General features: G+C 42.4%; 2 protein-coding genes across 2 annotated transcripts; one reads left to right on the top strand and one right to left on the bottom strand.

Moving 5' to 3' along the window:
- Positions 1-52,267: 52,267 nt before the first annotated feature.
- RANBP9 (RAN binding protein 9) lies at positions 52,268-138,468 on the top strand. The gene is made up of 14 exons (XM_049765245.1): positions 52,268-52,841; positions 68,926-69,037; positions 100,589-100,641; positions 101,628-101,795; positions 109,431-109,453; positions 118,114-118,298; positions 120,877-120,989; positions 123,231-123,339; positions 124,766-124,956; positions 126,208-126,352; positions 129,853-129,974; positions 131,698-131,849; positions 134,529-134,640; positions 137,472-138,468. Exons 1-14 carry the CDS (start codon positions 52,268-52,270, stop codon positions 137,600-137,602), a joined length of 2,190 nt encoding a protein of 729 aa, XP_049621202.1. The 3' UTR covers positions 137,603-138,468.
- Positions 138,469-139,148: 680 nt separating this feature from the next.
- On the bottom strand, positions 139,149-142,607 carry NOL7 (nucleolar protein 7). The gene is made up of 8 exons (XM_049765282.1): positions 142,314-142,607; positions 142,158-142,218; positions 141,397-141,455; positions 140,711-140,742; positions 140,232-140,313; positions 139,616-139,737; positions 139,442-139,519; positions 139,149-139,300 (listed from the first exon to the last, which is right to left on the bottom strand). Exons 1-8 carry the CDS (start codon positions 142,583-142,585, stop codon positions 139,224-139,226), a joined length of 783 nt encoding a protein of 260 aa, XP_049621239.1. The 5' UTR covers positions 142,586-142,607; the 3' UTR covers positions 139,149-139,223.
- Between the last annotated feature and the right edge of the window lie 1,572 nt (positions 142,608-144,179).

The following is a 144,179-nucleotide window of genomic DNA, read 5'->3' as shown; positions in this document are numbered from 1 at the left end:
TTACCACATAAAAGAAAAATAAAATTGTCACAACTTAGATCAACAGGGATCAATTTGAAACGATTGTCCTATCTTTCCACGGTGTTGCTAAAGTCAGTGTCTAAGGATTTACTGGACTGTAGTTGGTACTAGCTGAGCCTTTTGTCTCACTGTGTAGGCTCATTGAGTTTGGTGGATTACTCTCTAACTGTCCCATCAGATCTCCTGTGATACAAGTAGACTGACACCACTATCAAATATTAAGGTGTTGTTCAGCCACTTGTGTCTGCAAGGTCCAGAATTTATAAGATCTAAATCAAAGTGAGGCTTGGAAGTATGATGATAAGGTTTAGTTATGGAGCTGGGCCATTTCTTTAGAGGGTGCAGGGTGTTGCACTGGGCTGCTGTAATTCATGCAAAAAGAGAATCTCCCTGCCACCCTCTCCGAGGAGGCCACAGAGATATCAACCCAGATACTACCTGGAAAGTATTTGTGTGGAGGTATTGGCTACTATCTTCTTTTAGAACTTGGTGCAGGAGCCAGTGCCATTTTTCTGACAGGAAAATAGTGACAGTAAGCAGGGTCCTCCATTTTTTTTTAATTCATTGATTCACTCATTCATTATCCACTCTCTTTCAGTCATTGTTATTGTGTACACTGCTATTGTAATGATCTTTCCCAGCTGTGATGCTCAACAGGACTTACATTAAAAACAGGACTCACATTAAAATAATGTGAACAGATTTGACATCACTGACCAATTAAAAATGCTTAAAATGGGGGTGGAAGTGAGAGCACAGCAGTAGGGTGTTTGCCTTGCACACAACCTACCCAGGACAGACCCCGGTTCAATTCCCTGCATCCTATACAATCCCCCAAGCCTGCCAGGAGCGATTTCTGAGCAGAGAGGCAGGAATAAAACCCTGAGCAATGCCATTGTGATCCCACAATAAAAAGCTTATAATAGCATACTGCTTAGGCTAGAAACATAAAATCCAAATTTGAACAAACTTACTAATGTACCTGTCAAGGTGACATTTCTGGGAGCAGGGGCACAGGGTATGTGAGAGAACTAGAAACTCTGGTGGCAGGAAGTTGGCACAGGTAGTGGGCTCAATGCTGGAACATTGTATGTCTAAAACTCAACTATGAATAGCTTCATAAATCACTGTTCATTCATTAAAAACAAATGAATGAGTAAATGAACAAAAAATGCTTACAATGGTCAATTTTGTGTTAGGTATAGTATGTCTCTAAAAATAAACTTCAGAGGGCCTGAGAGATAGCACAGTAGTAGGGTGTTTGCCTTGCAAGTGCCTGACTCAGAACCAACAGCGGTTAAAATCTGGGCATCCCATATGGTCCCCTGTACCTTTCAGGAAGGATTTCTTTTTTTCTTAAATAATATTTTTTATTTAAACACCTTGGTTACAAACATGATTGTGGTTGTGTTTCAGTCATATAAGAGAACACCCCCCATCAGCAGTGCAACATTCCTACCACCAATGTCCCAAATATCCCTCCTCCTTTCCCCATCCCCACCTGTACTCTAGACAGGCTTGCTATTTCCCTCATACATTCTCATTGTCAGGAACAATTTCTGAGCGCAGAGGACAGGAGTAACCCCTGAGTACTGCTGGGTATGGCCAAACAAATAATATTAATAATAATAAATAAAATTAAGGGCTGGAGAGATAGCACATCTGTAGGGCATTTGCATTGCATGCCACCGACCTAGGATGGACCTGGGTTCGATTTCCGGCATCCCAGATAGTCTCTTGAGCCTGCCAGGAGCGATTTCTGAGCACAGAGCCAGGAGTAACTCCTGAGCGCCGCCGAGTATGGCTCAAAAACCAAAATAATAAGAATAAGAATAAGAATAAACACAAACCTCAAATAAATAATAAAATAGCAAAAAAATTGCTTACTCATTTGAAAGATTTGTGATAAGTCTGTGAAGACACAGCAAGGTGTTAGATCTAGCAATTGGCTTGTCAAAGAAGATTGTATTTCATTATGTTTATTTGAGGGGGTTTAGGATGCTCAGGGGTTGTTCTCTGCTAGGTGTTCAGAAACTCTATAGATCCCCTTCCCCCTCCTGGGGTGGAATATTTTCAAAGACAATCACCAAAGAGTCCTGCAAGGAGGCAGTTCCACTGCTGTGTGGCTCTGTGGCTCTTCCTGTCACTTTCATCTCCAAACCTGAGCTGCCTCCCCAAGGCCATGTGGGGGTGGGCTGGTTTGTTCCCCACCTTCAGCCCTTTGCTAACATTCTACTTTTATGTCCATTCAAGCTTTACTTCCTTCTAGCGTGGAGCTTGGCAAAGGGAAGATCATCCTGAGCTTGGGTCAGAGAGACCTGAGCTGTGCTTTGGAGAAGAAAATAATAACCACTTGCCTAATAAAAGGATTTAATAAAAGCCAGGCCAGATTTTGTAAATTGGCTTTTACTAAGCACTTGTATTTTATATGCAGTTCCCTGTGCCAGCCCCATTCTCTGGCCTCCCTGCGTTTCTGTTATTTTCTTCCTGGTAACTCCAGATTCTGTGTATCGATGTTCTACAGAGCCGGTGCAACCCAAGGTCTCTGTGACCTGCTTCCTAATTACCAATTTCAAAACACTCTTCAATCTTCATCTTACCTAAATTATTGAAAAAAGTTTAGCATTATTATTCCCTCTGAGCTATTAAAAAAAAATTGTGCCTCTCCATTTCTGAGCTGCCATTCTACCTGAATTCTTGTTTGTCCTTTTTCTCCTTGTTCCTCTCAGGATTGGGCAAATAATTTTGTAAAAGAACACAGAGTAAATCTTTTAGACCTCTGGACCATCTGGTGCCCCTTGCATAGTCCTCCATGTTTTTTTTTCCTGTGATTCGTGTTGATTGGGACCCTTTGAATGTGGACCCCACTCTGAGATGAGTGTTCCTCTTCTACATTGTCACCCCTTTCCTCTGTGGGTCCTCCTAGCCAGTCCATCCCTACCAGTGGCCATCAACTGGCTAAACCCAATGGTTTCAACAGCCCTGCCACTGGTAGGTTCTGTCTTTCCATGAAAGGAGTATTAAGGATGCCATGTTTTCTGAATTTCAAGAAAAATTGTAGTCAGGCAAAAGGTGAGTCACAAAAGTATAAACATTAATAACATTTCAGTATATCAATATTCTCAAATTCATATATATGAAAAAAAGAAAAAAGACTACAAGTAGATATACTTTATAATATGCAAAATAACAACAGTGAGTTTGATGATACAAGATAGGTTGATAATGGGGAAGAGATGAACAGAAACTTTCTTCAAAGAGACATTCAGATAGATCCTTAACAGGCATATGAATAAATGTTCTGCATCACTGATCATCAGAGAAATACAAATAAGAACAACAATGAGCTATCATCTCACATTGATGAGACTAGCACACATTACAAAAATACTAAAAACAACCTAGTGCTGGCATGGATAGTGAGAAAAATGGGAACTCTCGATCACTGTAGAAATGAATATTGACTGCTTCAACCTTTCTGGAAAGCAATATGGATGTTTCTAAAACAACAACAACAACAACAACAATACCAAGGAATTGAGCTTCCATATGACCTAGAATTCCACTTCTTTGGTTTTTGGGCCACACCCGGCTGCTCTCAGGGGTTATTTCTGGCTCTGCACTCAGAAATCTCTGCTAGCAGGTTCAGGAGACCATCAGGGATGTTGGGAATCCAGCCTGGGTCCATCTGAGGTCAGCTGTGTGCAAGACAAATCCACTACTGCTATACCACTATACCACTATATATATATACCACTATACCGCTATACCACTTCTTGACTTTTGACCCAAGAACCCAGAAACTCTACTCAGTAATTTGTGCTCTGAAGTTTTATTGCACGATTCCCAATAACCTAGATCTGGGAACAATCTAAATGTCCAAGATTAGATAACTGGATTAAAGAAATGATGCACATATCCAATGAAATACTACTCAGTTATAAGAAAAGATAACAATCATGCAATTTGTTGCTTCATGGATGGATAGTATTGTGCTGAGTGAAGTTAGTAAGCAGAAGAGAAACATATCAAAATTATCTCACTCATGTGGATATAAAGAAACAGTAAGTAGATAACAAATGTCCAAAGGTAACAGAAACTGAGAATTTATTTTCAATCCGAGGCTAATTCTGGCATGGATAGGAGTTTAGGATGAGCAGGGAGGGGCTGGGAGAGGCAGTGGACCCCAATGGTGTAGGAAAGTAAACACACTTATAAAGACGGGGTGCTAGAATACTCTGCAAGAACGCTATCTGTAGAAAACCTAGTATTGCAACCACAGTGTCTAAAATAATTTCAAAATGCCATTATTCTCCTTTGGTAGATACTTTGGTACTCCCTACTAAATATAAAATATATATCCACCTGATCTAAGTATACAATATAGAACCCTTACAAATAGTTATGTAAGAAAGGGCTGGGTAGGGGGCCAGAGCGATAGCATAGTGGACCTTGCACGCTGCTGACCTGGGACAGATCCAGGTTCAATCTCCGGCATCCCATATGGTCCCCTGAGCCTGCCAGGAGTGACTTCTGTGTGACCCCTTAGCACCACCAGGTGTGGCCCAAAAGCCCCCCTCAAAAAAAGGGGGGGGTGCTGGATGAGGAGGTTAGGAAAGTGTTTGAAAAGACTGGAGCCAATGCTTTGTATAGAGAAGCCCTGAATTCAATCCACTGTGCCATATGTGCTCTAAACACCACCGGGAATAGTATTCAAACACCAGCCAGGGTGACTGTTAGGTTACGTCTTATTTTACCCAAAACAAAGATTATCCCTGGTTCCTTTGTATATGTTTGTTTACAACTTAATTTTGTCCCAAAACAGAGATTGTCTTACTTGTAAATCTGTGCAAGGACTGGCTCAGGATAGCCTAAGCTATCTGTCCTTACTCTTGGGGTGGTCTCTGTACTCAATAAAAATGACAGTTCTGGCAGGCACCTAACCTACCTCTATACAAGGTAGGCGATTGCCAGACTACTTGTGTTTCACCCTCAGCCTAGTCTGGATTATTTCATGCAGCAACTCTCTGTTTTAGAACTCATTCACCTGGGGTGATTTTACAGGTGACAAAAATCAAAAGGCATAATGGTGAACACATGTGTATCATGTTATGCTTGCATACAATAGGCATACGGCAAAAATACTATCTTGGTAGCCTGAGGTCAGCCATGATGGTGCAAGAGTTGAGGTCAGTGGGTAGGAGACCCCTGCATTGCCACTGTATATATTTCAATATTAAAATTTTTTATAATGCATATAATATTTTGACCAATAAGTTAAAATAACTTGAATGAATGGACCCATGATAGATGGCAGAGGTAGATAGGTAGAAAGAAAAACACAGAGATGGTAGGAGAATCTTATAAAGAAAGAAAAAATTGATATTAAAGGTAAAGGAGACCCATCCAACAACATTATTTGAAAACTGAGCTTGGACTGATTGAATGATTTTTCTGAGATCCCAATGGAATGTGTGTAGGGAGGCCTCCTAATTCTCAGTCCTAGCACTTCTCTTAAATCAACCCCCTTTGTTTCAGGAAATTCATCTAGACAATTTAAATTTAAACAAGAAATAGGCCTTTATAAACTGAACACTGCAATTTGTATTCCTTTTTTAAAAAATTGCATTTGGGAGGTCAGAATGATAGCACAGCGGTATGGAGTTTGCCTTGCACACAGCCGACCCAGAATGGACCCAGATTGGATTCCCAGTATCCCATATGGTCCCCCAAGCCTGCCAGGGGCGATTTCTGAGCTCAGAGCCAGGAGTAACCTCTGTGCACTGCCAGGTGTGGGCCCCCCAAAAACAAAATAATTGCATTTGGAGTCAGGGAGAAAGCTCAAAGGGCTGGTCATATTCACACTAGGCCCCGCATTTGGTCTATGTAGCATCCCTAATTATAGCTGTTTTGTTTTGTTTTGTTTGGGAGAAGCATACATGGCAGTGTTCAGGGGTCACTCCTAGCTCTACACTCAGGAATCACTACTGGCAGGCATGGGGAACCATATGGGAAGCGAAAGATAGAACTTGGGTTGGTCACATGCAAGGTAAACCTCTTCCCTACTGGGAATATCTCATTCTTTTTGTTTTATTTGATTTGATTTTTGGGCCACACTCAGCAGCAACTGAGAGGTTACTCCTGCCTCTGCACTCAGAAATTGCTCCTGGCTGGCTCTGGGGACCATATGGTATGTCAGGGATTGAACCTGAGTCAGTCCTGGGTTGACAGCATGCAAAGCAAATGCTTTACCACTGTGCTATTACTCAGCCCCATCTCATTCTTTTTAAACGGAAGCTATGCTTGGCTATGCTCAGAAACCACCATGTTCATACCTGACTGTGCTGACAGAGAAAGATAAGTGGTCTACAGTGACATGGATAAACTCATTTGACTTATTGTGCCAGCCCACACTTTTGTATTTTAAAATTTCAAAGTATTAGAGGCACTGGAGAGATATATCGTTCAGCAAGTATGATATTTGTTTTGTACATGGCCAACCCAGATTCCATCCTCAGCATCCTGTAAGATGCCCTGAACACCAGCAAGAATAATGCTTCAGGGGCCAGAGAGATAGCATGGAGGTAAGGCATTTATTTGCCTTGTATGCAAAAGGACAGTGGTTCAAATCCCCGCATCCCATATGGTTCCCGGAGCCTGCCAGGAGCGATTTCTGAGTGTAGAGCCAGGAGTGTCCCCCGTGCGCTGCCAGGTGTGACCCAAAAACCTAAATAAATAAATAAATAAATAAATAAATAAATAAATAAATAAACAAATAAAAAGAATAATTCTTCAGTGCAGAGTCAGGAGTAACCCCTAACACCATTGGGTATGACCTAAAAACAACATAATTTTTCAAATGTTTTAAATGACCAAGTATTAGACATTTGGTATCTAGGATATTGGTAAACAATTTAAATAATGCAGAGATATATTGCAAAGTTATCCCTCCAACATTAACCTCTCCCTAGTCTGTGGCAGCCAGAGTGATTTGCAAGGGGCTGCTCTGCATTGCAGGGAACACACTGAATGATCTATTATTTATTTGGGAAAGGGGGAAGATTGGACCTCCACAAGCAGAGCTCAGAGATTACAGAAAATCTGGTGTCACTCAGGGACCATACATATATGGTGCCAAGGATTGAAGCAGTGTCAGCTCTACGTGTTAGAGCATGTAGAGCTCCTTAGCCTCTGAACTCTCTCCAACTCCACACTAAATGATTTCAACAAACCATCCCCCCCCCCAACTTCCTGTTTCCCTAACCTCTTCTTTTTGGTATGTAAAAGCCCACCTGCATTACAGGGCCTTTCCCCCACCAGGGTGGGTGGGGTTCTGGATAATAAAGAACAAGTACTGGCTTTGAACTGGGGGAAGAAAAAGCACATGGCATACGCAGCACAGGGCAGTAAGAGCACACGGCAGATAGAAGAAAGACATGGCAGAGAAAGGCCATGAAGAAAAAAGTGAGCTGACTCCAATGAATATCTTTTTTTGTTTGATTGGTTTTGGGTCATGCCCAGCAGCACTCAGGGGTTACTCCTGGCTCTGTGCTCAGAAATTGCTCCTGGCAGGCTCAGGGGACCATAAGAGATGCTGGGAATTGAACTGGAGTCTGTCCTGGATTGGCTGCATGCAAATCAAACGCCCCTGAATATCTTTTTTGACTACCTGGTGTATGATTTTTCCACTGTTTCCCTGATTCATCAGACCCATCCACCTGAGGGATTAGAAACACCGTGCCTGGAACTGTCTTACCCAACTCATGGACTTAAATTTATATATTTTTTATTTTTATTCTACATTCCTCCAAAACACACACACACACACACACACAAACACACACACACACACGATTGAGTGCACAGGCCCAAGCCAATCATTGCCTGCCTTTCTGCTGGTTACAGGTGCCCATTCAGGACTGGACCAATTAGATTTAAAACTGAAGTCATTTGCAGAGGCTCTGGACAGCAACTATGTGTAGTTCTGCAGCCCATGAGGTACAAAAGCGTGGCCTATGATTATATGGCTACCAAGACAAACTCTTGCCTAAGAGTCAAGTGACCCAACAGAAGACAGAGAAGGAAGATGTAAAGAAAAGAACCCCTGGAAGGCATTAGGTTACTAAATCCCTACAGTCCAGCCATTGTTAAGTTGCCATTTCAAACCAGTCCTTTGACCTACCCATGGAGTGAGCTCAAGTCTCCTTTTGGACTGCAGTGAACTCTGAGGTAGACTGTGGTCATAGGTGAAAAGGCCTTAAAAAAAAAAAAGAAAGAAAAGAAAGAAGGGATGGTTTCCCCACTTTCGCACTTAAAGGAGAACCACTGTAAACAACTTGGGGGTGTATCTTTTTCCACATACACGTTTGTTCTTCGCTGTTTTATCTGGGCCACATCTTGTGATGCTGAGACCTTGGTTGAACCCAACGTTTCCACATGCAGAGCATGTGCTCTGGCCCTCTGGTCATATCTCTATCCTCATTGGGATCTTCCAACCCTCAACTATCCTTTCTTTCCCTTTTTTCCCATTCAATATTCCGGGATTGAGGACTGGGGAGAAGATTTAAAGAACTGGTGAGAACATTGAGAATCATAGGCAGCTTGGGTGGGTTTTATCTCCAGCACTGTTAGGAGCAATACCTAGGTACCACCGTGGGGAAGGGGGTAGCCTCTAAGCACCATGACTAGTTGTGGCTCCCTCCCAAGCAAAATAGAAGCACATCTATTTTATTTTAACTTTTGGGCCACATCTGGCAGCGCTCAGGGGTTACTCCTGGCTCTGCACTCAGAAATCACTCCTGGCAGACTCGGGGAAACTATACGAGATGCTGGGGATCGAACCAAGTTGGTTCTAGGTCAGCCTCAAGTAAAACAAACACCCTACCCTCTTTGCTATTGCTCCGGCCCAGAAGCATATTTATTTTTAGATAGTGGCATTGCTTGTTTCTCTATCAGCTCATATTTTCTATGTGTGAAGTCAGGGATTTAACCACTTCCTGATATCACAAAACAATGGCAGTAAGTTGGCTATCAAACCACAATTAAAATTTGAGGATTTTATACTTAATCAGATACTAGATATAAGTAAATAATATAAATAAGTCATTTACTTACTTTACGTTTACTTTACTTTACTTTATTTTAACAACGTTGAGTAGGATAGGATGAAGGACAGTCTCATCCTTGTGGGTGACTATATTAAGGAGAGGAATCACATGTCTAGACACTGGAATCAGGCTTCCTGTTTACTCTCTTTACTCTCTTTATCTAATTCTCTTGCTCTATCTCCCTCTCTCTTGATTGAATCAATCTTTTTTTTTTATTTGTTTTTTGTTTGTTTGGTTTTTTTGCCACACTCAGTAACACTCAGGGGTTATTCTTGGCTATTCACTCAGAAATCTCCCTTGGGTTGGGGAACCATATGGGATGGAATCGAACTGGAGTCTGTCCTGGGTTGGCTGCATGCAAGTCAAATGCCCTACCACTGTCAGTCCACCGTTCAGACCTGAATCATCAATCTATTTTTTTTTTTTTTGGTGTTTGGGCCACACCTGGTGACACTAGGGGTTACTCCTGGCTATGCGCTCAGAAATCACTCCTGGCATGGGGGACCATATGAGATACCGAGGGATCGAACCGCGGTCCGTCCTAGGCTAGCGCTGGCAAGGCAGACACCTTACCTCTAGCGCCATCGCCCCGGCCCCAAATCAATCAATCTTAATTGACTTACAAAATGGTAGAACTTGGAGTTGATAGGATTGTCCAACCAAAGTTGCCATTCCACCTCCAAAAAGACCCTTCCTACCCCTCCCTCCCAGACACTTTGGGTGAATCTTGGTTTCTCCCAATGAATTTTCCAAAATCTTGGCTTCTTCCTCCAGAAAAGGGAGATGATGAGGCCACAGTCCACTGATCCTCATAAAGCACCTAGCAAGAGATCTGGCAGGCAGCAAGTGTGGGTTAAAGTTAACTGCTGTTATTATTGGAATCAGTCCCTAGCATTGGACTTTTTGGGTACAAGCATGTTTACCTTTTAAATTGGCAGACGCTGCCAATTGCCCTCCAGAAATAAACTAAGTTACACTTCCCCTCAAGTGCCCTCTGCCCGCCCCCTTGACCAATACTGGACCTGTCCATTTTTGCCAATTCGGGAAGCATAAAGCAAAAAAAAAAAAAAAAGAAAAAAAAACCTGACTTCTGTTTTCATCTGTGCTTCTTGGCTCAGCAGCAAGCTCTGTGACTGTTCCTTAGCTGTGTGCATGCGTAATACACTACTTGTGGTTCATCTCCTTCCTTTGACTTTGTTCCCTTTGAGTTGCAGTTTTTATCTATGGTTCTCTGGGTGCATTGAGAAGATTGCATCTTAGTCTGATGCAGCGATTTTCAACCTATTTATTAAACCTGTTGAAAACCACCCATCTCATGCATAGAATTTAAATATTTTACTCCAACCCGTTAGCTGTCTTTTATTGGTAATATCTTATATGGGAGATAATATATATTTTGATATGTACCTGATCTGCCCATTTTCCCCCTCTGGTTCAGGTTTGTGTCTTTTGTAGGATGGTTCTGCTGATTCAGGACTGGGTGCACCTTTGATCTTCCCAGTAGAATTGGGATGGATTGCCCAATTTGACTCTTGGACTAGGCAAGTTCTGGGTTGTTCTCTGGAAGAGTCTGGGCCTCTGGGACATCTGTTTTGTTTTGTTTTTTGGTCACACCCGGCAGTGCTCAGGAGTTACTCCTGACTCTATGCTCAGAAATCGCTCCTGGCAGGTTTGGGGGACTGTATGGGATGCCGGGATTCAAACCACTGTCCTTCTGCATGCAAGGCAAATGCCCTACCTCCATGCTATCTCTCTGGCCCCCCCTTTTTTCCCTCTGGGACATTATTATAGGATATTTGTTCCTTGGTCTGAAAACACTTTACTTCTAAGTGTTCCCACCTCGATACTGTTGACAGTGGCCTCTCCTAAGCACTACTGGCCGGCTAGCCTTTAACAGTCCTCCAGAGCAGAGGGAGGAAGATCTCTGACATGCCATTCCTTTAGATAATCTGGGCCCATCCTTAGTAGTGGATATAGGAATGAAAAGGACAGAGGATTGGGGCAGGGTCCTGCTCTGGAGGTGCCTCTGGGAGACTGGGATATCTAGGAGACTGGGAGATATGGTGTCTTTGTGCACCATTGGGGGTACCACTGTGAGATAAATAAAAGATAAGGCTGGAGCAATAGCACAGTCAATAGGGCTTTGCCCTGCACGCAGATGATCCAGGTTCGATTTTCGGCAGCCCAATGGTCCTCTGAGCCTGCCAGGAGTAACTTCTGAGCTCAGAGCCAGGAGTAACCCCTGTGAGCTGCCAAGTGTGGCCCATAAAAACCCCAAAAATTAAATAAATGAATATATAAATGAAATAACACGAAAATAGCATTCTAGAGCTCTGCTTTTTAACTATAGATCCAAGAACTCATGATCTAAAATTCCAAAACCACCATTTAGAAGGGTTGCCTTCTTATCATGACAGTGGTAGTGAGTGAGAGAAATAGAATGCCCGTCTCGAATACAGACAGGCAAGGAGTTGAGAAGGAAGGAGTAGGGGGGCATTGGTGGTGGGAATGTTGTACTGGTGAAAGGGAAGTATTCTTTTTTATAACCACAACCCAACTACAAACATGTTTGTAATCATGGTGCTTAAATAAAGATATTGAAAGAAGGAAGGAAGGAAGGAAGAAAGAGAGAAAGGAAGGAAGGAAGGAAGGAAGGAAGGAAGGAAGGAAGGAAGGAAGGAAGGAAGGAAGGAAGGAAGGAAGAAAGAAAGAAAGAAAGAAAGAATGAAAGAAAGAAAGAACGAAAGAAAGAAAGAAAGAAAGAAAGAAAGAAAGAAAGAAAGACAGAGGAAAGAAAGAAGAAAGAAAGAAAGAAAGAAAGAAAGAAAGAAAGAAAGAAAGAAAGAAAGAAAGAAAGAAAGAAAGAAAGAAAGAAAGAAAGAAAGAAAGAAAGAAAGAAAGAAAGAGAAAGAAAGAGAGAAGAAAAGAAGAGAAAAGAAAGAAAGAAAGAATAAGAAGAAGAAAGAAAAGAAGAAAGAAAGAAAGAAAGAAAGAAAGAAAGAAATAAATAAATAAAGAAAGAAAGAAAGAAAGAAAGAAAGAAAGAAAGAAAGAAAGAAAGAAAGAAAGAAAGAAAGAGGAAGGAAGGAAGGAAGGGAAAAAGGAAGGAAGGAAGAAAGGAAGGAAAAAAGGAAGGAAGGAAAAAAGGAAGGAAAAAAAGGAAGGAAAGAAGAAAAAGAAAGAAGGGTTGCCTTCTAAATGATGCTTAAATATATATATATTTGTGTGTATATATATTCATATATATATATGTATTCACAAATATATATACCAGCTTCACAGAGCCTCCTTCAGCTCCTAAGGATCAGCACAGGGGTATCAGTTTGCCTCCAAGCAGTTGCTTTAAGTCCCACAGCTTAACAGCAAGAGCTGCAGGATCTAAGTCAGATCCCTGCACTTCAGTACCCAGAAGCAAGTGGAAACACAGATGACTGATACAAGGATGAACCCTGTGCCAGACCTGTCTGTGCTCAAGGCTCAGTCACAGACCCTGGGACACAGATGCCCGGGAAGACTCAGATCCATCAGTGCTCAGGGCTGACTCCTGGCTCTGCTCTCGGGGCTCATTCCTGGGTGGGCTCAGGGGAACCAAATGTAGTTTTGGGTATCAGCTATTTGCAATTAACTCTCTGTACTATCTCTCTAGCCCCTTTATGATGTCCCTTTTTACCTTTCCCTTCCCTCTCTTCCCCTCCCCACGTCCTACCCTTCTCTTCCCTACCTGCAGCAGTTGCACCTGAAAGAGGACTCCTAGACATTCCATAAAACTCTTTAAAAAAAAAAAAAAAAACTTCTTTTTTTGGGTCACATCCGGCAGAGCTTAGGGGTCACTCCTGGCTCTACACTCAGAAATTGCCCCTGGCAGGCTTGGGGGACCCTATGGGATGCCGGGATTCAAACCACTGTCCTTCTGCATGAAAGGCAAATGCCCTACCTCCATGCTATCTCTCTGGTCCCTTGTTAAAAAAAAAAAAAAACAACTCTATTCATTGATTGCTTGATTGGTTTGGGAGCTACACCTGACGTTGCTCAGGGGTTGGTTACTCCTGGCTCTGTACTCAGAAATCACCCCTGGCAGGCTGGGGACCACATGGGATGTCGGGAATTGAATGTCCCAATATATGTATTATCATTATATCAATATATATATCATTTATTGTAGAATCAAATAATTAAAGATTGTGGTGGATGGCGATGGATGGTGAATCTTTCTCTGCCATCCCAGGCCACGTGGCTTCGCAACCCCCATCCAGCCGGCGGGTCCCAGGCCCAGGTGAATGTCGGAATCAAGACTCACTCACAGGCAGGCATTAGGAAGCATCATCTTTATTCATGCCCTAACCACCACAGGTGTGTGGCCTATCTCATAACCTTTCAAGCATTCGGCCATTCTTAGCCCTGCATCTTATAATTCAGCCATCTTCCTTTGGCCTCCATCCTGGTCAAAGACCAAAAGAGGCAAAGAACCTAAAGCCCGAGAGCGCAGCAGGGCAGACACCCTTAATTTCCTGGCTTCAGGGTTTATCTACCTATTCCAAGACCCCTCCCAGGAATGGGCGGGGTTTTGCAGGTAAGGTTACACCTAATATCTGCTTCCCAAGACCCCTCCCAGAAATGGGTGGGTCTTAGGTAGCTACACCCAAATCCAGGGTCTCAGATAGGTACACCAACAATTTATTTGTTTCCAAGGGTGCTGACATTTCAATGAGCTGTAGTTCCATCACCCTGGTGTACAGGGGACATCTTGTTTGTTGATTTACTTGCTGTTCAAGACATGCTCTTACTCACATGCAGTCAGTCTGCCTCTGAAGCTCTGCTTCAGGAGTGGCTTCTGCTTCTCTCTCACTCATCCTGTTATGGGTTAATTGTGTTCCTCAAATTTAATGTAGTACAGCAGGTCGGGTGTTTGCCTTGCTCGAAGCTGACCAGGATTCAATCCGAGCTTTCCCAAGCACCACCAGAAATAATTGCTGAGTGTAGAGCCAGGAGTAACCCCTGAGCATCAGGAGGGTGTGGCCTCCTAAAACAAGAAATAAAAACAAACTCAAATGTTACAGTCTTAACACCCTCAAACCCCAAATTTTCAGACCTTATTTGGAAGCAGGTTGGCGGAGGTCTCATTAACTCAATTAGGGTGATGTCAGCAGAGCAGGGTGGGTCCCTAAGAGACTAGGACTAAATGTTCTCCTGGATTGACAGGAAGGTGAGGAACCGAGTCTTCCTTCAAGGGAACCAGCCCTATAGCACCTGGATTCCAGACTTCTGGTCTCCAAATCACAGACCCGGCATTTCTGTTACTTCAGCTATTCAGATGGTGGCAGCAGGCTACAACCTTGATTGGGAAGAAGTGTTCCCACTTCGGGGATTCTTCTTATGCTACCGCAGAAGCCCCTATGGCACCCCAACCCACAGCTTCTTGTCTCCTGGGGCCTACATGGCAGCGTCCAAGACTTTTCTAAGATCTCAATTGAACCTCACAATGGGTTTATGGGGTTTATGGGGCCCCACCTGGAAACTCATTAAGACTTTTTTGTTTTGTTGGGGGCCACATCCTTCGGTGTTCAGGAGTTACTCTTGGATCTGAGCTCAGAAATTATGCTTTTTGATGCTCTGGAGACCATATGAGAGGCTGGGGATCGAAGCTGAGTTTGCTGCATGCAAGGCAAATGTCCTACTACCTGTGCTATTGCTTTAGCACCACCCATTAAGACTTTTCTAATGTTCCAGCACCCTAAACCCAAGATAATTTTGTGAAGTGATTATTTTTAAAAAATGCTGTCTTACAACTACTTTGTAAGTCAACTCAATTTTTTTTTTTTTAGAGTCTGTCTTTATATTAGTACCAAGTTATTTTGATCACTATGGCCTTGTAGTATAGCTTAAAGCTAGGTAATTATTTTCTTTTTCTTTTTTTTTTCTTTTTTTTTTCTTTTGTACCCATCACCAGTGCAACATTCCCATCACCAATGTCCCAAGTCTCCCTCCTCCCCATCCGACCCCCGCCTGTACTCTAAACAGGTTCTCAATTTCCCTCATACATTCTCATTATTAGGACAGTTCAAAATGTAGTTATTTATCCAACTAAACTCATCACTCTTTGTGATGAGCTTCCTGAGGTGAGCTGGAACTTCCAGCTCTTTTCTCTTTTGTGTCTGAAAGTTATTATTGCAAGAATGTCTTTCATTTTTCTTAAAACCCATAAATGTGTGAGAGCATTCTGCGTTTTTCTCTCTCTCTCTGACTTATTTCACTCAGCATAATAGATTCCGTGTACATCCATGTATAGGAAAATTTCATGACTTCATCTCTCCTGACAGCTGCATAATATTCCATTGTGTATATATACCACAGTTTCTTTAGCCATTCGTCTGTTGAAGGGCATCTTGGTTGTTTCCAGAGTCTTGCTATGGTAAATAGAGCTGCAATGAATATAGGTGTAAGGAAGGGGTTTTTGTATTGTATTTTTGTGTTCCTAGGGTATATTCCTAGGAGTGGTATAGCTGGATCGTATGGGAGCTCAATTTCCAGTTTTTGGAGGAATCTCCATATCGCTTTCCATAAAGGTTGAACTAGACGGCATTCCCACCAGCAGTGGATAAGAGTTCCTTTCTCCCCACATCCCCGCCAACACTGTTTATTCTCATTCTTTGTGATGTGTGCCATTCTCTGGGGTGTGAGGTGGTATCTCATCGTTGTTTTGATTTGCATCTCCCTGATGATTAGTGATGTGGAGCACTTTTTCATGTGTCTTTTGGCCATCTGTATTTCTTCTTTGTCAAAGTGTCTGTTCATTTCTTCTCCCCATTTTTTGATGGGATTAGATGTTTTTTTCTTGTAAAGTTCTGTCAGTGCCTTGTATATTTTGGAGATTAGCCCCTTATCTGATGGGTATTGGGTGAATAGTTTCTCCCACTCAGTGGGTGGCTCTTGTATCTTGGGCACTATTTCCTTTGAGGTGCAGAAGCTTCTCAGCTTAAAATATTCCCATCTGTTAATTTCTGCTTTCACTTGCTTGGAGAGTGCAGTTTCTTCCTTGAAGATGCCTTTAGCCTCAATGTCCTGGAGTGTTTTACCTACGTATTGTTCTATATATCTTATGGTTTTGGGGCTGATATCGAGGTCTTTAATCCATTTGGATTTTACCTTTGTACATGATGTTAGCTGGGGGTCTAAGTTCAATTTTTTGCAAGTGGCTACCCAGTTGTGCCAACACCACTTGTTGAAGAGGCTTTCTTTGTTCCATTTAGGATTTTTTGTTCCTTTATCAAAAATTAGGTGATTGTATGTCTGGGGAACATTCTCTGAGTATTCAAGCTTATTCCACTGATCTGAGGGCCTGTCCTTATTCCAATACCATGCTGTTTTGATAACTATTGCTTTGTAGTAAAGTTTAAAGTTGGGGAAAGTAATTCCTCCCATATTCTTTTTCCCAATGATTGCTTTAGCTATTCGAGGGTGTTTATTGTTCCAAATAAATTTCAAAAGTGCCTGGTCCACTTCTTTGAAGAATGTCATGGGTATCTTTAGGGGGATCGCATTAAATCTGTACAGTGCTTTGGGGAGTATTGCCATTTTAATGATGTTAATCCTGCCAATCCATGAGCAGGGTATGTGCTTCCATTTCCGCGTGTCCTCTCTTATTTCTTGGAGCAGAGTTTTATAGTTTTCCTTGTATAGGTCCTTCACATTTTTAGTCAAGTTGATTCCAAGATATTTGAGTTTGTGTGACACTATAGTGAATGGAGTTGTTTTCTTAATGTCCATTTCTTCCTTATTAGTATTGGTGTATAAAAAGGCCATTGATTTTTGTGTGTTAATTTTGTAGCCTGCCACCTTGCTATATGAGTCTATTGTTTCTAGAAGCTTTTTTCTTTGGGGTTTTCTAAGTAGAGTATCATGTCATCTGCAAACAGTGAGAGCTTGACTTCTTCCTTTCCTAGCTGGATTCCCTTGATATCCTTTTCTTGCCTAATCGCTATAGCGAGTACTTCCAGTGCTATGTTGAATAGGAGTGGTGAGAGAGGACAGCCTTGTCTTGTGCCAGAATTTAGAGGAAAGGCTTTCAGTTTTTCTCCATTGAGGACAATATTTGCCTCTGGCTTGTGGTAGATGGCCTTAACTATATTGAGAAAGGTTCCTTCCATTCCCATCTTGCTGAGAGTTTTGATCAAGAATGGGTGTTGGACCTTGTCAAATGCTTTCTCTGCGTCGATTGATATGATGATGTTGTGTATATATAATTTCAGGGCTTTGTGGTCAGCAAAGGAAGCCTGCAAAATTTCTATCCTCTTGATATTATGGAGGTATGTTTTGTGTGCTAACATGTAGTCTATCCTAGAGAATGTCCCATGTACATTAGAGAAAAATGTGTATCCAGGCTTCTGGGGGTGAAGTGTCCTGTATATATCTACTAGGCCTCTTTCTTCCATTTCTCTCCTCAGGTCTAGTATATTCTTGTTGGGTTTCAGTCTAGTTGACCTGTCTAGTGTTGACAATGCCGTGTTGAGGTCTCCCACAATTATTGTGTTGTTATTGATATTATTTTTCAGATTTGTCAACAGTTGTATTAAATATTTTGCTGGCCCCTCATTCGGTGCATATATGTTTAGGAGGGTGATTTCTTCCTGCTGTACATATCCCTTGATTAATACAAAATGTCCATCTTTGTCCCTTACAACTTTCCTATGTATAAAGTTTGCATCATCTGATATGAGTATAGCCACTCCAGCTTTTTTTTGGGTGTTGTTTGCTTGGATGATTTTCCTCCAGCCTTTTATTTTGAGTCTATGTTTGTTCTGACTATTCAGGTGCGTTTCTTGTAGGCAGCAGAAGGTTGGATTGAGTTTTTTGATCCATTTAGCCACTCTGTGTCTCTTAACTGGTGCATTTAGTCCATTGACATTGAGAGAAAGAATTGTCCTGGGAGTTAGTGCCATCTTTATATTAAAGTTTGGTGTGTCTGTTGGTAAGCCTTGTCTTAAAGTATGCCGTTCAGTTTTTCTTTTAAGAATGGTTTTGAGTCTGTGAAGTTTTTGAGCTGTTGTTTGTCTGTGAAACTATGTATTGTTCCTTCAAACCTGAAAGTGAGTTTTGCTGGGTGCAGTATTCTAGGCGAAGCATTTATTTCATTGAGTTTTGTCACTATGTCCCACCACTGCCTTCTGGCCTTGAGTGTTTCTGGTGACAGGTCTGCAGTAAATCTCAAGGATGTTCCCTTGAATGTAATTTCTCTTTTCGATCTTGCTGCTTTCAGAATTCTGTCTCTATCTATGGGATTCGTCATTGTGACTAGGATGTGTCTTGGGGTGTTTTTTCTGGGGTCTCTTTTAGTTGGCACTCTTCGGGCATGCAGGATTTGATCACATGTATTCATTATCTCTGGTAGTTTCTCTTTAATGATGTTCTTGACTGTTGATTCTTCCTGGAGATTTTCTTCCTGAGTCTCTGGGACTCCAATGATTCTTAAGTTGTTTCTGTTGAGTTTATCATAGACTTCTATTTTCATCTGTTCCCATTATTTGAGTAATTTTTCCATTGTTTGATCATTTGCTTTGAGGCTTTTTTCCAATTTCTTCTGCTGTATGTAATTGTTATGTATCTCATCTTCCAGTGTACTGATTCTATCCTCAGCTGCTGTTAACCTGTGGGAAATCTCAAACATGTTTTTCTTCAATTCATCTATTGAGTTTCTCAGACCTGTTATTTGATCTGAAATTTCTGTTTGGAGTTTTCTCATTTCTATCTTCATATTCTCCTGATTCTTTTTAGTTTTCTCTTCTATACTTTGTTTGAGTTCTTTGAACATGTTCCATATTGCAACTCTAAACTCCTTATCTGAGAGACTGACTAGGTGGTTGGTCATGTTCAAGTCATCAGAGTTGCCATCTTCATTCTCTATGTCTGGCACTGGCCCGTGTTGTTTCCCCATTGTCACACTAGTACTGCGTGTTTTTCTACGTGTTGTGATTGTATTCATCGGCTAAATGCTGTGCACCGTCGCGAAGGGGAGCGGAGCAACCGTGCTCCTCTGGCTTCTCCCTTCCTGGGCGTGTCGACTCACCTCCATGGAAGGCTCACAGGAAGGCAGGCTGGCAGATGGGCCGCACCCAGGATGAAATCAGGCCAAAAATGCAGGACAGCAGAGTAGAGAGGCAGAAGTGTGCTGGCATCTGAGATCCAGCGAAGTTCAGTGGCTCCTCCCTTTCTGGGCGTGTCACAGGAAGGCAGGCTGGCTGATGAGCCGCACCAAGGGTGAAATCAGGCCGGAAATGCAGGACAGCAGAGTAGAGAGGCAGAAGGGTGCTGGCATCTGAGATCCAGCGAAGTTCCTCAATTTTTGTTGTTGTTGTTGTTTGTTTTTGGGCCACACCAGGTGACGCTCAGGGGTTACTCCTGGTTATTCGCTCAGAAATCACTCCTGGCTCAGGGGGCCATATGGGATGCCTGGGGATCGAACCTTGGTCCCTCCTAGGTCAGCCGCATGCAAGGCAAATGCCCTCTCACTGCACCACCGCTCCAGCCCCTCAAGTCAATTATTTTAACTGACTACAGCTTATGTCAGTAATCATTGTCTACATAACCGGGGATTCAAGAACATTTAAAAAAAAAGAAAGAAAGAAAGAAACTGGTGCTTACAAATTGTTTTCAAAATGTAGTAACTTTGTAAAACTAATGAATTTGATAGGGTTGACATAAGGTTACAGTTTGCAAGAGTCAATGAAGTCTGTATTAGCCACGGTCATTTTATTTTCATATTTTGAACATGATACAATTTTCCTTTCAGAACTTAAACCTTTGTATAGTTTAGGAGGAAAGTTCACAGGGCTTCAGCTGCTGCCCAGTGGTGCCGAAAGAATCCCCATTAGCATTCTGAGCTCATTTCTGTTGCAGACTCTCACACTCTTTGTATAAAATCCTTTCAGCCCTGTAACTCCGTGAAGGCCAAGCTCTTCCTAAATTCTCTGGATATCCCACCCAGAGCAATATCTAATACATATCTGGTGTCTAATGGGCTCATGTACTTTTTAAAACTCAAACAATGTTTAAAACATTCTACTTTTAAGAAGTATTAAGTGGGACAATAATTCAGATTTCTACTTTAAGAAAAGTTTATCACAGGTCTCACATTTGAGGACATTTACCTGATAGGATGCTCTAAGGACAAAAACCCATTTGACACCACAAGGACAAGCCCAGGATTGTTTCCCTGTAAAGGGCAGGAGCAGAAGCTCACTGTGGTCAGTAACTCTAAGTGGGCTTTATTATCCATGGGTCATGGAAGTAAGTTTTAGAGTGTTTTTTTTTTTAGTAAGTTTTATAATAAGTTTTTTAGCTCAAGAGTTTAGAACTAATGCTAAAAGAGAAAAGGCAGGGGCTGGAGAGGTGGCACAAGCAGTAAGGCATCTGCCTTGCGTGATCTAGCCTAGGACAAACCGAGGTTCGATCCCCCAGTTTTCCATATGGTCCCCCAAGCCAGGAGCGATTTCTGAATGCATAGCCTGGAGTAACCCCTGAGTGTCACCAGGAGTGGCTCAAAAACCAAAAAAGAAAAAAAAAAGAGAAAAGGTACAGGAAAAAAATACCTCATTGTAGAAGAAATGAGGGACCCGTGGAAAGAAGTGCCACTCCTCACTGCATAATCATTGCAGACTTTATGACAAAAAAAATTTTTTTGTGGGACCTGAGAGATAGCACAGTGGTAAGGCATTTGTCTTGCAAGCAGCTGATCCAGGACTGATGGTGGTTCGAATCTCGGCATCTCATATGGTCTCCCTTGTCTGCCAGGAGTGATTTCTGAGCACAGAGCCAGGAGTAACCCCTAAGTAATGCCGGGTGTGACCCAAAAAAAATTTTGTTTTCTGAGGGGCCGGAGTGATAGCACGGCAGTAGGGTGTTTGCCTTGCATGCTGCCAACACAAGATGGACCCGGGTTCGATCCCTGGCATCCCATATGGTCCCCTGAGCATTCCAGGAGTGATTTCTGAGCACAGAGCTAGGAGTAACACCTGAGCGCTGCCAAGTGTGGCCCAAAAATAATACAAAAAAAATTGGGTGTGTGTGAATAAGTGGGTGTGGCCATTATATGGAGCTTTTATTTTAATGTGCTGGTTTTACTTTTTTGAGGGGTGTGTGTATATATGTTTGGGCCCCACCCAGCAGCGCTCAGGGGTTACTCCTGGCTCTGCACTCAGAAATCTCTCCTGGCAGACTCGAGGGGACCATATGGGAAGCCGGGGATCAAACCATGGTCGATCCTGGGTCTGCCCCATGAAAGTCAAATTCCTTACCACTGTGCTATCATTTCAGCCTCATGTGCTGGTTTTACTTTAAAACAGCATTAACTCCCAGGGCACAAAAACATTAATTCAAAAGGACATATAGACACTAATACTCATTGTAGCACTCAGCACACTAGCTAGGAAATGAGATCAACTTAGGTATTCAATAGCAGATGGTTGGATAGTGAAAAATGTGGTATATGTACACAGCAGCTGCAAGGAATAATAAAATCATGCGATTTGCTGTAACTTAGATAGAATGGGAGGATATCATGCAAGTGAAGTGCATTAGAAGGAAAAGAACAAATACTGGTTAAGCTCACTTATCTGTGGTATGTAGAATAACAGAAGGAGGGAATGTAAGTATCAGATGCGGATACCCATATTTTAGTTGACCCAGGATCAGAGAAATTAGAAGGACAGAAAAGGAAAGAGATTTGGGGAGTGGGTAGGCAGATGCTGAAAAGAAGGTCATAGGGTAAGGCTTAGGGGCCTTAGCACATTGGTGATATAGAGGTGAGATACATCTAATATAGACAGTCAACAATACTGAAATTTAAACTATAACAACCAATGCACATCCAACCCGGGTTTGATCCCTGGCATCCTATGTGATCCCCTGAGCACCACCAGGAGTAATTCCTAAGTGCAGAACCCAGAAGAACTCATGAGCATCATTGGGTGTGGCCCCAAACCAAAAGGAAAAACAAAGAATTGAAGGTGGTCCAGTAGTGATGGCAGAGCTTGGATTAGAGGTGTGTGACCACAGTCCTATTGATTCCCTCTCTCCTGCACAGGCCCTCAAGTGTCTGTCCCTAAAAATGGGCCCCCTTAAAGGCAGAAACTTAAACCCATCCTGACAAGTAGGTTTTCTGATCTTCTCCTCTTGGAAGCATTGCACAGCAAGCCAACTATTTTTGTTTGTTTGTTTGTTTTGTTTTTCTGCCACACCCATTTGATGCTCAGGGTTACTCCTGGCTAAGAGCTCAGAAATTGCCCCTGGCTTGGGGGAACCATACGGGACGCCGGGGGATCGAACCTCGGTCCGTCCTTCCTTGGCTAGCACTTGCAAGGCAGACACCTTACCTCTAGCGCCACCTCACCGGCCCCTAAGCCAACTAATTCTGATGGAAAATAAACCCTGTGATCCCCCTCTGAGTTTCTTTCTCTTGTCCTTCATCACAATATTTACTTGAGGGTAACAGAACATTAAATCCAGAGCTGCTCAGTTATCTAAACCAACTCTTCAGCAGCTGTGGAACCTGTTTGGAGGCAAACAGACTCTATGTGGTCTCTTAGCTGCCAAGTGGAGATGTTGAGGTGAACCAAAGAGCCAGCTGCCCTATTTGGACACTACAAAAACCAAATAAACAAAAACACATTTTGTTGGGGACAGCAGGCCCACACTGAAGACTGGTGTGTGAAGAGTCCCTGCCTGCCTGAGACAACTCAGTATGACCAAAAACCAATTCAGAAGTTTTGCCTCAAATGATCTAACCTCAGATGACCTTCCTTCCTGGTCTTCTTAAGGGCCTAAGACTTCATAATCCACAAATGGACAGAATTGGAAAAGAACATGCTGAGGGAAGTTATACAAAAGGACAAACATAGGATGAGCTCACATATCTGTGTACTGGAGAATAACTGGATGTGGAAGGGACCGGAGTGATAGCACAGTGGTAGGGCCTTTGCCTAGCATGCTGCTGACCTAGGATGAACCTGGGTTTGATTCCCGACATCCCATAAGATCCCCTGAGCCTGCCAGGAGTGATTTTTCAGTGCAGAACCAGGAGTAACCCCTGAGTGCTGCCCGGTGTGACCCAAAAACAAACAAACAAACAAACAAAAATAACAGGACAGGACAAGGAAATGGACTATAGCAGGGGTGGCGAACAGGATTTTTACCCTCACTCAAAATGGCAAAATGCAATATGTGTTTAATATATTATTGTTAAAAATGATATGTTTTTGTGGGAGTGTTTGTCTGTTTTGGTAGGTCACTGTGTGGTGTGGCTCTCTGACTCTCACAGTTTAAAATTTTGGCTCTTTGTGTCGAACTTGTTCGCCATCCCTGGTAGTAAAGGAGGGATGCCCAGATCACTCTTGACCCCAGATTATAGGGTGGAGGACAGAGTGGAAAATAAATTGAGGAGAGACAGAAGAAGATGAAGAGATGTAATAGGGGAACAGGGTCAATGGGATGTGAGGGATTCAATACTGAAAACATGAGAATCAAACTACAACCACTAAACTTTAAAATGTTCCTGATAAAGGCTGGAGCATTGGCGCAAGCAGTAAGGTGCCTGCCTTGCAAGTGCTAGCCTAGGATAGACCGCAATTCGATCCCTCATCGTCCCATATGGTTCCCCAAGCCAGGAGTAATTTCTGAGCACATAGTGCTCAGTGACATCCTGTGTCACTGGGTGTGGCCTAAAAACCAAAATAAATAAATAAATAAATAAAATAGGGCCCGGAGATATAGCACAGTGGCGTTTGCCTTGCAAGCAGCTGATCCAGGACCAAAAGTGGTTGGTTCAAATCCCGGTGTCCCATATGGTCCCCCGTGCCTGCCAGGAGCTATTTCTGAGCAGGCAGCCAGGAGTAACCCCTGAGCACCGCCAGGTGTGGCCCAAAAACCAATAAATAAATAAATAAATAAATAAATAAATAAATAAATAAATAAATAAATAAATAAATAAATAAAATGATCCTAACATGGTGAGAGACTGAAGAAACAGGAGGAACTGTAGGAACACTGGTGAAGGGAAGCTGACACTCATGTCAGAATTAGTGCTAGAACATTATATGGGGGCCGGCGAGGTGGCGCTAGAGGTAAGGTGTCTGCCTTGCAAGCACTAGCCAAGGAAGGACCGCAGTTCGATCCCCCGGCATCCCATATGGTCCCCCCAAGCCAGGGGCAATTTCTGAGCGCTTAGCCAGGAGTAACCCCTGAGCATCTAACGGGTGTGGCCCGAAAAAACAAAAAAAACAAAAACAAACAAAAAACATATGGTTAAAACTCAACTATCAATAACTTTGTAAATCACAGTTCTCTGATTAAATAATAAATAAAAGACCCCTAAAGCTAAAAAATCAAAAGCTCCTGATCTGATGGACCCCACTGGGTATGGACCCTTGATCTAGGATCATGATTTTTTTTTTGTTTTTGTTTTTGTTTTTGGGCCATACCCGGCGGTGCTCAGGGGTTACTCCTGGCTGTCTGCTCAGAAATAGCTCCTGGCAGGCACGGGGGACCATATGGGACACTGGGATTCGAACCAACCACCTTAGGTCCTGGATTGGCTGCTTCCAAGGCAAACACTGCTGTGCTATCTCTCCGGGCCCCATGATTTTTTTTGGTTTTGGGGTCACACCAGATGATGCTCAGCAGTTACTTCTGGCTATGTGCTCAGAAATCGCTCCTGGCTTGTGGGACCACCTGGGATGCTTGGGATCAAACCCAGGTCCATCCTGGGCATCCTCATGTAAGGCAAATGCCCTACCACTGTTCTATCACTTCGGCTTTAGGATCATGATTTATGGTCATGATTTGTGTTCTCAAATTGACGCCATTTGCATCTAGTAGAACCTGACTGATTACTCCTTTGTCAACACAGCAAAGGGCATGAGTTTCCTGAGCTGTGTTGAATTCTCTCCGGAATAGCACAGCAGCCTATTATCATGTAAGGCCCCAAAAAGTATGCAATTCCCAATATAAACAGCCACTGCAGGGACCTTGTTTGTAACTGTTCATGTATCCATTTTATAAATGGAGAAACTGAGGCACAGAGTGAGATTTGACTAGTATGTCAACTTACACATCTCCCCTCTGCCAATCCCTGTTCTGTTGCCAAAATCCATTCATTTATTGGGATATTGGGGGTTTTGGGGGGGGGGGTTGGGTCACACCCTGCGGTGCTCAGGAGTTACTCCTGGCTCTGGCTCAGAAGTCGCTCTTGGCAGGCACAGGGTGTGTGTGTGTGTGTGTGTGTGTGTGTGTGTGTGTGTGTGTGTGTGTGGTTTATCGTATGGGATGGTGGGATTTTGAACCACTTTCCATCCTGAATGCAAGGCAAACGCCCTACTGCTGTGCTATCTCTCTGGCCCCAGGGGTTGTTTCTTTTTTGTAGCTTTTTTTCTTTGCTTTGTTTTTATATTTCATATCTGAATGAATACATTTGGTATTTGTCTTTCCCTGAGGAAAAACATGCCTAAATTTCTGACAGAATAACGCTTCAGCCAAAGCTAAGTAAGCTATGAGGTAAACTTGTAAACCAAGTAAAAATGGATATACAGTTGGCTAGATTTGTAGAGATTGTTTTGTCTGGTTTATAGAATATACTCATTTTCAAATAAAAAAAATGCCCACATGAGCCAAAGAGTAAGGAATTTTCTTTGCACATGGTCAAACTGGATCCAATCACTGTCACCACCAAGCACCACCAAGAGTGATCCCCGAGCATAGTCAGGTGGCACTCAAAATCTAAAAACGAAGGGCCCGGAGAGATAGCACAGTGGTGTTTGCCTTGCAAGCAGCTGATCCAGGACCAAAGGTGGTTGGTTCGAATCCCAGTGTCCCATATGGTCCCCCGTGTCTGCCAGGTGCTATTTCTGAGCAGACAGCCAGGAGTAACCCCTAAGCACTGCCGGTATGGCCCAAAAACCAAAAAAAAAAAAAAAAAAAAAAAAATCTAAAAATAAAAAACTCACAGAATCCCAAGTGAAGTTTTCTTTTTTTTTTTTTTTTTTTTTTGGTTTTTGGGCCACACTCGTTTGACGCTCAGGGGTTACTCCTGGCTATGTGCTCAGAAATCGCCCCTGGCTTGGGGGGACCATATGGGACGCCAGGGGATCGAACCGCGGTCCTTCCTTGGCTAGCGCTTGCAAGGCAGGCACCTTACCTCCAGCGCCACCTACCCAGCCCCGTGAAGTTTTCTTGTACATGTTAAGATTTCATAGGTTTCTATTGGCACTTCAAGGGTATATATTGGATTAAGCCTCAGTCTCAAACTTTAGGGCAGAGATGGGTCAAGGTGGGTCCAAAAACCTGCTGTTCTCTCAGGTGGACCCGAGAGATAACACAGCAGGGAGGGAGTTTACATGGTCAACCCTGGTTTGATCCCCAACATCCCTATGGTCCACTGAGTCTGCCAGAAGTGATTTCTCAGTGAAGAACCTGGAGTAAACCCTGAGCACTGCTAGTATGGCCCCAAAACCAATAAAATAATAGTAATAATAATAATAAAGTCTCCCAGGTGAGGCTTACACAAAAGTTGAGAATGTTTTTTGTTGTTTTGTTTTTGTTTTTGTTTTTTGGGCCACACCTGCTGATGCTTAGGGGTTACTCCTGGCTATGCACTCAGAAATTGCTCCTGACTTGGGGGATCTGCAGGATGCTGGGGATCGAACCTAGGTTCCTCCTGGGTCAGCTGCATGCAAGGCAAACACCCTACCTCTGTGCTATCGCTTCGGCCCCTGAGAATGTTTTGGAATCCAAAAATTGCACAATTCCAACATTCTAGCTCTACCATTAGACCTGTGTTCTTGGATAAAGGATAAGAACTCAGTGCCTTAATTTCCCTATCACAAAGTAGAAAAAATGTTCTTAGCATGAGGTATTGCAAAAATAAGATTGATTAACAAATATTGAACCTTTAAAGTAGGATAATGATGAAGAAAAACTGGTGTTACATTACCCAGATGGTCTCAATTGCATTTTTTTTTTTTTTTAGTAATATATCTTGAGCAACATTCTTTTTGTTTGGTTTTGGTTTTTGGACCACACCTGGCAATGCTCAAGGGTTACTCCTGGCTCTGTACTCAGAAATCACTCCTGGAAGTGCATATATATATATATATATATATATATATATATATATATATATATATATACGTCAACTGGGTGTGAGGCAAGTATCCTTGCTACCTGCTGTAGCTGTACTATTTTCTCTCCAGCACCTTGGACAACTTTTTACATCAAATAAAAAGTTATTCCTGTTTCTCCAGTATCTACATAGCCTTCTACAATTGGCTGTATCTTGCTTCATGCCAATTTTTTTTTTTCAGTTGTCAATGGCAATAACATGAAGTTTGCAGTTTTAACCATTCCTAAATGGTTAAATGTCAGCAGCAGGAACTGGAGCGATAGCACAGTGGTGGATGTTTGCCTTGCATGCAGCCAATCTGGGACTGAACCGGATTCAGTTGTGTGTGTGTGTGTGTGTGTGTGTGTGTGTGTGTGTGTGTGTTTGGGTCACTCCCAGCGGCGCACAGGTTACTCCTGGCTCTCTGTGCTCAGAAATCCCTCTTGGCAGACTTGGGACCACATGGGATGCCAGGGATCGAATCCAGGTCTATCCTGGGTCGGCAGCATGCAAGGCAAACACCCTACTGCTGTGCTATCACTCAGGCTTCCAGGAGCATTATCTGAGTGCAGAGCCAGGAGTAACCCCTGAGCACTGCCGAGTGTTGCCCCAAAACAACAAAAAATTTCAGCAGCAATGAAGAAAGTCCACCCACAATGTTAGGGGGTAGGTCATCACTACTTTCCATCATCCCAAATGCCACCCCCATCTGATAGCAACTTCATTACTTCCAGACCCGGTAAACTTGGTAACCTCCAATCTACTTCCTTCTCTATGAATTCCCGTTTAAGTGGAATCAGATGATCTTTGCTGGTTGCTTTTGCTTTGTTTTGATTTTTTTTATCTTCAGTAGATCTTGCACAAGCTGTTTTGTCTTTTCTCAGAATCACACTATGAAACCCCAGATGTCTGCTGGTGGGGGTTGCCGGGGCTCCCTCCCCATAATCTCAGCATACTTGGGCTCTGATCTGAAACCCACCAACATCTCCCCTGGAAGAGTACTGACCTGGGACCCACGGTGTAGATGAAATTAGAAACATCACCCCATTCTACCGACAGAGAAGCTGAAGGGGGCTCAGTGACCTGCCGTTTTGCTGGCTTATTGGAGGATCAAAGTGAACAGTGTGCTTAGGTCTGGTTTCAAAGTCCATACACTTTTCACTACCTCTTGAAATTTAGCAAAAGCAGTAGTAAAAGAATAAAAGAAGCATTTCCAGCATTTTCTAACTGCCTTCTATTTAATACAGGTGGGCATTTGAAATCACACAAAACCTGACAACTTTTTCTGTTTTTTTTTTGTTTGTTGTTTGTTTTTGTGGGTGTTTTTTTTTTTTTTTTTGCAGTACTAGGGATTGAACTCAGACACACACACACACACACACACACACACACACACACACACACACACACACACACACACACACACACACACACACACACACGCTCTCCTGCTGAGCCACCTCCCAGGCTCCTTGACTATGTGGGTATGTGGATAAAATAGCTGCAATATTTGCTAAACACAAGAATTTGTTACAGAGGAACCTCCCCTAAACAAACAAAAAAAAATTCTCTCCTCTCTTCTCCTTTCCTCCCCTCCCCTCCCCTCCCCTCCCCTCCCCTCCCCTCCTCTCCTCTCCTCTCCTTTCTTCTCTCTCCTCTCCTCTCTCTTCTCCTCTCCTCTCCTTTCCCCTCCCCTCCACTCCCCTCCTTTCCCCTCCCCTCCTCTCTACTCCCCTCCCCTCCCCTCCTTTCCCCTCCCCTCCCCTCCTTTCCCCTCCCTTTCCCCTCCCCCCTACTCTACTCTCTCTTACCTTTCCCTCTCTTCCCCTCCTCTACCCTCTCCTATCCTGCCCTTCCCTATCCCTCCCCTCCTCTCCTCTTCTTTCCTTCTTTTTGGCACACTCAGTTGTGCTCAGAATTGACTCCTGGCTCTCTCTGCACTCAGAAATCATCCCTGGCAGGCTGGGAGACCATATGGGATGCCGGGAATTGATCTGGGTTCCTCCCAGGTTGGCTGCATGCAAGGCAAACGCCCCATCGCTGTGCTATCTCTCTGACTCCATCAATCATCATTTTCTTACTTAGCTTCTCATACTTGACTCAGTTTCTGAGATAAGACATGCTTCCCATCGCCTGAGCATTTGAGTTATCTATACCACCTGCCATTTTCCAGCCATTGTTTTGGGGGGGGGGTACCTCTTGAGCATAGTGAAATATTGTGGGAGTTTGAGCAAAGGTCTAGGGGAATTGCAGCAATCAGATCCTTCTAGAATGTCTTCAAGTGCTGAAGTCTGTTCTCTGCTGCCATCCTAGATAAACAGAGCAGGAGACAAAAAAAGCTGGTTTGACTTCTCCAGACGTACCAGGCCAGCTAATAGAGCAAGTGTCATGTCTGTGTACGTGTGTATGTGCATGAGAGAGAGAGAGAGAGAGAGAGAGAGAGAGAGAGAGAGAGAGAGAGAGAGAGAGAGATCAGTTGTTTTCCACAACTAGTCTCCAATGTTCTATTTATAAGAACCAAACAGACTTTACATTTTGATAAAGCAATCGTCTAAAAATGGCTGGAACTGTCACATCTAAAGCGTTCCTTCCTCTCTGCTCCGAGGTGTCTTTTGTGTATGGTGGTTGCCAGGAAGGAAGATGCTGTTTATGTTTTGCATCACCCTCTTCACGTGCTCTAGCTGGAGAGCTTGTACCAGGCTCACATGTTGTTTAGGAGGCCGCGTGCATTCTCCCTGCTCCCACCCCTTAAAGGAGCAGCAGAGTGGAACCAAACAGTCCCTGACAGCGGTGGCTGAAGAAGAAACTGCACTCGAGAGTCTGTGATTTTTAGGCTTCCAATCGCTTTGCCTAGCTGGGGTGAGCCCAGAAAGATTTGGGAAGGCTTGAACACCTCACTCAGTTGTGAAGAAGCTGGACAACCCCAAACCACTGTTTGATTATTTACCCAGAGCAATAAGAAGAAAAGAAATGATAAGATCCATTAAAACAGGTATACTGGTCAGAAAGATAAGATTCCCCAAGTCTTAATGCTTTAAAAAAAAAAAAACACAGACACACAGACAGACCCCCACACACAAATATACACACATAACTTGCATTAAATCAGCTAACATTGCTGTGAAGATGACTAATAGTCCACCTCCTACCTAGTTACAAGGGATTTTATTATAAGACAAATTGCTGGTTTGCTATTATAAATAAACCTGAAATTCAAATCACGTGGTACAGCATCCCCTGAAAAGCTCAGAAGCCTCCACAGGCAGGCAGCCTCCTTAGCAAAACGATGGAGGGAACAGGTCACTTTAGAAAATATTGCTTTAGGGGCCGGAGAGATAGCATGGAGGTAAGGTGTTTGCCTTTTATGCAGGAGGTCATCGAATCCCGTTGCCCCATATGGTCCTCTGTGCCTGCCAGGAGCAATTTCTGAGCCTGGAGCCAGAAATAACCCCTGAGCACTGCCGGGTGTGACTCAAAAATCACCAAAAAAAAAAAATATATATTGCTTTGGGGGCCGGAGAGATAGCACAGCGGCGTTTGCCTTGCAAGCAGCCGATCCAGGACCAAAGGTGGTTGGTTCGAATCCCGGTGTCCCATATGGTCCCCCGTGCCTGCCAGGAGCTATTTCTGAGCAGACAGCCAGGAGTAACCCCTGAGCGCCTCCGGGGTGTGGCCCAAAAACCAAAAAAAGAAAAAAGAAAATATTGCTTTTATGGCCTTATTGCAGCCCATGCACTGTATTACTTTGGGCTACACCGAAAAAGGATCTCAATCTTTGATGCCTTTCATTAATCTGTAACTATCATTGTGCATGCACATGCAGTGACTTGCCTCTTAGATTAGGGATCTCATCTTGTATTCAGACACAGAACAACTGGGATATGACTTTTCTAAAGCCATGACACCAGGGCCAATGTGGGTGTTGTTGATCACTCATGTGGGGGAGGTGAACTGTGATGTAAACTCCCATAGGCCTTGCTTTCTGCAGAGACTATGGTCCTGGCTTGTGCTGAATGGTCTCTCTGTACCCATTTAGTGAGCATTTCCAGGTTATGCCCAACTTTAGCCAGAAGATTAAACTAACCAAGAGGGGCCAGATAGCACAGCAGTAGGGCGTTTGCCTTGCATGGTGCTAATGGAGACAAACTGGGTTCGATTTCAGGCATCCCATATGGTCCCTCAAGCCTGCCAGGAGCAATTTCTTTTTTTCTTTTCTTTTTCTTTTTTGGTTTTTGGGTCACATCCGGCAGTGCTTGGGTTACTCCTGGCTCTACGCTCAGAAATCTCTCCTGTACTGGCTCAGAGGACCATATGGGATGTCAGGATTGGAACCACCGTCCTGCATGCAAGCCAAATGCCCTACCTCCATGCTACCTCTCTGGTCCCCAGGAGCGATTTCTGAGCACAGAGTCAGGAGTAACCCACCCCCCAACACCGACAGGTGTGGCCCCTCCAAAACTGAAAGCCTAAATAAAACAAAAGGACAAAGTTAGAGCACTGGTCTCCTTTTAGAAAAGTTCTCACCTATCTTCTTTGCAGGCGAGGGCCTGCAGGAGGTACCAGCTTCCATCCATCCCAAAAAGGAGAAGGAAACAAAGGACTCTATACTTCAGAAATGTATTATTCAGAGCCAGGGTAGAGTATGTGTTATACTGAGGTGTTTGTGATCAATACAACGTCATACAGAATCCAGCTGGGGGAAGGTGGCGACAGAAGCATGAGTGTGGGTGGAAATTTTCAAAGGGAGGAGATGACTGGGCTTTGGTTATTGAGTCTTTGCAGGGAAGAAAAGCCACCCGAGCTGCCCTGGAGTGAAATGTGGACTGGAACTCAATAAAAGTGGATGTTTCTGTGTGAAAAACAGGTGAACCAAGTGAAACCTGGAGACGGGATGAAAGAATGGCAATTGCTTTTATGCTTGCGTCTTTCCCATTGGCTTCTGCTGTTCTGGGCCTTTGAGTTCCTTCAATCCTAGCTAAGAGGCAGAAAAGTTGTATTTTGCGTTTGACACCATGTCTTCAGAGCCTCTTTAGAACTTTTCTTCCTTCTTTTGGGGAGAAAAAGGAGGGGATTTCTATTTAGTGACCAAAATAAATTCTTTACAGAGATGTGTCCCATTTTTTTGCAGTCCCTTCCTTCTCTTTTTTTTCCCTAGATAGTTCTGTGCTGAGGTACTAGATGGAGTGAGTGAAGTGGGGCAGGGAGAGAGGGTGAAAAAGAGTATCCTTGGAAGGGGGTAGCAATGGCGAGGAAGTCATGGGTGAATAGGGGATGCTCCACATGGCTTTCAAAGTCTACAAGTGACTGCAGGGGAATCTTCAATGCTCAGACAGGTATCAGAGTCCTGCAGACAGGAGGAGGGGAGAGGAAGGGTGTCAGTGGGCAGGAGGACATGGATTTGATTAAATAAACATATAAAGGCTTCTTTCACAATTGCAGAAGGGAGTTACAATAAAGGGAAGGGAGACCATGAAACTAGATAGTGTGGTGTTGGATTGACCTTGGTGCTAAGGTGTTTAAGGGCCCAGTCACCAAAACAACAACAAAAGAAGGGGATATAAAAACAAAAGATGGGAATGCCAAATTAATTGAAAGCCAGCTTGAAAGAGTTTCTACTAATTGCAAACTACTGTCATTAAGAAGGAAAAAAGGAAAAAGAGAGAAATGGAGAGAGATAGATAGAGAGAGAGAGAGAGAGAGAGAGAGAGAGAGAGAAGAGAGAGAAAGAAAGAAAAGTATCTGCCATAGAGGCAGATTGCGGGGATGGGGACATGAAGTTAAATGGATAATTTGGGGGTAGGAAATACACACAGGTGAAGAGGTGGATATTGGAATATTGTATGACCGAAACTCAACTATCAACAATTTATTTAACCCTGTATATCTACTGATTTAATAAAAAAAATTTCATTACTAGCACATTGGTAGAACATTTGCCTTGCATGTAGCTGACCCAAGGATGGACATTGGTTCAAATCCCAGCATTGCATATGGTCCCCCAAGCCTGCCAGGAGTGATTTCTGAGCACAGAGGCAAGAGTAATTCCTGAGTGCCGCCAGTTGTGACCCCAAAACAAAACAAAACAAAACAAATTTTGTTACAAAAAATATGGAAAGTTCTCTCTAGCCAAATAAGAGATAAGTCGAGTATCAAAACTGTGAGTAGTGTAACAGATTACGTAACTATTGAGTAAACCAGAAAGCCACAAATCCGTAGTAATATAAATAAGTCATCACCACAAAATGAAGTAAAAGTAGTATATGGATTAAAATAATAGGCCACTTCAAAAATACTTTTTCTCAGAATATTTTTTTTTTTTTGGTTTTTGGGCCACACCCGTTTGACGCTCAGGGGTTACTCCTGGCTATGTGCTCAGAAATCGCCCCTGGCTTGGGGGGACCATATGGGACGCTGGGGGATCGAACCGCGGTCCGTTCCTTGGCTAGCGCTTGTAAGGCAGACACCTTACCTCTAGCGCCACCTTCCCGGCCCCTTTTTCTCAGAATATTTATCAAAACACTTATTAATTACAGAGAGGAAAAGGGTAACTTTATAGTAGAGATAACAAACTTTATTAAAGGAGCCAATAAGTAACTGAGGGTGGCTGGAAAGATGGCTCAAAGGGCCAGAGTGCATCTCTGCCAAAAGGAGCCCTTGGTTCAAGACCAAATACCAAATATTCCTGCAAACACTTCCGGATATGGTCTCTAAAATAATAATCATCCAAACGAACATCATCATTTAAAGGAAGCACTGAAATCATGTGACAGTTTGCTGAATGGACTAAGAAGTGCACAGCTCTGTCCATATCATTCCTGCCCAGATGGACAAGAGGAATCTGTTCAAATCATTTCACTTTGGGAGCCATGCTGAATAGACAAATTCATTTTGGGAAGTATGCTAAAAAATAAATAAATAAATAACTGGGGCCGAACAGATAACATGGAGGTAGGGCATTTGCCTTGTATGCAGAAGGATGGTGGTTCAAGTCCCAGCGTCCCATATGGTCTCCTGAAACTGCCAGGAGTGATTTCTGAGCATAGAGCCAGAAGTAACCCCCTGAGCGCTGATGGGTGTGACTCAAAAACCCAATAAATAAATAAATAAATAAATAAATAAATAAATAAATAAATAAATAAATAAATATATAACTGCCCAGAAACTGGGATGGTTGCTTTAAGGACTGACATAAAGAGACCTTAAGTTCAACCCTTGGCACTGCATGGTCCCCAGAGTACTTCTAGATTTAGCTTATGTGTTCTCTGGGACAGTCAAAATCACTCACACTCTCTCTCTCTCTCTCTCTCTCTCTCTCTCTCTCTCTCTCTCTCTCTCTCTCTCTCTCTCTCACACACACACACACACACACACACACACACACACACATATCAAGGATATTCAAAAGATCAAGTCAACAAGACAGAGGGACTACTTGTGCTGGGGAGACCTGGAAATTCATGCAATTGTTTTGACCAGAATCCTTTGGTTATGAACAGCTCTACTAGGATACTGTGCAACATTAAAATAGGACGTGGGGAGGAAACAACAGCATTTGAAAGCGCTCCTAATGGTGGCTCTACTTCAGTTATGTTTCAACAACACCTTGTCACACAAAGTGGCACTCACACAAAGTCCCTAACTCTGCCACTGATGGGGCATCATATAAGCAATACATCTTCAGGGAGCTTTGGAAAATAAAAAGATCATGGTACTATAATAGATTTCTTGTACCTTTTGGGATGTTTCTGAATACAACAGTGACTTTAAAGAAAGGAGAATTCCAATCGTGTCAGTCTCAGAGTGTGCTCCACAGAGTAGCAGCAGCTAGAAATGCTTGTAAAGGCAAATTCATGGCTCCGTCCTGGATCCCTTCTTTACTATCCCCCATTGCATTCCCCTGTCATTGTCCTTGTTGTTATTGTTACTATTGCTTTAGTAATGCCTGGGGGTCTCACACCTTTTGTGTGGAGCTCCACAACTTGGTTGGGATGCAACAGAGATCATATCATATCACAAAGATACCACTGAACTATCAGAACTGGGGTGCTGAGAATTGTTCAGGGTCTACACTATCAAGAATCACCTGGGTCACCCCACTATTGGAGCCAGGCTATACTGGACTATACTGTGATGCTTGGGGGAATTTGATGTTTGGGGGATTTAAGGTGGGATAATGGATGTGTCCCAGACCACTCAACTATCTCTCTGGGTGTGTGTATAAATATATATAAATGTGGGCCCAGAGAGATAGCACAGCAGTGTTTGCCTTGCAAGCAGCTAATCCAGGACCAAAGGTGGTTGGTTCAAATCCCGGTGTCCCATATGGTCCCATATATTTATAAATATATACATATTAATTTTCATCCCCTCCTTATTCTCTTTTTTTTTCTTTTTTTTGGTTTTTGGGTCACACCCGGTAACGCTCAGGGGTTACTCCTGGCTATGCGCTCAGAAGTTGCTCCTGGCTTGGGGGACCATATGGGACACCGGGGGATCGAACCGCGGTCCGTCCAAGGCTAGCGCAGGCAAGGCAGGCACCTTACCTTTAGCGCCACCGCCCGGCCCCTATTCTCTTTTTTATACACTTATCAGGTATCTCAAACTCAATTTACTTGGGGGCCACAGGAGGCAAAGTTGGGGTGATCTTTGAGTGCAAAGTCAGTAGTAAACCTTGAACATTGGGGGGGTGTGACCCAAACAACTAAAACAAAACAAAACAAAACAAAAAAGATTCCTCTAGGGCAGGGCCACAAAATGTTGTACAGAGGGCCGCAAACGGCCCGAGGGCCGTGAGTTTGAGACCCCTGACTTAGATGAATAAAGGAAACACTTGAATTGTTAAATTTCTCTTTTCTTTTTTCTTTTTTCTTCTTCTTTTTTTTTTTTTTGTGGTTTTTGGGTCACACCCGGCAGTGCTCAGGGGTTATTTCTGGCTCCAAGCTCAGAAATTGCTCCTGGCAGGCACAGGGGACCATATGGGGCGCTGGGATTCGAACCGATGACCTCCTGCATGAAAGGCAAACACCTTACCTCCATCCTATCTCTCCGGCCCCAAATTTCTCTTTTCTTGACTCTGGAAAGTTAGCTTGTGTTTTATTGAACCCTGTGTTTATTGATAACTATGATTCACGTCATCTCTAAAAGTCAAGATATTGATTTGTGATAAGAAGGCCTTGGTTATACTGCCTACTTTATAGGTTCCATCTCTGATTCCTGAATATAGGATGCTCTCAAAAGATATACTTTGGCCAGGCTGAAGCTGTGGAGAATTTGCCTCTTTGTGATCTAATTACACACAGATTCCTTACCATTTTCCCAAAGAAAGGGAAAAAAACCATATGGTGTCTATTAATGTGCCAAGATAAGGAAACATAATTTTGAAATATAGCTAGATTGCATCACAACCCAAGTGTTCTTACCTTAAATAGAGCCTTGGTAGTTAAATCTTTTAAAAATAACTGCTTTATTGGGATCAAGTTCAACATGCCTAGTCACAGTTAAAGTACACAATTTAGTGGTTTTCTGTATATTCCAATGTTGTGTAACCATGGCCACAATCACATTTAGAGCACTTCCCTCAGTTCAGAAAGACACCCTTCCACACACACACATCCAGCCCCCTCTTCCAGCCCATATCATCAGCAATTTTCTCCTTCATTCTACTCCTGGCAGCCACCCATCTACTCTGTCTCTCTGGGTTGTCTTACTCAGGGCATCTCACAAAAATGGAGTCACACACAATGTGGGTTTTGTGTCTGGCTTCCTACACTCAGTCTGTTTTCAAGGTTCATCGGTGTTATGGTATTCAGCACTGCTCTCCTGTGCACTGAGGAGTGATGTTCCATTGTGTGACTAGACCCTGTTCTATTTATCATTCAACCAGTTACCGTCATTTGGATTGCTTCACTCTTTGGCCAGCACCGATAATATTGCTAAATATTTAGGGCAGAGAAGGGCACACCTGGAGTGAACAGGGGCCACTCCTGGTTCTATGATCAGGAATGACACCTGGCAATTCTCAAGACACTGTATGTTGTGCCAGGGATCCAGGAAGTCTCTATTGCATATAAAGCAAATGTCTAGATCCCCTGGCCCCTCATATTATCTCTCTAGTCCCTGAAGATGTTTTCACATACACACATGTCTTCATTTCTTTTGGATGTAGACTTAGGAGTAGGAGTACTGGGTCATTTGGTAACCATGTTCCACCTTTTGAGGCCTACCATGCTGTTTCCTTCAGTGGCTGCTCCATCTTACATTCTTACCAGCAGGGTTGAGGGTTCGAATTTTTCTTCATATTCTCACAGCACTTGCAATTAGTCCATAATTACTTGACATCTTTATCAAACGCTTCTTAGAAGAATGAAGTGGAGGTGGATTCTAAAAAACCAAGCCTTATGAAACTGGCTTGTTCCTGGCATTAGGAAGCATTTAAGGAGTGTCTACTAGCTCTAGGGCCCTATACGAGGAAATTGTTCTTTTGAGATGTATCTCATAGTTGGGTTAAGTAAACGGGGCACCTCTGACTCAGATTGCCCTGGCGAGCCAGGAAATATTGCAAGATCTCCAGGTCAGGTTCTACAAGCAGGGTGGCATGGCTGAAAGATCTGGTGTTTCCGATCACCCATGGTGGGCAGAGGCGAATCATAGCAGTGTGAACTTCGGCAGAGAAGCAGACAGATGTAAGAGAGCAGAACACACCCTGGACCTCTGGAACTGACCTGCATTCCTGAATTTGAGTTCAGACCAGCCTTGAGGCCAGTTACACATTCGTCAGATCTAACTCAAGGAGTGTTTTGTTTGGCCCAAACAGGAAGAAAATTCCTTTCTTTGCTTTCTAGTCTACTACATACAGGGCCCACTACTTTCTGTGATTTTATAACAGATTCAGTTCACTCTTAACCATAATCTTTCTGGCTCCTGGAGGAAACTGAATTGGCACATCCTGCTTAAGAAGATGCCTTAGGGACCAGAGGAACATTGTAGGAGTCAAGGCACTTGCCTGTGTGCTGCCAACCCCAGTTAGATCCCTGATGCCACATTGTGCCTCTGATACAGAGTCAAGGTGTATGGTGCTGGGCCCGGAGAGATAGCACAGTGGTGTTTGCCTTGCAAGCAGCCAATCCAGGACCTAAGGTGGTTGGTTGGAATCCCGGTGTCCCATAAGGTCCCTCGTGCCTGCCAGGAGCTATTTCTGAGCAGACAGTCAGGAGTAACCCCTGAGCATCGCTGGGTGTGGCCCAAAAACAAAAACAAAAAAACAAAAGAAAAGAAAAGGTATATGGTGCTATCTCATTGTTCCTTTCTTTTCTATTTCCCTGATAATCAGTGACCATAGCTATTTTTTCAAGGTTTGCCTGTCTGTCTTTCTTTGGGAGGTTGCTTATTGAACTCTTCTCCCCATTTTTGTTTTTGTTTAGTTTTATTTTGGGGCCACACCTGGCAGCCCTCAGGGGTTAGTTACTGAGGCAAATGCCTTAGCCACTGTGCTATCTTTCTTGCTTCACTCTTCATCTTTGAGAAAATGGTTAAACACAATCTGTTGTTGTTGTTGTTTCTTGGGCCATATGTGGCATCATTCAGGGGTTATACCTGTTTCTGCACTCACAAATTGCTCCTGGCAGGCTTGGGGACCATATGAGATGCTGGGGATCAAAGTCAGGCTGTCCTGGGTTTGCGAAGTGCAAGGCAAAACACTCTACTGTTGTACCATCACTTCAGCTCCATAAACACAGTTCTTGGGGGGTTTGGGGCCACACCCTTTGGTGCTCAAGGGTTACTCTTGGCTCTGAGCTTAGAAATCTCTCCTGGCAGGCACAGGGGTGAGGTGAGGACTATATGAAATGCTAGGGATCCAACCCCAGTCTGTCCAGGGTTGGCCGCATGCAAAGCAAACACCCTACCACTGTGTTAATACTCCAGCTCCATAAACACAATTTTTGGTTAAGGACCTTTTACCTAGATTTTCCTTATTAAAATTGTGGGAGGAGGGAGCGCTAGCACAGCAGTAGGGCATTTGCCTTGCATGCAGCCAACCTAGGTTCGATTCCAGGCATCCCATATGGGCCACTGAGATTGCCAGGAGTGCAGAGCCAGGAGAACCCCTGAGCACCGCCGGGTGTGGCCCCCCAAAAATAAAACTGGGGGATGTACAGTTTTTCTTATATGAGTGGCAAGACTTGTGACATTCCAAGGCTCTTCAATTGAGAATAAAGGGTATTTTTCTCCTTCAGTGGGGTTCTCTGATAGCAGTTGTAATCCTTTTTTTTTTTTTTTTTGGTTTTTGGTTTTTGGTTTTTGGGTCACACCCGGCAGCGCTCAGGGGTTACTCCTGGCTTTATGCTCAGAAATCACTCCTGGCAGGTTTGGGGGACCATATGGGATGCCTGGATTTGAACCACTGACCTTCTGTATGCAAGGCAAATGCCTTACCTCCATGCTATCTCTCTGGCTTCAGATGTAATCCTTAAGATCATTAACTGTACACTTTCTTTTCTTAGGGGACGTCAAGCAGGGCCCATGCATCTCTAAAAGCCAGTGGTTCTTTGCCAGTTTTGCTATCTGCTGGTACATTTCTTTTTCTGTTTGTTTGGTTTTTTTGTTTTTCTGTATTTTTTTTTGTTTTTTCGGGCCACACCCATTTGATGCTCAGGGGTTACTCCTGGTTAAGCACTCAGAAATTGCCCCTGGCTTGGGGGGACCATATGGGACTCTGGGGGATCGAACTGTGGTCCTTTCCTTGGCTAGCGCTTGCAAGGCAGACACCTTACCTCGCAGGGGTCCTCAAACTTTTTAAACAGGGGGCCAGTTCACTGTCCTTCAGACTGTTGGAGGGCCAGATTATAGGAAAAACAAAAATTATGAACAAATTTCTATGTACAGTGCATATATCTTATTTAGAAGTGAAGAAACAAAAAATGGGAATAAATATAATATGTGGCCCACGGACCGTAGTTTGAGGACCATTGCGTCTAGCGCCACCTCGCTGGCCCCTCTGCTGGGACATTTCTTTTTTTGGGGGGGGGGCACACACGGCCTTGCTCAGGGGTTACTCATGGCTGTCTGCTCAGAAATAGCTCCTGGCAGGCACGGGGGACCATATGGGACACCGGGATTCGAACCAACCACCTTTGGTCCTGGATCAGCTGCTTGCAAGGCAAACACCGCTGTGCTATCTCTCCGGGCCCTCTGCTGGGACATTTCATCCATATTGGTTGCCGAGGATTCACACTGCCCCTGCTTAGTTGCACTTGTTAGAACTGAGCCTCCTTGCCCACTATGCCCAAAAGTTATTCTCCTTACCCACACGATGTAAATGTGGAATGATTTATATAGGCTAAGTCCTGCATTCTATTTTTTGTTTGTTTGTTTTGTTTTGGGGCCACATCCAGAAGTGCTCAGGGGTTACTCCTGGCTCTGCACTCAGAAATTGCTCCATGCAGGCTCGGGGGACCATATGGGATGCCTTGATTGAACCCAGGTCTGTCCTGAGTTAAGGCAAAAGCTCTACTGCTGCGCTATCACTCTGACCCCTACGTCCTGCATTTTTGCCACATGGTGGGCAGTACCGAAGTGCTGTCTCTACTCCAGAGTGCCCTTTGAGGTCAGCCTGAGTCCAGATGACTCTTTTATGCCTAGTTCCTCCCTTGAGCAATCTTGTTTCCCTCTTTTCCTGATGATTTCACTTGAGTGCACAATGAAAAGATCACTTGTATCAGAGCGTACCTCAGGCTCTGCTTCTAGGAAACCCATTGTAAAACGCTTGACCCTCTCCTACAGTTATTTTTACGAGGTCAGGTCAGTTGTTAAAGCATAAGACATGTGACATTAGGCGTGTAATGGTTCAAAAATAATGGCCCTGAGCTATGGCAGTGAAGGTGACCCTCTAATAGTGTCTTTAAGATCATTTTATGCCATTTATACTTCTGCCCAGAGAAATATCCACTTAAGTTCCTTCCCCAACCATAAAATTATTTTGCCATCTAACCAAAGTACTCATGACCCTCTCCTCTTTTTTCTGAAGTGTAGCCAGAACCCAGAGGAAGTTTGAAAAAGGGAGGATGAGAGAGTCAAAGAAAGAGAGGGTGAGACAGAGACAGAGAGTGACAGAGACAAAGACAGAATCATAAAAACAAGTACCATGACTACATTTGTCTCACAAGAGTGTAAAATTAGCCTGACACAAGTTAGAACCGTACATTTAAATAAAAATATTTGCAGGCCAGAAAGATAACTCAGCAAGCATGTTTGCATAAAAGAAATCCAGGTGAGACCCCAAACCAAAAGCAAATAGTGAAATAAAAGGATTGCAATATTTTTTGAGGGGGTTATCATACAATGGTGGTCAGGGGTTACTCCCGAATCTGCACTCAGGAATTACTCCTGGTGAGCTTGGGGGCCATATGGGATGCCGGGGATCAAACATGGATCAGCCATTTGCAAACCCTACTTGTTGTGCTATCACTCTAGCCTCAAAACATTGAAATTTTGATAAGGGAAATGGGCTTCTTTCTGTATCTCTGGCTTTTACAATACAGTCTATCAAATTGGCTTTGGTGTGGTGGTTTGGTTCAGACCACAACTGGATGTGCTTAGGATCTACTCCTGTTTCTGAGCACTGAGATTACTCCTAGTGGGGCTCAGGGAACATGGAGGCAGGAACTGAGACAGGATTAGCCAATGCAAGGCCAGTGCCTTACCCACTGTACTCTAACTTCAGCCTGAGACCTTTCATTTGCAATGCAGGAGTGCTACTATAATGCTATAGCCACTGGGCTGGCCCTTGATGCACACATGATAGTAATCTGCAAGTTTAATATTTGTAGGAAAAACTTATTGCTAATAAAATTAAAAAGAAAAAAGCAAAACAAAACCAGGTGCCAGAGTGGTGGTGCAAGCATTAGGGTGTTTGCCTTTCATGCAGCTAATCTAGGATGGATAGATGTTCGATCCCCCCCAGTGTCCCATATGGTCTCCCAAGCCAGGAGTGATTTCTGAGTGCATAGCAAGGAGTAACTTCTGAGCCACCACCACCCCAAAGAAAAGAAAAGGAAAAAAAAAAAAAAAAAAACCAACATGTTGGCAACAATTTATTTCTGTTGCTTTTTTTTTTTTTTTTTTTTGGTTTTTGGGCCACACCCAATGCTCAGGTAATGCTCAGGGGTTACTCCTGGCTATGTGCTCAGAAGTTGCTCCTGGCTTGGGGGACCATATGGGACACCGGGGGATCGAACCGCGGTCCGTCCAAGGCTAGCGCAGGCAAGGCAGGCACCTTACCTTTAGCGCCACCGCCCGGCCCCTCTGTTGCATTTTTAAGATACAGATGTGCTGACATATTTGAAGCATTATACTTTTAGAAAGCCTCATGTATTATTCGGCATATTTTTTCTGGCATATTTTTTTCAAAGCATTACAGGAAACAAAAATGTTTAAAAATGAATTGACAATTATAAAGTGATAAATGACCATGATCAAAGAAAGAGCAAACTGTGATACATAAATTGCTTACTTTTTATATTTACTTAGATTGTACGTTCAGACCTGTGCTTTCTTTGAGACTCACCAAGATAACAAAAATGTATTAATTATCTCTATGATAAAAGCTTTGGACAATGTTTGCTCAGATGCTCTCTGTAGCACCTTTCTTACCTACCTTGAAAAAACTGTTTTATTCAAGTCATTTTTTTTTTGATTTTTGGGTCACATCCTGCAGTGCTCAGGGATTACTCCTGACTCTGAGCTCTGAAGTTGCTCCGCTCCTGGCAGGCTCCGAGGACCAAATGGGATGTCAGGATTCGAACAAGGGTCCATCCCAGGTCGGTCACATGCAAGGCAAAAGCCTTACCGCTTTGCTATCTTTCTGGCCTCTTGCAAGTGATTTTGGTGTGTGTGTGTGTGTGTGTGTGTGTGTGTGTGTGTGTGTGTGTGTGTGTGCGTGTGATAGTGGCAGGCCCTCCAAAGATGTTCCAGGGGTCCTTGAGACACTGATGCTGATGGGGATACTTGGTCATACATGGAGCAGAGCTGCTCCATGCAGGAAATCCTCAAGGCCATTATGATGCTAAAGATTCGTCTAAATTACTTCTTGCATTGTCAAGACACAAGCCTGATCCCTGAGGCATTTCCCTGATCTGTAAGAGATGCTCTTTCCCTCAAAACTAAAAATTCTTTGATAGCAAGGAAATTAAGTTCCTATTCTTCTTTTTGAAAATGAAAACAAACCAATTATTCAATACAGACAAATGAATAAAAAGAAATGAATAAAAATAGTTGTGATATACAGCAATAAGAGAGAATACTAGGGGCCAGAGCAGTGGGGCAGCTGTAAGGTGTTTACCTTGCAAGAGGCTGACCCAGGACTAAACGAGGTTCGATCCCTCAGCGTCCAATATGGTTCCCCAAACCAGGAGCAATTTCTGAGCACATAGCCAGGAGTAATCCCCAAGCATCACCAGGTGTGGCCCAAAAACCGAGAGAGAGAAAGGGAGAGAGAGAGAGAGAGAGAGAGAGAGAGAGAGAGAGAGAGAGAGAGAGAGAGAGAGAGAGAGAGAGAGAGAGAGAGAGAGAGAGAGAGAGAATGAGAATGCTAGATAACTATTAAAAAAATAAAATTTTGCCATTCTCTGCAACTTGTAGGGATATCATCGTAAGTGAAATGAATCTGAGGGAGAGCCAATACTGGATGATCTCATTCATCTGAACTGCAGAGGGGACTCCTGGAACCCTGCGTGGGGTCCTTAGAAAACTGATAGGTGCTATGAACCCCTTCTCATACCAGTCCTCTTGGGGTCCAGTTTCATCATTTTTCCTTCACAAGAAAAATTTTAGAAGGTGATGAATAATAAAGTCAAATAAGTCAAATGGTTTTATTTAGAGAAATAGGGAAAGTGGAGGAGGGAGGAGAATGAACTTATCCAAAGGGGAAAAAGAGAAAGCTAAGAACATTCAACTCGGGTGGAGAAGTGATCAAATCCCCAAGACAGAGAATGCCTAAGCTCCTTTTAAACATCCTTTGCCATGTGCTGCTGCCTTGCTGTGTGTATTGCTTCAGTACATGTGTTACTCAGTACGTGATGGCAGCAGCTCAGCCCACATCTTAAGAAAACTGGAAGGCCTTTGAGAAGTATCTATCATTATTCTTCCTGGATACATTTTTCTCTCACTCTTATTTTCCCATTCTTGTCCTTTTCTCCTCCCTTTCTGTAAAATCACCTCCACGCGCTCTATCTCCAACCCTAGGTGAATGAGTTTATGTGAAAGACTAATCCAGACCAAGCTGAGGGTGAAACACAGGTAGTTTGGCAATCTTCTACCTCGTATGGAAATCCAGTTGCTTGCCACAATGGTTGTTTCTTTATTGAGTACAGAGACCACCCCCCAGGTGGGGGAGTAAGGACAGAGTAAGTATAGATAGCTCAGGTTATCCTGAGCCAGTCCCACAGAGATTTACATGTAAGACTATCTCTATTTTGGGGGAAAATCAAGTTGTGAACAAATAAATAAAAAGGAACCAGGAATGGCCTTTGTTTTGGATAAAACAAGGTATAATCTAACACATTTCCCTCTCTCTTCCTCAATGTGCAATACTCAAAGTGCAATACACTGAAGCTAGCGTCCCCCTTCTCCAATTTTTTCTCTTTTTTAAAGCCAACAACTTTTTTTTTTTTTTTGGTTTTTGGGTCGCACCCAGTGGCGTTCAGGGTTACTCTTGGCTCTGCACTCAGAAATCGCTCCTGGCAGGCATAGGGGACCATATGGGATGCAGGGATTCGAACCACATTATCCTGAATAGGCTGCTTGCAAGGCAAATGCCTTATCGCTGTGTTATCTCTCTGGCCCCAGGAAAGCCGACAACTTTTGAGGCTAGAGTTATAGTACAGCGGTAGGGTGTTTGCCTTGCACGCAGACGAACTGGAATGGACTTGAATTCTATCCCCAGCATCCCCTATGGTCCTCTAAGCCTGCCAGGAGGATTTTCTGAGTGCAGATCCAGGAGTAACTCCTGAGGCCCACTGGGTGTGATCAAAAAAAAAAAAAAGTCAACAACTTTTTACCTTTACTCCTATTCATCCAACAGAGATAGGAGCCCACAGGTCAAGTCTCTTCTATTTACACCTGGGAGGACTCCCCAACTCCACCCCACCCCCGGCTTCAGGTGCACTTTTTCAATGTACCTTTGCATGTGCATCCAGATGGGCACAGTCCAGAGGGCAGCCAGAGCAGCAGCTTTTCTTGGAGGATGCACATTTGCAATCTTTGCATTGTAGGGGTCTGCACAGGTGCAAGAGCCAACAATGCAGTGAGGCTAGAGACTAGTGGGTGGAGATGGCAAGGATGCACTTGTCATTGAATGGCCCAGTTCTCCAAATTCTCTTGTTGAACCCTAATCCTCAATGTGACAGTAGTTCCAGGTGAGGACTTTGGGAGGGGTCTGGGCCAGACAGTGGAACCCTCACTAAGGGATTAATGTCCATATCCAAGAAATCCCAGAGCTCTCCTCATTGTTCCACAGCAAAAAGACCAGGAAGCAAATTCTCCCACAACCTAAATCTACAGGCTCTTAGCTTGGATTTCTCTGGCTCCAGAACTATGCAAAAGAAATATTGCTTTATTTTGCTTTACCAGCCTGCATAGACCAAAAGGCTCTGCTTCTGATTGTCTACATGATAAATAGTCCACTTAACCTAGAGATATTTTTTTTTAATCTTAGACTATGGCGTTGCTTAGAACCCAGCAATACTGAGGCAGCTTTTCCATTCTATAACTCCACTGAGAATTTGGTCATGTCTTCTTAGTAGCACCTAGGGGACAGTCCAGGAAAAGTGGGTTTCTCTCTATTCCCTGCTCTCCACTTGGAATGTACTTTTCTTGCCAATCTAAGGAAACAAAGAAGCAACATAGAAATGCATTTGGAAGTAGGTGAGTTTTGACAAATAAAAGATGAGAGAAAGAAAAAATATAAAACACAGAAGAATAGGGGCCAGAGCAATAGCACAGTGGTAAGGCGTTTGCTTTGCACACGACGACCTGGGATGGACCCGGATTCACTCTCCGGCATCCCATATGGTCCCCCGAGTCTGCCAGGAGTGATTTCTGAGCACAGAGCCAGGAGTAACCACTGAGTACTGCCGAGTGTGGCCCAATCCACACCCCCAAATATAGAAGAATAAATTAAAAGAAAAATCAGGAGAGTGATGGTAGATTAATTTGTCATTAGCTCAGATTTATCAAGCTGAAATTGCTATTTTGGACCCGATTCTTCTAGAAGATTAATAAAACATGCAGATTCATCTAAATGGAACAACTTCTGAATGGCAAGAGCTGTTTCTCTAAGCATGGTGCAGCAAACAGTACTTTAGCATTCCTTGGAAGGAGGCTTGTTAGGAAGACAGAAGCTTGGTCAAACTGGGAAAACCACATTCAAGTTTGAGAAGCAAATTTATCTTAATCTTGCATACAGCTCCTCAGGGGCCAGAGCGGTGGCGCAAGTAGTAAGGCGTTTGCCTTGCAGCTGGCTAACCTAGGATGGACCAGGGTTCCATCTCCTGGCATCCCATATGGTCACCCAAGCCGGGGACGATTTCTGAGCATGTAGCCAAGAGTAATCCCTGAGTGTCAGAGGGTGTGGCCCCAAAACAAAACAAAACAAAATACTGCTATACAAACTTTATTTGACACACCAAAAACAAAACAAATATAATATAAACAAAAACCAGATTCCATACTTCCCTGTTTGTCTTTGTAATTAATTTTTTTCTTGTCCATATGTGTGTGTGTATATATATATGTATAATATATATAATAGGTGCATTTCTATACATAGGGTTCCATATATACTAGTTGCTTTTCTTTTTTTTTTTTTTTTTTGGTTTTTGGGTCACACCCGGCAGCTCTCAGGGGTTACTTCTGGCTCAACCTAGGCTCAGAAATTGCTCCTGGCAGGCTCGGGGGACCATATAGGATTCAAACCACTGTCCTTCTGCATGCAAGGCAAATGCCTTACCTCCATACTATCTCTCCGGTCCAATAGGTGCTTTTCTAATTGCTGAATGATGACCAATTTGAATTCCTTTTGGCATAGTCTCTGAGCATGGTTCAGTCAGTCATTTGCAATCCATTACCAACTTGCCACACATTAGTTGTGAAAGAGCCTGGTTTTCTGTTTGTGTAAGGCACGTAGCCTATCCAGAACTCCAGGGTGCAGAACACATTGCTGGCAATAAAGAGAAATTGCTGAGCCCTGAAATGTCACTGCTTAGTGACTTGGTCTTGTTATGTAAGAATCAAGACTAGTTTTTAAGGGATCCCAATGTACAATCTGTTGGTCTAATCCAGCTGGCTACCTGAGTTTATAAATAAAATTCTGGCTTATATGCAGTCATATGCTACATAAAGACATTTCATGATGGATTATGTGTAGCATAGTGGTTCCCAAATTTCAGTTACCTAGTGACAGCAGCTTTGGTTTTATATGTCTATTTTTTAATGATTTATTTTTTAATAGTAGACTAATATTATTATTATATCCATGCAGTGCTACTATACTATGACCATCACTAGAGTGCCTGGATCATTCCACTATTGTCCAAAATTCCCTCCCTCATCTCTCCCCTTAGTTCATAGCTCTACTGACACTCTTTCAGAATTTTTTCCACTGGCAATATAGAAGTAACTGCACTTGTGTGTTATTCAATCTAGTTTTCTAGTTTTGTTTTGGGGCCACACCCTGAAATGTTCAGGGGATATTCCTGGTTCTGCACTGAGGAATCACTTTTGGAAATGCTCAAGAGATCATATGGGAGGCTGGGGATTAAATCGGGGTTGGCTCTATGCAAGGCTGTGCCCTTCCTGCTATATAATCTCCAACCCCAGTTTTGTTTTTTTGTTCATCATGTCCATATGCATACAAATCTACTGCTAATGTCATGTTTACATGATGGCAAAATTGCCTGCTAATGCATTTCTCAGACTGCATTGCTGTGGGTGGATATTCCCTGACTACATGATGTCTGCTTTTCACCCACAATGACAAAATTTAGTTGTTGAAACAGGTACCATACAGTCCACAAAACCTAGAACATTTAGTCCCTGCCTCATTTAGAAAACATTTGGCCAATCCTTGATCTACAATCTATATATGACGTGTGTGGCATGTACACTCTCCCACTCCCTGGGGTCAGTGAAAATTGTGATGCCCCAGTGACAGGACACATTGAAAGATGGCAGCAAGTTTCCAGCCTTCCAGTCTTTGCTTTCCTATGTCATTTTTTTTTTTTGAATGTGGGCTGACTTGTATAAATGCACCGGGAGTATAAGCAACAGGATGTCATTCCTGTTGTTAGTTTCAAAAGAGGGGTGCCTTCTATCCTGCTATTATTGATTTCTTGACTTGCATGCTTTGTGTAAATTTGGGGATGGGGAGAGGTGTTGCCTAGGAGTTGCTTTGTGCTCAAAGCAGGGCCAGTGTTCTGGATGGGGGTGAGGAAACGAATCTCCTGAGTTATTTCCCACTTCCTTGGCTTGCCAATTTTGACAAAGACTTGGTTGGCCAAAACTGAGGGTATCTTTAGACTGAGTAAGGAACTGAGGACCTAAGTCCAATAGAGCTCTTGGTGTGGAATCCTGTGACTAAGTATGAACTGCTGAGCTTTCTGGAGTATGAAGCTGAGAAGGCTGTAGCACCAGCTGCTGCTACCCTGAGTGCCATGCAAGCAAAGGCAGAGCACCCAGACAGACAGACAGACCCCAGTGCCACAGAAAGTGTGTAATAATAACTGCTCTTGCAAGCCAGCCAGTGTGGGAATAATCTCTAACACTGTGACATAGAACTAACAAACACAGGTACGGGTACGTCATATTTTCGGATATCTAGAAGTAGTACATAACCGATCCAGGCAAAGGGCTTCACATTTTCTGGTATGCAGAATACTGTCAGGGAGATTGAAACTGGTTCTCCAAGGTGAAAACCTCTTTCTTGGTGGTGGAAAATCCTCAACTGTTGGCACTAGCAGCCATTTTCCTGGTAGGATTAGAAACTTCTCATTTTTCTTTCATGTCATGCCATGGGTAGACAATGACAACATCCAGAGTCTGCTCTGTGTTTATGAGACTGTTGTAGGAGATCAGCTGCTTCTCCAGCAGAGTGTCAGTAACCCACCTAGAGGATAAGCTCAGCATCTTTGTTCATTGGCAGCCCCTGGCATGGACATGCAAACTGAAGTTTGACCAACTTTGAAAGTGAGAAAGCTGTGGACTGAGGGATGGTCGAAGCACTTATAGCAAGTAGGTGCTATGGTTGGTGTTGGCTCCTTCAGCTTCAGAAATAAAATTTTGATGATGATTTCCAGGAAGCTTGATGAGGCTTGGTGTCCATCTTATCTTCCATGGTTGGCCAACATTTCAATAGGACTCGACTTACATTTCACTTAATATAACTGTAAGAAGGAGGGAAATAGTAGAACAATTTAAGTGCAATGATATCACACAATGTAAGGTACAGTAGCTTTGAAAAACCGCAACAGACAGTAGTTAGGATTGTGGGGTATTTTTTTTTATTAAAGAACAACAGGGCATCTAGTTGTTAGGGTAATTGGAGAAGAAATTAACCTAAATGACTTTTATTAGTTTTGGCAAGACACCAGGGCCTTCAATTAAATCACTATTTACTTGCCCTTTTCGAGATAGAGTCAATAATCCCCTATTCAGCAAAAATGCTCCTTGCCTATTTGGCCAAATTATTATCATCTTCTCCTTGGAAGATAAAGAATAGGTTCTTGAATTTTTATCATTTCCTTTACATGGGTCAAGTGCCATTTTACTGAAAGCGGGGAGGAAAGGCGAATCTAAATAAAAGGGGTTGAGATGAGAACAGAATAGCAATCGTTGGGGTTGGTCTGAGGGCCCAACAACGGGCAGGTCAAAGCAAGACCGTCCATCCTCCATGCAAAGCAGGGCATAGAGAATTGCAAAGTGGGGTGTCCTATTTCTTTTTTTGAGAATTGCAAAGTGGGGAGTCCTTTTTTTTTAAAATTTTTTCACTCTGCTGACCTCAGTGAATATCTTCTCGTTCAAAAACAAAACGGCCCCCCAAAATATTCTAAAAAAAATGCACAATTCTCTGCAACTTAACAAAGAGGTCTGTGGTGGAAAGCTAATGAATCTATCTATCATCTATCTTTTGCAAGTCGGTCGAGGTACATGCAAAAGGTTGACACAGGTGGTCCTGGGGGGGGGCCCAGTTCACTGTAGTCCCCAGAAGTTAACGAAGACAACCCCAATTTCCAGGACTGTAGGAGGGTGTGAGGTCGAGTCGAGCAATCTGCAGAAGGTACCAGCAAGGTGGAGAAGACCCAGCCTGGGACCTCCCCACCCCAAACCCCAAAACCCCCAAACCCCTCTAGGACCCCCAAAAATTATCCTGCAATCTCCATGGACCAGCCCTTGGGGGGAGGCGCATATGGGTCAGGTGAACTCTCTCCCTAACTTTTGGGCCCTCCCCCTATTTGATCCCCCAAACCCCCCTCCCAGCGCTTTGGGGGGCAAGTCTGAGTCGGGGCTCGACTACTTCTGCCTGGGGGCGAGAGACTGAGTGAAAAAGAGAAAGAGAGAAGCCGGCGGGGAGTCCTGACAGGGAGGGGGGCCCTAGGGGGAGTAGATGGGACGTCAGCCGGAGAAAGAATCGCTGAGGCTCCGCCCGTCGGGGACCCCCTTAGACCTATCCCATTAGGCCCCGCCCCTCTCCAGGCCCCGCCCCTCTCCTCCCCGCCCCGGAAACAGCCGCGAGCGCAGCAGCCAACGCGCCTCAACTCCCGCTTCACCTCGGCTCACTCAGCTCGCCTCGGTCGTCGTCGTCGCGCGCCAGTGCCCGGCCTCAGCCCCGCCTCCCTTGGGCATAAACCACGCCCCTTAGACATCAGCCACACCCACTCTGGCCTTATTCACGCCCCTTGGGGGGCCTCAGCTGTGGCGCGCAGCCGTCGTCGTCGTGCGCCTCTGCCCGGCCTCAGCCCCGCCTCCTTTGGCCCTAAGCCACGCCCCTTAGGCCTCAGCCCGCCCGCTAAGGCCGTAGCCACGCCCCCTCGGGCTTCAGCTGAGGCGCGCAGCCGTCGCCGTCGCGCTCCGCTGCTCGTCCTCAGCCCAGCCTCACTTGAGCCTAAGCCACGCCCCCTCGGGCTTAAGCTTGATGCTTAAGCCTTCGTCGTCGCGCACCGCTGCCCGGCCGCAGACCCGCCTTTCTTGGGGCTAAGCCACGCCCCACAGGGCTTTAGCTACGCCCCCTCGGGGCCTCAGCTGAGGCGCGCAGCCGTCAGCGTCGTCGCGCGCCAGTACCCGACCTCAGCCCCGCCTCCTTGGGCCTTAGCCACGCCCTATAGGCCACAGCTCCGCCCCTCGGATCATAGCCACGCCCCTTCGGGCCTTAGCGGAGGCGCGCAGCCGTCAGCGTCGTCGCGCGCCTTTGCCCAGCCTCAGCCCGTTCTCCTTGGGCCTTAGCCACGCCCCTAAGGCCTCCGCCACGCCCCATAGGCCACAGCCCCGCCCCCTCGGGCCTTAGCCCCGCCCCCTGAGGCCTTAGCCGAGGCGCGCAGCCGTCGTCGCGCGACGCTGCCCGGCCTCAGCCCCGCCTCCGTAAGGCATTAGCCCCGCCCCTAGGACCTCAGCCCCGCCCCATTGGGCCATAACCACGCCCCTCGGGCCCCAGCCGTGGCGCGCAGCCGCCGTCCGTCGTCGTCGCCCTCACTTCCGGTTTCCCACCTCAAGGGGGAACCAGCCGCCCTGAGGCGGACCCCACCGCCTGCGCCCGCCTCAGGCCGCCTCAGGCCGCCTGGGTCCGCCTCAAACCGTCGCGCGCGGCCCTCCCGCCGCCTGCCGGCTTCCGGGGCGGGCGCGGCAGGAGTCAGTCAGCGGCTGAGGCGAGAGGGAAGGCAGGAAGGCAGGCAGGAAGGGGAGAAGGTAGGTGCGGAGAGAGAGAGAGAGCCAGAGCGGGCGCAGCGCGGCCGGGATGTCCGGGCAGCAGCCGCCACCGCCGCAGCAGCCGCCGCAGCAGCCGCCGCAGCCGCCGGGCCCCGGGGCCGGGGTGGTGCTGCCCGCGCTCCCCGTCGGCGCCGTCTCGTCCCCGGCCGCGTCCCCGGGCCCGGGCGGTGGAGGACTCGGGGCCGCGGCGGCCGCGCTGCTGCTGCACCCGCCGCCGCCCCCGCCGCCGCCCCCGGCCGCCGCCGCGCCGCCGCCGCCGCCTCCGCCGCCGCCGCCGCCGCCTCCGGCCGCCGCCGCCCCGGGACCCTCCTCGGCGCCCGCGGGGACCCCGGGCTCGGCCCTGGCGGCGGGCTGCAACAGCGGCGCCCACTGCAACAGCGGCAGCAGCGGCAGCACCAATTGCAGCGGCGGCAGCGCGTCGGCGCCTTTCCCGCACGGCGACTCGGCCCTCAACGAGCAGGAGAAGGAGCTGCAGCGGCGCCTCAAGCGCCTCTACCCGGCCGTGGACGAGCAGGAGACGCCGCTCCCCCGCTCCTGGAGCCCCAAGGACAAGTTCAGCTACATCGGCCTCTCGCAGAACAATCTGAGGGTGCATTATAAAGGTATATGCGGAGCTGAGCTTACACACACGCGTTGCACGACCATCTCGGGGTGCGCTAGGAAGGGATACGCATCTGCGGGCATTGCACGGCGATCTCGGGGTGCACTAGGAAGGGATCTGCATTTGCTGGCCTGCACGGAGATCTCGGGGTGCACACACGTTTCTATGCATGCGGGCAGCTCTGAGGGTGCATCCTAAAGGTACAGGGATCTGCACGCACGACAATCTCGGGGTGCATTACAAAGCCTTATGTATAGATCTGCAAGCACGATTATCTCTGGGTGCACAGGAAAGGTATATGTACAGATATGCATGCGTCCATGCATGCACCACGACGATGAGGAGGATGAAAACGACGATTGCGTCCCCCCCTCCCTGAGGGGAAAGTGAAGTGGAGACATGGAAACGTGGAAAAAAAAAGTGCGGGGGTCCCCGCCGTTCTCTCCCTCCCCCCAGACTGATTCTGTCTGTCTGCTGCCCCGGCTGCAGCGTGGTCATGAGGGAGGATTTTTGTTTTTTCGGGGGTGTAGGGGGTGGCACAACGGGGAAGGTAAGTACAATGCACCCTCGGGGTGATGTGCCCCTGAGCCGGTCTTCCCAGCTTTCTTACTTATTCTTAGGAGGGGGAAAGTGAAGTGGAGAAATGGGAAAAAGTGGGATGTCCCCGCCGTTTCCCCCCTCCCACCACACATACACACAGATTCTGTCTGTGTCCCTGTCTCCCCCACTCCCTGGTGTTGTGCTGCCTTTGCTGTTGCTGCTGCAACCGCCTGCAGCACGGTCCTGAGGGAGGGATTTTATTTTTTCGGGGGGGTTGGGGGTGGCATAACGGGGAAGATAAGTACAATGCACCCCCCCACGGTGGTGTGCCCCTGAGCCCCTCTTCCAAGGCTTATTATAGGCAAATTTTGGATCTTTGGTGGTGGTGTTTTTTTTTTGGGGGGGGTGCACCCCTCTCCCCATGCATGACAGGGCGCAAGGCTTATTGTTAGCAAATCTTGGACACCTTTGGTGGTGTTGGTTTTGGGGGAGTGTGCCCCCCACCGTCCATGACAGGGCACCCCCGTCCTTCACTCGCTTTCTGATTTCCCTGGGCCGATGATCCGATCAAGATCAATCTTGCTTGGGGCTCAGGATGGAGAAATCCAGGGGCGCGCGGAGTTGGGTTACATTGTTCTCCAGGTGGTGTGGGGCGTCCGGCGTTCTCCTCTTACGTGGGGGCAGGGGGGGGGGCTTGCCTGATTCTCAGGTCTGATTTCGATCTCATCAAGAGAGAGAGGCTTGGTTGGAGCAGAGAAAGGCAGCGGCCGATTTGGTTCGAAACGAGGCCAGAGATGGGTCTTCCGGGACCTTGAGGGACCCGGGGCCCAAGTTGGCCGACGGTGTGTGTGCCCTGCTGGAAAGCCAACCCGGTGGCAGAGGGAGAGGGAGAGGCAAGACCACCTCCTTTTCTTCCCCCCCAAAAAGGGCTTGTTTCTTTGAGACGCAGAAACCGACCGCTAGTGGCTGGACATGCTTGTGTTTATGTGTTGGTATTATGTGACGTCTTGTGGAAAACAAGGGCTTAAACATTTAAAAAAAAATACATATCTATTTATATTAGGCATCCTGAACCAAATTGATTTATATTTTACACCTGCTGCTTGGGGAAGGGAGGAAAAAAGGCAACAAATACCGTAGACTGTATTTTTCTTCCTTCTCCGTTCACCTCTCGTGTTAAAACAAAGCTATTTAAACAGATCATTTGTGTGTCCAATTACAAACTGCGATGGGCATTTTGAGCCTTAGCCCAAATTAAACCACATGCTGTTAAGTTTCTGTGTGTGTATGTGTGTCTGTGTGTGTGTGGGGGGGAATTAATCGAATGTACCAGTCTTCCTGGAAAAGAAAAAATCCAATATTTTTTAGGCCCCAGGCCTGAAGCAGGAGCTTTTTACATTTTAGCAGCTTCATTTTGATTGGCTACAAAGGGAGGGTCTGGACCAGATTTTGGTGACACGAATAGAGAGGAGATAAGCAGCGTTGTGGTTAATTTTTTTTTAAGTACCTAAGCCAGAAATTTGAGAAGAGTCTTGATAAATAAGTCACTGTTTAATCGGAAAGGAGAAAGCCAACAGAAACCTACCAGCATGATTTGGCTGCGAAGGATCCCGCACAAAAATAGGCCTTGTTGAATATTCCTTATGTTTTTATCAGTAGCTCTAAGGAGGTATTTTCAATGTAAGGGTTATATTCTCTAATCTAAATGACAAAAAAAAATTTAGAATATTGGAGTTTTGTTTTCCCTGACGTTTGGACCTTTTTATTTTTTTAAATTTGGTGAAGATTATTATTGAAAACAAAATTTGTGTGCACAATGCTAGGCTATAAAATAATTGCTTTTGATCTGGCTGCCAGAATGCTTTTGTTAGACTCCACAAAACTTTCTTTTGCATTTATTTGAGGGTTAATTATTACCTTATAAAATTAGGGCAGAAGATGTGGGAAGACTATTGAACAAAGAATCCTACCTTGAGTCCTGCAATCATCTGTGATTTTAGGGATGTGATAAGACAGGGCCTCGGATTCTTCCTGAGTGATGAGGGAGTTGAGAGATGCTGGATGTTTGGCAAGGAAATTTTCAGCTCTGAATCTTCATGCTACCGAAGAGCTCTGATTATCGTTTTACTTAACCCTGTTGACATGCCTTGATTAGTTTTTACTAACTCCTTTTACTTAAATTTGACTTTGTGGGTCAGTGAAAAGTGCATGCTTTCAGTGAAATTGGTTGCGTTTGGAATATTTATGATGCTGCTCTGAGTTATTTTTCCTTTTGGCCTCTGTTACTTTCTGTTGTGTAATACTAAGATTTACTTTCTTGAAAATATAAACCATCACTTCTGGAAGAACAGATTTTGTTGTCATCCTTTCTCCCTCTTCTCCCCTTTGTCTCTCCCTTGCCGTGTGTGTGTGTGTGTGTGTGTGTGTGTGTGTGTAACTCTTAGGAAGCAAAAGGAATGTGTCATACATGATGGATAATATAGGACTGAAGTCATAAAATAAGAGGACAGACCTTTACTTTGGCCTATCATTGTGCTGCATTAACTTTACCTGAGCAATTTCAGAACTTCACATTAAAAAATATCTATGGAGGGGCTCGAGCAATAGCATAGCGGTAGGGCTTTTGCCTTGCAAGTGGCCAACCCGGGACTGATCCAGGTTCGATCCCTGGTATCCCATATGGTCCCCTGAGCTGGGAGCGATTTCTGAGCGAAGAGCCAGGGGTAATTACCCTTGAGCACTGCCGGTGTGGCCCCAAACAAACAAACAAACAAAAACCTATGGAACTGGAGAAGTAGATCAGGGAAGGTGCTTGCCTTGCATGAAGCTGGTGCAGAGAGAGTCCCCTCCATCTCATATAGTTTCAGGAGCCCTCCAGGAGTAAGCTCTGAGTACAGCTGGGTATGTTCTCCCTCACCCACAAAAAAGGTAAAGAAAAAAATATATAACTAGTATCTATAAAGTGTTTCTTCATGCTACTTTTATTTAACAATATCAGTATTTTTCAGAGTCATGATTTTCCTTATATTTGAGCTAGAAATCCTTAATCCCTTTTTCTCTGACCATAATTCTGTTTTTAAGATGTTCTTTTGAGTTGCTATTACTGATTTTGGAACCTTAAATGGTTTGAAGGGATTCCTATTAGGCGCGGCCAGCCGTGTAGCAAAGTTGATTGGATTGCAGAGGAATTAATAGGATTTGTCTATATGGTGAACTTTTTAAAAAGACCTTGTGTCTAGGGGCAGGGTATATACAGTGGCACACCTGGCACGCAACCAGCCCCATCCAGATGCCATCTCTGGCATCCCCTATCGTCACCAGTACACTTTCAGGAGTGATGCTTGAGTGCAGCAGAGCCAGGAGTAACAACCCTTAAGCACTGCAGTTTGGGGAGTCCCCCCAAAAGGAAAAAAGAACTTGTGCCCAACAGTCATGTATCAATCAGCTATTGAAACCTCCAGGGATGGGCTTTTATTTTTATTTTTATTTGGTTTTGGGGTCACACCTGCCAGCGCTCAGGGTTTACTCCTGGCTCTGCTCAGGGTTTACTCCTGGCAGGCTTGGAGCCATCTGGGATGCCAGCATTCGAACTGGGGTCCTTCCTGTGTTGGCTCTGTGCAAGGCAAACGCCTTACCTGTGCTTTTATTAAAAAAAAAAAAAAAAACTTTTTTTTTTTTGCTTTTTGTGCCACACCAGGTGATGCTATGCGCTCAGAAATTGCCCCTGGCTCAGGGGACCATATGGGACGCCCAGGGATTGAACTGTGGTTCATCCTAGGTTAGCATGTGCAAAGCAAAATGCCTTAACGTTTGCACCACCGCTCCGAACCCCCCCTCTCTCCCCTTTTTAGCTTTGAATAAGTAACATTGTGGCCATTTTTGACATATACGTAATGCTATTACAATTTAAGGCTTTTTTAATGGCTATGACAGTGGATTGGGTCAAAGTGTTTGAATTATGATTGCATATTTGTGATTTTAATCAGTTTGGTTACTTTACAAAACATTCTGTTGTACTTCTCTTCCTGGTGTACATTTGCTCAGTGTGGGTATAGAGGCAGGACTGTAGATTCTCATTTTAGAGTGTGAATATATGGGAGCACCTGGAGCTTAGAGCCTTTCGTTCACATGCTAGCCAGGACTGGAAACAGATTTTCGTGGAACTCTAAATTTAGAGCTATTGCCCCTACCCGTATTTTGTACAGCACTTAATTAGCTCAGATATATAAAATCCATTGATGTCATTTAGAAATCTTGGAAGAATTGTTGACTTTCAAAATAAATTCTAATTAAAACATGGTTTATTTAGGAAGTCTGAGATAGGAAAGAGACAGATTATAAAGTAAAGGAAGAGTGTTCCCAAACTGGGGTGTTTGTGTGCAGATGAGCCCCGAGTGAGGTGTGATAATATTCTTTTGGGGGGAGCAGACTGGAGGTTCATGCCGAGAATCAGTCCCACTGTCTCACATCAAGACAGATACTCCACCTCTGAGCTATACTCCTGACCTGAGAGGTTTTCTTTTTAAAAAAACTTTATTGATTGATTAATTGGTTTCTGGGCCACACCTGGCTGCGCTCAAGGGCTACTTCTGGCTTTGCACTCAGAAATCGCCCCTGGCACGATGGGTGAGGGGACCTTATGGGTTGCAGGGAATAGAGTCTGGTCCCTCCCTGGTCGGCCGCATGCAAGGCAAACGCCCTACCTACCGCTCTGGCCCTGACCCAAGAGTTGTTGATGTGAAAATTAGTCAACTTCTGTGGTGTGTGTGAATGTGATATGTGTGAATGTGAATATGCTAATGTAGTAAAGTCCTGATGCTTTGTTTTTAGGGTAGCTTCAAAAAAAAGATAATTAAAAAGTTAATGAAAAATAGGGTGCAATGAAACGGTAAATTGCATTTTTAGTTTAAGCATTGTTGTGGTATCTAACTTAATAGGTTGGTGTAGTTGAATAGGTTAGGTGGTGTTTTTCCTCTGCCAGATGCCCTTTCTCTTGGTATCACTGGTCATCAGGCCTAAATGCTTTCTAAAGGTAATTGCTTATCTAACATCTTGTACCTCCTTATACTGACAGATATTTGCCTGCCTACCAAGACAGATTGTCTCTTAGATTATAGGACACTGATAAGTTGTTTTTTTTTTTTAATCAAAACATTTGAAAACCAAACAACTTTTCCCAGAAATCCCGACTTTTGGTAAATTAACCTAGAAAAGTCCAGGAAATGGCAAGGATGGAGTCCGTCATCACAGTTACAGAAAAGTGGACTGCAGTGATGATGATCTAGTGAGCAATTGCTACAGTTTGCATAGATGCTGTGCCTTCTGTTTATTCCTTCCCCTAGTCAAGAAGCTTTAGTGACCATGTGCCAGGTTCTGGGCCCTCAGAAGTGAGTAAGATATTACTGCCTTCCAGTGAACAGAGCTGAAGGGCATAGAACAGCGAGTATCCTGAGGGAAGCTTTCCAGAGAGGACTGTGGAAGACAGAGATCAGGTTGGTCTCTGCCCGGCAGTGGAAGAGAGGAAGATGGTGGGTCAGGGACAGAATTTTGGAGGGAATGGGTAGGGCTTCAGGGGAAGGGGTGGGGAACGTTCGTCTTAAAAGCTGTCAGTTAAAAGGGTGAGGAACAGGGTTTGAGATCACAAGTGAAAAAGTGTCAACCGTTTAGAGGAGAGAATGTGTGTGAATTTGCTAGCCATTTTGGGTTGTTGAAATTGAGATGTGACAAGGAAGAGATTTTGAGAAGCCTTATCAATTATTGAATGCGATTTCATTCTGCAGGATCAGAGGAGTGGCCAGAGGATTTTAAATAGGAAGTGATTTGCTCATATTTTCATTTTCGTCAAATTGCACAACCAAATGGAGAATGGATTTAATGGGTACAGGCTTGGAAAATAGCAGACTCATTTAGAAGGCTGTTGCGGCAGAGTGCTTGAGAAATAAAATAAGGTCAGTGGTACGAGTTGCAAAGAACAGACACTTGTGTCATGTTTTCAAGTTGTACTGACAGGATACAGTGATGGAGAAAGACTACACCAAGGATAATGCGTGAATTTCTCTAGCTCTTGGGGTGTTATTTATTTTATTTTTTGCAGTGAATTGTGTATCACATAATAATTACAGGGACTTATTTTTATATGTGCAGAGTTAAGAAAACATGGGAATCGTAGCTATATGATCAGTCTTCATGGAAACCAAGAGAAGCCAAAAAAATGGCTTTACAGAACGAACCTGTTCTCACCGGTGAAAGTGACTTAACACTCCTAAGCATCAGGAGTACATGACTTTCACTTTGTCTACTGTTGTACCGATATAGCAACAATAATAACAACAACAAACAATGGCCACTTCTCTGGATTTTCCCTTCTCTCCCCTCTTTTCCTTCATCCAGCTGACTTACCTGCTCCTTTTGACTTTAAATTCCTTTAAGATTTACCAGATTGGCTTCACAAACTGCCATCCTGCTTAGTTGGGAATTGTCACCTTGCTTTATTTGCGTGGTGTAACTATCAACTGCGTTAACCTGTGTGGAATCATTTATGGGGATTTGAGGTAGCTGTGGCAGGTGTATTTGATGTCTTTCTGGTATAGTCAGGGCTAGTCAGGGCTCCACTTCTTTCAGTAGGGAGGATGCATAGATGCATAGATCTGCTAGGATGTGGCACATCACTTCAGTGATGCATCTTGGAGGAGAGGGAGGTCTAGGTCTTGGGATTCTCCTTTTGGGAAAGTTGGAATTCAGAGACTGGTGTGGGGAGCCAAAGATGGGACTGTTCTTAGTACCAATATTAAAAGACTGAAGGGGGGAGGGGCTGGAGTGGTTCGGTAAGCAGTAGGGCGTCTGCCTTGCACGTGCTAACCTAGGATGGACTGCTGTTCGATTCCCTGGCGTCTCATATGGAGCGATTTCTGAGCGCATAGCCAGGAGTAACCCCAGAGTGTTACCGGGTCTGGCCCCCTCCAAAAACAACTATGACAGACTGGAGGGAGTCCCTAGAGGTAACTGGACAGAAAAGATCTTGGTACAGAATTCTAGCAGAGGAGGTCAGAAATGAATAAATGGTCCTTCAAATGCAGCAGATAGGCCTAGGGAGATAGACATGAAAATGCTTTCACTGGGTTTGGAAATTAGATCATTGTGACCTTAGGGAGATCAGTTTAAACTGATGGGACCGAAAATCAGTAAATAGGTTCAAAACCACAAAGGATAGGGAATATAAATTACTTCTGAAAAAAAAAAAAAAAGATGGACAGATGACTGAGAAGATGAGGAAGGTTAAATGCAAGGTTTATTTGAAAGATTGATGGGGTTAACATTTTCCTTGGAGATCAGCCTCAAATTTAGCAGATGAGATGAAAATCTACATGGTCAAGATTGCCCTTAAAACAATCATTTGTAAAGTACTGTTAAGAGACCTTTATTATTTATAAGTAAGTGTCGTTTTAATTTTATAGTGTGGGTAAAACGACAGAACGATATGGATGAGAGTCTGATTGTACTCCAAGGTATGTCATCCTGACAAATGCCTACAAATTTAATATATTTAAACAAATAAAAGAGATATGATAGTAAAAAAATAATACCAGTTTTTATTGCCTGGAAGTCACAAAGAGGTTCATTATACTCAACTACCAATCCCAGTGCATTACTTATTTACAGTTATAGCTCAAAAGCATATGATCTTATCCTCTATATTTTGGGAACACTGACCATATAGTGTGAGGGGGAAAAAAAGAGCAGGGAGGAGAAGGATAAGCGGGGGTGGGGGGGTGGTGGGGGGGGTGGGGGGGTGGGGGGGGGGAGTGGTTCAGGAACAGAGGTGGGATAGTTGTGGAGGGAGGGGGAGTACATACTGCTCTTGTTCATAATGGGGAAGAGGTGATGATACCAACCAGCTTATAATGGGAGTGCAGAGCAGAACATGACTGGTAGAATGTAAAAGTGGAATTTAAGCCTAGGTTGTTTGCTTTACAGAATATTAGTAAGACTTAAACCTACAGATGTCGACTGTCTTAAGTGAACCATGAAATGCAGTCTAGCCATTGGCAGAGAGAGTGGAAACTGGTTGACCCGAAGATGCCGGGGTGTTTTGTTGAGAGTGGTGGGAGATCTCTGCTGACACCATCAGTTCGCCCTAGTGGCTGTTTACAGGGATTGTTGGGCTTTATTCAGCAGAGACCAGCGGCTTAAACAGGAGGTAATGTGGAGTGACTGTGATATTGCTGTTTGGGTGTGATGGAAATAGGACTTTTGAGGGAAATCGAGTTTTTTTTTTTTTTAAAGAGTGCTTAAATGTTTTCCAGGTGTAGCCCAACCTGCAACAGAAAAAAGGAAAAAGGTGCCAGAATTGAGGTGGTTAGCATGCTTTTGGTGCTGAAGAGATGTATAGGGGTGCAGTTTCAGAAAGGGGAGAGGATGGAGGTGGAGATGCTTCCAAGAGGAAGATATAGGCAAGTTGGCTCTTATGCCAGAAATGTGGGGTGAGGGAGGCAAAAGAAAAAACATGAACAAAGATAAGAGGGAAAAGGACTCCCACTGGCCCCCATGTCTTTTGGCCTCCAACTGGCTCCTGGAGGGGGTCTGGGAGACCGAGGAGACGACTCCAAGCCCTTCTCCTTGAATCCTCATATGCAAGAGCAACTTTCCTAGTAGTCATGGCATCTGCATGGAGAGATGTACTGGACTTCTTATTTCTTTTAGGTTCATGAGCCCCTAGTACATGGATTTAGACCATGATACCTCCTCTGGTTTTGGAGGTGACGATACTGTCCTATGCTACACATTACCGAGTGATTCCCTGTATTCTTTAGTATATTTCCTGAATACCTTCCATGAAGTACTTAAAACAAGTGAAAAATCACCCAAAAAAACATGTTGTTGGGGAAACTTCCTCTTTTCTATAAAATTGAGCATAAAGGGTAATAAAGTATGGGGGAAATGGGGCTGGTGTAGACTGCTTAAAAACCATGGAACGCTGACCAGAACGTGATGAAAATATAAGGCTTGATGAAATAGAAGCTCAGTTTTCTTCCCAGGGTATTTGTGCCAGCTATCACAGCCATGAACTGGGCCTTCTTCACAGTCTTAAGTCCTGAGATTAGGCTTTCTTAAGAGGTATAAGTACCTGACAGCTGTTTAATCAAAATGAAAAATTCTGTTCTGGGTGTTCTCTTTCACCATTAACCCCCCAACCTCCCCCCCCCAAAAAAAACCCAACCCATAACAGGTTAAGATGCATATCTTTAGGGCCCGGAGAGATAGCACAGCGGTGTTTGCCTTGCAAGCAGCCGATCCAGGACCAAAGGTGGTTGGTTCGAATCCCGGTGTCCCATATGGTCCCCCATGCCTGCCAGGAGCTATTTCTGAGCAGACAGCCAGGAGTAACCCCTGAGCAATGCCGGGTGTGGCCCAAAAACCAAAAAAAAAAAAAAAAAAAAGATGCATATCTTTAGAAGAACTTAAATCCAAGAAAGGCTGTGCTGGTGCCAGTTGCTGGTGAGAGTGCAGGCAGCATGTGTAAGCATTCTCTTACTCCAGCCACTTTGGAAGATGGCTTGGCAGTTTCCAGCAAAGCTAAACATAGCTCCTAGATATTTACACAGCTGACTTGAAACTTACGCCCACACGAAAACCCACACGTGAATGTTGATAGCAACTTTCCTCCTAATCACCAAAAGCATAGGTGCATAAATAAACCGGCAGTCCATGTAGTGAAATATTACTCAGTGATAACAAGAAATGAGCTATCCATCCCTGCAGATAGGTATTGATCTTAACACAGAGAAATGCATTTATGCATACAAGCATGCATATATTACAATAAATTTGCATATTTGCCAAGTGAAAAAAAAAACCAGTCTGAAAAGATGGTATGATTTCAATGAAACGACACCCTAGAAAAGGCAAAACTGTAGAGGTGGTAAAAAGATGAGTGGTTTCGGGGGTGGGGAGTATTTGGGAGAAAAAAAGGATGAAATAGGAAAAGCACAGAGAATTATATAGGACTGAGAAAGTATGAGAAATTGTGGGTGCTTGATTATGTATCAGCTTAAGAGCTTTAAGGCATAAAGGGTGAATGCTAATGTATGTCAGTGAAGAAAAAAAATCATTTTGGAGGAAAGGGAAAATCCCATGTCAGAATGTAGACTGACAAAACAAGCTTAAATATTACAAAGGTGCAAAACAACCCTAGAGGAGGGAACGATTCTGGCCTTTGTGTGTGTCTGTAAAACTAAAGATAGGCAGGTGGACTAAACATTGAACCTTAGCTGTTAAAGGTTTTATATTCCCCTTGCTTCTAACAATGCTGATGTTGTATGAGGAAGCCAAGAACTAAAGGATAAGTAGGAACTAACCAGGAGTGGAGATCTCTCCGGCTATTGAGGATTAGTTGTTGGGTAGATTTTAAGAAGCTGCTACTTTAAGTGAAACAGTGTGTAATAAAATCGGTCTCACCAGTAGACCAGTTAATGAAAACAGTAATTGCCTTTTCTAGATTGTGTTTATTGAAAGCCACAAAAATATGACCAAGCTATCTGAACCCCCCCCCCAAGTATTATAAAAGTCGCTATTCTTTCTAACATGCTTATTCCAGTGCAGGATCATGAGTGCCAGAGCCTCGCTTGAGTAGGGAGGACAAAAGGAGCACCTGCCCTTAATTGGGTGCACTTCCCTCCCGGGCCACTTCACACCCAGGCCCTCCATCTGACTAGAACCACTTGACTTGCCTATCTTTGGGGTGCGAGAGGAAACTGAGGACCCAAGAAAATCAATGTGGATGAGGGGAGAATGTGCACACTCCACCCACACACAATGTGGCCCTGGTTTTTCTGGTGAGCACATGAAATAATGATGAAATGAAACATGACTTTTATCGAGGACCTGTTGTATATATATTTAGACTTGGGCAGACACTGTGACATAGCCATGTGAAGAAGAGCTGACATTGGGAAGTGGCTAGACCTGAGGAGGAGGAGGAAGGATGAGAGTAAACAGATTTTTGGAGAGTTTATCTTATTCCCCCAGGCCAAATAGGCTTTCAAGAAGAAAATTTTAATTTTACTGAATGAAAGAAGTGCGAGGAAAGCTGGTTTGTATTTCCTGAAAGGGGCTCTTGGTGGAGAGTAGGGGGATGGGAGACTTGATGGAAACCCTTTGTTTCAGTCAAATGTAATCAACCCACCGATGGACTAGAAAGAAAAAGCCAACCCCAAGCAGTTTGAAAATAATAAATGTATGTTTCTCAGTAAACCATACAGTGTTTTAACATGAAAGACCTCATGGTTTTAAAAATTAAGTCTTTGTTAAAGGGAGCTGTTTTTTTTTTTTTTTGGTGAAGAGGTATATGGTGTGCTGATATACTAGCAGGAATCTACAGGAATCTAGCAGGAATATACAGTTAGCCGATACATACTATAGTGCTGATACTTGATGCTAGCTGAGTTTTGTTAGAAACTGGGCCATTGTGTTGCTATTCAAAACCTCATAAGGATTGGGTCTTACAAAATCTCACATCTAAACTTTCTCTTCATTAAAATAAAACAAATCTTCTTAACATAAACAGAAGCCTTTTTATGATGTCTTTGTAAAAGGTAATGGAACTAAGTTTAGCATTTGACTGTGTAGTTCTTTAGAGTTCTTTTGGCATAGAGGAAAATTACAAGGAATTTTATTTGTACTTAGAGAACACATATAGAAACTAAGTTTTGGGAATACCTCTAGGAAGTTCTCCTATTTTATTTTATTTTATTTTTTTGTTTTATTTTTTTGGGTCACACCCGGCAGTGCTCAGGGGTTACTCCTGGATCTAGGCTCAGAAATCACCCTTGGCAGGCACAGGGAACCATATGGGATTTCGGGATTCGAACCACCGTCCTTCTGCATGAAAGGCAAACGCCATACCGCCATGCTATCTCTCCGGCCCCGAAGTTCTCCTATTTTAAAAATAAGATTGCTCAGTTCACAGATAAAAAAAATTCTATACAGAAGCATCTAATATTTTGAGAGATTACTTGTCCTCAAATAACCTTTTTCTTTTCCTACAACAGTGGCAGGCAGTAGGAGGGAATAAATGAAGTGGTCCGGTATTCTCATTGTAAGAAAATATTTCTTGGGGGCCGGAGAGATAGTATGGAGGTAGGTCCTTTGCCTTGCATGCAGAAGGATGGTGGTTCAAATCCTAGCATCCCATATGTTCCCCTGAGCCCGCCAGAAGCGATTTCTGAGCATAGAGGCAGGAGAAAACCCTGAGGGCTGCCGGGTGTGACCCAAAAACCAAAAACCAATTAAAAAAAAAAAAGAAGAAGAAAATATTTCTTGTAGATTGGAGCATCCTCTGGATAGGGCTTTTTTGCTGGATGCTGAACCCAAGGCTTCATATAAGTGTGGTGTTCTACCACGGAATTATGTTCTTGGCTCTGGATCAGGCTTCCCAAATTTAAATCCTGGTCTAGAATTCTCTTCCCCCAGCTACATGACTGGTGCTGGCTTCCTTAGCAGAGGTTCCTCTCCTTAGCTCCAAAATAGTTCCTATTTTGTGAGGTTTTTTTTTTTGTTTGTTTTTGAACCAAATCTGGCAGTGCTCAGGGGGTACTACTTCTAGCTCTGTGCTCAGAAATAGTTCCTGGCAGACTATGGGGACCATATGGGGTGTCGGGGATCCAAGGTTGGTCCTGAGTCGCTCCTAGGTCAGCAGCATGTAAGGGAAACCACTGTGCTATCACTGTGGCCCTATTTTGTGAGTTATTTTAAATCCTATATGAATAAGCAGAATGCTTTTCACATAGCATTAAACATATCTGGTATTTATTATTATGTATGTGGAGATTACTCCTAAAATTTTTGGCTTCTTTCCGAACCGTACAAAAACAGTAGTGACAGCTTGATTTAGGATTTCATGGCTAATCAGGGTCTTCCTTAGATCTTTTTCATGTTCATTTTGATAGTGCATTTCATTTACATAGCTTCCCCACATCACTTGATTAAGAAATACATTTTTATTGTAAAAAAGACTTTCCTGGAACCATCATTTATTTATTTCCCCTTTAAAATTGAGTTTTAAGATTTACAATAATGGTTAATCTGAGAAGCGGAATTCTGCTGCTCCTCTGTGTGTGTGTGTGTGTGTGTGTGTGTGTGTGTGTGTGTGTGTAAGATGGACACTTTTATGTGGGGTGAAGCCCGTTTTACTAGACATGTTTTAGACAAGATTCTCTACTCATATGCCACCTTTTCACCTGGGAAATGTAGCTCAGTGAATACTTCCAGGAATGCTGAAAGTTTATTATGTGTTTGATTTGGAGAGAAATGTTTGTCGTTGGGTGTTCAAAAACCTTTCACTATTGCCCCAATTTCCCCTAACTCCTCTTCTGTTAATTTGAGGAACTGCAACCCAGTCTAACTTAAAAGTTAGACTGTTGTTTTTCAGTACTTATTTTTTCTTGTTCTTAAATCATAGATTCTTGATCCATTGTACACGTATTTTTGATAAATGACTTTAACTTTTTACGTTCTTACCATTAAAAAATTAATTTGTGGGGGCACTCCTGGCAATACGTAGAGGGTAACTCCTGGCTTACACTCAGGAATTACTCCTGGAGATGATTGGGAGAGCCTGTAGGATGTCAGCGATCATAGCCAGGTGATCAGATCAAACCCAGATCGGTTGCCAGGCAACCGACTTACTGTCCTATCTTACCAGCCCCTCGTTATTTTTGTTGTTTTTTTGGGCCACACTCGGTGACGCTCAGGGATTACTCCTGGCTATGCACTCAGAAATCGCTCCTGGTTTGGGGACCATATGGGACACCAGGGGATAGAATCGCCTTCTGTCCTAGTTTAGTGCATTGGGCAAATGCCCTGCCACTTGTGCCACTGCTCCAGCCCCCCCCCCCTTTTTAAATACTTTGTGGAGGGGGTTTGGCAGGGTGGGGTTTTTTTCTGCAGCTGTGCTCAGTTATCACACTCAAGTGGGATCTGTACCTTAGCATTTCAACCTATCTCTGGAGGCCTCTTTTGCTCTTTTGTTCACATACTAGCTTTTAAAGGTAATTTGTGTCTGTGAGAAGCAGGGGAGGTGATTGTAGTAAAGGAAAACTGGGCTTAGAATTGAGGAATAGTTAATTTAAAAAGCTTAAATGCCATCGTGTAACACATTATAAAGATGCCTGCTGTAGTATAGTGTTTTGTTCCCTTTTTTCAAGAGAGATCTACTATTGGAGATTAGATATGCTTCTCTGTAGGTAGTAATTGACCCAACAAATGTTATAAATCAACCTTTGCATTTAATTAACAAGTATCAAAGAACAAAACTAAATTTTTTGGGCCACACCCATTGACCCTCAAGGGTTACTCCTGCTATGCACTTAGAAATTGTTCCTGGCTTGGGGGGACCATATGGGATGCTGGGGGGTTGAACCGAGGTCTGGTCTGTCCTAAACTAGTGCTTGTAAGGCAGACACCTTAACACTAGCACAGGCTTCTCAAATAGTGGGGTGCACCCCTGGGGGGGGTGGGCTCGAGGCTCCGTAAAGGGGGCCACGTTTGACCTCAGCAAACACTGTCATAACAAGCTAAGCCCCGTGTTTATGTCTCTGGAGCTGAGAGTTGCTGTGTCCTGCTTCAAACCCCTCTTCAAAAAGCTTTGCACTGCAAAACGTGCTCATTGTAGCCATTAATTCAGACATCACCTCTGATTAAAACATCAGCTCAAATTATTTTATATATTTTTGTTTTGCAGGTTAAAGTCTTTTTCTTAATAAAGATAATATTTACAGTCACGTGGGGGAGGGGGGCAAGAAAAATGTTTTCTTCTTCCTAGGGGGGCATGGCAGAAAATAATTGAGAAGCACTGCCTAGTGCCACAGCTTCGGCCCCAAACTAAATTTTTTTAAGGAAGCTCTTTTGCTTTAAGAATAAAGGATTCAATCTAATTGTACATTTGGGGGCCTACAGAGATAGTACAGGGGGATTAGGTGCTTGCCTTGCACATATCTGACCTGGCTTCAATCCTAGGATCCCGTATGGTTCCCTTAGTGACCACTAAGCACCCAGAATACTCTCTCTCTCTCTCTCTCTCTCTCTCTCTCTCTCTCTCTCTCTCTCTCTCTCTCTCTCTGTGTCTCTCTCTCTCTCTGTCTCTCTCTCTCTCTCTCTCTCTCCACCCAGAATACACACACACACACACACACACACACACACACACACACACACACACACGATATTTTTACCTAAATACAGATGATTTTAGCTAAAGAATGTTTAGGAACTTAAGTCAAAAAATATTTTTATCATCTTTAAATGAATCATTTTTTTTCTCTTAAAAATATGGTGTACCTAAAATAATTTTCATAAAGGGCTGCTAGATTGTTTGTGTTCAAATCCTGAATTTTATAAAGCTAGTGATATGAACAGAGTTCTGTGTGGAAGGCTTTGCATTTTAATGATGATCGTGTCTTTAGTTCTTTGTACTGATGAGAACAGAAAGTATTCATTCTAAAAGCTATTTCAAATGTCTCGTTTGACTTTTCTTTGCTCTGTTTATGCAGGTCATGGTAAAACTCCAAAAGATGCAGCATCAGTTCGAGCCACACATCCAATACCAGCAGCCTGTGGGATTTATTACTTTGAAGTGAAAATTGTCAGTAAGGGAAGAGATGGGTAAGTTTAAATTTTGATGGAATACACAGTTTGGTTTGCTGTTGCATCTTGTTGTTTGTTTTGATTGATGATGTCTATGATGTATTTTATATATCTTGTAATGGCCCCAAACGCCCTATTTCCTCCCAGGGAAAGTGAGTGTGGCAAACAAAGCTGAGAGTGAAATAGGTACACCTGGTCTAGTAATAGTAACAGTATATTTCCTCAAGTTGAGAGACTGCCTACCAGACTGCAATTTTTATTGTGTATAGAGACCAATCCCTAGAAGGGTGCTAAGGACAGAGACCTATCCTGAACTAGTCCCGCCCAGGTTTGCTCTATACATGCTAAGTAGGAAAATCTGTTTTGGGTAAAACCAATTTGTAAAGAAGCATAACAGAGAAACCAGGGATGATCTTTGTTTTTCGTGGAACCAAGTTGTAAGTTGTAAACCACCACCAACAATATCTTACAACTTTTGATAATTGATAACATGGAATCTGAATATTTCAATATATCTGGTTGGAATTTAAGTGTTCTGCTTAAATACTGGTTGAAAATAATACTTGAGTTGGTGAAATTAACCACACTTTTTGGATACATTCTTGTCTAAAACAGGTTTGGAATTGAACAGCCTAGTGACAGTGACTCATTTTCCATGTTATTTTTTTGCATTGCCCTTCTCTGGATTCTGTTGCAGTGAAATCTTAAAACTATTCAAAGTTATATGTGTTTTCATTTGGAGGTGATTAGAAGTGGTTTTCAAAATGAGTGGATGAGAATGTGGTTTAAGATCTTAAATATTGAGGATTTGATGTCGATCCCAAGCCAGCTTTTACATTTTTGCCTTTCACTTTGAAATGAGAAGTGTGTGTGTGTGTGTGTGTGTGTGTGTGTGTGTGTGTGATGAAGAATCATAGGAGAGATTCTCTGATATTTTCTTTTTTTGTTTTTGGGCCACACCCGGCAGCACTTGGGTTACTCCTGGCTCTGTGCTCAGAAATCGCTCCTGGCAGGCACGGGGGACCATATGAGATGCTGGGGTTCGAACCATGGTGGTCCTGGGTCTGCCACTTGCAAGACAAATGCCCTACCATTGTGCTCTCTCTCTGGCCCCTCTCTGATACTTTTCTAATAATCTCATTTTTTTTTTTTTTGGTTTTTGGGTCACACCCGGCCGTGCTCAGGGGTTACTCCTGGCTGTCTGCTCAGAAATAGCTCCTGGCAGGCACAGGGGACCATATGGGACACCGGGATTCGAACCAACCACCTTGGGTTCTGGATCGGCTGCTTGCAAGGCAAACACCGCTGTGCTATCTCTCCGGGCCCTAATAATCTCATTTGTTATAAGATTTTTAAAAGCAACTCGGGTCATTTGTGCAGCTAGCAAGAAAAGTACTATGTAAGTTCACTGGTATTTGAAGTATATCATTTAATTCTAGTGTATTTGTGCCTAATAAGTTTTTAAAAGGTGGTTTTTCTTACTTAGCCATCTGTTCTCAATGTTAGCAGTAGAAGTAGAAAGTGAAACTTTGGAGTTCAATTTTCCTTACATGGCCAGGCCAGTGACAAATTAGGACAACCAATACGTAGTGGTTGAGAAGTCCCTGACTGAAATAGGTACATACTTTTTGGTGGGATTTGGTACTCCTGGTTGTTATTGGGATTGAATTGGATAGTTGCATGTGAGGTAGATAGCTTAATCCATACTGCTTATCTAGCTTCTAAGCAACTGACTTGAGCCATTTCTAAAACTCCACTACTGTTTACTCAATAAGGCAGTTACTTTTTTATTTCAGATTGTTTTATCTACTCCATAAGCATGTTTTACTGGTGATTTTTAAGGTTCCCTTTACTAGGTTCCCTTTACTCTGCCTGCACTTTGCAGGATCTTCCTATTTTTTCACAGCTGCCTAATTATCCTGAAATCTAAAATTCCGTCTGAAGCTCTTCCTTTGACCAGGAAACCAGTATATTTAAGGCTTTTTTTTTTTTTTTTTGGTTTTTGGGCCATAGCTGGCGACGCTCAGGGGTTAATCCTGGCTATCTGGGGGAAATAGCTCCTGGCAAGCATGGGGGACCACATGGGACGTCGGGATTTGAACCAACCACCTTAGGTCCTGGGTTGGCTGCTTGCAAGGTAAACGCCTGTGCCATCTCTCTGGCCCCGGAAACCAGTATATTTAAACAATTGTTTGCATCTGAATGTACCACAGCCCCTTGAATTTAGTTCAGAATCCCTTATTCTTAGCCAGTTTGGTTAGTGGTTTCACTATTGGCAGAACCTTGAGAATTTACTACCTTCTTTAAACTTTCTTTGTTACTGCATCTACTTTCTCTTACCTCTTTCTTTAGTTAGGTCATGGTAATTGATCCCCTAAAAGTATCAAGTGGTTGGTTGACTCACTGGTCGCACTTTCGTTCCCTGTTTCACTCCAGCCTGGGTGGTATTATGTTCTTAGATGGAACTGCATTGTGTCTTTCTCCTGGGATCCACTGATACATATGTTGGATGGAGGATAAATTCTAAAACCTCTTTGCAGGGTTTTTCATGATGTGACCCACTCTGTTAAGATTCTTTAGCCCTATCTCTGTTGCCAGAATTCTTCCTTCTTTCTTTCATCTTTTGCTTTCTTAAGCTTAAGCAATTAGGTACATGTTACAGATAGTAAACTTGGTCATTTTAGTGTGCAGGTCTGTGAGTTCTGATAGGTGTCTCCTGTTGTTGAACAGCTGTAGGAAGTTTCCCTCGGTCCCCATGTACCCCCACCTCGTTCCTTCAGACCTCTTTGTAGCCAGCCAGCCCTTCCCTGTCTCTAGACCTTGGGAACAGTGATTGATTTTCTGTCTCTGTAATTTTGTTATTTCTAGAATGGCCCGTAAATGGAATTATATAGAATGTAGCCGTTTAAGTCTGGCGTCTTTCACTCAATATATTGCATTTAAGATTCATTCTTGTTATTGTATGTATTGGTAAGTCTCTCATTGTAAGGATAAATGAACTAGTTTTCTTATTCACTGTTCAGTTGATTGACATTTAGCTTGTTTCCAATTTTTGACAGGAGTATAGTGTGTAAAGATGAGCTTCCATTTTATTCATATAAATGTCTAGAAGTGGTATTGCTGGATCTCATGGTAGGTGCATTCTTAAGATGTTTCTGCCAAGTAGCTGTACTAGTTTGCTTTCACAACCCGAGGTGTATTGTAGAATTAAATAATAAAAGGCTCTTTGGATGGGAGCTGGATGGTGATGGAGGCCTTTCTCCTCCAGCCCAGGACGAAGTGGCTCCTACTCCCTTCAGCCTGGTGGGTCAGCAGGTTCAGGTAGAGGCGAGGAAATCATCCACAAACAGGTTCCAAGAAATATCAGCTTTATTCATGCCTTAGCCACTACATGTGTGGCCTAGCATCACCATTTAGCTGGATTCCTATTCAGCCCTGCATTGTACCTTGTCCCTCAGAGATCTCCTTCTGCTTCCTCCTCTATCCTCATCCATGCAAATCCCCTTTTGCCCCTCAGGCCAAACTTTTGTAACCTTCCCAAGACCCCTCCCAGAAATGGGAGGGTCTTTCTTGTAGGTAAGTTAATAGGAAGAATGGGTGTGTGTGATAACAGTATGTGTTCTTTTTTGGGGGGGGAGGTTTGGGTCACTCCTGGTAGTGCTCAGGGATTAGTCCTGGCTCTGTGCTCAGAAATTAATCATGGTATATACAGGACCATATGGGATGCCAAGAACCGAACCCAGGTCAGTCCCTGGTGAGCCATATGCAAGGCAAACACCCTACTGCTGTGCTACCCCTCAGCTCCTGTAAGTGTTCTTTTTAATAAAACTTGGTATTATCAAAGGTTTTAAACTTTTAGCTATTTGTAATTTGTGTATCTAGTGGTCTAGTGATTTTATGTACTTTAAAATTTTTGGGGGGGGGGGTTTGGGTCACACCTGGCAGCGCTCAGGGGTTACTCCTGGCTGTATTCTCAGAAATCGCTCCTGACAGGCTTGGAGACCATATGGGATGCCAGGATTTGAACTACCGTCCTTCTACATGCAAGGCAAACGCCTTACCTCCATGCTACCTCTCTGGCCCCTCACTTCATTAATTTTTGTTGAGGAGGGAAGGGCATCCCCTGTGGCTCTCAGGAAGCTTTTTCTGATTCTGTGCTTTTGGAGATACTCCTGAGGATGCTCTCGAGAGTGTCAAGTGCAGAATATGTACTTAGCCAGTTGATCTCTTCTCTCCAGGGTAGATCCTCTTTTTGTGGTGTTTTTTATTACATTTCCTGAATGACATAGTGTTAAAGAATCTCTATTTTTTTCATTCATCATTGCTTATAGGGCAATATTTGTATTTTTCTAATTGTACTTCCTAATAATTTTATTTGTAGTCTCTCTCTCTTTTTTTTTTTTTTTTTTTTTTTGGTTTTTGGGCCACACCCGGTGACGCTCAGGGGTTACTCCTGGCTATACGCTCAGAAGTCGCTCCTGGCTTGGGGGACCATATGGGACACCCGGGGATCAAACCTCGGTCCGTCCGTCCTAGGCTAGCGCAGGCAAGGCAGGCACCTTACCTCTAGCGCCACCGCCTGGCCCCTATTTGTAGTCTCTTTCCTTTTTATATTTACCTTCTCTTGCCCCTTGTTTTATTTGCCTAGTTTAAATTTTTCTTTTGTTTGTGTATGGGCCATACTGCTTGTGGCACTTACCTCTGGCTCCATTCAGTGATCACTTTTTTTTTTTTTTTTTTGGTTTTTGGGCCACACCCGGCGTTGCTCAGGGGTTACTCCTGGCTGTCTGCTCAGAAATAGCTCCTGGCAGGCACGGGGGACCGTATGGGACACCAGGATTCAAACCAACCACCTTTGGTCTTGGAACGGCTGCTTGCAAGGCAAACGCCGCCGCCGTGCTATCTCTCCGGGCCCTCAGTGATCACTCTTGACTTTGCTCTGGGACCATACATGATTCTTGGGATCCAGCTAGGGTCAGCTGTGTGTAGGTCAAATTTTTTAATTCCTGCACTTTCTCTCTTACCCTAAACTGTTCTTTATTTTATTTTATTGTTGACCCAGGAGCTAAGTTGGTTGGTTTGAATCCTGGCGTCCCGTATGGTCCCCCATGTCTGCCAGGAGCTATTTCTGAGCAGATAGCCAGGAGTAAACCCTGAGCACTGATGGATGTGGCCCACAAACAAAAACAAAAAAGAAAAGAAAAAAGAAAACTTCGTTTAGGGGCCGGAGAGGTGGCGCCAGAGGTAAGATGTCTGCCTTGCAAGCGCTGGCATAGGACGGACTGCGGTTTGATCCCCCTGTGTCCCATGTAGTCCCCCCAAGCCAGGAGTGATTTCTGGGATCATAGCCAGGAGGAACCCTTGAGCGTCAAACGGGTGTGACCCGAAAACCAAAAAAAAAAAAAAGATATTTTATATTTTTTTGATTTTGGGGTCACACCTGCCATTGCTTAGGAGTTACTCCTAGCTCTGCACTCAAATCATTTCTGGCAGTGCTCAGGAGACCATAAAGCCTTGATGGCGAACCTATGGCACGTGTGCCAGCTGTGACATGTGAAGGCCTTGCAGCTGGCACGCGGGAAGGTCTGCAATTAAGATACCGGACTGGCCATTGGTGGTCCGGGCATTGTGCGACAGTTTGGGCACTTGGGCTCAAAAAGGTTAGCCATCACTGCCATAAAGGATGCCGGGGATTGAACCCAGGTTGGCCGCTTGCAAGGCAAGAACCTTAATTGCTGTGCTCCTGAACTGTTCTTTAAATCCTTGTTTAAAGGTAGCTTTGTGATACTTGTCTCCTCTCAAAATTATGAAGAGTGCTCTTTTTTCTGTGCTGATTTTAACAATATAGTTATATTATCTGTACCGTTTTAATTGTTTTGTTTTGTTTTGTTTTGGCTTTGGTTTTTGGGCCACACCCGGCAATGCTCAGGGGTTATTCCTGGCTATCTGCTCAGAAATAGCTCCTGGCAGGCACTGGGGACCATATGGGACGCCGGGATTCGAACCAACCACCTTTGGTCCTGGATCGGCTGCTTGCAAGGCAAACACCGCTGTGGTATCTCTCCGTCCCCCGTTTTAATTATTTTATTTTTTACTGGTGATATATACTACAGGTACAAGGGTAAGGAACAGACTTTTATATTCCACTTTAACTTCAGTATTTAATTTGTAGGTAGGTGAATAAATAAATGGATGAAAAAGTGCCTTCCTCCTATGTATTTTGAGAAAACGGTTGTTTACCATACCCCCTGCATCTTTTTGTTTCATTGCTGGTGCTGTTGCCATGACCAAGGATTACCTGTGTGTTGTGGTCCTCACTGGGGTTGCCTATCTAGTTGTAGTGCCAACACATTTATTGCAACTGATTTCTTTGCTCAGATTTACCTTTTGTAAACTTGTGTTTTGTGGGGGAGGGCCACACCTGGTGATGCTCAGGAGTTACCCCTGGCAGGCTCAGGGAGCCATATGGGATGCCAGGATCAAACCCTAGTTGGCTGTATGCAAGGCAAACACTCTGCCCACTATACTGTTACTTTGGCATACCTTTTGTAAACTTTTTGAACAAAATTTAAACTCATTGCTTTTCAGTTCACTTATGGGAGAAAGCCAAGTCATATTAATTTTGACCAAATAATGTCTTTCTGGAAATGTATTAAATGTTATTAAGCATGAGAGTAATGTGTTGTGCTAGATAAACCTTTTTATTTTATTTTATTTTGTTTGGATTTTGGGCCACACCAGATGATATTCAGGGGTTACTTCTGGCTATGTGCTCAGAAATTGCGCCTGGTCTGGGGAGCATATGAGACGCCAGGGGATTGAACTGCAGTTCATCCTAGATTAGCTTGTGCAAGGCAAATGCCCCACCGCTTGCTCCACTGCTCCAGCCCAGAGATAAACCTTCGTTTATCTTCGTAAAGAATAGTTCAAAAAGATGGGGGCCAGAGAGATAGCATGCAAGTAAGGCGTTTGCCTTGCATGCAGAAGGTCGGTGGTTCAAATTCGGCATCTTATATGGTCCTCTGAGCCTGCCAGGAGCAATTTCTGAACTTAGAGCCAGGAGTAACCCCTGAGCGCTGCCGGGTGTGGACCCCCCACCCCCCCAAAAAAAAGAATGGATCAAAAAGAGCATTTTATGGTTACCTTTTATAGTCAGTGATGTATATTCAACCGAGTTTATTTTCTTACTACAAAATTTAAACCCATACCCTTCTTTTTAAACTTATGTAGGTTTTATTTGGCTGCCTCACCTGGCAGTATTCAGGGATCTGTCCAGTTGGGGTTCTGGGAACCATATGGAGTCCTGGGGATCAAACCAGGATCAGGCCTGTGCAAGGCAAACTATGTTTAGGAGAGGTAAATGATTTTTTTCAGGATCTCAAAATTTTTTTCCCTTTGTGGTTTATTATTCTTGGCCATTACTTAATTTTCACTACATTTTTACAATGGTGCATTTTTATTTGACTCTTGCAGAGCTGCCACATGTCCTGCCCCGGAGTGCCAGGCTTCCTCTCCTCGGGCCAAGGTGTTTCCTGCCCTCTCTTTCTGGCTTAACACCCTCAGATTATACTTCTGTTGTCCACATCTCAAGATTCTTTCCATTGGGATCCTCTCATTGTCTTATCCCTTGCTTTTTCCTTTATACTCTGTATATGAATTAATCTTTTTCTTTCAGAGTCTTTAGTATGACACTTTTAAGTCTCCATGTTGCAGCAAACTGCAGTAATTCATGTTTTCTCTTAACCGAGTGGTAGCCATGGTGTGCATGTAGACCACGGCTTCTTTAGCTACACATCTACTATTATTGGGCTCTGGGATTGTTTCCAGACTTCCAGTTGGAAGTAGTGATGTGTGGACATAGGCATGCATATGTCCTTGCAGGTGAATGGTTTTGTGTCCTTAGATGCCCAGGAGTGGAATCATGGAACTGTGTGGAAGCTTTCTTCTTTTGGGAGTCTCCAGACTGTTTTTCAGAGAGCTTGAACCAAGTAGCACTTATTTTTTTTTTTTTTAACCAGAGTAAGGCTTTTTTTTTTTTTTTTTTTTTAACTGCAGCCCTTCCCAGTGTTGTTTTTGGTTTTTTAAATTTTATTTATTTATTTATTTGGTTTTTAGGCCAAATCTGGCGTAGCTCAGGGATTACTCCTGGCTCTGTGCTCAGAAGTTCCTCCTGGCAGGCTCGGAGGACCATATGGGATGCCTGGGATTGAACCCAGGTCTATCCCGGGTCGGTGGCATGCAGGCAACAAATATCCTACTGCTGTGCTGTCGCTCTGGCCCCTTTTCCTGGACTTTTTGTTTTTGGGTCAGATCCAGCAGTGCTCAGGGGTTACTCTTGGCTCTATACTCAGAAATAGCTCCTGGCAGGCTTTCAGGGACATATAGGATGCTGAGATTCAAACCACCATCCTTCTGCATGCAAGGCAAATGCTCTACATCCATGCTATCTCTCCGGCCCCATTTTCTGGACTTTTAATTTTATTTATTATTATTATTATTATTGTTATTTTGGTTTTTGGGTCACACCCGGCAGTATTCAGGAGTTACTCCTGGCTCTATGCTCAGAAATCGCTCCTGGCAGGCTGGGGGGGACCATATGGGTTGCCGGGATTTGCTGGGATTTGAACCACCGTCCTTCTGATTGCAAGGCAAAAACCTTAGCTCCATGCTATCTCTCCGGCCCCATTTATTTATTTATTTATTTTTTGGGTCACACCCGGCAGCGCTCAGGGGTTACTTCTGGCTCTTCTACGCTCAGAAATCGCTCCCAGCAGGCTTGGGGGACCATATGGGATGCCAGGATTTGAACCACCGTCCTGCATGCAGGGCAAACGTCCTACCTCCATGCTATCTCTGGTCCTTTCTGGACTTTTTAATAAAGACCTTTCTCCTTCTGATCTGTATTTCCTTGGTTGGTAGTCAGTGATAATGGACGTTCTCTCATAGGCCCATTTAGCCGCCTTGACATGTAGTCTTTGAGGACATATCTGTCTCCTCTCCCTTTTTTGTTTTTGAGTCACACTCAGCAGTGCCCAAGGCTGACTCTTGACTCTGTGCTAAGGAATCACTCCTCATGGTCTCAAACTGAAAGCACCGTGGTCAAGGCAAGCATCTTAACCTCTGTACTGTATCTCTGATTCCATATCTTCATGTTTGTTGTTGAGCATTGAATGCTTTATGTGACATGGATGTTAGTCTTTTGTTATATAATGTGTGATTATTTTCTCCCAGTGGTCGGAGGTCTTTTTATTTTAGGCTTTAAAAAAATTTTTTTGGTGGTACTGACACTTTAGTTTGATAGAATTCCACTTGTTTATTTCTGGTTTTGTTTTCTTTGCCAGTGGGGTTGTATCATTGAAGAACCCTCTGATGTCAAGGTCTTAGTAAATCCCACCTGTTTGGTCTTCAATGTACCTTGTAGAAACAGTTTTGATATAAGTGGTTTTTTTTTCTTTTGGTTTTTGGGCCACACCTGGTGATGCTCCGGGGTTACTCCTGGCTATGCACTCAGAAATTGCTCCTGGCTTGGGGGACCATATGGGAAGCCGGGGATTAAAAACAGGTTCGTGGGGCCGGAGAGATAGCACAGCCGCGTTTGCCTTGCAAGTAGCCGACCCAGGACCTAAGATGGTTGGTTCGAATCCCGGCGTTCCATTTGTTCTCCGGTGCCTGCCAGGAGCTATTTCTGAGCAGACAGCCAGGAGTAACCCCTGAGCACCGCCGGGTGTGGCCAAAAACCAAGAAAAAAAACAAACAAAAACAAAACGGGTTTGTCCTGGGTCAGCTGCGTGCAAGGCAAACACCCTACTGCTATGCTGTTGCTCTGGCCCGATATCAGGATTTTTAATCTTTTTTTTTTTTTTTTTTTTTTTTTTTTGTGGGGAGGGGTGGCCCACACTCGGCAGTGCTCAGGGGTCAATCCTGGCTGTGCGCTCAGGGGTCACTCCTGGCTGAGCTCAGGTGACCATATGAGGTGCCGGGGATTAAACCTGCGTTTCTTGCTCCAGATCCCCTTTATAAAATTCACTTTTAATTGGCCATTGTATGTTGTGTGAAGCAGGAGTCCTCATTCTTTTGCTTGTGGCTGACCTTTCAGTTTGCCCCCCACAATTTGTAGCTCTCTATACTTAACACTCTGAGCCTCTTTGCATGAATTAACTAACATACATCTGAGACTGCCTCTGGGCTCTAAGTTCATTTACCTTCATTTAAGAACTCGGTTTTTTCAAAGAAAAATACTGCAGGTTTTCTTTCCTCTTTTTCTTTCCAAAGAACACTGACTGCATTTGATTGACTGCAAACAGAAAATGGAAACATGAGAAAAGCATGACCATGTAAACAATGTATTTAGCCTCATATATCGAACATGTATGTATGGTGTGTCAAGCATAAGAAATTATTTTATGGGGCTGGAGGAATAGTACAGCCAGTAAGGTGTTTGCCTTGTACACTGCTTACCGTGGTTCTATCTTAAGCATCCCATATGGTCCCTGAGCACTGTCATCTGTGGGTGTCACCTAGCCCACCCCTCCCAAGAGAATTTACTCATTTCTGTCTTACTTATTAATTCCTAGTAGAGGACTGGATGCCAATCGAAATATATTCAACATATTGAGTGAACTTAATGCTGGCTTTGCCCTCAGGAGTTGCAAATTCTGATTTGGAGGAAACTGAAACAACAGGAAGCAGATCTGTCCAAATACCTCTAGATTAAGACATAATAAGCTAGGCACTTTAAGACTGATCAAATAAAATAGGTGGGAGAGCTAAGGATTTTGATTAAGGAAACTGATTTATAAAGGAGGTAGGTTTTTTTGGGTAAGCCTTATAAAAATGAATGAGAATCTGAGATGCTTTACTAGGGAAAATGTTCTGGACTGATAAACGACTGCACTAGTCATCTAGGAAAAATAAAACTAAACATAAAACTATGTCTTTGGGGGCCAGAGCGGTGGCGCTTAGCCATAGGCATTTGCCTTGCTGGAGCTAGCCTAGCACCTACCAAGACTGAGGTTCTGTCCTCCCCCACTACCCCTCCCCCCGCATCCTATATGGTACCCCAAGCTTGAAGCGATTTCTGAGCACATAGCCAGGAGTAACCCATGAGCATCACGGGCTGTGGCCCAAACCCCCCCCCCCAATAAAATAAAAATAAAACTATGTCTTTGGCTGAATTTGTCTGGCTTTATCCTCAGAACTTGAGGGATTTCTTGAATTTACAGTGTGTAAGTATGGACTTGCATTGAAAAGTCTTGACCTTTCTCTAAAAGTAGTGGGGAGCCTTTTGAAGTAAGCCAGTAGTTTTTTGTTTTTGTTTTTGTTTTTTATTAATATCTTTAGCCAGTAGTTTTTTTAAACAGAAAAAGAGAGTTTAATTTCTTGAGTATATGTTTGGTGCCTTTACTGTGCTAGGACTCTAAAATTTACAGTAGCCTGATAGACTGTATATCTAGGTCTCTGCTCTGCAAACATTTTCAGGTCAAGGGAAAAGGACAAGTCAGTAAGTAATTAAACATTGTGTAAAATATTTCTAGTAATCATAAATGAATGAGGAAAAAAGAGGAAGAGAGAAAATAAAGAAGAGTAAGCAACCAGCTTATGAGGGAAGCCAAGTCACCTTAGAATTAAGCTTTGGCTAGAGTTACAGAATAGGAAGAAATTGAAACAGAAGTTTTCTTTCTTCCCTGTGTTTCCTCCTCCCCATTTACTTAACCCGAGGTACCTATCCTTCTAGACTCAGTGTGAGGAGAGCTTTCAGAAATAAATGGCAGTTTTACGAACTTGTCTTTTGCTAAAAAAAAATACAGTCAGCTACTCAAGAATTGAGTGAATGAAGATTTTCAATATTGACCTTGTCAGTTTCAGTTTATCTCTTCGTTCATACTCTTTTTTTCCATCTTTCAGTATCCTCATCTGTAAAAATGTCCAGAATGGTTCCAACCTAGTAAAATTATTTACATAAAGCTCTTATTTGGCTGGTGCATGTTTTTGATGTTGGTGCTGGATAAGGAGCAGCACAAAGTTTTGTGGGAGCAGTGTGTCTGGAAGTGATCTTGAAGGCACTTTTAATGCTTCTGACTTCTGACTCACCCTTCCCTGCCTTTTTTTTTTTTTTTTTTTTTAATTTCTAGTTTTAAGCAAGGGAATGTTAATGATGAGATTTGCAATTCAGAAAGGATTCTCTGCTGATCAAATGGAAAATGGAGAGGCTTTAGATTGACATCTAGAGGACCAGTGGAGCTATTGTGATTTTAAAGCAGAGGACTTAATCTGTGTAGTACAGTTTGGGAGGGATGTAGATTACTTACCTATTTAGAATTTCAAATCTCAGAACTCTTGATTAGGAGGTGAGAGCGGCAGGGTAACAGACAAAGCGCCTGATCCAAGTTTTTGGTAGTTGTTTATAGAGATGGTGCTGTGTAAACAACATACAAAATACTGGAGGAAGTGGAGATTGGACTGGGCAGATGCTGATACCTGTAAGAAGTTGCTGTTGGACACTCAGGCAACGGTTAATAGAAAGATAATGAATAAGATGAGAACTTAGGCCTGAAGTTAGGCTTATTATTTATTTATTTATTTATTTATTTATTTATTTATTTATTTATTTATTTATTTATTTATTTATGGGATTTAGAGGAAAGCAGAAAGTGGATTTTAGAATTTCATTCGAATTATAATTTAACTATTGAAGGCACCAATATGCTATCAATGCTGTTGATAGCATCACCCAAATAGGCAGTGTAAGAAGAGGGCCCAGGATGCATATTTGGAGAGAAAGAATCTGCTCAAGGTTCCTTCCATTCTTAAGAGAGGCCAGTCAAAAAGAGGAGCCCAGGGAGTGCTAGGGAGCCCGACCCACGGAATTGAGAGAAAGCCTGTATTGTTCCATGGTTTGTCGTACAAAGATTGTTAACCACTCCTCCATCTATTTCCCTCCATTCCAGGCAAGGACCTGGGGTCTCATGCATTCTAGACACGAGCCTTGATTGTGAATCCTGTCACAGCCTCTTTCTGTTGGAACAGAAGTGGGCGGATTGTAGTTGTAGGGCCACAACCCCGGAGTGGGGAATCTTGAAATGTGGGTCTGTCTCTGTTGCTGTTGTAACTTATGATCTTTTGATCCATTCAGAGAAAAGGTCTTTGCCACTGGAGCCATATAAAGAATATAGAAAAATGTGAAGTGGAATTTATACTTTTTATTCTGCTACTAATAATTTGTTTCCTAATATATACTTTAATGTTTAAGTCTTTTTGCATTTTATTTTATTTCTTTTAATTTGGGGGTCAAATCTGGCAGTGCTCAAAGTTTACTCCTGCCTGGCTTTGTACTCGGGAATCACTCCTGGCAGTGGATAGGAGACCATATGTAGAGCTGGGGATAGAACCCAGGTTGGCTAAGTGCAAAGAAAGCACCCACACTCTAGCCACAGCCTCAAGCATAATCATACTTTTACAGAATTTTAAAAAATATATAAATTTATTTAAATACCATGTATCGGGACCGGAGAGATAGCATGGAAGTAGTGTGTTTGCCTTGCATGCAGATGGTTCGAATCCCGGCATCCCATATGGTCCCGAGCCTGCCAGGAGTGATCTCTGAGCGTAGAGCCAGAAGTAACCCCTGAGCACTGCTGAGTGTGACCCCAAAACCAAAAATAAAAATAAATAAATAAAGACCATGTATCACATAGTTGACATAGTTGATCATAATACATGTTTCCAGGTAAAAGGATGTGCAATTATTAGTTTTATTTTAATTATTAGTTTTTTAATAATTTCTTTAAGCACCATGTTTACAAACATGTTCATAATTGTTGAAATTTTTTAAGAAGAGGGGAAAAAGTAAACAGCAAGAAAATTTGTGAAAAATATTTCTAGTGAGATCATTAAGTTATTGTCAGAAGATTTAGTCAGCACTTATTGGTCATTCTGATCTCTTTTCTCTTACAGTTTTTTTTTTTTTTAATGTCCTGTTTTAGAAATTACATCAGGCAGGATAATGGTAGTTGGGGTGAAACTTTGGACGTGTGCAAGGCATTTATCTGCTGTGCTATCTCTCCAGCTCATACTTATTTTTATAGTTTACTCCTTCCTCCTCATTTTTTTGTTTTTGTTTTTGTTTTTGTTTTTTTTGGGTCATACCCAGCAGCGCTCAGGGGTTACTCCTGCCTCTACACTCAGAAATCACTCCTGGCAGGCTCGGGACCATATGGGATGTTGGGATTCGAACCACCATTCTTCTGCATGCAAAGCAGACGCACTACCTCCATGCTCTCTGGCCCCCTCCTTTCTCTTTTTTTAATTTTTTAAAAAGTATTTATTTATTGATTGATTGGTTTCTGGGTCACACCCAGTGGAGCTCAGGAGTCTTCCTGGCTCTGCACTCAGAAATCTTCACTGTCAGGCTGGGGAACCATGTGGGATGTCAGAAATCAAACCAGTCCCTCCCAGGTTGTCAGCATGCAAGGCAAATGCTCTACCACTGTGCTGTGTCTCAGGCCCCACCCTTTTTTTTTTTTTTTTTTTTTTTTGGTGACACCCCTTGTCGCTAAGTGGTTATTTCTGTCTCTGTGCTCAGAAATCGCTCCTTGCAGGCTCGAGGGACCATATGGGATGCTGGGAATCAAACTGGGGTCCATCCTGGGTTGGTCATGTGCAATCAAACGCCTTACCGCTGTGCAATGGCTCTGGCCCTCATTTGTTGTTGTTATGATGACCCAGGCCATCCACACACCTGTTTATTGGGAGTCACATTCTTTTAGTTGTGGGATTTACACACATTCTGGTTGTGCCAGCTGGGATTGCTGCAGACTTCCTGGCCAGCTATTGGTATAGCTTCTAATAGTAGTGCTTGTCAGGGTGCTTATTACACTTTTGTTGGAGAGCCCACACACATCCTGCTGTGAGGTGTCTGGAAATCACTTGTATTGCTGGGGATCAACGGGTAGCAGAGCACCACTGAAACAACAGAGCTGCCCAGTGGCGCTTGGTGCATGTAGCAGAACTGCGGGTTGAACATCATGATCTTATGCTTGCAAAGAAGGTTCTGAGCTGTTCCTTCAGGCCTGTCAGTATATAAGCCTGTGTATTAAGCTGTGCTAAGAATATTCCAATTTTTATTAGTGAATTTGTCTTCGTTTGTTTGGGGTTTTATTCCTGGCAAGGCAGGCAGGTAGGTAGGCAGGCACTCCTTGAATCACTCCTAGAAGTTCTTGGCAACTTAGAAGTTGGCAGTAATCAAACTCTGTGTTTCTGCTGCAAAGTGTGTGCTCTAGTCCTTTTCTGGACCAGAAAAGATTTTCTTAAAGTAGATTTATTGGAGCAAAGAAAGCAACTGTTAAAAAACTCATGATTCAGTGATCCATCTATTCTCTAGGGAGATTAGCTGAATTGTCTGGGTGGGAGAAACTTGGTGGAAGCTGGGGAGAGAAAATCCAGTGAAAGACTGGGAGGGTGAATTTCTTTGCTGAAGGCCTGGAGCTGGGACTTCACTGTGGGGCATTATATGAAGTTGATTGGAATATAAATGTCTCTCCTGAAATCTATCCTGACAACTCTTACACCTCCAAAATGGGTCAGACTCTGTTTCCTCTTCTCATAACACCTTTCGCTCTGAGCAGTCATCACATTTATGAATGATTTAAGCTTTTTTCTGCTCCAGGAGGCTTAGACATTTTTCTAGTGACATCTTGCTCCATACTTCTTACTTGGTAACTATTGATTGATTTGAGAAGTAAAGTTATTGACAAGAGGATTTTTGTTTGTTTATTTTTGTTCTGTTGTTTGGTTTTTGGGCCACACCTGGCTGAGCTCAAGCCTTACTTGGTTCTACACTCAGGAATCATTCCTGGCCATTACTTGGGGGTTGGCTTTTGGGTCATACCCGGCGTTGCTCAGGGGTTACTTCTGGCTCTGTGCTCAGAAATCGATCCTGGCAGGCTTGGGTCCATATGGGATGCTGGGGGTCGAACTAGGGTCTGTCCTGAATTGGCCATGTGCAAGGCAAACATCCTACTGCTGTGCTATCGCTCTGACCCAAAAAGTTGAGTTTAAACTTCAACTAGTTAAATTTGTCAGAACAAGTTTTCTTATGTTTTTCTCTATGTTCAGTGCTTAGGAAGAAAGTTGAATGCAAGATAGGAAATTAAGTTGGAAGGACAGTTATCATTAGATGACATGGTTTACACTTGTATCTCTTTATTTTATTATATTTAAGTTTTGGGGTTTGGGTCACACACCTTGTCATGGATGTGGTGCTGAATTGAACTGGGGTATCCACCACTTTTGTTCCATCCTCTTCTTGTATCTTCTTTCAATTGCTATGAAAATCTTTTGTCTAATGCTGTTGATAGAATTTTTTTGTTTGCCTTTCCCAGACTGTCATAACTTCTAAATTAAAATTACCAATGTTATTGGTAACAAGAATATTAAATACCCTATAGCCATAATGAACATTGTGGTTAATGACCATACTAATAACACTGATATATATTTTCCTCGGTTTGTTATTAGTTTAGTTATCAGAATGTTTCCCATGTTTTATTTGGGGGGGGCGTTTGGGTCACACCTGGCAGCACTCAGGGGTTACTCCCGGCTCTATGCTCAGAAATCGCTCCTGGCAGGCTCAGGGGATCACATAGGATGCCGGGATTCAAACCAATGACCTTCTCCATGCAAGGCAAATAAATACCTTACCTCCATGCTATCTCTCGGGTCCCTCCCATGTTCTTTTTAAGTTACTTGGGTTGATTCTTCCTATTTCTGCCACTAATTTAAAAAAAAAATTTTTTTTTTTTTTGGTCACGCCCGGCAGCGCTCAGAGGTTCCTCCTGGCTCTATGCTCAGAAATCGCTCCTGGCAGGTTCAGGGGGGACCATATGGGATGCCGGGATTTGAACCACCAACCTTCTGCATGCAATGCAATGCCTTACCTCTATGCTATCTCTCTGGCTTGTTTTTGTTTATAAAAATTTCTCTTGTTTTTAGTGATGGTTTTATCTTTTCTTTCTTTCTTCCTGACCTCACCTTTCTGGGTTTGACTGAGGTGCATTGGAGCTTAAGCTCCAGCCTCACTATTCCTAGATGATTTTACTAGAGATTAAAACCACAGAGCTGTAGGGGATTGGCCTACTGGCTGCTGGCTGCTCGATGTCCGCTGGAATCAAGGTTTGAATTTGTCAGCCTTAAGATTGCTGGGCAAAAAAAAAAAAAAAAAAAAAAAAAAGATTGCTGGGCACATCTTTAAACCACTAAGCCATCTTCCCAGTTCACTGAATTACTTTCTGATATATAAAACATTGATAATGCTTTTTATATATAGGAAGGGTTACTCCTCGCTTTATTTACACTCAGAAATCACTCCTACCAGTGCTTGGGGACCATATGGGATGTCAGGAATAGAACTCGGGCCAACCATGTGCAACACAGTCTGGCCCCATTTTTGTCACTTTTGGATCATGTTGGAGTTTTTGCTGTTGTTTTAATAATATGCTGTATTGTCTTTGCTCTATTTTGGAGGCAGATTAGTCAATTTTTATGTACATAGTTATTTTTCATTAACACCCATATGCTTTTATTAAGTCTCTTGTGAGCAGCGGTGAATTCTTTTTTCTTTTTTCTATGTTCACTTTTGCCATTAGAAGATTATTTCAGGGGCCGGAGAGATAGCATGGAGGTAAGGCGTTTGCCTTTCATGCAGAAGGTCATTGGTTCGAATCACGGCATGGAAGCCTGCCAGGAGTGATTTCTGAGTGTGGAGCCAGGAGTAACCCCTGAGTGCTGAGGGTGAGACCCAAAAACCAAAACCAAAAACAAACAAACAAAAAAAGATTATTTCAATCTAGACCATTTCCGAACTTATGGCAACTACTAATCTATTTTTTTCTTCCAGTTTTTCCTTTTGAAATCAGAATGGCATTTAGATGGATTTGACGCATTGATCTGTTCAGTGTTATCAGTAGTAGTTCATCTTTAGATTTTGTTAATGTTGTGAAATTTTGTTTATTCTGTGAAATTATATCAGACACATAGATGCTGAAGAAACATTTACATACAGCATACACAGTTCTATTATAATTTAGTATGTTCATTCTAAGTTGTATAATATAATGTGCAATATTGTATAATATTAACCTCTAGACCATAATCCAAAGGTTCTCTTAGAATTTTTTGATCATCTTAATTAGAGATCTACTAAAAATGCCCAGACAAGGCTCATGGAAACAATTATACTTAAGTTCTTTCTGTGCATAGCTGCAAATGTTATATTCGTATTTGTTAATTTGATTAGTCATAAATTTTTGTTTTTGTTTTTGAGCAACACGTGTTCAGAGGTTACTCCTGGCAGGCTCAGGGAACCATATGGGATATCAGAAATCGAACCCGGGTCTGTCCCGTGTCGGCATCTTGCATGGCAAATGCCCTACCGCTGTGCGGATACAAAACTTTTGATTTATATTTTCTTACAAAATCTTTGGATTTGGATATTCTGTCTTCACAAAATTGTCTGCCATTTCTTTTTATCCTTAGAAGAAATCTGGTCTTGCCTTGGCTCGCAATACAGATTACCAGAGTATGGACTTTGGAGTAGGGGAGATGGAAGGAGCTGACTTCCATCCAAGTAACATCCAAGTAATTTAAGGACACCATGAAGGATCTTGAGCACAGTGGTATAAACCAGGTGCAGGAACTGTACAACAGAACCATACGCAGTGGCACTCTCTGAGACATGTTCCCTAAACTGCAGCCATCATTTTTAGAAAGAAATTTGTTCTTTCACTTGGATGCCTCAAAAGATCTTCCTTTGTGGCTTTCTTTTTGGGCCACACTGTTCAAGAGCTACTCCTGGTTCTGCTCTGGAATGACTCCTATAGGGTTTAGGAGACCATAGGTGGTGCCAGGTGAGTGATTTACCCCATATTGTCTCCTGGGCTCAGGTTTTTTCTTCTTTAGAGAAACTTGTTATTTATTGGCATTTAACTGTCAGGCATACTGTAAATAATAGATAGGCTCAGACGATTAATTTCAGAATCTCCTTGTATGATAATCTTTATCTTTTTTTTTATCTTTATATTTGCCTTGTTTCATTATGTTTCTTTTACGAAGACTTTACTTATAGGTAGGTATATGTTGGATCTTATCAATACCCCTATAATCTAACAAATCCTTTATTTCCATCCCCCAAGGCCTCACAGGACTTTTATTCTACCATTAAGCTACATTTTGGCTCTGTTTTCCTTAAAAAAAAAAATCTGTTCCATCTCCTGTTGAGTTCACTTGTGTACTATATTTAGTTTTTTTTTTGTGTGTGTGTGTGATGTATGTTTGTTTTTTTTGGGTCACACACGGTGGTACTCAGGGGTTACTCCTGGCTCTGTGCTCAGAAATTGCTCCTGGCAGGCTTGGGGGACCATATCGGATGCCAGGATTTGAACCTGAGTCTATCCTGTCTGTGCTGGCTGTGTACAAGGCAAAACACCTTACTGCTGTACTCCTTACCGCTGTGCTATCACTCCAATCCCTATATTTGTGATTTATTTTTTCTTCTAATTTTGATATGATGTGAATAAAAACACTATTCACCACATTTATATATAAAAAAATGGAGCCTTTCTTCGAAAAGAGTTAGCCAGTCTAAAAAGTTATAATACTCAAAGAGAATTATTTTATTACTGAAAAACCAAATAACAAAATATATTCCAATTTTTATCATCTCATAGTACAATTCACACGGTATGATGGGTAGTATCTGTAAAAGTTATGAAGTTGAAACGTGGGGTGAAAAAGGGGTCCCCAGTACCATATAACCCCGTGGTAGCCTCCTGGTGGCCCCCAGCAGTGCCAGATGCATGCAGAACCTCATTTGACTTGCGCCCCTGAGCCAAGTATTGCTGGGAGTAACCCCTCTTGGAACTCCTGGCAGCCTGGATGGGGAATGCACCAGTTTGAAATGTGGAGCAGTTTCTGATTAACCGAGCATGACTTGAATTGCTGTGTTTCATTGTTCCTGAGTTTTATGGAGACAAGATGAAAACTAAGAGGATTTTAAATATGGATTATAATTACAGTAAGTAAGAATTGATTTTATTTTTCAGTCCAAAGGACACTTTATTAGTCTCATACATGATTTCAGATCTCTGAAAGTAAGGATGTGTTTTGTACATATAATGTGATAAATCCTTTCCTTACCCTACTGTTTAACTCTGCAAGAGACTACTTTCAAAAGGAAACTAAGTTATGTTTGTTCTGGTTATTGTCCTAATTAACTCCAGATGAGACTGACAAATTATTAGAGGAAGTCTCAAAGTAATAGTCTGCTTTTGTTGACCTAAAGAGTTTTATTGACTTAATTATTACCTTAAAGGCAGAATAAATGAATAGGCACTTGAAGACCATGTCAGTAAACACAGCCAGGCCTTAATAAGGTGTTGTGTATTTATGCATCTCTTTGAGAGGCAATGGGAGAATACTAGCTAAAGGATTGATATATATTATTTGGACTTTGTAGAGGCAAGAAGTAGCCTGCTGATTTTTGTTTTCTGTGATCCTGCTTTGGGAGGAGTGCAGGAGATAGATCTTCAGTATTTAAGGAGGTAACTGCTTTGCTTTCCGCAGAGAATTAGAATTGATCAAATTATTTTTATCAGTCAAGTGTGCTGTAGGCAGAGAATGATTTTCGGTCACTTCATAAATCTCCAACGTCACATTTGCTCAGATAACTAATGATTAATACTTTGGAATATTTTGGACACATTATTTTTTGGTGGGTTGTTAGGTAATTATTTATATTTGGTGGGCTGTTAATGTATTTATATTTGTCATGGCCATGAAGTCAGGGATCACATGGCCAGAGCTGTTGGTGATGCTCCAGATTGAACCAGGTTTTCATACTTCCTCTACCACTGGATCCACACTCCCACCCCTGAATAGGGAGGGAGGGAGGGAGGGAGGGAGAGAGGGGGGGGAGAGAGAGAGGGGGGGGGAGGGAGGGGAGGGAGGAAGGGAGGGGGAGAGAGAGAGAGAGAAAGAAAGAGAGAGAGAGAGAGAGAGAAAGAAAGAAAGAAAGAAAGAAAGAAAGAAAGAAAGAAAGAAAGAAAGAAAGAAAGAAAGAAAGAAAGAAAGAAAGAAAGAGAAGAAAGAAATAAAGAAAGAAAGAAAGAGAGAAAGAAAGAAAGAAAAGAAAAGAAAGAGAAAAAGAGAAAAAGAAAGAAAAAAAGAAAACACTCCTGGTGGACACAGGATTATATGGGATGCCGGAGAGGGAACCTAGGTCAGCTGCATGTCCTCCCTGCTGGCCTATCATTCCGACTCCTCTTTTGTATGTTTTAATAGAGGCACTTATGTAGGTTGAGTGTGATATAAGGGATGAAATAAGGCTGAGGCTTAGAAGAGATTTCCTCTACTCACTGGCTCCGAAAAGGGGAGTAAAATTTTAATTCATAGCACTTCAGGGGAAGCACTGGTTTTGGAGTCAGGAGCATGGGACAGATCTGAAATTCTCTCAGAATTATTTTTGATGAGTTCCATTGATTTGTCTACCATTTTCCAGTATCTTGCTGTCTTAAATTATTATAGTTTTATACTTTCTCTGTAAGTCAGGTTTTAACAGTTCTCCAGCTTTGTTCAGTATTGTAATTATTGGGGCTTTTTTTTATCTTGTGTAAACTTTAGAATCTGGTGGTTTTCAAAACATTCTTGGTAATTTTGTTAGGATTATATTGTGTATGTAAATCAAGTTGGAAAACGAACAAGCATTTTAACAACAATATTGCTCTGCCTTGCTCATGAACATGTAATATTCCTCCAATTATTTAGCTGTTTGATTTTTTTTCCATCAAAGTTTTGTAGGTATTTTGGGCTTCCCTACGGTACTGATCAGGGTATTGGTGATTTTCAGCCAGCTGGGCAAGTTGGCCATTCTCAACCCATCTACAGTCAGGAGAGAGTGATGCTGCTTATGTCCTGAGGTGCCAGGGATTACTCAGGCAACTCCACTGGTGCCTGGGTTCCCCAGGGTTTGTACCTGCAAGATTTGGAGGATGATAGTGTGGCAGGAATTGCACTTCAGTGGGGTGCGTTCTTCTTTTTTTTTTTTTTTTTTTCCTTTTTCTTTGTTTTTGTTTTTGGGCCACATCCAATGACGTTCAGGGGTTAATCCTGGCTATGCACTCAGAAATTGCTCCTGGCTTAGGGGACCATATGGGATGGCAGGGAATCGAACCAAGGTCCGTCCTAGGTTAGCACGTGTAAGGCAAACACCCTACCACTTGTGCCACCACTCTGACCCCATGGGTGCATTCTAGCTAGGCATGCTATCTCCTGACCCTTTCAAGTTTTATATTTTTCATTGTACGAACTGTACACATTTGGGGGATTATATTGTTTTGGGGCCATACCTGGTGGACATACCTCAGGACATTCTTTTGGTCATGTGTTCAGGGATCATTCCTGGTGGGGTACAGGAGAACCGTATGGGTGCTAGGTATCAAACTCAACGTTGACTGTGTGAAAGGCAAAATCTTCCCTACCTAATACTATACTATACTATGCATATTTTGTTAGATTTATGCTTAAGCATTTTCCTTGATGTTAATGTAAATGTGCTTTTAATTTTTATTTCAATTTCCACTTCATTGCTAAAAGGCAGGAAGATGGTTGAGTTTTGCATGTTAACCTTATGTCCTGCATTCTTGCTTTAATTGATTGGTCCTAAGATTTCTTTTGGTCTGTCTTTGGAACATATTTTCTCTCTCTCTCTCTCTCTCTCTCTCTCTCTCTCTCTCTCTCTCTCTCTCTCTCTCTCTCTCTCTCTCTCTATATCTCTCTCCCCCCTCTCTTCCCCCCCCCCTCTTCCCCCCCTTTCTCTTTCCCCCCTTCCTCCCTTCCTTCTATTAAAAAAAAAGTTTTATTTGGAAGTTCTGTGGGGGGAGAGAAACAAAAACAAAATTGCCCTGAGAGAAAGGGGCCTCCCTTAGCATATTCTATAAGGAAGTAGGAAAGTGCACCTCTCAAATCGGGAGATGTGGGGGACCTGTGCTGGGGCACCGTGTACCAAGGCAGTGCCTGTGCCTGTTCTTTGGAAGTTTCTACAGATGTCTGCTGCAGACAGACAAAGGTTTCATTTCTTAATTTCCTTTTGTCTTGTTTTATCATGATGTTGAATAGGGTTGGTGAGAGAAGACAGTTTTGGCCTGTTCCCAGTCTTAGTGGGAAAGAATCAAATTTCTTGGTGTTAATTATGATTAACAGGTTTGCTTTAGGGTTTTTTTTGGGGGGGGGAGGGTCAACTTGCCTTTTTTGAAGTTTACTATGATTCTTAATTCTGATCAGTGCTAGATTTTTGTCAGGTACTTGGTTTCTATCTATTGTTAGACTCTAGTTATTCTTTAGCTTTTTGATGAAATGAAATATATTAATTGATTTTCAAATGTCAAACGAACTTTTCATACCTCTAGTAAATTCATCCTGGTTATATTCTGTAATTACTATTTTTCTGTACATCGCTAGATTTTGAAAGTTAATATAATTAATGTTACTGTTTTGCATTCTTGTTTCTGAGAGAGAGTAGCCTATAGTTTTTCTTGGAATCTTGTCAGGTTTTAATATTAGGGGAGTGCTAAACCCCCTAATGTGATTTAGGAGTTATTCCTCGACGTGTATTATCTGTATCTACAACTGTAGATAGTTGTAATATTTTTTATTTTAATAGAATTCACCATTTAAACTTTTTGAGCCTTTTTTGGGGGAGGTGAACATTAATATTATATTTGAGGAGGAATTTTGCATTGCCTCTATGCGTATGCTTAGGGCTTATTTTGAACACTGCTCAAGGATGATTCCTTGAGGTCTAAAGGGACTGCCCCTATGTGGTGCAGGAGGTCAAACCCAGGTCAGTCACTTGCAATGTGAGCACCTTAGCTGCTGTACTCTTTGCCCCAAGTTCTTAATTATTGTGACTCTGTATTCAGTTTCTTTAATAGAGGGGGACCATATGGGATGCTGGGGTTTGAACCATGGTCCGTCCTGTATTGGCTGCATGCAAGGCAAACGCCTTACCGCTGTGCTTTCGCTCCAGCCCCTATTGTTTCATTTTTGAAATTAGTTTTGCCATTACAGAATTCTTAGTTTATAGTTTTCTTTATATAGTTGTATATAGTACATGGAATATATTACCTCACTGCATTCCGGTTTCCTTAGTTTATTTTTTGGGCCACACCTTACAATGTTCAGGTGTTACTCCTGCCTTTGCGCTCAGTAATTACTCTTGGTGGTGCTTGGGGCGGGAGGGTTATATGGAAGGCCAGGTATATGGAACCCGGATCAACTGTGTGCAAGGCAAGTGCTCTACTCACTGGACTATATAGCCTTTGGTTCCATGATTTCTTACAGAAGTTTGCTCTTAATCTAATTGGGTTTAATTAGCTTTAACTATTAAACAATAATGGTAAAATTCTTATAAAGTTTGTGAAATATGAAGGAGAATATGACAAAAATAGCGGTGATTGTGAGAGGAGGTAAACAAGTTTATTTTAGAATCATTACTATGAATAAATGATATCAATCAAGAATGAACAAAAGATAAATGTGTTTTTAGTTTTTTGGTACTCGTTAGCAAAATACCAAATATAACAAAAGAGAAAAATAAAGTCATGAGTTTAATACAAAGGCATACAGAAAAAACATGGAGAGGGGATTGAGACAAATAAGAGAATAGTCTTAAATTCATTTATAGTAAGATTTAAACTATAAACTAGTTCTTTAAATCTCTTGATGCTTGAGTCAATCATTTATTCAACACCATTGATAAATATGATTAGAAATTATTGTTTGTATAATGATCTGAATTTTTGTATCTATTCCTTTTTTGGTAACCTATTACACATTTTATTCGATTCTGTCACATAGATTATATAGCCTCTTTCTCACTGCTGTCTAACTTGATTATTTTTGTCTTTTGGCTATACCCAGGGGTGCTTGGCTATTCCTGGCTCAATGCATCGGGTACCATAAGGGGCCAGAGATCAAACCCAGAGCTCCAGCATGCAAAGCATGTGCTTTGACCCATTAAGCTCTCTGGTAGCCCCATTGAGTTTATTTAGATGTCCTGTAACGCCTCATATTAATTAGCTACCTTTGGCCACTCTAGTCTGAGCCACACCCATCCACATCAGTGTGACACATTTCCCCTCTCAAGGGTCCCTCCTCCCACCACTTCACAGTAACCCAAATTGTAACTGTTCTGTCACCCATTTCCCTAAGTAAGCTTCAGGTTCTTTCAAGTGTAAAGTACTATATTATTTATTTTTTGATGTGTATAAAACTTTGTCTAGTTTGTATTGTTTCATTTTAACTTTTTTAATATGTCACTGGTGAGTTTATAATGCTGAGTTCTTTTCCTTTAAACACTGAAATTTTTGTTACATGGTTCTGTGTATCAGGATTTTAAAGATTTCAACTGGCATATTACCGAATGGACTGACTGTATTATTTTTCTCAGATCTGTACAAGTATATTGATTCACCTTTATTTGTTGTCTTTTAGACTTCTCTAATCATCATGCAGATTCATCTGCATTTTTTCATTTTTCACATAAAATTTACATTGTGGGATGTGATGATCTTTTTTTTGCTTGGTTTTGTGGTACAGGGGATTAAATGAAATTGTGAGCTTTGCAAATGTGTCTCTAAAATACAGACCCATCATAATAGAACTGGACTGCTTAAACAGTTTTCACTTGCAACCACTTTATGCCTGAGAAATTTTTGTGTGATTGTATATAAAAGCATATAAAGTTGATAAGCACATCATTTACTAATACTAAATCATGATATTTTATTATATCATCTTTTATTTTAACCATTTTATTTCACCTCATAGTCTACAAATTATACAAAATACACAACACACAAATTGTTCAAAATATGCAGGTTATAGCTTATAATTCATAGTTAAATGTATTCAACTCCTAATTATTTTAAAATGAGCCCCCTCTCACACCCACAATCAGTTTTCCCATATGGGCTTATCACCCATAGTGGAACCTGGGTTTATAGATCAGTCCCATCATCCTCAAAGATGTCCCCAGCATCCTACCTCCTGGTCTGGGCCTGTTTCTAGACAGCACATAGATGGCCACTGCTAGCCTTTCAGATCTGCCATGTGTGGGATTAACGGGATTGTGGGGATGATCTGTTCCCATCCTACTCAGAGTAGGATATGTAACAATATGCCTTGTTACTCATCGGTTGGAAATACTTTTTGAATGTAACACTTTGGATTGGTGTTTAACCACTTGGTCCCATCCTCCCCGGGGGGGGGTGGGGGGGGGGGCGGGGGGGGGGGGGGGGGGGGGGGGGGAGTCTCTTTCTTCAGAATAAATACTTGGGTTGTCTTGTGTTTCCAGATTTCCACAGAGCTTGCTGCTTCTTAGGAGCAAAGGGCAAATGAGTGAGATTGGAACTCCTGAAATCAGTTTCTTGGGTGCATGCACACGTGTGTGTTTTAGTGTATTATTTCCTAGATCTACATTAACTTCCAGACCCACATCTCTCCAGTGTTTTGGCTTTAGAACCTGAGGATTTAACTGTAGCCATGGACTCATTTCATCTTCTCCACGATGGCATGGGGCTGCTTTGATTCCAATTAAGCATTTTTTTGAGATAATGCCTCTTTTGTAGACCAGAAATCCTTTCTCCTTTTGTATTGCCGAGTAGAATAAACCATAATTTGTGTGTCTGTTCACTGTTTATGTGGGTAGAGCATTTCACATTTTCTCGCCTTATGAAGAAAGCGACTAGGACATCTTTATACAAGTTTCTTTGGGCAGATGCCTGTAGTTCTGCCGTGAGTGAAATTGCTGGTGGTGGAGTACATCTTTGTTCAATCTTAAGAGAAACTGTCAGCCACCACCCTCTTCAAGGAAGCTATAGTGTTTCTTGTTCCCACTACCAGTATGTGAAAGTGGTTACTGGGCAGTATTCTTGGCTACTCTGGTGTTGTCAGTCTGTTAGGGGTTCATCATTCTGCTGGGTGAATGGTAACATCTAATATGGTTTCAGTTTGCATTTCCCTGATGTGTAATTGTTGCATGTGCTTCTTGGTTATTTACAGTATCTTATTTTGTAAAATGTCTGTTCAGATTCTTTATACAGTAGGATGAAAATTGAATTTCTGTAATGACTTGTGGCAGGTCCCCCCTCCCTCACTTTGATGAAGTACATTTATTTATTTTTTGCACTTGTTAGGATAAGAAGAGATGACACACATTTGGTTATTGTGCTCACACATAAGACTGAGTTTGACACCCCAGGATCCCATGCCTCTACCCCCAAGTCTGCCAGTCCATCTTCACTGGGAAGGGTCTTATGAAAGAAAAAATGAAAACTACAAAGATATATTATCACAAGAAGACAAGTGAAAATAAAAGAGCTACATGAGACAAATAAGAGATCATCAGGGGCTGGGGTGTGACTCGGAGGTACAAGAACACTTGTCTTCCATGTGTGAAAGAAACCCTGTGTTCAGTCATCAGCACTGCCAAAAACAAACTCTCCAAAGCAGTTTTAAAGAGGAACACAGTTGGGGCCGGAGAGATAGCATGGAGGTGAGGCGTTTGCCTTTCATGCAGAAGGTTGGTGGCTCGAGTCCCGGCATCCTGTATGGTCCCCTGAGCCTGCCAGAAGCAATTTCTGAGCATAGAGCCAAGAGTAACCCCTGAGTGCTGCCGGGTGTGACCCAAAAACCAAAAACCAAAAAACAAAAGAGGAACACAGTTGTACTTAGACAGTCTGAGCATAAGACTTTCCATAGATGGGCCTGAATGATAGTATTGCAGGTAGGGTGCTTGGCCTTGCACACACATGGCCTAGCACCCCACATGAGCCCCTGAGCCCAACAGGAATGATCCCTGTGTACTGCTGTGCGTGGCCTAAGCACAGAAGGAAAACAACAAGTTCTTTTCCATTTAACTGAATTATTCAAGGACCTGGGGCTATGGCTTCATGCTTTGCAGGCATGAGAATTCTGTCCCCAGCACCTCCTTGGATGCTAAGTGAAATCCCAGCGGGTAGTGCCTTGTGTGTGATCTCCAGAGAATCACAGTTAAATGTGTATGTACAACACCTAATTGTGTGATTCCCCTGTTTATCACAACAAGGAGAAGAGAAAGGGGGATAAACCAAGACAGTAATGTATTGGCTTAAGGATCAAGAAAAATCCATTGAGCTAGAGAGACAGCAGTGAAGTGCTTGTCTTCCATGCAGGGTTTTATCCCCAGCATTGTCTGGCCCCCAAAACAGGGAGGAAGGGAGGCCATGGGGTTGGTTAGGGAAGAACTCAAGGTGTACACCCTTTGTGGGAGTTGCCACATCCCTCTCTTTTGGTTTGCCTTTCTTTTCCCCACTTTCTTCCTGGGCACACTCCCTTTTAGCTGGCATCCAACTTGTTAAACCGTAGAATTCCTTTATTGGGGCTCTTTCCTCTGGAGGAGCTTGCACTCCTCTGGGACCCTTTCTTTTATTCTCTTTCTCTTTCACATTTCTTAATTAAACTTATTTAAGAAAGACCCCAAAATGGTTAAGCGTTATACAGTATTTAACATTTTAAAGAGGAGTCAAGAACACTGCAAATGTTTAAGGGCCCTTGGACAGATGGGGGTCAAGTATGTATATGGAAAGAAGTCAAAAGCTTTATTATGCACCTCACACACTGTTGAAAACTCAGTTTAAGATAGATTTTAAATCTCTTGATAGTGGAAAACTATGAGGGGATTGACAGTGGGAAGTGGCACAGTGCCTGCTTTGCTTGGAGGCCAGAACTTCAGTATCTCACCTGACTTAGTGTAGTCCACAAAACTGCGAATCTCTTGGGGGTCAGGTCATATCCAAGTGTGTGTAGGCTCTGAGGCCCAGTGGTACCTGACTAGTATAGCAACAAAGGGAGGGGGACATAAAGATAAATTCAAGTCACAAAATCTGTAGAGGAAGACATGTAAGTTTATTAGGACACAGAAAGGAAAAACCAGTCAGTAAGTGCTCTCATTCATACTGCCGCCACAGGATGGCTCAGCTTGCAGAAGCACCTGCTGTCAACAATTTGAAAATCACAGTTCTTTAAAACATTTAAAAAGAAAATTTATTTTGTCTTGGAAGCTAGGAGATGCTACAGTGGGTAAAAAACACTTGCCCTGCATGCAGCCAACATAGGTTCAATCCCCGACACTGTATGACCCTTCTGAGTCCTGCCAGGAATGATCCCTACACAAACCCAGAAGGAAGCCCTGAGCATAGCCAGGTGTAGCTCCATAACAACAAGAACAACAATGAAACATTGTGTGCATAATTAAAGAAAATCACTTGGAAATCTGTATTGAGTTGTTGTATAGTGATTTTTAGAAAGGCCGTCCTTTTTATTTGGTCAAATTATCTAGAAATGCATTTTTATTGATAGATGTTGATAGATCAGTCTTGAGTTTTACTGATATCTTTATTCCTTGTAATTACTGTCTGGTTTGCGCACACCATTTCCATTTCATAGTTGCTATTATTGGAAGAGAAATTAAATGTGTTCTTGTCACTTTTGCAAAATAATTAATTTGTAATGTATTTAGTAGATTTTTTTTTCTGTACATATATATCTCCCAGCTTCAAATAGTTAATTTTTACTTTCTAGTGATTTGGTTTCTGTATTTAAAGTACCTTTATCTAAAGCATTTAAAACAGTGCTTAGCAGTTTCTGACTTTGATGTAAATGATCTCAGTGTGTGATGATCACTTCTTTCTGTATGTGATTTTGTGGGCATTTGCTTTGCCTGCAGCCAACCCCAGTTCCATTCCTGGCATCCCAGATGCCTCCCTCTGAATCCTGCCAGGAGTGCTGAGCCTTAGTCTTTTTATTTTATTTATTTGCTGTGTGGGGCCATCTCTTGGTTAGGGGGAGCAGGCATGTGTGTGTGTGTGTGTGTGTGTGTGTGTGTGTGTATGCGTGTGTGTCCTCAGGACTGAGCCTCTGGCAGGTCCGTCCCTGGCGCCTGTCTGCTCTGCTGCTGGGCTCCATGGTCCTGGTCCTCAAATGCCATTTTAAATTTTGACTCAGTCATAGTTGACCAGCAAATTAATTTTCCAGCTTGGACCTTTTTCGGGGGGGGGGGTGTTGGGCCACACTCAGTGCTGCACGGGGGTTACTTCTGGCTCTGCACTCAGAAATCGCTCCTGGTGGGGCCGGAGATGTAGCACAGTGGTAGGGCATTTGCCTTGCATACAGAAGGACGGTGGATCGAATCCCAGCTTTCCATCTGATCCCCCAGCCTGCCGAGGGTACCCCTGAGCGCTGCCGAGTGTGACCCAAAAAACAAAAAACTAAACAAAACAGAAATCGCTCCTGGCTTAGGGGATCATATGGAACGAGGTGGTATTGAACTGTGGCCTGTTCTAGGTTAGCGCGTTCAAAGCAGACATCCTATCTCTGTGCCACTGCTCTGGCCCCTGCACTTTTATTTATTCTCTCAGCATAGATTTTTTGAAAGTAGATGGTTCTGTATTACTTTTCTTCTTTAATTTTAAAATCAAGTTGTTCTAATGATGTTTTCTCCTTTTTAAAAATGAATCCTATACTAAATGGACTTATTCCTCTGGAGTTTTCTTTTGTGAGGTTTATTTTATTTTTCTTTATTTTAACAAGACAATAGCTACATGTTTAGGTTATTTTTGTCAGTTTATCCAAAGACTTCTAGAGGACCATTGTATAAATTTCAGTACAACACATGTTTAGTTTTATTTTATTTTTGTTTTTTGGGCCACACCTGGCATTGCTCAGGGGTTACTTCTGGCTGTCTGCTCAGAAATAGCTCCTGGCAGGCACAGGGGACCATATGGGACACCGGGATTCGAACCAACCACCTTTGGTCCTGGATCAGCTGCTTGCAAGGCAAATGCTGCTGTGCTATCTCTCCGGTCACATGTTTACTTTTAATGTATTAAGTATTTTAGATGGATTAATAGGAATCTTTTTTTTTTTTTTTTTTTGGTTTTTGGGCCACACCCATTTGACGCTCAGGGGTTACTCCTGGCTATGTGCTCAGAAATCGCCCCTGGCTTAGGTGGACCATATGGGACACTGGGGGATCGAACCGCTGTCCGTCCGTCCTATGCTAGCGCTTGCAAGGCAGACACCTTACCTCTAGCGCCACCCTCCCGGCCCCAAGGAATCTTTATGTTTTCCCCTCAAATAAAAGAGAGGAGGGAGGTAGAGAGGGAGATTGATTCTGAAAGGCAATTTATTGATTTTTATATCTAAATTTTTTTATTCTACATAATCCGTCATACTTTCTGTGAGTTGTATTAATCCTAAGCACTTAGCTGTAAATAAACTGGAAGGCATGTATGGTAGTCAGTGGACTATATAATAATCATTACTAATTTTTACTTGGGAATGTGTTTATGAATGTTTAGGAATTTACCGTGGATTTAGCTTCCCTAAACCTTTAAACTAGACTGGGTTCTGATAATGCTTGATCATCTGATTTATCATATATCATGATATAACAGCTTATTTTTCTTTTCTTTCTAACAGTTACATGGGAATCGGTCTTTCTGCCCAAGGTGTGAACATGAATAGACTACCAGGTACACTTGTAATTGAATTATGTTACAGGCTATGGCTTACTCTTTCTGGTTAAAAATTTCAGGTAATAACATGAAATCATTATAAATAGGTTCATTTTCTATATTTTTAGTAGCTATAAATTCACAGCATATATGACTGATTATAATAACTGGATTTGTTGCTACTTAGGAAAGTAGAACGTATAAGCCGTATTTTTTTTTGTTGCCTTTGTTTTTCTTTATTGGCATTTTTAACTTTCAGTACATAATAATGTCAGCTACATTAAATGCTTTAATATAAATGGTCACTTCATTTCCTACCCTACTAGGGTCCTGACTTTTTAACCCATTTTCAGTTGTTTAATGTTTGGGGAATGTAGGCTGGTACTGAAAATCAACTAAGGCAGGTGTAAATTGAGATAACAACTGTTTCGCCAAACTATCAGCAAAATGTGATTCTTAGATTTTTATCTTATATTGAGTTTCCTGATGTTAAATACTTTTTGTGGAGGAAACTGGAAGCAGAAAGCAAAATTGTCAATATAAGATATAAGATAAAAAAATGAATCAGCAGAAACCATGCTGTGCCAGACCCTGATTATAATCAGATGTTAACTTGGTCAAGCTTTCTGTGTACCCTTTTAGTTAGTTAAATTATCTATGTGAAGGATTTAAATGAGGCTTTAACTCCAAAGAATTCTTAGAAATAACAGAAAATGCACGTGCTTACAAATGCCTTAGTCATTATATAATAAGTCTGTAGTTTGTTGTTATGGAAAGATCAGAAAGTGTTCAATTTTGTATTTAGATTACTGCCTCTAAAACATGAACGTTACAAACTTTTAATAGAGAAGAAATATGTGTTGCGTAATTGTTGAAAATATAAACATAAATTTGAAAGTTCTTGTAACCAATCTGGCTTTTATTGCCATTGAAGTAATGAATAACTGTAATATACAGAAGAACCTTACTTTTTCTTTGTAAATATACTGGAACTTTCTCTTTAGGCTGGGATAAACATTCATATGGTTACCATGGGGATGATGGACATTCATTTTGTTCTTCTGGAACGGGACAACCGTATGGACCAACTTTTACAACTGGTGATGTCATTGGCTGTTGTGTTAACCTAATCAACAATACCTGCTTCTACACCAAGAATGGACATAGTTTAGGTACTAAGATAATGTACTGCATGAAAGTAACCAGATTTTGTCATTATTATCCTTACAGCATGGTAGTCATATTTTTTTGTGATTCTTTATAGATAAATGCCTCTGGAAATGGTTTCTTGTTCTTTCCAGGTGAAAGTTGAGGAAATGGTGAAAATTGTATTCTATGAAGGCTACTTTGTATCACAGGTATAGGAATAATAGAAATTATTCCCATGCTAATATTTATTTAGTTACATAAGTGCTAAGAGGTTTATTTTTTCCTTTGCTTTAAATAAAACCCTTCACTGTCATGATCCGGTTCTTCATTTATTAAGTGCCAAGAAAAAAAGGGATGGTCCATTTTTAGTCTAGTGTTAGGGATAAAATAACAAAAGGAGGAAAATCTTTATGCTACCAAGGAAGGGTATTGACATACAGAAAGGTTCTGTGAAAGAGAGCCCAGTTAACAGCAAATGAAAAGTGTGTGCTCCCATAGCACGTTAAGCTTAAAATTGTGTATGATTACTGTATTCCACTTTCTTAAAATGTAAGTTAATAAGACTGATTTTAGTTTTTTTGGTTTTTGGGCCACACCCATTTGGTGCTCAGGGGTTACTCCTGGCTAAGCGCTCAGAAATCGCCCCTGGCTTGGGGGGACCATATGAGACGCCGGGGGGGATCGAACCACGGTCCTTCCTTGGCTAGCACTTGCAAGGCAGACATCTTACCTTTAGTGCCACCTCGCCGGCCCCAAGACTGATTTTTTAAAGAAAGGTTTCACATATGTTTACTGCTGAAAGTGTATGATAGTAAATTCTGTAAGCAAAGGAGTAAAATAACTAAGTAACCCTAGGATACAGAAATTTTTTGCTTATAAAGATTTAAGAATCAAACTGCATAGATGAGATGATATAGCTGAACACCAACATGACTCTTCACACCATTACAGACTCATCACCTAAACTGTAATGAATTAGTAATTTTAAGAAGTAAATGCATAAATACCAATCTTTTTATCATACAAAGAGCATTCTTAGAACATTTTTTGTTTTGTTTGTTTGGTTTTTGGTTTTTGGGCCACACCCGGTGACGCTCAGGGATTACTCCTGGCTGTGCACTCAGAAATTGCTCTTGGCTTGGGGGACCACATGGGACCCCAAGGGATTGAACTGTCGTTCGTCTTGGGTTAGCCGCATGCAAGGCAGATGCCTTACCGCTGCACCATCGCTCTGGTCCCCCTGAATATTTAAAGTCTTTTGCTTCTATTATTGATAGTTTTTTAGCTTCTCAACATGTACCTAATATAATTTTGTCACATCTGTATTCAAACTAAAACTTTCTGTTCTGTTTATTAATGTTGATTTTGAAGTCCTATGTTACTTGACTACAAGCTTGTCCCAAGCACAAGACATCCTATAATTTGATCAGAGTAAGGATATTACTGAAATTACATTTTTAAATTATGACTTGGTTTTTACAACTTTCTCATCTTGGAAAAATAGAGTTCCTTGAGTTTATTTTATTTTATTTTATTTTTTTTGGTTTTTGGGTCACACCTGGCAGTGTTCAGGGGTTTTTACTGGCTCTATGCTCAGAAATCGCTCCTGGCAGGCTCGGGGGACCATATGGGATTGCGGGATTTGAACCACTGTCCTTTGGCATGGAAGGCAGGCACCTTATAATCTCTAGGCTATCTTTCCGCACCCCCCCCTTGACTTTATTGTTACTTTTTTTGTTCTGACATTTTTTTGGGTGGGGGGCACACCCGGTGACACTCGGGTGACTCCTGGCTATGAGCTCAGAAATCACTCCTCTCTTAGGGGACCAAATTGCAGTCCATCCTAGGCTAGCGCAGGCAAAGCCATTGCCTCAGTACTCTGCGCCACCGCTCTGGCCCCATTCACTCTGACATTTTTAAGCTCCTACCTGGTGACTTGACTCCCTAGATTAAACTCTTAAATTATAAACCAGAAAAAAATTGCTTTTAGATTGCTTTTTAAACCTTTGGTTTAGACATGGAAAAAAAGGGGGAGAATTTTGAAACCAAAATTAATAGTATTTTTAAAAATGTTTAATTCTGGGGCTGGAGAGATAGCATGGAGATAGGGCCTTTGCCTTGCATGCAGAAGGACGGTGGTTCAATCCCGGCATCCCATATGGTCCCCCGAGCCTGCCAGCAGCGATATCTGAGTGTAGAGCCAGGAGTCATCCCTGAGCATGGCCAGGTATGAGCAAAAAACCAAAAACCAAAAAAAAAAAAAAAAAGTTTAATTCTGAGATTTTATTTGGTAAGATGTGTGATTTTATATCTGTGTGGGGTGTGTGTGTGTGTGTGTGTGTGTGTGTGTGTGTGTGTGTGTGTGTGTGTGTGTGTGAAATTTTCCTATTTAAGTTTTATTTCTCTGAAATAAGAAAACCATTTTAGGCTCCCCCATCCCCCTTTTTTCTTTTAAAATAAGGACCAGGACCAGAGTTACTTGTAGGTAAGGCACTTGTCTTGCATGTGGCTGACCAGGATTCATTTCCTGGTACCCATTGTAGCCCCCTGAGCTCACCAGCTGTGATTCCTGAGCCAAGAGCAAGCCAGGAGCACCTCTAACAGTATGGGGTGGGGGTGGGGGGCTTGATATGTAGTGCTGGGAATTGAACCTGGGGTCTTAAATGTGCAGATGTTCTTGCCTCTTGAAACATTCTGGACTCCCAAGAAATCTTTTTCTTAAATGTGAGATGGTGTCTAAAAAATGACACCTAACAGTGGAATCAGATTATAGTTAAAAACTTGGACACATTTATCATTATTCATAAACTTAAGAAATACCTATTTGACCATTGTCTGGGTTTGTCTCCTTGCTTAGGCTGTATGACTTGATGCAAATTACTGAACTTCAGTAACTTCTCTGCTTCAGCATCTCAGTTTGTTTTACTTAAGGCTTAGAGTTAGAGACAGGCTAAGGAGAAATAATTCCTCTAGAAAAGGGAGCTGCAGGCTGTGACCTGAGTTGTTTGATTGTATCACAGGGCAGCCCATTCATGTATGTTTATAGGTATCTGGCTACTTGCCGGCACTGTAATGGTAGAAGTAAGTGGTTCTACCAGTAACCCTATGGCCTGGATTGCAGAAAACACAGAAGAAGCGTGCATACCTTTAGTCTAGCTTCTAGCATCTAGAAGATAAAATATCCATTTTGTTTCCTTGTACTTCCCCAAACAGAAAATTTCTCCCCGCAAGGTGATATATCTTTAGTTTCTGTCTTATGAAGGTTTTCAAAATAGTTATTTACTCAACGCATAAGTGGAGGAGCTGAGTACGCAGTTCAGGTTTCCTTTATGTAGGAGGTTGACCCCTTGCACCCAAAACATATAAATAGATAGATTTTATTAGGAAACTAAGAAATATCTCAGTGTCTGGGTTAATTTAAAATTTAAAAAAATATTTTTAATTTCATGTAGGTGGGATTAAATCATAATCATGCATGGAAAGCATGTTGAACCACATCCCAGGCCCTTGAATTTGCAGTGTTAGGGCTTTTATCTCATTCATTTTTGGGTGATATCCAGTTCAGGTGGGGATCAAGCCTTGACCTTCAGCATGTGAAGCAGGCATAGAATGAACTTGTTAATGTCCCAAGGTCACCTTGACAAGTCATAAAATGGATAACTAAAAATATTTTTGTAGGGGGTCAGAGAGATACATTGAGGTAGGGTGTTTGCCTTGCATGCAGAAGGACGGTGGTTCGAATCCTGGCATCCCATATGGTTCCCCAAACCGGCCAGTAGCAATTTCTGAACGTAGAGACAGGAGTAACCCCCAAGCGCTGCCAGGTGTCACCCAAAAAACAAATAAAAAACATTTTTTTTAAAATTTGGACAATTGGGCCTTTTACAAGAGTGGCATCTTTTTAAGTTTTTGGTAAATAATTTCAGCAGTGGAGCCGGAGAGATATAACATGGAGGTAAGACGTTTGCCTTGCTTGCAGAAGGATAGTGGTTTGAATCCTGGCATCCCATATGGTCCCTCGAGCCTGTCAGGAGCGATTTCTGGGTGTAGAGTCAGGAGTAATTCCTGAGTGCTGCCAAGTGTGACCCCAAAACAAAAATAATAATTTCAGCAGTTACTGATAAAAGAATGTTAGTTAAAATAATGCAAATTCAAATCATCTTTAGTGAAGCAAGATAGGGTTTTATTGCCTTTTTATATGCTTTTATTAATTATTTTTGCAGTTACAAAGTTGTTCTTGATTGAGTTTTAGTCATACAATGTCCCAATACCCTTCACCAATGCACATTTCCTGTCACCAGTTTCCTCAGTTTTCCTCTTGTGCTGTCTCCTGCCCTCCCCCATTTGCCTCTGTAGCAGACATTTTTCTTCTCTCTACCTTTTTTTCTTTTAGATACTGTGTGGTTTGCAATATTGTTACTGAATGTATATGGTGCATATTACTTTAGTCCCTTTCAGCACCCAGTTCTTGTCCAGAATTATTATTTCCAACTCATTGTCATAGTGGTCTCTTCTTTGCCCCAGCAGCACCCCTCCCTCCTCTCTTGTGACAAGCGTCCTACCATGGACTGGTTCTTCTGCCTTGTCTCTATTGTATTTAACTATTGTTACCATGCCATTTTTCTTTCTGGTTTTTGGACCACACCCAGCATTACTTGGGTTACCCCTGTCTTGTGCTCAGGAATCACTCCTGGCAAGCTCCAGGGAGCATATGAAGTGCCAAGGATTGAACTCTGGTCAGTCCCATGCAATGCAAATGTCCTACTCACTACTATCACTCCAGTCCCTATCTTTTTTATATATATATATATAGGTATATGTATATTATAATATTTATTAAATATAAATATGTTTTTACAAGTGAGTGCATATCTATTCCTCTCCTCTGACTCATTTCGCTCAGCATAATACTCTCTATATCCATCCATGTATAGCAGATTTTGTTACTTCATTTTTCCTCACAGCTGCGTGAGCCACTGGAATTGTTCCTAGATTCTGGTTACTGTGAATAGTGCTGCAATTAACATAGTCGTACAGAGGGCTTTTCTGCATTATGTTTTTACACTACTAGAGTGCCCAGGAGCAGTATTGCTGGGCCTTATGGGATCTCTCAGTTTCAAGTTTTTTGAGGAATTTCCATGTTGTGGTGGACCACTTGACATTCCCACCAGCAGTGAATGAGAGTCATTTTCTCTGTGCATCCTCACCACCAAGATTAATTTCTGGGGCCGGCGAGGTGGCGCTAGAGGTAAGGTGTCTGCCTTGCAAGCGCTAGCCAAGGAAGGACCACGGTTTGATCCCCCGGCGTCCCATATGGTCCCCCAAGCCAGGGGCAATTTCTGAGCGCTTAGCCAGGAGTAACCCCTGAGCATCAAACGGGTGTGACCCCCCAAAAAAAAAAAAAGATTTCTGAGCACAGAGCCAGGAGTTTAAGTGGGTTGTTTTTCTTAAGGATTAGAGTCAAAGGAGCACAGTAGTGTTAGAGTGTTAGGTGTTAGAGTGGCAATTGTTGTTTGCATAGGCCCACCAAAATATGAGGGGAATGGAAAGGAATAACCTTGGCCTAAATACAAGGAGACCCTACCCCTCAAGTTTCTTGGCATAAGACCAACTCTAGGCTCCAGGCAAACTAGTTTGTCCAATCCAGGTCATTGTCTGTAGTGCCAATACACTTTTATTTTTCACACAGTCTCTGTTGTTGGTAACATGTTTCTGTATTAAAGATCCTGGAATCTGCATATCCTACATTGCAGTCAGGATGGTGCAGAGCGTCCTCTCGTTTCACCTCACAATTAAAGGGCAATGCAGAGAACCCTGTCCTGTAAGCAGGTCGTTGTTGTTGTCAAGTCTTCTTAGTGTTAAGGGAAGTCTCTTGAGCAGGTCAATGTCAGAGCAGTGGTAGGGTCTTCCCTGGTAGAGGATTGCTTCCAGGTGTTGTTATAAAAAACCTTGGATGTTTTGTTGATAGCTTCCCTGGTTCAGGAGTGAATGGAGGATGTACTCATGGGCTCTTTAAACATGAATGAGGTCCTACAGTAATATTCAGTTTATGTGCTCTTATTTTCTGGTAAATAACTTGTTCACATATTTGAAGGAAGATTATTAAGTTGTCACTTTGGGATGCTAGTAGACTCGTTTCAGTGATACTATCATGGATCAGGCAAACACGGCTGTTGAAATTACTGTCTAGAATTTCAAGAGAAATTCTCTGCTACATAAATCTTTACAGAAGGAATTGTTTTCTTCCCCCATACAGTAGTCAGACTATTTAAGAATGTCCCTTTATAGGGCTAGAGTGGTGGCGCAAGCGGTAGAGCATTTGCCTTGCATGCACTAACCTAGGACAGACCGTGGTTTGATTTCCCCCAGTGTCCCATATGGTCCTCCAAGCCAGGAGCAATTTCTGAGCGCATAGTCAGGAGTGATCTCTGAGCGTCACTGGGTGTGGCCCAAAAACCAAAAAAAGAATGTCCTTTTATAAGAAATTAAAATTTTTAAAGAAATGAGCATTGCATTCTGTTCTTTTTTTCTTTTATTGTAATAGGAAGTCTCCTCCAAATCATTAAAAAACTAAATCTAGTAGGGAAAGATTAAGTGGTATAACAGGAACAAGCAAGTTAGGTGCTCATCAAAAATCAGGTGTAACTTTTTTTTTTTTTTTTTTTTTTGGTTTTTGGGTCACACCCAGCAGCGCTCAGGGGTTACTCCTGACTCTATGCTCAGAGACCACTCCTGGCAGGCTCGGGACCATATGGGATGTCGGGATTCGAACCATCATCCTTCTGCATGCAAGGCAACTGCCTTACCTTATGCTATCAGACCCCAGATGTAACTATTTTGCAATCAGTTTTCTTATGTAATTCCTAATAAACTTTAAATATATTTAAGACTTAAAAATCCTGGAGTCATTTAGTAGGGGACCCCAGAAATAAAATCAGTATATGCCTAATAAAGTTGATGATTTGGGGAGCGGGAAATGTTTTCTGGGACTAGAGTGAGAGCACAGCCAGTAAAGCATTTCCCTTACATGTGGCCAACCCAGTTTTGATTCGCGGAATCCCGGATAGTCCCCCAAGCCTGCCAGAATAATTTGTGATTACAGAACTAGGAGTAACCCCTGAGTGCTTCGTTGTGGCCCCCAGACAAAGAAAACAAAATAAACTCTCTCTCCTCTCTCTCTTTCCTCTCTCTTCTCTTTCTCTCTTTCTCTCTTCTCCTCTCTCTCTTCTCTTCTCTCCTCTCCTCTCTCTTTTCTCCTCTCCTCTCTCTCTCTTCTCTCCTCTCTCCTCTCTCCTCTCTCCTCTCTCTTTTCTCCTCTCTCTTCTCTCTCTCTCTCTCTCTCTCTCTCTCTCTCTCTCGTTTTCTAGTTTTAGGTACAGTGATTGATCCCTGAGCACCCTGGTTGTGGCCCCCAAATTAAGCTACTTCTTTTCTCCCCCAGTGATGATTTTGTTAGGTGATAAACTTATTAGGTCATGATTTTTGTTTGTGAGGGGAAATCGCTCCTGATAAGTTCTATACCTAAAGTAAAAAAATTATATTTTTAATTTCCCCATTCTTTACTTTTAGTTAGAAAGTTAGGTTTGTTTACCATAGTTGTCTTTGAAAAACCAACTCTAATGCTTTCTCTCTCTCTCTCTCTCTCTCTCTTTTTTTAGGTATTGCTTTCACGGACCTACCGGTAAGATATATATAATTTCTTTTTAAATAAAGCAGTTTTGCTCTATTAGTTTTCAAAAGCCTAAAGATTGAAGTATGAAGTACTAATAATAAGACTGCTTAGAATGAAATACATTTGATACTATTTTATTTTCCAAGTATAGAGGCCCCTCCATTGGTGTGGAGCTTTAGAAATTCAGCTCCACATCACTGTTTTGTGGGCACTGTTTAATGAGCATTTTGTTGTAGGTAACCAATAGTACATCAGGACTGCTGAAATCAAACTACCTGATGTCATTTGTTTGGTGTCATTTGACATTTTTAGTATGTTGTTTCTGTACTATTATTTAGTTCGTCTATATTATGTAGAATTCTGTGCTGGGAATTCCACGAAAGAAAATAAGAGTCCCCTTACATAGTATTTTCTTTGGGCAAGTTCAAGAATAAACAGTTCATTAAGAATAAGGGCTGGGGAGATAGCATGGAAGTGGGGTGTTTGCCTTGTATGCAGAAGGATGGTGGTTCAAATCCCGGCATCCCATATGGTTCCCCAAGCCTGCCAGGAGTGATTTCTGAGTGTAGAGCCAGGAGTAGCCCCTGAGCGCTGCTAGATGTGACCCCAAAACAAAATACAACAACAAAGAATAAGTAAATGCTAGGGCTAGAACAATATAGCAGGTAGCACGTTTGCTTTGCACATGGCTGACCTGAGTTCTATCCCCAGAATCCCCCCATATGGTCTCCTGAGCCCTTCCAGGAGAGATTCCTGAGGGTAGAGCCAAGAGTAACCCCGAGCATTTCTGGGTGCCCCCCACCAATAAAAGAATAAATGCTAAAATTTTTAAAGATCATACTTATATTTTATTAATATTTTGTTTTGAAGATTATACCTTGGTTATGCTTAGGATTGCTCTTTTTTCCCCCAGGGATCATTCCTGGCATTACTGAGTAGGGACAATGTGGAGATCTTAATGTGGTGCTGGAAATCAAACCCAAGAGATTTAGGCACTTTTAAAGAAAAGTAGAGCATCGGGGTGCCAGATACAGAACCTGGGTTGTACATTTGCTTGTCTTTGCTCAAGAGCTGAGCAGACTTTTGAACTAGATAAGAGTTTTGATTATTGAGGAAATAGGGGAGGGGTTCTAAAGTAAGACCAGATCTGACTAGAAGAGTTTGTGAAGTGTGATAGATGTGAGAGAGGCACAGAACAGGAGGAAATGAGTTAGGTTTTGAAGAGGAAGCTAGATGTAGTCTGTGAGAGCTGTTGTAAGGACATGGGCATTCTACAGTTTGAGGCAAAGCCATTGCAATTTTTGTTTTGTACAGCTCAATTTTTGAAGGACCACATGGTAGCTGCTGGGTTGAACAGTAGACTGGAGGGGGCTGTGAGTGTAGAGCCAGCAGACCTGTGAGGAAGCTGTTGTGGGAATGAATTGGGTGATGCTGGGCTCCCCCTCTCGAATGAGAGCCGGTCTAAGCATAGATTTTTTAGTTACCACAGCTAAGACGACCTTGTATATATAATGTGTGTCACATGAGCACGAAGGGGTGAAACAAACAACTGAATAAAACTCTTTATTCAGATCTGGTTGCTGGGCACTCGCAGTGCTCATGGAACCGCCAGGGATGGAATCCCAGGCTCCTGCATGTGCGATGTTATCCCTTTGAGCAGATGATCTTCCTCGGTCCATCATTTAGAATTTGTGTTTATACTTGCTCAACTCTTGTTTTTTTTGTTTTGTTTTTTTTTGTTTTTCGGGCCACACCCGTTTGATGCTCAGGGATTACTCCTGGTTAAGCACTCAGAAATTGCCCCTGGCTTGGGGGGGCGGGGATCGAACCGTGGTCCTTCCTTGGCTACCGCTTCCAAGGCAGACACCTTACCTCTAGCGCCACCTTGCCAGCCCCAACCCTTGCCAGCCCCAACTCTTGTTATTTTATAAGCAGGAATTTTTTTTTTAATTAAACACCATGGCTACATGGTTATTTGTAACACAGTTAGGAAAAGTTATTTATGATTGAATTTCATTCATTCCATACAACACCCTTCACCAGTGAAGATTTCCCACCACCAGTGTCCCCATTCTCTCTCTCTCTCTCTCTCTCTCTCTCTCTCTCTCTCTCTCTCTCTCTCTCTCTCTCTCTCTCTCTCTCTCTCTCTCTCTCCTCTCTCTCTCCCTCTCTCTCCCTCTTTCCCTCACTTTCCCTCTCTCTCCCTCCCTCCCTCCCTCACTTTCCCTCTCTCTCCCTCCCCCCCCAAAACAGTTTTCAAATCACTGTCACTTGTTCCATACCTAAAAATGATGTGACGGCAATAACTGTTAGTCAAGATATGCCCTGACCTTCATATTCAGCGCCTGGCCTTTCCAACATTGAAGTGGGGGAGGGTTATCGGGAAGGGGCTCCATAATGCCCAGGGCCTCTGTGAATGCCTAGTGTGATTTTTTTGTCTAGCAGTTTTCTACTTGGCTTACATGCTGTTGCTGAGCTCAACAGTGCTGGGGAGTGGGGACCCAATGGTACTTTTGTTACGTCGGGGTTCTACAGGTAGGTTGGGGTGGGCAGTGCCAGGGATTGAATCAATTCCTAGAGCATGCAAGGCACGTGCCCCAGTCATTTGAACTGTTGTTCTGGTCCTTAAGCTTCTCTTGAAGGGTTGATGTGTATAGTGTTTTATTTTTTTTTTTAACATGAAACCGTTTTCCTTGATATCAGAAGGGCTTTTTCCTAAGAACTACTCGCAGTAGTTCTTGGAGGCCCTGTGGTACGTAGTCCTTGGAGGCCCTGTGGTACTGGTGCTCTCAGTGGGCACATGATCCCACCACTGAGGCTATTCATGGGGCTCAAGAACATTTTCCAAGAGTTCTCCAGTATGGCTGACTTTACTCCCCCTTAATACGGATTTAATTCATCACTTTTTTTTTTCTTGTTTGTTTGGGCCAAACCTGGCAGTGCTCAGGATGGCTTCTTTTGGGGCTTGGGATCAATTGTGGTGTGGGATTGAACCTAGGTTTCCACATCCAAGGCACTGCATTAGCATTTTAGCCCTATCATTTTTTTTTTTTTTAATTTTTGGGGTTTTGGACCATACCCGGTGACACTCAGGTGTTACTCCTGGGCTATGCACTCAGAAATTGCCCCTGGCTTGGGGAGCCATATGGGACGCTGAGGGATTGAACCACGCACGGTCAGTCCTGGGTGAGCCACGTGCAAGACAAATGCCCTAACCCTGCGCCATTGCTCTGACCCCATGCCCTGTCACTTTTTTAGTATTACCAGAAGGCACTCACCCAAGGTTTTTGTAAATAATCTGAAGTGTATCACTCCTTGATTGTGCAGAAGTGGTTTATTGACTTAGTAATTGTTTCAAGAGTTTGTTTTCTGGCAGTTACCTCAGGAGAAGCTGTCACATCACAAAGTTTTCAGTGAGTTTTTCTTTTAAGAGTTTCCACTGATTCAGAGACTTGCATTGTAGAAGCTTCCTGGCAGGATCGAAGATACTTGGTTATAGGATTCCTTCCATTTCAGATATGATTGGAAAGAGAGAATGAGATGCTCAGAGATTATAAATGCTCAATCTACAAATTGTTATTATTCCTGCAGAAAATCCTATATAATACATAGAAGAAACCAAAGTTATAATAGGAAAATCAGTTTTGCTAAGCCAAGGAAGTTTGGCTCAATAATCACCAAGAAGCAGCATCATTATTATTATTATTATTTATCATTATTATTACTATGATGATGATGATGGCCTTTTGGGCCATACCCGGAGGTGCTAAGGGGTCACTCCTGGTTCTGCGCTCAGAAATCACTCCTGACCTTGCACAAGGCCAATCTAGGACGAACCCTGGTTCAAATCCTGGCATCTCATATTGTCCCCTGGGCCTGCCAGGAGCAACTTGTGAGCACAGAGCCAGGTGTAAGCCCTGGGATGCCATTAAACCAGGGTCTGTCTGGGTTGGATACTTGTGAGGAAAACGCCCTACCTGTTATCTCTCCAGTCCCAACCAAAAAGCATTATTAAATAAGCAGTGGTGGGAATTTGTTTGGATCTAATAAAAAGCACATATATTCCTAGGATTGTGTCAAACAAAATACAAAAGTATAATGTTAAGAATATTTATAGTGGGTGGGCACTTGCATTGCAAATACCTGACCTTGGTTTGATCCCAGGACCCCATATTGTCCCCTGAGCACGACTGGAATAATTTCTGAGTGCAGAATCAGGAGTTAGCCATGAGCCAGTACTGCCTGGTGTGGCCTGAAAAAAAAAAAACAAAAAACTTAAAAAAATTTTTTCCCAGATAGATTATGAGCTTAGTAAATAAAAATAAGTAGATTTTAAAAAATTCAACTTGAATGCCAAGAGAACTTGATGGTGGATTGGGTGTGAAAATGTGGAAAGTGGGTTTGACATCAAGAATTTTGACCTTAAGACTTGAAAGAACGAAGATGTCATTTATTTATAAGGAGAAGGCAAGTTTTACGGGTGAGATAGTGCAGAGAGGAGAGAGTTCAGTTTTGGCTAAGTTAAGCAGAGTAGTCAAGCACGTAAGTCAATTAGTGAGCTGGGCTGTACATTAAATTACAGGAGTCATTGTTCATTTGCTAAAAGACTGGTAAAATCAGCATGGCAAAGAAGAGAAAGGGAACTCATCTTCTGAATTCTGAGGCGTTTACATGTTTGCAAGTAAAGAATAATCTAAAAAGCAATTAAGAAATTCATTAGATAGGAAGGAGACTAGAAATTGTGTCTTCAAAACCAAATAAAGAAAATAGCTCAAAAAGAAGTTAATTTGGGAATATAAGCAAATTTTGGTTTTGTTTTTGTTTTGTTTTGTTTTGTTTTTATTATTGGAGGAATATATGGGAAGTCGGGATTTGAACCTGGGTCCATCCTGAATCGGTCGCGTGCAAAGCAAATGCCCTATTGCTATGCTATCTCTCCGACCCCTGCTTGTTTTTTATTGTAGTTTATACTAAGTATTGTAGTCTCTGCTTTGATTGGAGCTGTATATAATATCATTTACAACATAGCACAGTGGTAGGGCATTTGCCTATTTGACTTGTAAAAGGCTGACCGGGATGACCCAAGTTTGATCCCTGGCATTCCATATGGCTCCTGAGCCTGCCAGGAGCTATTTCTGAGCTCAGAGCCAGGAGTAACACCTGATTGTAGCCCCAAAACAAAAACTACAAAAAAAGAACATTTGCTTTTTTTTTTTTAAGTTTTATTTTATATGATTTTATTGAAACCATTGTGATTTACAAAGTCCTTCAGAGTTGGGTTTCAGACAATCAGGGACAATCCCACCCCACCATTGCCCACTTCCCTCCACCAATGTTCCCCAAGTTATCATATTCCACCCCCTGTATAACCGTATAACAGGCCCATTTTTAGTTTAGATTGTTGAGGTTTGGGTCTCTTGATTCCATTGTTGTTGCCATTGGCTTAGGTATTTAGATCTCTAGAACATTCTTTTTAAATTTGCCATTATGAATCATTCAGTAGGTCACACGTTCGTATCTTATCCTATTTTTTTCGTACATACTGAATTTGGTTCAATTCTGAGAAGTAATTTTGCTTGTCAATTTTTATAGATTTTCTTCCTTTATTTCATATACGTCTACATTAGTTTACCTTTTTTGTGGACAAGAAGAGAGTTTGTTTTCTCAGCCTTTAGCAGTGTTTGGTAATCTCAGTCTTTTAAATCTAAATTGGGTGTGCAAAAGTCTTGCTTTAATTAATATATTTTTTAAAGTAGGAATTTATTTTGCTTGTCGTTTTATGTATATGTGTGAGGTTTTAAAGATAAATATATTGGGCCTGAGTGATAGCACAGCGAATAGGATGTTTGCCTTGCATGCAGCCAGCCTGGGTTTGATCTCCAGCATCCCATATGGTACCCCGAGTCTGCCAGGAGTGATTTTTGAGGGCAAAGCCAGGAGTAACCCCAAACACTGCCAGATGTGGCCTAAAACCAAAAATTAAAAAAAAATGTATTTGACTTGACATTTATGGCATGTTTTGTCCTAGGAAGGCTGTATTTTGGGCACAGCTTATTCTCAGTATTGTTTGTTGATACAATTATTTTCCTGAAATTGTCAGTAAAATTGAGATTACCAAAGCATTTCAAAAAAAAAAAAATCTCAGCCTGAGAAAGTAGAATTTCAGAAATAGGGACCACTTAATGAATCATTTTAAAGTCTGGCTTCTTTTAATATCTTAATTTTGTAAGGAGTTTAAGTGAAGGAAATTCTGTGCTAAAAAAGAGAAATGATGGGGCTGGAGCGGTGGCACAGGCCATAAGGTGTCTGCCTTGCATGCGGCTGACCCAGGATGGACCACAGTTCGATTCCCTGGCATCACCTATGGTTCCCCAAGCCAGGAGCGATTTCTGAGCGCATAGCTAGAAGTAACCCCTGAGCGACACCGCGTGGGCCCAAAAACAACAACAACCAAAAATCTGTTTTCTGGGGGGCAATGCAGGGATGCTGGGAATGGGTTGAGGGAGGACAGCGCTGGTGGTGGGAATACCCCTGATTCAATGTCACTATGTACCTTAAATATTACTGTGAAAGGTTTGTAATTCACATTGGTCACAATAAAAATTATTTTAGGGCCGGAGAGATAATGGAGGTAAGGCATTTGCCTTGCATGCAGAAGGACAGTGCTCAGAAATAGCACGGGGGACATATGGGATGCTGGGAATCGAACCTGGGTCTGTTCTGGGTTGGCCACGTGCAAGACTAACGCCCCATGGCTGTGCTATCGCTCAGGCCATGCACACAGTACTTTGTTTTTTGGTCATTTTGGCTTCACTTGGCGGGGGGAGGGTGGGCTGGCCTGGGCTGTAGTGTTCAGCCTTTGCTTACTCCTGGCTCTGCTCAGGAATCATGAACTTCCAGGACTCCTAAATTAGCGCCTAGTCAGCTGTTTAGTCTCTCCAGCCCTGTTGTGCCCTTTTGGACCGTGCTGGTGGGGGTGGAGTGAGAAATCTAATGTTGAAACCGGGAAAAGAGTTTTAGTATCTTTGTCTCTTGCTTATCTTGGAGAATGAGGTGTTTTCCTATCCTGGTGGAGGAGGGAAGGAAAGGTGGAGGTGGGGAAGGGGGGGGGGGGGTAGAGGAGAAGAGGGGGAGAAATCAGTTAGTTCCTGGAGGCCAGAGAGATTGAAGTGAACATATCAGTTCGGGGGAGCGGGGAGAGTGAATAAATGAATGAAGTGAATGAAGTAGTTCCGGAGTAGCCCAGAGCGCTCAGGTGCATCTGCGTGGTTCCAGGCGCCTTCCGGCCGGACCTATAGGGGGCGCCCCCGCAAGCCCACTTCGCTTCCTGCGCTTCCTGTCCAGGTTGGGCTGGCCCTTCATTCCCACGAAGCCGGGCCTGACCAAGGGACGGGCCTCTGGGCGGGCCCGACGAGCCTGTGCCTTCCTCCGTTCCTCCATTTCGTTCTGCCCCGCGGGAGCCATGGTACAGCTTTCTCCTCTTCGCCTTCCCCTGGCCGGGCCCTTGGGTGCGCTGGAACGCGGTTGTGAGGTTGCTGGCCTTCTCTGGAGGCGCCCCGTTCTTTTCTGAGGGTTCTGGGGGGCGCGTTCGGCGGGGCTCAGGGTCCCTACGTGGGGCCGGGCATGGAACCCCGAGTGGCCGTTAACCCCTTCGCTGTGCCTGCGGGCCCAAGGAGGAGGATTTGCTGACCGATATCCTCCTGCCACACCCACGGTTGGGACACTTGGCTTGCTACGCCTTCAACCCTGGTTCGAGTCCCAGCAGGGTCTTCCGAGACCTGCGTGATCCCTGAGCACCACCGCGCGTGACTCCTCCGACCCAACCCAAACCAAACAACAGAAAGTTCAAGAACTGCCCGTACAAAATTCTCCTCAACTGTGAATCAGAATTATAGTGATTGATCGATCAATTTTTGGATTTGGGTCCATTTCAGGTGGTGCTCAGGGCTTATTCCTGACTATCGGTGCACAGGGATCAAGTTCTAGGAGGCTTGGTGAGGTTTGTACGGGGTGGAAACCGGGTTGTCGACCTGCAAAGCAAGCTCTACCCGCTGTACTATCGCTCCAGTCCCAGTGTAAATTAAAAAAATTGAACAGAGGGCCCGGAGAGATAGCACAGCGGTGCTTGCCTTGCAAGCAGCCGATCCAGAACCTAAGGTGGTTGGTTCGAATCCCGGTGTCCCATATGGTCCCCCGTGCCTGCCAGGAGTAACCCCTGAACACCGCCGGGTGTGACCCAAAAACCAAAAAAAAAAAAAAAAAAAAAAAAATTGAACAGAATGTGATAAGTTGGGATCGTATGCGCAGAGTAACTTGTGTTTTGTCCATGCTGTTTCTAGAGATGTGTTGGCTGTAATCTCTATCAGGGTGGCTCTGAGTTATGTGTTTATACTTGAATCTCTTTAACTATGATTGTGTTAGAATTGGGGAAAGTTAAGGAATATTATCTAGGCTCCAATTTTTCCTGATGGTGACGTTCACTGAAATGCTAGTTGTCACAAAGTGTGACTGTTTATGGGATCATTTGTTGGGTAGTTCATCTGCTAGTTTTGGGTTGAGATCTTAAAATAGTCATGGACTACGCTTGTGGACGTTAAAGGTAGTACCCCAAAGGGTGAGGAAGTATAACATGAAAGAGGTTCATGCTTTGTGATTGTGTTCCCTTACAGCCAAATCTATATCCCACCGTGGGTCTGCAGACTCCGGGAGAGGTGGTAGACGCCAACTTTGGGCAGCACCCTTTTGTGTTCGATATAGAAGACTACATGCGAGAGTGGAGAACCAAAATACAGGCCCAGATAGACCGCTTCCCTATCGGAGACCGTGAAGGAGAGTGGCAGACCATGATACAGAAGTAAGTGGGAGACTGAAATTGACCTTATTTGCAACCGTATTTGCTGTTATTGTGGCAGGCCAGGATCCAAAGAGTGGTGGTATATGATGCACTCTGGGATCTTTGGTGTAAGGGAGGTAATGGCCCTGATTTACTGTATGAAATTCAGCTATGAAGGACTTTATAGATCACAATGGTTTTGTTTGTTTGTTTGTTTTTGTTTGTTTGGTTGGTTTTGGGTCACGCCCAGTGGCACCCAGGGGTTACTCCTGGCTCTGCTCTCAGAAGTCACTACTGGCAGGCTTGGGGGACCATATGGGATGCTGGGATTCAAACCAGGGTTCATCCTATGTTGGCCGCATGCAAGGCAATGCCTTACTACTGTGCTGTTACTCCACCCCATCACAATGATTTTAATTAAAAAACCAAACACTATATCTGGGTGCTGGAGAATTAGGACAGCAGGTAGGATACTTGCTTTGCACGTGGCCCACCTGAGTTTAATTCTTAGCATTCCCAAGCACTGCCAGGTTTGGTCCAAAAACAAAACAAAACCAAAAACTATATTTAAAAATATTTTTGGGTGTGGTGCTGGGCATCGAATTTAAGGCCAAATATAGACAGGTTAAGCGCTCTGACTCTGAGTATCTTTCTGTTAACTACAAATGTTTGTTCCTTTGGTTAAAAAAAGGTATTTGTTGAAGACTTTCATCTAATTTGTACTCTAATATTAAATTTTCATGATTTCTTGTTAAATGTTTGTCTCTTATAAACAGAATATACTTTATTTAGATAATTAAAAGTAATGGTTGATTTGGTGACACACATGTAGATTTGTACTTGAGGTTTGTAACCAGGCACATGATGTAACCACATGATACTGGTCAGGGGCTACTGTGGGCTCTTCTGTGCTCAAGGATTCTTCCTGGTAACTGTGCTTGGGAGACCCAGATGGTTCAAAGCAGGGTTGGCAGCATGTAAGGCAAGTGTCTTAACCCCTATGCTATCTCTCTGGCCCTCACTAGCTGTAATCTTAACTCTAAGGAAATAGCAAAAATATAGATACCATCAGTATATCATATATTTCATTTTATGTATTATAAAATTTCTATGTATACATAAATTTTCTATTTATATATAAATATAAAGGAGACTTAAGTTATAAATTGATTAGTTTGACATTTCTAATCAAATTTTTTTTTTAGAAAAGATGGCAACTAGATGCTAGGGTGATTGTGAAAACATACTTTTTCTTCGTGATTACTACCTGGTTTTACAGAGCCTCAGTGTTGGTATATTTGCACCACTCCTGGGGAAGGATTGTGGACTCTGACTTGAAACCCTACATATGCCATGAGACAGAGTGAAACTAGGTTGATGTCCAGGAGTCACATCCCTTTAATGCTTCTTCTAGGCATCGTGAGTGGGTAAAGGAAGCAGCATTTCTGGGTGTTTTCTTAGAGCGGCACTTCATGGGGCTTCTGCTCTTGCCTACCTGCTTTGTGTAGAAGTGACACCAGCTTTTTGAGAAGCAGCTTTGAAGAATTTTCTCTTGTCCTCTTTATTCTGGACAATAGGAGGAAATTTTGGGGAAATTGTGTTTATCTTAAAGATCCTCTTGTCTTCGTTTTCTGCACCCCTGCCTCTTCTTATTTCTTAATGGACCCTTACCTTAGTAAAACCCTAAGAGGTAGGTTTGAGGGTGCTGACTGTTGGGGCTCATGTTGTTCAAGCAGCAACCAAAAACTTGGTTGTTTTTTTAAAAAATAACCTTATTTTTAAATAATAAGTGCTGATTAATTTAATTTAAAGATAAATGAATCATCCTATTACATTTTATTCTGGATGATTTTCTCTTTGTATTCATCTCAGTATTGTGATCACAGTGGTATCATCTTACATAATTGGTAAAGAACTGAACTCAGGAATACAAAAGGTGACTTATTTATTTACTTATTTTTGGTTTTGAGCCACTCCTAGGAGTGCTTAGGGTTTACTCCTGGCTCTATGTTCAGAGATCACTCCTGGCAGGCCTCAAGAGATTGAACCTGGGTCAGCTGAGTTCAGGGCAAGTTGCCCTACCCAGTGTACTATCTCTTGGGCCCTTAAGGCTGTTTCTTTTAAGTTGTTTTGTTTAACAAAACATCAATACTTTAGTAGGACAAGTCATACAGTGAAGTTGAAATAGAAATTATGTTTGTAGGATTGAATATAAGAAAGGAAAAAGATAGGGAAGGAAGGGTAATGGGGGAACTGAGAAGAAAGTAATTTTTCATCCTTGATTCTCTACCAATAGTTATTTTTAGAAGGTACTTTAACAGTCTTATTTCCTTTCCTTCTCAGTAGACTTTATCTCTTTGTGTTCCCTAAGGTTTTATCTTTCATCGGTACAGTAAACTTAATAAAACATTAGTCTTAAAATAGTAATTGTTACTATCTTTTTGGAAACACAAATGTAAAGAACAAGGTTGGGTCCTAATAATTTCAGGGGAACTGGTTGTTGATTTTTCTTGATGAAGTAGACTTTATTTTATGTAAATTACAGTGTGAACTTTGTGTTCCCATGACTAAACGATGTGCTTTCTCCTTTTCCTTTAAGGATGGTTTCATCTTACTTAGTCCACCACGGGTACTGTGCCACAGCAGAGGCCTTTGCCAGATCTACAGACCAGACTGTTCTAGAAGAATTAGCTTCCATTAAGAATAGACAAAGTAAGGATCTTGTGCATGATAACACGTGTTTTCAGATTCCAGGTTTTAGAAATATTTTTTAAGTGAAAAAAACTTGAATTTATATTAAGCTCACATCTCTGAGACTTGTATTGACATTTTCTTAAGATTACATTTAAAAAAAATAAGCATAGGGTTGTGTTTGTAGTGTTCTGTTCTGGACATGGAATGGCAAGGTTTTTTTGTTTGTTTGTTTTTTAATTTTTTAATTTTTATTTGGACCATATTGTCTTACATATCTTTCACAGTAGTATTTTAGGTACATATTAACATTGAATCAGGGGAATACCCATCACCAAATTTGTCCACCCTCCACCCCCGTTCCCTTCCTGCAACCCATATCCCCCACCATAACCCCCCGGGCTGCTAAAGTAAGTGTCCCCTCTGTGTCTAGCTTACTACTAGTGGATCATATATCTATTTGGTCCTGGTACCCTCCCTTATTTCCCCCTCTATTTGAGAGGCGAAGCTAGATAGTTCTAATTATGTGGTTTTGTTTGAAGGCAAGAAAACCAATAGTATGGGGTAAAAAAATCAAATAATCTGAAAATGGGCAGAGTCCTAGAGGCTTTCAACCTCAGATTGAGAGAGGACAGGAAAAAGGTAATTGAGACACTGCAACAATGCAGAAAGAAATATCAAATAAATATCCAGTGAGCACTACAGCAATAAAGACAAGGACCATACAATAGTCTCGGTCATGAAATCAAACCATGCCAGAGTGCAAAAAGAAAGATAAAATAAAATTGGAGACATCAGCTTCATTATCTACACCAAAATAAAGAAGTCAAAAAATCAGTCAATATATATGTGGATAAAAGGATTATTTTGTGCCTTTTTTTCCTTTTTCCCCCTGCATAGGCACAGTAACTATTGGGGACATTATAGAGGGAATTCCCTTGGCCTAGGAGATACAGGGTTTCTCCACCCTTGAAATATACTGTCATGGAATTAACTATAGACTCCTTGCATGAACATTTATTCTCCCCTTGGGCCTTTTGTGGTGTATAAAAGACTTCTGCTTCGTCATGGATGGTAAAATCAGACCTCTGTGTCTAGAGATCATGGTGTCTGTACATCTCAAGGAATGGAGCTTATGATGAAGTCTTTCTTTGTGGTTCTAGCAGTTCTGCTTCTTCAGTGTCGTTGAATCCATCTTTTTTTTGAATGGCAAGTTTTTTAATAGATGTGCTGCCAAAGCAAGCACAGAATGGCAAATTTTGGAGGAAATTTTTGTTATGTGCTTATTACCTTTTTTTTTTTTTTTAAAAAAAGGTTTTTTTTAAACTTCTGGGATATAAAAATGAAGTGTTGTTTTTTTAAAGTAATGAAGTTTGACTTTCTATGACTGGATGTTAGTGGAAATGATATACAGGATTTAAATTTTTTGCTTTTAAATTGTAGCTAATTGAAAATAGTGTTAATCTTCAATATTTAGAGCACTTAGTTCATGAGATTTGTGCAGGCAGCAGCAAACCTGTATAACTCTCAATTAGGTTAGTCCAAGGTAAAAACTTGATGAGAATCGAGAGAGAAAAACAATACAAACCGTGATAGATGAGGTTCATTATAATTACTATCATAATAAATCATTATGATTCTGCTGTAACTGGTTATATTCTTTGTCTTAGTCACTACATATTTTTTGAATCTTCATTTAACAAGTATGTTGACACCAGGAGTAGAACACTTAGAACCTCCTGAATTCAGATCGGAATCAAAGGCTAGAATTCTGTTAGTGGGATCAAAGAGGGCCAAATTTGAATAGTTTGAACAGTGCTTCCTAGTCCTAAACCACTTCATTAAGATTTGGTTGGCATCTTCAAAGTCATATGTCTAGCTCTACACACTGATAGTTATAGAGGTGTCTTAGCTCTGAAAGCATAATAATCTGCCATACATATGTCCGTTTTTATTGTTAGCATTTTATACCCCACAATTGCCTGATGGATTTCTTTCCTAAATTATTCATGCATCACAATGAAAATGAACTCTTAAGATCAATTTTTTAAATTTAATTTTGTGATTTTTTTTATAAAAAGTATGAAATAGTTCTATTAAAATTTAATGTCCTTAATTTAAAACTTTAATTGCCAAATATAAACTAATTTTATAAGGCTAATTATAATTATTTAAAGATAATTTTGCTAACATTTTGGGGCATCCACAATATTATGCTCTGTTCTTTAACAATTAATCCTTTGTTTTTTTTTTTTTAAATAGGAATTCAGAAATTGGTTTTAGCAGGAAGAATGGGAGAAGCCATTGAAACAACACAACAGTTATACCCAAGTTTACTTGAAAGAAATCCTAATCTCCTTTTCACATTAAAGTGAGTTTATTTAATAAGTTATATTTATGTTAGATAGATATATTTAATCTTATATATAATTTTTGTTTATTAGTTTTAATTTTCATTTGACCGTATTTCAGATATTTTGTAGAAGAATACATAAAAGTAGCGACTATTAAGCACTTTTCTTAAATCCTGTAAAAAGGTGTTATGTGTTCGCTAGTCAGTCATTTTGTGTGTTCAAAAATGGGAAAATCATATTTAACAGATGAGTATCCATTTTTCCTTCAATAAATTACCTTGTATTCAAACTTTTAAATTATTATAAAATGTATGTAATATGAAAACATTCATTCTTATATGTATAGTGTCCTGTGATATTTGTTCTGCAGCCACCAGCAATTTTTCTTCTCTAGATGATTTTCTTTTCTTTCTTTCTTTCTTTTTTTTTTGTTTTTTGTTTTTTGTTTTTTGTATTTGGGCCACACCCGGCAGTGCTCAGGGGTTACTCCTGGCTGTCTGCTCAGAAATAGCTCCTGGCAGGCACGGGGGACCATATGGGACACCGGGATTCGAACCAACCACCTTTGGTCCTGGATCGGCTGCTTGCAAGGCAAACGCCGCTGTCCTATCTCTCCGGGCCAGATGATTTTCATTATCCAAAACTGAAACGGTCTCCCTTAAATACTAAATTTACACTCTTCCCACCCTCTCTTTCTTGGGAACCTCATATTTTTTAAAAATTTTAGACAGATGGTATAAATGAAGCCACGAGGTATTTGTTTGACTTATGTCATCAGGATGATGCCATTGGAATGGATCCATTTGATTGCATGTGCCATAATTTTCTTCCCTTTCAGGATTTCTGTTAATCATCTTTTGTGGAGTTTGAGTTGTTTCTACTTTTGGTGGTTGTGAATAATTTCTGTTCAAGTCCTGATTCAATTTTTTTTAATCATGGCTTAAGATTTCCTTTTCGTGAACATTTTGTTAATCCAAGAATTGTTTTTACTTTAGAGTCAAAATTTAGGTGTGGCCCAGGTAGGTTATAAAGTTGCCAGTGTAACTGAGGATGGAGAAAGGGTAGAAAATAAGGTTCTTATTTTGTGTATATTTTCTCTCTATAAAGCACATCTTGATCTTCTGTACTGTTTGATTTTCTTTTATCTTCTGCAAGTATTGTTTTGATTAAACTTTTAGCATGTACATTTGAAGTCCACTTTGTTATAACTATAGTTAGATTTTCATTGTGATATGTCTTTTGCACTCTGATTTTTCTTGGAAATGTAGAAATTTATTCTAGGAATACAATACACAAAGCTATATATGCAGTATTTTTAGCATGCTATTTAAAGTACATTTATTTATGATTGTAAGTTAAGTTCTTAAAATAATTTCAGGTTATTTGTGACTACTGTGTAAGTAAGAGGCCATTTAAAGACTTAATATCTCTGTTCTTTTTTAGAGTACGTCAATTTATAGAAATGGTGAATGGTACAGATAGTGAGGTGCGATGTTTGGGAGGCCGAAGTCCCAAGTCACAAGACAGTTACCCTGTTAGTCCTCGACCTTTCAGTAGTCCAAGTATGAGCCCCAGCCACGGAATGAATATTCATAATTTAGCATCTGGCAAAGGAAGCACTGCACATTTTTCTGGTGAGAGTCAGTACTATTTTATCTTATTTATACTTTTTTTTAAAACCACAATTAGACTTTAAAAGATCTAGACTTTTCTTTTCCCCTTCTTTTCTTTTCTCCTTCTCTTCTTTCTCCCTCTCTTTTTCCCATCCTACCATGCCTCCCTCTCTACGACTTTATTTTTCCTTCACTCCACCCTCCTTCTCTATGGCTTCCAGGATTGCACAGGGAACTGCGGACATTTGAACTCATGTCTATGTGCTTACAAGGTTACCTGGCTTACGCTAGGCCCTTGGTCTTTTTTCTTATGCCTGCCTAATTCTTTGTTTTCCCAAGATTTACCTTTGTACACTTAACATCCTGAATTAGATATCACATACGGTTCTTTCCTTTCATGGGGAAGGCCCCTATTGAGTATCAGTCACTTCAAGTTTGAACTTTTTATTTTAATAGACAAAGTTTTACTATTTTAAGGAAATATAGACATTGGGTGGAGATATTTCAAGGAAGGAATTGGAGCAAGACACTTAAAACTCACATCTTGCAAGTATCCTCAAATCTGCCTTCTGGGACAGCTCTGCTATGCTTTCATTTCTTTCTTTCTCTTTTTTCCTCCCTCCCTCTCTTCCTCCCTCCCTCCTTCCCTCCCTATTCTGTCTTTCTTTCCTTTTTTTTTTTTAATTGTTTCTAAGCATATGTTTATTTCAGACAGAAGTCATGGTCAGATTAGGAAACCCCAACTGGAGAAATATATCTGAAATTATTCTTGTAAGTCAAGAAAGACCACAAATATAAAAGGAAATGGACAACATGACAGGATGTTAGACAGATTCTTAACTTTTGTTGTTGATTGGAAGTGAAGATGGTTGTGAGGAGTGAACAAAATCCAAAATAAGTCAAGTGTCAGAAGGGGTGATAATTAAACTGCAGAAGTATATTTTTGTCCTTTCAAAGAAGTGATCCCTTTGCACAGTTTAAGCAGTCCATTGACTTTCCCGGGAAGAACATCTTTTGGGGGGAATAGAGCTCTCCCCAGCAATGTTCGGGGTCGGCAGTGCAGGCCATGGATGCAGTCAGTGGTGCTGGGTCCACAGAGCCTTATGCTGTGCTTGGAAGCCATGTTCGCTGGAGATTTTACTTGGGGTCTCCAGCATGCCAGCCAGGTGCTTCTATTCCCTAGGCCCCCATTTTGTACATTTAGGACAAAACCAGAATAAGTACTTTAGAGTAATTTAGTGTATGTTTCTGTTTTCATGTTCTTCTCACTAGGTTTTGAAAGTTGTAGTAATGGTGTAATATCAAATAAAGCACATCAATCATATTGTCATAGTAAACACCCGTCATCTAATTTGAATGTACCAGAACTGAACAGTATAAATATGTCAAGATCACAGCAAATGAATAATTTCACCAGGTAAGTGCTTTCTCTAACTTTTGGATTTCCTAATTATAGGTATATCCATTTTTTTTTAATTTTTAAATTTGAACAAATTTAGCTATATTGTTTTGTTTCCACTCCCCCAGAAAATAAGAGTAGGGACTTAGCTCTTCAATGCTTTTCAGTTTCCCTGAGTGCATGTAGACTTTTTGCTGCCTCTTACTCTGCATGCTTCCTAATTGACTGGGGTTTTGAAGCTAAATTCAGAACTCTGCTCCTTCTATCAGCCACAGTCTTCTACAGATGATCACATATGTATTATTTGTTCTGTTTAAGCTTCGTGCTCTGTATCATCTCATTCCACAGAGCTCTGGAAAATATTGGCCTGTGCTAGAATACTATGCCTTGATATGCCCAGGTATAATACTCATGAAGTTTAAAGATTCACGAGATACAGTCATGAAATTTGAATTGATAGCATTGAATTGAGTGATAGTAAGTTCTTAAGAATTCAGCTTAGCCCCATTTTTCTAGAATCTGATTCTCCGTTTGGTTTGGTTCATGATCTGTGAATTGATAATATCTTTTTCTTATAAATATTGTGGATGAATTTTTATCAGTTTGATGTTGGTTTAGTTTTATAACATGATATGATTGGTCACACTGCAGTTTGAGAGAATGTAGGTACAGAGTTTCACTCAAGGGGAGAGAATCCAGTTTTGAGCATATAATCTGGTGGAAGGGAAATTATGAAGAAAGGATATTGTGTGCAAATTTGTAATCAGAAATTAGATAACTTGAGTTTTATGGTTATTTTTGACAAGTTACAGAAGTCGAATGATACAAGTTTTATAAGTCTGCAAAAGTGCCATGGCATGGGAAGAAGAAAAAAAAAGGTTTTTTGCTTAGGAAGTCAAAGTAGTGATAGCATACTAGAAAAGGGAAGACTAGCATATTGTGGAAATTGACTGGGATTTTTAACCTTAAGCTTTAAGTATTTTTGTGAATACAGTACACGAGTACATCATTATTCATCGATAAGAACTCCATTGCTTGAGGGTGAGATTGTAGTTTGTGGGTTTTCTCTTCTTATGCCAGGAAGTTACTAAAGTCATTTCTGACGACCTGAGTTCAGGGAGGCAGGATGACATAGCATCCTCCTGCTTATGCAGACTAGAAAAAAAAAAGGAAGCTTCTAACTATTTTAAACTGTTCGACAGCAATTTTTTTTGTATTTGGTAATAGCTTTCCCTACAAAAGTGTTGTAGGCAAAGCTGGTAGGTATTAACGATTAAAACCATTTTACAGATGTAAAGCTGAATTTCAGAAGAGTCAATGATTTTTTTTTTTTTAAAGATGAGTGTTTGGAGCTAGTAAGTTGCAGCGCTGAGCCTACTTCCCAGGAGTTTGAACTTCCAGACTTGCATGTTTTTCGTCTACAATGTTCTTCCTCTTAACCCTCCTCTTCCACCCACTTTCTGTTCCAAGTTGTAAAATTCAAGTCCAGATGTTACCTTTTCCAGGATGTTTTCTGAGATTTACAGTCGTGCGTATCACTCCTTGTGATTTTAACTTTCACTATAGACGGATTCTCTTGTCATGGCATTGACTGAGCTTTTTATAGTTGTCACTGCAGGAGAGCAGAAGCTATTTTACTATATTTAGCATTTAACATGGAATATGGCTCAGAGACTCTTAATGTGTGTTGAAGGGCAGAGCCTTCTGAAATACACTGGCTTGTCAAAACAGTTTATTAATATCACTAAAAGCTATGGGTGTGGTTTCCATTAAATTAAACATTACCTTTTAAACTTTGATTTTTTTAAATCAATTCTCTAAGCTTATCAAGGTTCCTAAGCAAGCTTTTCTGAGTGACAGGAATCCTAGACTAGACCCACTTCCCCCTTATTCTAACATTTCTGTGTCTTTTCACTTTACCAGTCTTAGTAGTAAAGTGTTTTTGTACACTTAACTTCACATGCAAACACACTTCAAATCACACTCTCCACGATGTGGGTCCTTCTCATGGGATTAAGCTCAAAGTGCTTTACTAATACTTATTCGGAAGTTGTTTCACTTCTACAAATGAAGATAACATTTTTTTAAATTTATAATCTTAATTTAAATAAACAGTAAATACTTAAATTCTTAGGTTTGACCATTTTTCGTTATAGAAGCTGTGAGACTAAATAATTTTGTATTCTATGAAAGTGCTATTGCAAATAAAGGAGACCCTTATTTTTGTGTTTTTTGGAGGCTGTTCCTGCCCCTTGGTTCATGGTGCTCTTTGTGGTACTCATGTAGTACCAGTCATTGAACCTGGGCCTCCTGCATATAAAGTGTGAGCTTAGTCCCTTCATCTATCAGTAGGGCACCTTTTAAACTAAGCAGTAAGGTAGATGGATGTGAAGGGAAGGGCACGTTTGACAACATTGCTTATTTGCACATAGTTAGTCATTCAGTATTTGTGAAAAGATCTAAGCATTCGATGCAACGTTTGAAAAATTGAGTCAACAGAATGCTTCGGTTTAGCTAAGAAGAAATCATGTGTGTTGGGTATTGTCAGAAATTTAGGTTAGGATGAGCCCGCCCCCTTTCTAACCTTTTCCATCCCCTCCCCCTTTCCTCCGCCATCCTTTTCCCCCTACCCCCTGTCTTCCCCCTTCTCCTCCCCTCCCCCTTCCATCCCCTCCCCTTTCCCCCTAACCCCCTACCCTTTTTCTTCCCCTTCCCTCCCCCATCTCCTCCCCCTTTCTTTCCCTCCCCCTCCTCTCCAATCCTCCCCCACCCACTGCCACCCGAGAACTCCAGGAGCAGCCAGGGCTCAGTGGCTCGGCAGCGGTGGGCGTATGGCCCCGGCTCCTCCTTTTGCTCCTCTTCTTCCTCCTCCTCCTAAAAAAAAAAAAAAAAGAAAGAAAGAAATTTCGTTAGGATGAGACTGAGTAACTCTAAAAATTATTTGCTTATTTTGGGGAGCTGGAGCGACAGCACAGAGGAAAACGGCACTTGCCTTGCATGCCGCTGACCCGGATTCGATCCCCAGCACTCCATATGGTTCCCTGAGCACCGCCAAGAGTGATTCCTGAGTGCAGAGCCAGGAGTATTGCTAGTCTCCCCCCCCTCCCCCTGCCAAAAAAAATAAGAAGAATTGCCTTTTAAAGATACTTTAAATGAAGCAAAATGCCAGAAATGTCTAGGCCATTGGAAAAAAGGTGTATCTATAGAAGCAAGTTGAATATTAGGGCAGGAAACTGTTCTGGAAGGAGTACGTATTGAAATATCTCTTAGTTTATACAGATTCATGAAGCACTTCATTGTAGTACATGTATTTTTTTTTTCTCCTTTATCTTCAGGAGTTTTGTTTAACAATCTACCTGCTTGGCTTTGATTAAAACATTCAGGATTTAACTAAATACCTTTCTTGCAGAGTTCTGTTGCCTTGCGAAGTCAGTTTATAAGTAGGCTAGTCGTGATTTATTTTAAACTGAGCTGCAAGTGTGATATTTCTAAAATTAGGTTTGTTTTTTCATTTTCAGTAATGATGTAGACATGGAAACAGATCACTACTCCAATGGAGTTGGAGAAACTTCATCCAATGGTTTCCTAAATGGTAGCTCTAAACATGACCACGAAATGGAAGATTGTGACACCGAAATGGGTCTGCAGTGATATTTCTTACATTTTTAAGTAAAAATGATGACTACCAGGTTATGTTTTCATTTGTACTGATTCACAGCTGGAGTTGCATATGCCACTGGATTTGACTGTGACACACTCTCAACTTTCTTGTGAGAGCTGGTGGCTAGAGAGAACCTTCTGAGGTTAAGTGTTAGAGCAGTTTTGGTGCTGAGCTGAGCTGCTTTTTTTTTTTTTAACTCACCTTCAGTACTGACATAAAGTGCAACAGATGCTTAGTGTAAACTGTCCCCACGGCCATTTAAGGTTGGGGATAGGAAATGGTTTTGCAGTTATCACACCCTAGCTTTTGAAAAGAAGAGAAAATTTCATAAATTCTGTTCAGACTGAATTCCTTCATTTCGTGGGGATGTATTTGACTTTATAGTTCAGAGCTTGGCACACAGTAGCTCTTTATTATGACCCCCCCCACCCCTACAAATTATGTGACTAAAAAAGACATTCACTTGTATAATTTTACTTTTGGCAGTTTGTGTAGTAAACTATATTATAAAATCAAACCAATCGCAAACTGACCAACTTGCCCATCCGTTGGATTAAAGATTATTGAAGTTTATGCATTCTTATTTGTCAAAATTCTGTGATAATTGTTTTTATTTTTAGTATTTAGAGCTTAAAAAGTATTAACATTGCTAGGTTCTATATAGAAAACTATTTTATAAGTACTTTTTTTAATACAATTACCTTATTACTAAGGATTATGTACTACAATGTATAATTCATTTTTTCAAGCAAGGAGTATGCACTAAAAGGCAGCCTAATTTTATTCTTTCTGCAATCAGAACCCTCAAAACTACCAATATAACTAACATTTGTTGCTAAGAGTATAAGTTTCAATGCTAGATAACCTGGATTTGAATTCTACAACTGCCACTTACTAGCTGTTACTTAGGACAAGTAACTTAAGAACTCTGTACCTCAGTTTCTTCATCTGTAAAATGGGTATAATAACCGCCTAATGGTTCATCGTGAAGATTAAGTAAACTATTTGAGAAATGAATAGCACAAGGTGCTAATAAATATTGTTGATTCATATTTACATTAGTGACCAGCTTATGGCTAATCAAGATGTACATATTTAAATATTTAGTTCAACATTATCATTGTAATAATGAGGTATACCAGCTGATTTTGAATGGAATGACAATATGAGAGCACCTGATTTTATTGTATGATGTTTTACATGGCATCATGGCTTCCATAACCTACTCTGAGGAGGATTTTTAAGTATTATAAAATTATTTTCTTGAAGTAGTCTTTATATGAAAGCTAAATCACCCCTGTGACTCATTTAATACGGTGTTCTCTGCGTTTTATTGAGGCATTTTTAACTTTTCTTCTAGGAATTATTTTATTTCATCTCTGTTCTGGGTCAGTGTAGTCTTGACAGTTAATTCTTGGGGTTTTTTTTTTTGTTTTGTTTTTTAATGTTGCTTGGTGTAACATTGGAGTTTTTAATGAGTTTCCTGAATTTATAACTCCATCCTAGCAGAAAGGTAGTTACCTGGCTTGCTAGGTACTCCTACATCAGATATGTACTTCGTTAAGCTGTAAGATCCTATATTTATAAGAGCAAATCTGCTTTTAAATAAAATACTAGTAATTACAAAATGTGAGGTACAGAATGTCTATTGCCTCATTGTATGTTCTTCAGTCAAGTGGTAAAAGACCTTTTTTGCTTACAGAAGTGGATTCAAGTCAGTTAAGACGTCAGTTGTGTGGAGGAAGTCAAGCTGCCATCGAAAGAATGATCCACTTTGGAAGAGAATTGCAAGCGATGAGTGAACAGCTAAGGAGAGAGTGTGGCAAAAACACAGCAAATAAAAAAATGTTGAAGGTAAATGTGCTTCCCCTGGAAGAATTAGAAATGATGCTGTGGGACCGGAGCAGTGGCCAGCAGTAGGGCATTTGCCTTGCACACGGCTGACTTAGGATGGACTGCTATTTGACCACTGTTCGATTCCCCTTTGTCCCATATGGTCCCCCAAGCCAGGAGTAATTTCTGAGTGCAGAGCCAGGAGTAAACCCCTGAGTATCACCAGATATGGCCCAAAAACACAAACAAAAAACACACACACAAAAAAAACAATGCTGCAGTAGCGAGCATGGCATTGAGTGAAATTCGGACTAGTTTTAGAAATTCTTAGTGGGAAGTTGGCATCTTGGCCGTGTGCTCCCCTTAACTATTTTATATCATTTCCTAAACACATCCTGCTTTGTGGCCAGGCACTGCTGTAGGAATAGTCCAGTAAGAATGAGTAGCCACAGGGCCAGAGAGATAACATAGAGGTAATGCGTTTGCCTTTCATGCAGAAGGTCATTGGTTTGAATCCTGGCATCCCACATGGTCCCCCAAGCCTGCCAGGAGCAATTTCTCATGGAGCCAGGAGTAACCCCTGAGTACTGCCAGGTATGACCCAAAAAACAAACAAACAAAAAGAATGAGTAGCCACAACCAACAGGGAGCTTTTAATCTACTCAATGAAGCAAACACAAGAAGCATTTCATTTAAGCACTGCTACAGATTGTTCTAGTGGGGCAGGGAGCGAAGGAGGCTCCCCAATAGTTCTCAATGCTGCATGTATCTGGTAATGGTGACAGGAAAGATGAGGGGAAGCTTGCTGTGCCTGGAATCAAATCACAACTTCGTACTTGCAAGGCATCTCTACCTGAGCTGGCTCACTGTGGCAGACTTTAGGCAGGCTCGTTCCCCTGAGGACTGTCTCTCTTTGAAATACGCAGCCAAACCACCCTGAACGTGTGTGCCTGTTCTCAGCTGAAATCCGCAGCAGAGGGGCTGCCTGTGTTAGAGGCAGAAGAGTGCCCTGTGTTCCGCTGGCAGACTCCTCAGCTCAGCTTGGTGGGAGGGAGGGGGGAGGGTATTCCACACCACCCTGGAGAGGCCCTGGGGCTGGGAAAAAGTTGGCTAAGGAAGCCTCCCCCCTCACTTCTGCTTCAGAGCATGAGGGAGCTAGATGATGAGCAGCTGGAGTTAAAGATCCTTTTTAGGAATTTCAGTTTTTCACAGCTTAAGAATCAGCATTTTTTGAGCATTATTACAGAAGACACTGATTGCCCGTTTCCTCCCTATGTGCCTGCTTAGCTGGGAGGGAAGCCTGTATCTCTGTACCTTTAACTCTGGATCACAGCACTGACTTGACAAAAATCAGAAAACGTATGTTACTGAAAGATTGAGATAAACTGATGTGGCTGTTTACAATTACCGTATTTTCCAGCGTATAAGACGACTTTTGAAACAAAAAAAAGTCAACCGAAAATCGGGGGTCGTCTTATACACCAAGTATATCCCGAAAAATGTTTCAATATGCCACTAAACAAAAATTGTCTGAATGTTGCCACAAAACGAATTTTCCAACTCGATCCTGCACCAATCACTGCAAGGCTGCTCGGACCGCCTCTCTAACTCAGCCAATCCAAGCAGGCTTTTGATGCATGCAAATTAGACAATGTTCTGGACTGAATCTACATTGTAAAAAGCATGCTCAGATTGGTCAGAGTCAGAGAGGAAGTCTATGACAGTAGAACCTTTGAACCTTTGCTTGTTGTGATTGGCTCACTGTGGTACATACAGTTGCAGCACAGGAACGTTCTGTCTGATACAGATACCTATGTTTTAACTGCAAAATTAGGGGGTCGTCTTATATGCCGGAAAATATGGTATTTTTTGTTAGTCCTGCTCCTCTTCCTATATACAGATCAACAGACAGACAGACAGACACTTGGGATATGATTGGCCAAAGCCACTTACTAGCTAGTGGTGGCAAGTTGAAGTGAAGACAATAATTGTCTTTATCACTGCATCTCCCTTGGAAGTTTGAAAAGTACATGAAAGTTACTATATAATAATGTGGGTAGCTTAACAACATTTTCAGACTCTAAAGGGAGCTTGTTTAGGTTTATGTTGTGTTAGTTTGAGGTGATATTCAGTAAGTTTATACAATTTCTACATCTGTTTAAAAAAGAAAACCATGCTGTGTGGGTCAAATTCAGATAGTGATAATAAATTAAAAAAGAAAACAGCTAGGGGTCGGAGCAGTAGCGCAAGCGATAGGGCATCTGTCTTGCAGGCACTAACCTAGGATGGACAGTGAGCAGTTCGATCCCCAGCGTCCCAAATTGTCCCCCAAGCTAGGATCGATTTCTGAGCACATAGCCAAGAGTAACCCCAGAGAGTCACTGGATGTGGCCCCAAAACCAAAGAAACAAAAACCAGCTAGAGGTTGTGTCCCATCCTATAGGAGTTGGCTTTTTAAATTTCAGGTGGGGAGGCTATTCTGTATATGTTGTAGATTCAGGGGGAAATTAAAGATAATGGTTGATTATAAGAAAAATGAAAACTGCCACAGAATCTAGTTTAAAACCTAGAACCCAACGTAAGGAAATGTGGGTGCAAATATTAGTATTAGTCCTTAAGGCCTTATTTAACTTCTCAACATGAACCCATGCGACTAGAGAAAACTGCTTTAGTTAAAAATAAAATTACTGTTTTTGACAGGATGCATTCAGTTTACTCGCTTATTCAGATCCTTGGAACAGCCCAGTTGGAAACCAGCTTGACCCAATTCAGAGAGAACCTGTGTGCTCAGCTCTTAACAGTGCAATATTAGGTGAGTAAAGCACTAAGGGAGACTTGAACTTAATTGGGTATTTGGTGAAATTCTAAGTTAATGGTGTCTGGGTTTTTTTTTGGGGGGGGGGGGGCGGTGGCGCTGTTGCAGCTGGTGGTTTGGGGCCACGGCTCCTCCCAGTGCAGTGTGTGTGCTCTTTTTAATACTTAAAATACTTAAAAAAAATACTTTTTAATACTTAAAATTACCTTTCTTCATTATTTCAAGTCTGGACCAAATGGAATAAAAGTAGTCCTAATGAGGATATACCTCGGGATGTTTGGAAGCAGTGCTTTGTGTGCATTTGTGTGCATATTGAGTATTCCTGGCCTGGTTGCTACCCTTCTGTGCTTAACATGAAGCTGCACAGAGCTTCCAGAGGACTTGACTGTCCCCAGAACAGCTCATGGGTCCTTTTGTTTTAAATTTCGGTTTTTGGGCTACACCTCAGGACTTAATCCTAGCTCTTGCGCTCAGGAATCACTCCTGGCAGCCTCAGGAGACCACATGTGATGTCAGAGATCAAAAGTAGTCAGCTGTGTGCAAGGAAAGCAAGCATCCTGCTGGCTGTATTACCACTCTGGCCTTTTGGGGTCTAATTATATTTGTATAAAGCATCACCAATTGCATCACCAATACACCAAATAAAAAGAATGGACGAGAAAGATAAAAGGGTAATTTTTTGGGCCATTGCTCAGTAGAGTTCAGGGCTTATTCCTGATTCTGCGCTTGGTATCATTCTTGCAAGGGCTTAGAGGGCATGTGTGGTGCTAGGGTTCAGATCTTGGACCCCATTGTGTGTTCTATCTGGTCCAAAGAAGGCCCAAAAATAAGACTGTCAGGGATGAGTAGGGAAAAATTGAATTTGTACTCCCTGGTTGGGTGCTGCTTGAGTCAGCTCACTAGAGCATGATTATAGAATTCACTTCCTGAACAAATAATACCTACAATGTGTTTCTCTCTCTTTCTCTTGCTTGCTCGCTGTCTTTCCTCTCTCTCCAGTGTTTACTTTTAAGACTTAATTTCTGGGCAAACTTGGAAAAGGTGATTAAGGCACATGATTTTTTTCATTGACCTTAAAATCTTTCCCAGGTTAAATAGGATTCCCATCTAAATTATTCGGTCTTAATGGATTTCGTGGCTTTGACATGTTTCATGATTTTAGGCAGACTAACCGGTGCAACAAAGAGGAAGAAGTTGCGCAGCTTAGACAGGGAGGCCTGTAATGTGTTGCCAGGTAGTGCACATCTGGCTGCGGTATAGGAGTGTGTAGGGTCAGATTGAACTTGAGTGAGCTTCTTTTTCCTCGTAAAAGACTGACTCATCATGTATCAAGGTCTAAAGCTGATGTTGGAAGTCTTGGGTGGCGTTTCTCATCATTTTATAATTTGCGTATGATTGAATTTTTTTGGCTAAGGTGTTCCATTTTCTCTGGTTAATCAGAGTTCACTTGGTTCTATTGGTTGAAAATAGAATTTAGTGTTGGAATTGTGAGGCAGATTATATACTGTAATTGTAATTTGGAAATTCCATCATAGGTAATGATAAATGTAATTTAATTACTCATTTTGGATTTAAGTAATGAAAAATATTTGAGGAATTATTGTCTTATCTTGGGTTTAATGGAACTAATTATTAAATTAAAATGTATTCTCTGGTATAGATTTCTTAAATAAAAATTAAATTACTCTTGATACAGAGTTCAGGCACACTAAGTTTAAGCCCTTCAAACTCAGGTCACCATTAAAATTTACTTGAGAAGCTCTGTCAGAGAACAGCCTGCGCTAATTAGTTTTAATTCAGAGGCCTTTTTCAAGACATACACTGACTTAACTATATTTTTTTTCTTGCACATTTTTATTCTTAACTATTATAACCCCAGTGTTTCTCTTATACCTTCTTCGATTTCTCAACTTTATACCGTTTTTGCTCTTGGGACTCTGGGGAGCATAATCAAGCTTGGACTTAAGAATGGAATTGAAATCCGATGGAGAATTTACCAGTAGGGATTACAGGTTGCCCTTTGTCAGCTGTGCTTACCAAAGAGTATCTTTGTCAACTCAAGTTTGAATTTAGCATCTCTACACAGGATAAATTACTGGCTTCTCTAAGCTTAGTCATTTTTGCCACTATTTTCTTTTTGGTGCTTAATCTTTGTATACTGCTGCTAATGCCTGGCAGGTTTCTGCGTGTTCCTGAACATTTTTCATGGCAGCATTTTTTCTGGTCTAACCTATCGATTATAATCAGCCCCTCCAAAATCCATTTTACCTTTACTACTTTACTTACTAAACTCATCCAGCCCAAATGTCTTGGCTGATCAGCCTCATTTCATTAAGGTCTTCTCCCCAGCCGGTGAAACTTTTTATGTCCATGTCAGCCAGTCTCGATCACACAGACTAGAAATATTAAATAGTCCTTATTTTCCACTATTAATACATGTATTAGTTATTACATAAGTTATAGGTTTGCTAACCTTTTTTGTTTGGGTGTTTCTGGTCATGCCCAGTGGTGCTGAGGGATCACTCCTGATAGTATGTGGAGTGCCAGGCAAGAGAACCCAAATTGGCCACATGCAAGACAAATTCCTTCCCTGCTGGATTACGTCTCCAGCCCAAGTACCTCACATTTTTAAATATCTAATTCTGCCAGAATACCCAGCACTCATTACCATGGCAGTATCTTTCCCAAGCATTACCCATTTACTTAGAAACTTACTATCCAGGTACAGTTAAGTCGAGGTAATTGAAGCAATGCATTTATTTTCTAAAATGTTTTCCATGTTTTGCTAATTGCTCTTTCCTTTTTTAATCACTCTCTCCCTCTCTCAGAAACCCACAATCTGCCAAAGCAACCTCCACTCGCCCTCGCTATGGGACAGGCCACACAGTGTCTGGGACTGATGGCTCGGTCGGGAATCGGATCTTGTGCATTTGCCACAGTGGACGACTACCTACATTAGCTATGCATTGCGGAGCTCCCTCTTAGATTGTGGCATATAGTCGATATGGAAGTAGACCAGCTCTGCTGATTTGAAATTTAGATTTTTTTAATTATGTACTGGGGACAGGTTTTTGTCGCTTTACATTGCTTCCTAGTTTACAGCATGATGCAAATGATTTTCTAACTTAGTGTTAGGAGAAATTATTTTCCATCTTTAACCTCTTAGTTGTCTAAGAGTTTGAATATTGCTGAATTTCAGACGTTCAAATTGATCATCACAAATCCTTTAAAACAATTACCTAAAAGAAACCAAAAAGAGAATCCTGCCTTCTTTGTTGGGGGGAAAGGGGAAGGAAATGGAACAAGTTGTGTTTGTGTTAGCATGTGGGTGATGTACAAACTTCTAATTGGGAGACGTTCCGACCCCCGTTCCCATACAAGCATTCAATCAGTGTAACTTGCAAAATGCATAAACATCCGACAGTTTGAATTTATAGTGTTGATGGAAGAAATCATTTTTAATGTGTACTGTAAAACTTGAAATACTCAGGAGCTGAGTGAATATGTTCGTTGCTACTTACAATCCCGACCTGTTAGTCCCAGTAGTTTTGTTTTTAACATGGTCTTTTTCAACTTTGTTTCCTGTTTCACTACAGACGACTTCTGTTGTAGACTCACAAGTTTAACTGTTGTATTATAACAGTATTACATGTCAACAGTGTGGTTATGACCTTTATTTATATAAAAACCAAATATTTAGTCAATTTACCGTGTCTTAATTTAATCTTTGTACACCTTCCATTTTTAAGTGCTTAAATGAGTACTATATTGCAATAAAAATGTAGTGATATAATTAACCAGCCATTAAAAATTTACTTCTACAGATATTAGAGTGTCAATTGAGTTTATACATTAGGTTAATCTGCATACATGTGAGCATATTTAACCTCAAGACTGACTTTTCCTGTACTGGCCTCCTTGCAGTGGAACTTGATAGGGTGACGTAAGAAAAATGTAATAGTTTTATCTCCCTAACTCGGACCAGCAGTATAAAAAAAAAAAAAAAAAGGGCCCTAACTGGTAAAAAGTACAAAGTGGGTGGGGCTGAAGGGACATCATAGGGGTCATGGTGCTTGCCTAGCCTGTGGCTGTGACCCTGGTTCCAGTGCTGGCACTGCACATGACTAAGCGGAGTTTCAAGTTTCTCAGTGAGATGAATTGTTCTTCGGTATTTAGCAAGTTTGCTCAATTTTTGTGAATTGAGACTGGAACTATTAAGAGAATACTAACTACCCAGCAGTGCCCCCCCCCCAAGTCTGAAACAAATTCTCATTATCTGAGTCTCATGGCGTTAGAGCTGTAGCTGGAAACATTTTTCCTAGATTCATTTATCCTTTTATGCTTGCCACTCCTACTATACAACGACACTAGCTGTAGCTACTGTTCCAAACCCCTCTAAGGCTCCAAGACAGGATTATATTCAAGAGATGAAAGCTGGTTAGATATTTTCAGTTTATGATTCTTATAATGACCCTTTTTGAGATTTATAAACGATTTATTAGGTTTTTACACAAAGTCACATTCCAAACTAATAAGTCCTATAATACAAAGTACTCAGTACTCTTTTATCTTGAAAGGATTTACTTCTTAGAAGTTTTCATCTTTCTGATCATCCACCGTCTTTTAAACCGCTTGGCATTTTGTTTCTTCTGGGTTCCTAGAATACAAATTTTGTACAGTATGAATATCATACAAAATTAAAAAAAAAACAATTGTTTCAACAATGTTAAAGATTCTTCATGTGTATCTAAATTCTAGAAATATCAAACCAAAACATTCAAATGCATGCAGCTCTTACCCCAAGCGTTATTGAGAAACTGTGCTGCAGCCTTTTTCACAGGTAGCCTCTTATTCTCAAGAGACATGAACTTATTTACTTAAAAAAAAAAAAAAGACAATTATTAATCATTTTATATATAGTAAAAACTGGAAAACAATGGAACAAATCCCTGTTCATTAGGGAATCAATTACCAGTAGTTCTGTTGGTTCCTGGGCCATATAAAGAATTTTGTATGAAAGCTTGGGCTGCCTGTTGCCTTGAATCTCTCAGATCTTGATCTTTCAGCCTTACAGCCACGTAGCTTTTATTAGGACTGGTGAAAAATACAAATGGTCAAAAGGGGAGTGCTTCCAAGACTGCCATAAAGCCCAGAGTTCAGTGCTGGGGCCTTTGATTCAGTGATGCTCAGGCAGTGCTTGGCTTCAAGAGCTATGTGCAGTGATGCAGGAGACTAAGCTAATGCATGCCTTATCCTTCTCCCTTACCCCTTCCTGTACTATCTATCTCCCCAGCCCCTAATATGCTTATTTTTAAAATACTTGTCAATTGCCTCAAACAGTGAAAAGAAAATTCTAATTTTGTATATGCACAGATAAATAAAACAAATTGCAGGGCTACATTGTAAGATATTGACTAATGTTTTATTTATAATTATTGGAATTAAGTTTTACGAATGCTTCAGTCTGAAACTATTACTAGTTATTTTCTTCTGAGCCAACAACTTGATTTCAATCAAAAGGTCACTTGTAATTCCTACATTAAGAAAATAACCTAAAAAAAAAAAAAAAGAAGAAAATAACCTCTTACCCAACAGACTGTACTTTCTGCACTTTTGCTTTCTTGGATTCATTTCCTTTATCGCATCTTTCACCTTTCTTCTGCAAATCAACTAGAAAAAAAAAACCCATGACTAATTAGCATTTATGCAAATCAAACCAAGAACATTTACCCCCTTATGCACCAACTGCAGCTTGGAAAAAAAATTCAAGCTAAACTTGGCAGACCAACTTCCATGCCCATTTTTTTGTTTGTTTTTTTTTTTTGGTTGGTTTTGGGTCACGCCCGTCAGTGCTCAGGGTTCCTCCTGGCTCTATGCTCAGAAATTGCTCCTGGCAGGCTCGGGACCAGATGGGATGCCGAGATTCAAACCACCAACTCTCTGCATGAAAGGCAAACGCCTAACCTCCATGCTATCCAGTCCCATTCCATTCCCATTTTTGAGGACTGTAAAACTCCATAAATTAACTGTCTACACATTTAAAAAGTAAAATGAAAATAGCTCATACCTTCTTTCGACTTTCCTGGTGACTTCTTTATGCTAAATAGGAAAAAATATGGAATGCCTATTAGCAAATCTACCACCAAACATTCTGGTTTTCTCAATAATACCTGGAAAACCTTTTTCACTGAAACTAGAGAGCATAGGTAAAAGATACCAGGCTAATAAGGGGCTGCGAGAATCTGGACGGACACATGAAATGGACTGGGAACCATGGTCCGGTTGGTGGAAGGTGGAATTGATTTTTGTTTGGTTTTTGGGCCACTCGGTGAAGCTCAGGGGTTATTCCTGGCCCATGCACCCAGAAATCGCCCCTAGCTTGGGGACCATATGGGACACCAGGGGATAGAACTGCGGTCCATCCATCCTAAATTAGTGCGTGCAAGGAAAATGCCCTACTGCCTGCACCACTGCTCCGGCCCCTGGAATTGAATTTTAGGAATAACTAGGTCAGTGTCTGCTACCCTGCATCCAAAGTCACATCCCCAGCCATCTGCACTGGTGTTACTAACAGCAGTGGCCCAGCAGTTCACTGATTTGACAGCACTAGGCTCTGGCACTAGCAGCAGGAATCAACAGTGGCCAAAGACAGGCCATGAAACTTCGCCACCTAAACCACACAAGTGCGGCCTTCTCGGCTTGGTGGATTCACACAGAGTCTGCGCCAGTCAACATCAGGCACCTGGCACTTACCTGGTCTCTGAGGCCTCTGTGAGCTGCTCTAGAATCGCATCTGGAAGGAGCTTCCTTTTCTTCAAGGCAATACATAAAATAGAAACAGAAGGTTCGTAACCACCTTTCGCTCAAGTCTCAGATTTTAGGGGCTGGAGCAATAATAGTCCAGTGGGTAAAAAGGTTGCTTAACACACTTGCCCAACCAAGTTTGCCTGGGTGAGTCTCGAATACCATGGAGGTGTGACCCCAAAAACAACTCCACCCCTCCAAAGTTCTATTTTATCTTTTGGGACACACCAGGGTGATGCTTAGAGGGTTAGTTACTCCAGGCTCAGAAATCACTCCTAGCAGGCTTGGGGGGGTACCATATGGGATGCTGGGGAGGGGGGAAGACTCGAACCCGGGTGGGGTTGTGTGTGTAAGACCAACACCCTACAACAACCCCCAGATACATTCTCTTTTTTGTTTTGCTTTGTTATTTTTGGGTCACACCTGACAGGCTCAGGGGGAAGAGGGGGACCATATGGGATTCGAACCCCCATCCTTCTGCATGCAAGGCAAACGCCCTAAATTAAATCCATGCAATCTCTCCGTCGTCCCCCCCCCCAAAGATTCATTCTTTTAAGGCCGGTTAGGCCTCGGGTGCAGCTGGCAATGCACGACCTCGGTTGCATCTCGAGGCCCGAGCTGCTCCCCTGATCCCGGACAAGCAAGACCCTGCACCTTAGAGGCACCCATGAAAAATGGGGGTCCACCCCGTCCCCCCATTACTCCCTAACCTTCTGCTCAATGAAGAGCTCCTCCCGGCGTTTCCTCTTCTCCTTGAGGAGGGCTTTCTCCCTAGGAAGAGAAAAGACAGACGCAGGGCCAAGTGAGCATGGGGTGGGGCGGTGCGGGAGGGGTCCGGGTCCCCCAGTCCAGGCGCGGACTCGAACCTGCGCACCGAGTCCCGCACGCGCCGCTCCTCCTCCCGGGCCTCCACCTGGGCGCAGGCGAACGTCACTTCTTCCGGGGGCGCCTCGTCGTCCAGCTCGTCCTCGTCCTCCTCCAGCGGCTCGGCGGCCGCGCCGCTGCTGGGCTGCCCGAGCAGCAGGCCGTGCCCCGCTTCCGCCTCCTCCTCGTCCTCCGACGCGGGCTGGTCCTCGTCCACCATCGCCGCCGCCGCCGGGCCCGGGACGCGGGACGCGCGCGGTCGAAGCTGCACCATGGCCGCGTCCCGCGCGGCGACTGGCACCGGAGCTGGCCTCTGACCCGGAAGCAGCTCGCCCCGGCGAGGGAAAGTAGAGAACATGCGCAGAGCTACCGAGGCGCTGCCGTCAGCGCCCCCTGCAGGGCCGGAGGTCTCATTGAACTGCGCATACTCGAGGGGCCCAAGAATCGAGAAGCTAGCGCGTTTCCGCGAAGGGCGTGGTTTGAGGGGCAAGTGGGCGGGGCATAAGGGAAGTGGGCGGGGAATATGTGACTTTCCTTCTCGTTAGCGAATCAGCGCGTAAGAGGCGGAGGGGGCGTGATTAGAGTAGGGGCGGTGAGAAGTGGGCGGGGAGTATGCGACTTTCCTTCTCGTTAGCCAATCGGCGCTTCAGAGGCCGGAGGGGGCGTGGTTTGAGTAGGGGCCGGTTCCTTCTCCCTGATGCAGCAGCCAGAGCTTCTGTTCCCAATTTTTAATATTTTTTAATTATTATTTTTATTTATTTAAAGAAAATGCATCTCATAGTTGATATACTGATCATACTACATTTGTTTTAGGAAGACCCATAGTAACATGATGAAAAAATAGAACATTGAAAGAAAAACTATGAAGAGATGGAACAGAAAGAAGAAAAAGTTCAGTAACAAGTATATTTTTTAAAAATTATTGAATCACAAGGGAACTCATTAAAGCACTAGCAGAAACTTTAGTAAGCTCTTTTTTAAAAAAAGATAAGAGTTAAAAAAAATAATACAGTAAAAGCGGTGTGAGAGTGGCAATTGTTGCTTGCATAGGCCCAGCAAAATATGGGAGAAATGGAAAGGAAAAGTCTTGGCTTAAATACAAGGAGAACTTACCCCTTACCAACATCTCCTAGGGGTGGTTCCAGTTCATCAGTATTTGTGGAATCGCCTCTCTTCACTCTGCATTCCTACCCTCCCCCTCAAGGGGGAACTTGAGCACCAGAGACAGAAGTTGGATAACTTTATGCTGTCCCTGAGATACTAGCCTGATTGACAAGGTCCCCAGGACCCAGCTGAGCATCAGCCCTCTGACCACCTCCAGCTTCTCAGTTTGGCATTCCCATCCAGGACACACCTTGAACAGCTGCTCGCCTGCCTCTGCCATCTGAATGGCACCAGGTGCTGAATATGGGGGAGCTGTGATGAAGCACCATCTCTAAGGAATGCACTCTCAGTGTTGTTTAGATGTGTGTGCCTCTTGGAGTTCACCTCTCAGCAAACACAACCAACCCTGCGATCTGTGTCTCATTCCGCCCCTGCTCAAGTTCTGTGTGCAGACTTTCCTGCATCCATTCCTGCTGCCTTCTCCCTCTCCAGGGTCCCCACTCCAGCAGAAGCCCTCCTGCTGATCCTCCATAAAACTCCTGCTGTTTCACACACCCCTTTCCCCTTCTATTCCCTGCACAAAGCTTGGCAACTCCAGGGAATCTGCAATCTCCAGGGAAAGGCCCATGTCATAGCCATCACTTACCATCTTTTATGTCTTATTACTCTATTATTTTCTCAGGTCTTCTTTGCTTATGTTCAGTAAATACTGAATTAAATTCTCCTTCCCACAGATTTTGATGATTTTAGTGCCAGGATTCGGG

The sequence above is a fragment of the Suncus etruscus genome, chromosome 18 (assembly GCF_024139225.1).
Source record: "Suncus etruscus isolate mSunEtr1 chromosome 18, mSunEtr1.pri.cur, whole genome shotgun sequence".
In the NCBI taxonomy this organism is placed as follows: domain Eukaryota; kingdom Metazoa; phylum Chordata; class Mammalia; order Eulipotyphla; family Soricidae; genus Suncus; species Suncus etruscus.
The sequence above is the reverse complement of the archived record's forward strand: the minus strand, read 5'-3'. Positions and strand labels throughout refer to the sequence as shown.

Excerpts from the sequence above, each read along its gene's own strand:
- RANBP9 (XM_049765245.1), top strand. The coding sequence starts at position 52,268 with ATGTCCGGGCAGCAGCCGCCACCGCCGCAGCAGCCGCCGCAGCAGCCG. Across the intron at positions 109,454-118,113 it reads TTGCTTTCACGGACCTACCG|CCAAATCTATATCCCACCGT; the intron begins GTAAGATATATA and ends GTTCCCTTACAG. Across the intron at positions 134,641-137,471 it reads TCTTAACAGTGCAATATTAG|AAACCCACAATCTGCCAAAG; the intron begins GTGAGTAAAGCA and ends TCCCTCTCTCAG.
- NOL7 (XM_049765282.1), bottom strand. The coding sequence starts at position 142,585 with ATGGTGCAGCTTCGACCGCGCGCGTCCCGCGTCCCGGGCCCGGCGGCG. Across the intron at positions 142,219-142,313 it reads GTGCGGGACTCGGTGCGCAG|GGAGAAAGCCCTCCTCAAGG; the intron begins GTTCGAGTCCGC and ends TTCTCTTCCTAG. Across the intron at positions 140,314-140,710 it reads ACCAGGAAAGTCGAAAGAAG|TTGATTTGCAGAAGAAAGGT; the intron begins GTATGAGCTATT and ends TTTTTTTTCTAG.